The 144,179-nt window shown below is 46.3% G+C and overlaps 1 protein-coding gene across 1 annotated transcript; it reads right to left on the bottom strand.

The window, feature by feature from the left end:
* Positions 1-17,236: 17,236 nt before the first annotated feature.
* Positions 17,237-118,094, bottom strand: LOC147733605 (creatine kinase U-type, mitochondrial). Its single transcript, XM_086958189.1, has 10 exons — positions 117,996-118,094; positions 79,259-79,482; positions 41,059-41,257; positions 36,694-36,789; positions 32,039-32,260; positions 25,981-26,066; positions 22,424-22,547; positions 19,645-19,779; positions 19,190-19,315; positions 17,237-17,505 (listed from the first exon to the last, which is right to left on the bottom strand). Exons 2-10 carry the CDS (start codon positions 79,408-79,410, stop codon positions 17,389-17,391), a joined length of 1,257 nt encoding a protein of 418 aa, XP_086814315.1. The 5' UTR covers positions 79,411-79,482; positions 117,996-118,094; the 3' UTR covers positions 17,237-17,388.
* Positions 118,095-144,179: the final 26,085 nt, after the last annotated feature.

Consider the following 144,179-nt stretch of genomic DNA (forward strand, 5'->3'; position numbering starts at 1 on the left):
GACATCAGCTTGATCCGCGACGAACACCGTAAGCTGGCGGACAGGGTGAAGGAGGGTGAACGAACAGTGACCGAGTTACAACCCGTGGTGAAGATGCAGGAGGAAGACATGAGAGAGATCCTACGTCGTGTGGAGGCCCTAGAAGAACGCACGGTGGACTTAGAGGGACGCTCGAGAAGATGTAACATCCGCGTCCTGGGCCTGCCGGAGGGGATTGAAAATTCGGATCCTCTGACCTATATGGAATCCTGGACCAGATCGTTCACCCCGGAGAGTGAGAGATCGCCGTACTTCTCCATCGAAAGGGCCCACAGAGTCCCGGCCCGGGAACCCAAACCCGGCCTCCCCCCACGGCCCATGCTAGCTAAATTCCTGCATTTCCGAGACCGAGACGCGGTACTCCGAGCGGCCCGGACAGCGGGCCCCCTACAGGTAGAGGATCAACATGTTATGGTGTTCCCGGACTACGCCAGGGAGGTCCAGCAGCGGCGATCCACCTTCCTGGAGGTCAAGAGGCGTCTTCGTGCTAACGACCTGCAATACTCCTTGCTGTTCCCAGCCCGCCTTAAAGTGCTGCACAAAGGGAAAGCCCTCTTCTTCACTACGGCGGCGGAAGCACAGGATTGGACTGAACTACACTGCCCACTGATTCCTAAACCTGGACCCCAGAGGCCCCGCAACAACGACTCCAGACGATCTAGAAGACGGGGTGCGAGCCGTGCCCGGTCTGGCCGCCCCAAAAGCCAGGCGTCCTCCCCCACAGGGTCGCCCGACCTCGCGCAGATCATGAAAGAGCGACGAGATGCCCTGCGAGCGGTGGCCGACCTTCACACGTCACCCCCAGCATCGGACCTGGAGAGTCACCCACACCTGTTCACCCCGGAGAAAGACCGTGACAGCGATGGAACGATGTCGGGATTTGGCCCGATCTCTTCCCCACTCATGGCGGCACCTGTACTGGACGCTACCCTGGCCGACCAACCTAACACCTCCTCATGAACAATGAACTGTCGATTTCTGTATCCTTCTAATGATTGCCCGCTGTATTGCGCGATGTCTAGGTGCCTAGACTGCTTTGCCTGATTATTGTATGCGCCCCCGCGCGATGGACTCTTCTCCTGCAAGAGCCCGACCCGCGCACAGGCCCAGCTGCGACACATGCTGCCACCCCCGCAGTTCACTGTTGTGTTTCTCCCCTAGTGGGATACTAGTTTGGATATGCCACCTTCGGTGCTATATCCCCAGTATTGGGACTGTTGCCCACCCAAGGTTTTACTAGTTGTTACTCCCCCTAGTCCCTCCCCTACGATTGTGGAAGTTTGGCGCGCAGGAACACACGTGACAAATACATGCTGGCGACCCTCGGGTACTATAGGGGGGCCCTCATCCCTGCCAAGACACCCCAGGAATGGCAGTCCCACGCTCAGACATTAATGTCCTCACATTGAATGTACGAGGCCTGCACACGCCCAGCAAACGATATTCTGTGTACGCTTACATTAGACGCATGTCAGCCAATATTGCACTCCTACAGGAGACTCACATAAACGCTACCGAACTCACTCGCCTGCAATCTAAATGGCGTGGGACCCTCTGTGCCACGCAATACTCAGCGTTTGCACGCGGCGCATTGATCTGGGTTAGACCGGGTACTCCCTTCCGAGTGCTCCGACGGGTGGTAGACAAAGAGGGCAGATATGCGCTTCTGGAGGGGATACTGGACGGGCAGGGTATACTCCTGGGCAGCATTTACGCGCCTAACACAGACCAAGATAAGTTCTGGGATCACCTCACGGGCGTTTTGGCCCAGTTCACCACAGTCCCATGGGTATTGGGAGGCGACTTTAACTGCACACTGGACCCCACCCTGGACCGCTCACATCCTCCTCCCGCACATTCCCCGGCCCCCCGGCAGGCAGAGCTATTTAGGACCTGGGTCACACACTGGGCGCTCACTGACGCATGGCGACACCTCCACCCACTGGCTCGCATTTACTCCTTCAACTCGATCCCACACAACCTCCGGGTCCGCCTGGACCGCTTCCTCTGTTCTGCACCAATTCTCCCTAAGATCACGTCTACGGACTACCTGGGCCGGATCCTCTCGGATCACGACGCTCACATTATACGTCTCACCTGGCGCCCACCCCACCCACCGGTCCCCACCTGGCGCCTCCCTCGGGATTGCCTGACCGACCCAGTATTCAGAGACGCACATAAAACTAGCATACAGGACTACTTCACACATAATGCGAACACGGCGACGTCGGTACTAGTGGAATGGGACGCGTTTAAGGTGGTAGCTAGAGGAGAATGCATCAAGCAGGTGGTGGGGGTTCGCCGCACCCTAGAGCAGTCACTCCTGACCTCGGAGCAGACTTTGGCCGCACTCACTAAACGACTGGACGACTCGGAGGAGCACGCTGTGCTCACGGCTGAGGCTAAGACGGAATACCAGGCCGCCTGCGCTGATCTCCGGAAGTATAACTTTAGGGCTTACGCCTCTAGGATGCATAAGGACAGGGACAAAACGGGGGCGCTGTTGGCTTGGATGGCGAGGCAGGACACTGAAATTAAGCCAATCACGGATATTATCGACCCAGACGGTGTGCTGGTGCGCTCACAAGCCGAGATTCTCCTAGCGTTCCAGCGTCATTATACACAAGTATACGGGGCCCCGACCCAGTACTCCCCGGCCTCAGTGGACAATTTTCTAGACCCTCTGACCCTACCCACAATATCGGACGCCGATAAACGCTCCCTCGACGCCAAGATTGCCCCGTCTGACATCACCCAGGCAATACGAGCCATGTCTCGTAATAAAGCACCGGGGTTGGACGGCTTCCCACTAGAATACTACTCGACATTCTCCCCCCTGGTAGTCCCTCGTCTGTCGCGGGTGTTCGGGGCGTCTCTTCATATCGGCAGGCTGCCCCAGTCACTACGGGAGTCCGTGATCGTCACCTTTCCCAAGCCCCACAGAGACCCACTCCATATGGGGTCGTATCGCCCCATCACGCTCCTGTCGGCCGACTGCAAGATACTGGGGAAAATCCTGGCGGACCGGTATGCGCAGATCATTCGCCCTTTGGTCCACCCCGACCAATGCGGCTTCGTGCCGGGAAGAAACACCTCCCAGAATCTCCGTAGAGTCTTCCATGTTCAGGATCAGGTGCGGGACCGATTTCCTCGCGCCGCCTGTCTCATTATGGACCTGGAAAAGGCATTCGACACCCTCACATGGCCCTACCTCTTCTCTGTCCTGCGGCGCCTTAATATCGGCCCGACGCTCATGGCGTACACACGCCTCCTGTATACCGATCTCACCACTCGAGTTCGGATCGGGAAACGTATATCACCAGCATTCGGGGTTCGGCGGGGCACAAGACAAGGGTGCCCCCTGTCGCCGCTCTTATTCGCATTGGCGGTCGAACCGCTGGCGGTTCGGCTGCGCCTGGAGGGGGTGGACTGGGGCATTCCCCTCGCGGACGACATGCATTGCGTGTCCATGTACGCGGACGATCTCCTCATATACGTCCGGGACATCGAAGCGGACCTGGCCCCCATAGGAGCGACATTGGTAGACTTTGCAGACGCCTCGGGCCTACAGGTGAACTGGGACAAGTCCACAGTTTACCCCTTACACCCGAGCCTACCCCCCCGGGAGGTCGAGCTCGGTCCGCACAAACTCTTGTGGTCCGCGGAGGCTCCCCGGTATCTCGGTGTCCGCTTGTACCATTCTCCGGCGGCCATGTTTGAAGGTAATCACCGCGCAGTGCTTGCTAGTCTGCGCCCGACTGCCGCCTTCTGGAATAAACTCCCCCTAGCCCCGATAGGACGGATAGCCCTTGCTAAAATGGTGATGCTGCCCCGGCTCCTTTACCACTTCACAAACTTACCGGTTATACCGCCCAGGTCCTTCTTCCGCGCTGTCGATTCCCTCCTGGGTACCCTTATCTGGGGCGAGGGCCGACACCGGGTCGCCCTGAAAACCCTCCAACTTCCCACGGCGCAGGGTGGACTCGGGGCTCCATCCTTTGAGGCGTATTTCCTCGCGGCACAACTCCAATGGCTGTCTTACTGGACAGCGGACCGCTACCCTCAGGAAACGGTCACTTCGGCCGGCAGAGTCGCTACCCCAGAACTCACCCGTCTCCTCCTCCCGGGCACCAAGCCTCGGCGCACATACCCCCTTCAAGTGGCAATAGCGCGCCGGTGCATGATGCGAATCCACCGGCTGTCCCCCCGTAGGCCTCCGTACTCCCCGCTACTACCACTGATAGGCAGCCCCAGGCAGGACTCCTACTTCACCGCTCCACTGTTCACCGAGTGGTCACTCTGTGGCATCACGGATCTGGAATCGCTCTTCGAGGAAGGCCAGCTAAAATCGCTGGACCGCCTGACCGCTGAATACGGACTCCCCCCAGGCCAATTCCTCAGATACAGACAGCTACTCGATGGATACCGGCCCCATTTTAATCTCTGCACTGGCGAGCCAGACACGCATCCAGTAATACACACAATCCTACACATGGGGGTGGGACGCCACTTAATTACTTGGTTATATAAATCTATCCGGGAACTCTCACATGCTCCCCTTACGAGTTTGAGAGCCACATGGGAGGAGGACATAGGTCGCGCACTACACGATTCTGAATGGACTAAAGCCCTGGAGGCCCCAAAACGTGTCTCTAGGAACGCCCGCTTCAAAAACATCCAATACTACATCCTACACAGGGCATACCTCACCCCAGCGCGACTACAGAAGTTCTATCCCTCCACACCGTTCCTCTGCCCCAGATGCTGCTCCCCTACGGCGGATTTTCGGCACATGTTCTGGAGTTGCCCCAGCCTTCACCCCTTTTGGCGGGCGGTACACGACACACTAGCGGACCTTACGGGTCTCACTACACTAGCCACCTGGGAGTCCAGTGCACTAGGCATCTTTCATGTCCCCAAGGGAGACCCAGTGTGCAAACGCTTCGTGTCCTTAGCACTCCTGTTGGCAAACAGGTGTATAGCCATGCGCTGGCGTTCCCCGGAGGGTCCCTATGTAGCGGCATGGAAGGGCGCAGTCGGTAAGTGGGCGGCGGCGGAAGAGGATGCCCTTAGAGAGGAAGAAGCCAGGGGCGCGCGCAAGATTCCCTTGTCCATGGAATGGGCCATGCTCCTCCACAGCTTCCGACAATCCACATATGCGGAAGACCAACCTACTCCACCCCTCCCCCCCACCCAAGAGAATCCATAACCTCTACATGGTAGCAAACACCCCGGGACCGTCTCCCGGTACCCTCTCCGCCCTGATCAAACTCTCGTATGCCATGCCACTCACCTCGATGCCCGCATCCCTAGGGGGTACTCGCCCCCTGCTCGCCCCTCTTTCCCCCCCCCCCCCTCTCATGGAGCACAGACCACCTAGCTCCGAGGCCCCCCCCCCTGACACCCGTCGCCAGTATCCCCCTGTATAGACCCTGCTAGCGCCCACATACTTCCCACCCACGGTTTTTGTCCCCCTGGTTCTCAGGTGCCACCACTGCATGGACAGTACAGACCTTGATCCTACGCTTTCAAGGCGGGATCCTACATACTTGCTATTATCCACCGCCCTATCGGCGATATAGATTTACTGTTTCCCGGCCTGCGGACATGTTTGTACGATCTACATTGACTGCTCGAGAAAATGTGTGTTTGCACCAGTTATATAGATACTAGAAAACGTTGCACGCTTGGCTGTTCGTGGCTGAATGTTGAGGCCACGTCAGCAGATCAATTACACTGTACCTGTATACTTTGATGCAACAATAAAATAAATTTCAGTAAAAAAAAAAAAAAAAAAAGTGTGCAGGTTAGGTTACAAGAGAAAACAAAGTACATTTTGAGGTATAATACTGCAATATATGCTACAGTGGCGTAACGAAACTTGCGGGGGCCCCCCTGCAACGCACATGGAGGGCCCCAACAGGATATGCATATGTGAGGCCCCAACTGCAACTACAAACAAATGGCTGACCGAAAAACAAAACACATATTGCCAGGCAAAGTGTGGCCTGCCTGACGGCAAAATCAATCTGGATAATAACCTCAGGACGACTCGGGTCTCTCTCCCTCTGTTACGTGAGGAAATGTCAGTCCCTAAAACTGAGTCTAAATGCCCACCACCTGCAGCTGCAACCACCAACATTAATAAAGCAACAAAACTTGCCTCAATTACTTCAAAAGTGAGTGTCCGTTCGTTCCCCAAGGAAACCTCAAAGTACACGCAGACAACAGTGTCTCCTCTCTGTGTGTGTGCTACAGAGCCGATGGGGCCCTGGAACACGAGGGCTGCTGCGGGACCTAAAAAATTATGTTTTAATGACCCCAGGATGCATCCCACCCCACCCTCTGAGGCTCCTCTCTCCAACACTCACCTTATGCCTGCCATTCAGCTCCAGTGGTAGGCGCGAATGGGCGGCAGGAAACAGGACAAGGCACAATTAAATTATTGCCGGTGGCCACGCCATCTCTCTAGTCATTTCCGATATGCCTCACGCGCGCACTTTTAATTCTCCTGAAATGCGCTTCACAATGGTTACCAGCCCCATGCCCCCACCCTAAAAGAGAGAAGACCCACTGAGCACTATTTAATTTGTAAAAGAGGCCACAGCGAGGTGTAATGATGGGGAACCTAACACAAGTTATGTAAGCACTTCACATCCCAGACGGATGTGAAGTGCTTACTGGCTGGCCGGGCCCCCCCGCAACGCGAGCTCTGCGTGGGCCTGTGTTACGACCCTGATATGCTAGACACGCAGGTATAAGAACAAACTTTACGTCAATTCGGCAAGTGGGTTGCTGGATAAAAATTCAAATGGAATTAATTTTCGCTTTACCTTCATTTGTCCGTCGGTGTCGGTGTCTCTCTCGACTCTTGAGTCGACTCGAGGCGGCACAGATAGCAGGCCAGGCCCAGTGCATGCAAGCACCAACAGTCAACTCGAGAGAGCGCACTGCGCACGCACTAGTCTGCGCCACTGCTACAGCGCGGGCGGGGGCTGGCCAAACAGATACCCAGGGCCGTCATTGGAAGCACTTTCGCGCTCTACAGGATTGACGGCCCTGGCTGGGACATACCGCCTGCGCTGTGTGTTTGTCTGCAAGCAGGTATGCTTGCACTTCACTGCCGCCTCCAAAATGGTGCCGCCTGGGGCGGACCGCCCCCCCCCCCCCCCCGCCCCTCCCTAGCTACGCGGCTGACACTGTAGGGATGAAGGGGAGGAGTCTGGACCGACAAGGCACTGTCTTATTAGGTATTGAAAGACAGGGCCAGACATCCTTTAACTGACAGGTAATAGGGGTATGCAAGGCCGAATGGGAGGCAAGGAGAGCAGCGTGGAGCTAGAGGTGAGAGGTGGGATGCAGGTGTGTGAGGGGACTGGAGAGAAGGGGTGGATGATGTGAGAGAAGTGAGGAGAGGCAAGGTGAGAGACGTGGGAGGGGTGAGAGGGGAAGATGTGAGAGGTGAGGAGAGATGAGGGTGAGAGGAGACTGGATGGGAAAAGACAGATGGAAGAAGACAGAGGAGAGAAGTGAGGAGGGTAGCAAGGGAGTCAGATAATTCAATTTGAGAGGTCAGGGATAAAGAGAAATGTGAAATGGCAAAGGAAGCGCGGAAACACAGGAAGAGAGGTGAGTGTGGGAGAAAGGTGAAGGCAGAGAGTAGAGCTACCATTAAAGGGTGAGAGAATATAGCTGAGAGGTGATCCATGAGGTATAAAGAGCATTTGTTGAGACTTGGGCGAGGGAGAGCAGCGAAATGGGAATAGAGGGTGTACTGGGTAGGAGCTGAGGTAACAGGAGAGAGGAACGTCAGTTCAAGAAGGTGTGGAAGAAAAAAGGAGAGATGGGAATGATGAATGGCAGGACTGGAGAAGTGTAAGATACAAATAGATGACACAAATTTGAAGGGAGAGACCTGAGGTGAATGAGAAGTGATAAGGGTTGAGAGAGGAGACGGGGCCAGGGAGGCCATGAGATAAATAGGAGAGACTTTTACTGATGAGAGGATTGAAAAAAACAGAACAGCGAGAGATGATTAAAGTTGCAGTGAGAGTTTGAATGGGGAGAGTTCAGAAGTTGTAAAAATGGGTTAAAGAAAATGGCCTGCAAAGGGAGAGAGGGATAAAGGGATGGGGTGGGAGGAAAGAGGTGTGTGTGAACTGTTTAACTCTGCACAAGACCGCCAGGGTTTTAAGGGACCCGTGCTGCTCCCGGCCAGGGCCAGGTGAGCTTCTAATGTGGCGACACTGTGGAGTGGAAGGCCCTTCACAAAGGATACTAGACATCTTTCTGTTGTTTATTGCTATATTTTGGTTATAAACTGGTACTGATGAGGTGAAATCTTTGCTTAGTGTTACCCTGTTTAAAAAATGTCAAAATAATGAAGCAATACTATCCCAAAATATTCATCACATAGCATTATTTACATTTTCTTACTACACAACTCAATCAACCCTCCTGCATAATTTGGCCCTCCCCACCCTCATAATTTCAGTAGCCCTGCCTTTAGGGCAGGCTGGCAGTGCCCAAAGGGATGGACAATCAGGTCAGTGTGTGGACGTTTTTATTTTTATGCTGCTTGCTTGCCTGTTGTATGGTCTGGTGAACTGTTTTTACCGTTAATTTCTGTGCTATTCCAATAAATATTGTCTGCAGAAAGCACACATGCATGCACTTTCCCATTCCTTGCAAAACACTTATACAGCTCGGCCTTTACAAGTTTGAAACTGCCACATAATTTGGTCCTCTCTTGCCTCATAATTCCAGTAGTCCTGCCTACATGACAGTCTGGCAGTGCCCAAAGGGGTGGCCAGGCAGGTCAGTCTGTGGGCTTTTTGTGGCTGCTTGCTGGCCTGTTTTATGGTCTGGTTGACTGTTTTTACTGTTGATTTGTCACCCACAAACCTTTGACATACTAATCACTGTTAAATAATATTTCCCCACTGTAGAAATGATTTTCTGTGGGAACTGGGGGCGTGTATGGTTATGGATAATGAGGAGCATCAAGTTCTAGAAATGTTTGTCAGGAGGGGTCTCGGCATCCAAAAATCTGAAGACCTCTGGCTTAGAGGGATTGTGGGCCCGGTAGTGGTCTGCCAGTGTAACCAGTCATGGTTTTCCAGGCACTATAATTGAAAAGGATGCTTAAAACAAAAAACAAAACAATTTAATAAACACTATTGATTCATTGAGCTCTGGGCAACTGTATTTTTTGGCATACGAGATTCTTGGCATTGGTGTACGTCCTGATTAGTGCAATATGGGCTGACATTTTGAAAAAGAGGAATATATTGCTGCATTTCAATTTCCATTTAATTTGTAGGCTGATTTCCGCAAGGTGGGAGTAGCATGTTTCCCTGTTTAGGCAGGGTTTATTAAGCTTAGTTGTGTCTACGCAATTAAAATATTGTTGTGTACATAGTGAGAGTGATTAGACATGGTGGTTAATTAAGAGTGTTAGCTTAAAGGTGTTTTTTTCTAAATAGATAGGATGTCATTACAATTTATAGAATATAGTTGAGTCACTTTTTTCAACAAACTAGACATTTTGGGGCCGTATTACACTTTATCATTGTTTGCGCCCAGCGCACCTTTCAAAAGGTGCGCCCGGCGCAAACAATGATAATGTGCCCTATTATTGGTGAATGCACTGCTACCAGGGCAGCTGCGAACTCGCGCTGCCCTGTGGCAGCACATTCATGTGAAAACACGGAGCAGCTGCTCCGTGTTTTCACTGTGCAGGCGGCACCAGCCTGCACTTTTAAAGGGGATTAGAGATTCCCTTTCAGGCTGGTGCAGTCAGTGACTGCACCCGCCTGCCAGGGGATGTCTGGGGGGGTCCATGCGACCCCCTTTACCTCCTGCAGGGGGCTGCTCTCAGGCAGCGCACTGACATTGCACCACCTTTTTTAAATGGTGCACTTTCAGTGCACCTCCTGCGGGCTTCTTTGACTCTGCTTTGCTGTCTGTAATATGGTGCAGGTGCAGAGTCAAAGGAATTCCCTCATTTGCATAGGCCACACCCCTATGCAAATGAGGGAACATCCTTTGAAGGTAGTGCTGGTGCATTAAGTGTGCCAGCGCTATCGGTATTATAGAAGGGGACGCACAACCATCCGCGCCCCTGCTATAATATCAAAGTGCCCCGGGGGCACGCAAAGCGGGCGCAGACACCCATTGGGCACCTTCTGTAATAAGGCCCCTGGTAAGCCACTTGTGACTTTCCTATGTACTATAGACGACTTCCCTGCTATGGCCTGTTAGGGCCTAGAGCCGGACCTCAAGCTGTGTTTTCCGTTATGCCTTTCCTCAATCCCCTCCTCTTAGTACCCTACTCTCCTTACCTCATTTTTCCATAGCATTAGTCACCACACACTCACATCAGTCCTTGCACCTCTCAGGTGGGTGTAGAGAGGGTCTCTACACGCTCATTCAACCCAAACTATTTTTCTCTGTAGCATTTTTAGCGAACTGACACCTACACTCCAATGCATAGCAGGTACTCAGGGGGGTGTGGCCCTCAGTGAACTCCTCATATGCTCGACTGAGGCAATTTGAAACTGCGCCTCCAATGGAATGCTCCTCTGTTGCCAGTAGATTATAGATACCATAGACGTTGACTGGTTTGTAACACATGCCATGCCTGGTTGTATTCACCATTCAAAAGGGTTTGCTCCCTGCCACTGCTAGATGGATCCTGAGGCCATAACCCTTAACTAGGTGATCATGACTCTTTCTTGTGGGTTGCGCTACTGCCCCACATGGCTGGACCGCTTAGATCACATTCTATGGTTGGTTAAAGAAAGTCCATTCCTATGAGTTGCTCTTTGCCACTCTTGGGTGGACTCCGCAGAGAATATGCCATTGGTGGTTGCATTGCCCATTGCTAAGGGCTTGCTGCTTCATGGCCCATGGTTGGCTCCTTAGAGCATAGATTATGGCTGGCTGCATAAGGCGGGTCTCTGTTCCTTCTGAGTGGACTTCTGAGGATAAAACATGGTTAATTGTATAATGCCCATTGCTATGAATTTCTCCTTGCGTGCTCAGTGGTGGACTTCTAAGCAGTGGTGTAAGGAAGAGGCCATGGACCATGGTGTAAGAAAGTTAAATTGACCCCCATGTCCTCTAGCTGGTAGTAAAGCACAACCATTATTTGGGTGCATTTGTGAATGTTCTACTCTGCTAATACCAACTAGATCTGTAATGTAATTAAAGAGTTTGAATAAACCCAACTAGTGGGAAATGTGTAACTCACTGCACAACTCTTTCTATGTCTAATCTGATAGGCAGACTAGAATGTTAATGTCTAGACCGAATTGTACATTCTCTCTTTTGTAATTTACTGTACTTCTCTTACTCGGCCTACTACCCTGCTGAGAAGCGCTAAAACTAAAACATAATTAAATGCTTGTATGAGCCCAGCCACTCGGAAATGTGTAAGTTACTGTACAACTCTGTCTATGTATGGTCTGATAGGCCCCCTAGAATTGAAATGGAATTGAACTGCCCATGTTCTCTGCTGAACAGAGAAATACCGCAATTTGAGCTTGCATTACAAAATAGCAGGTGATCGCTTCCATGACCACTTGAATCCCCATTTGCATGACAGCTCGTATGATGACACGCATGCATGACCGCGTCTCTTGAGTTTAAGAGTCCCACCCCTCACTCCATTGTGCTTCAGTTTCATCCATAGGTGCAGGGGCAAAAAGAATATAAGAGCACAACTCTGGTCCTCGCATACAGCATCTCCTCTAACCCCCAAGGCAAAATGATACTTTCTTCCATCCATAGCACTTCCAGGAAGTGACATGCTACCAGAGTTAATAAGCGCTATTAAAACGCAATTACAGTGTACGTTTCTAAATAACGGCATAATTGCATCTTATACAGTAAAACGTAGCTTGGGAAGATCTCCACCTCTTTCCTCATATTCGTTTTCTATTTGTAGTATTGCAAAAAAGTATATGCAGTATAAATAGTGTTTCCTTCCTTTTTGTCTTATTTAAAGTTGATTCGATTTTCACTCCTTTGTTGAAGACGTTGTGAAAAGGCAAAACCTGTCAAGAATGTTAAACTAAATTATACTTTTCCCATAAAAAAACGTTAAATACCAGAAAAAGTCATTATAAAAAAAGAACAATATTATGAACCTGTTCTTTAATTATACCTCATTTTCTAGTTTCCAATTTCCCTTTCAGACTTCAATAATTTCCTTTTATGTTCGCTTTTCCTTTCTTTCTTATTTTCCTTTCAACACCGATGTCCTTCTCTTCTCGTTGCTTTACTTTCTATTCTTTTTTCTTGTCTGTCTTGCTTTCATTCCTCTCTATGGCTCGCCTCTTCACTTATTCAGCTATATTATGCTTGCCCCCGCTGCCTCCCTCCTTCCATGTACAGCATGTGTGCTAGCCTAGGGCTCAATCTCTCATGTATTTTCCCCTTTTGCACGGTTCACCATGTTGTCTCACTTTCTTCGCTTGTTGGTACTCCCGTCACATACATGTAAGCTGGCATGTCAGTGTATTAATTACCAGCTGCTGCCAGCCTGTAACCTATGACTGTCAAGCTTCCCTGCGTTTAATCAGAGGGTCTCTTTTCTTCTGTTTCCATAGCAATCCTTCTTGAAGACGGTAGTGGGTGTAAATGGGGCGCCATTGTTTTTTCAACAAAACCCCTCGCTGCGGCCCCACTGCATTGTGGGAGACGCACGTAGAAGAATGTTCCCATATGTATTCACATGGGAAACAGCCTGTTACTGATGCCGCGGACGGGGTGCCTTTGTTTAACTCCTCTGCCCCGCACAATGAGCATTTAATGAGTTTGCAGCTGCAGATGGGGCGCCCCCCGTGACGACGAGCTGCTGACATGGGCTCATCACATTCTTCACATGACGGATCGCACGTCCAGCTCAGCGCAGCCTATCAGCTCCTGCTTTCTGATTTAAATCTAGACAATCACAATACTGGGGGGCAATGGGGTCGGAGGTAAAATCGGTGGGTGGGTTACCATTTCTATTGAACAGGTGTCTTTACGGCCACACTCTCCATTTCAATTGGTTCTAATTAGCAGCCTTAATTGCCCCACATCTGTTTAGTCAAGGAATGAGTTGGGCCCACCCTCTCTAGTTGGATAAGTTCCTGCACTTTAGGATCGAGGCGTAGAAATGTGCCTTGTCTTGTCAAGTCTGCAACAATGTGCGACTTCCGGTCCAGCAGCCTTCTTGTGATGCCATTCCCAACACAAGTCCTGCATCACACAGAGAAATCACGATGGACGTGGTGACCACTCAAATAAATGGACCTGGAATGGTCTTAGCCAGATCATTTTCAATTTCTGCAAATGATTTAGGGAAAGCGATGCGCTATGGGTGTCAAGTTGTCAGCTGTGATACAAATTATACCAGTGCTCTGCCTCTAGGGTGATCCCTAGTATTCCGCTGCCTACTTGTACCTCAGTTGCTTTATTTTCAAAAGCTGAAATTGAGAAATAGTGTCCAACTAGTGATATAAACACCCTATATAGATAAGCTGGCATGTAGACTAAAAGAGGATGAACAATAGGCTTTTCAACCACGACCAGTATTCTTGTCCCATAATTACCGACAAAAGGTGTAATGCTTGCAGTCTCAAACTGTAGCAGAGTACAGTATCTCACCAAGGACAGTGCATTGGCACAGCCCATGCCGTATAAACAGCTGACAAAGCCCACTACACTGGCTAACGCCTGTCTGTTATGTTATGAGGATTTGTATAGCGCGCTTATCACCTGAACGGTATCCAGACACTGGAGCAGATGAGGAGGACGCGCGGGCCCCGAGTTGAATAGCCTGGCCTTCACCTTCTTGCGAAACTTGAGTAGTGATGAGGAGGTCCTGATGTGGTGTGGAAGGTCGTTCTAGGATCTGGAGGTGATGTAGGAGATGGAGCGTCCTCCTTGCGCGAGGTGGATTGAGGCCTGGTACCTGGTGAGTTGGTGGAAGTTGAGGCAGCGGTTGAGGTAGGCAGGTCCTACATTGTGGAGGGCTTTGTATGTGTGGGTGAGCAGTTTGAATTGGCATTGCTTCTGGATCGGTAGCCAAAGTAGCTCTGTGAGGGGGGGATATTGAGGATGTCTGGCGGTGGCATTCTGGGTGGCCAGGAGTCTTTGTAGGAGTGGATTTGTAATGCCGGAGTAGAGACAGTTGCCTAAATCCAGTCTGGTGGTAATAAGGACCTGGGTGACCATGCGTCTGGTGTCAGGGGGAGCCATTCGAATATTTTGTGGCACATACGTAGGATGAAGAAGGACTGTGTTTACTTGTTTGGTTATCATGAGTCTGTCATCCAAAATGGCACCAAGGTTTTTGGTATGGTCAGTGGGGGAGGGCGTGGGTCACAGGTGTGTTAGCCACCTGGAGGATTCCCATGGATAGCTCTTGTTCCCGAAGATCAGGACCTCTGTTTTATCTGTGTTGAGTTTAAGAGTTCTGTTTCATCTAGTTTTCTATGTTTGACATGCAGGTAGTGGAGTTGCTCCTGGTGGTTGGTTGTTGTCTGTGAGGGAGAGGATGAGTTGAGTGCCATCTGCTTCAGAGACAATGTTAATTCCATGGGACCTCATGACATGGGCGAGTGGCGTAATGTAGATGTTGAAGAGGGTAGTGCTCAATGATGATCCTTGAGGGACTCCGCAGATAAGGTTCTCTGCACACAAAAAGAGACAGTTTCCATCTGTCTTGGGTATGCTTCCTCGGACCTTGACAAAGAGCCCTACAACTCCTGGCAGCTCGCCAAACCCCAGCCTTTCAAACACCTACTTGGTCAAAGACAAGGTTTCCCATTATCTCCGGTAAATAATCCTTGTGCATGCCTATGACTAACAGGACACAGCAGACCGTTATCCTTTGCAGGCGTTCCGAATTCTTGACTTACAGCTATGTGCCATCAGTATGCATGCACCCTTTCCCGACCACTCTCCAGCGTTAGACACCTTGAACACCTACCTGGTCAGCAAACAATCGTTTCCATAATCTTGAGGGACTGATTCCTAGCAGGATGTTACAGATCTAAGAAATTTAAATTATTGAACAAAATTATTGAGCACTCTGCTGTGATATAGGCTAGCCCCTCACCATAGTAGCACACAGGGAGATCTCAAACCTGTCCTTACCTACCAAGCTTCAAACAACTACAAGATTACGTGAAAGCACAACGCATCCTCAACAGCAAGAAATCCGTCATCTGACTAAAGTGCAGTGAAAAGGTTATTAAAGACACCCAATAGTACATCCGTATAACTTTTGATGAGGGCTATTTCTCAGCCATTATCCTTCTGGAACTATCTGCCGCAAGATTTGGCTGACCTGACTGGCAATCACACTGTAGAAAAGAATGCTACATCTACAACCAAATTTTCCACACTTTATTCAGCACAGTGAAGCACAACCAAAGCGATACGGAGGGATCCATAGTAAACAGATTTAGTAGCAATGCTGTTCAATTGTGTGCATGTTGATACCAACCCATTTCTTCAAGTTACACCACCGTCAATACCAGATGTATGCAGTTGATGCCCAGATCCACCTTCGGCAGGAGGCTTGATCTAGTAATCGAATTATTGGCAGTACACTGTCTATGTCTTAATTGATCTACAAAGCTAGGTTGAGGGAGCAATGACTCAAACACAGACCTCCCCGTTGCCTGATTACGGATGCTGAAGGCACGATCAAGGTTCTGAATGAAGCAATACATTCATGGTTCCTTACACACTCCATAATGCATTGTGGAATATCACCCCAAGTTACTTGCAAAAGCTGGTACCTATTTGAGCACCCCTATAGGTCTGTGTGGCAGCCACGCGCATTTCTATGACAAAAGAAGCATAAAAGTAAGAAGAAATTTAGCACAGCAGTCAGCATACCGGAGTCAACACTTTGGAACAGCCTCAACCCGAAACCAATGTTCCAAAAAAGGTACCACCAATTCAAGAATCAGAAAACACTCCTATTTAAAGCATCTTTTGAACATTTTCTCAACATGACAGGACTGCCCCACCATTGTCTTTTAGTTCCAAATCCTATTGCTCTTGTATTCTCCCTGCAACTAGGGAACTCTGTGACTCTTACACTTCTGCAGGTGAAGGTTTGATGTAATGGGCCAGGCGCCGGGGGTGCTCATAGCACCCATTGCAACATCATTGATGCACACAGACATACTCCTCCCCACCATTCAACATGGCAGAATTCAAGTGATGAAGACACTAAAGCAGATGCATCATACAAAACTCTATAAAGAAATAAGTAAACCTCCTCAGGAGCACTCACTCTCCAGGATCCGATCCTATGTAATAAGAAATTGGTTTTGTTTCTGCGGGAGTGCAGGAAGGGTGTGTGTGCTACCTCTATAAAAGCTTTTATTTGTTCCAAAACCGTTTGTGTTCCCCTGCCTAGCACCTCTGTCCCCATACAATTAGGACCCCTTTCACACTATGGTTAAGAACCTCATATGGCTAAGATCCTCCTGGTGATAGTGCACCAGTAGGAATGGGCTATGCGATGGAGCATAGAGAGAAAAGGGGGTTGATTCAATGCCCATTAGATTCCCCATGCTAGACTAATGTTCCGATTTGTTACCTTTACCTCAAATTGTAAAGCGCTCTGATATCCTTCAGGATCAAGTTCACGCTATATAAAACTTTATAAATACATAAATAAATAAGAGCGTCTTGTTAGCTGGAGAGATAACTCAATGAGCTGAACATTCGTCGTTGCAACAAAGCAGTTATTGGCAGGTGAAGAGTATGAGCCCTGTTAGGGCTGACTCATCCTTTTGTTCTTCCTAAGGTAGGTAGGCTGAGCATCATAAGTGAGCAATAGTAATATTGGTTATTTAAAGAGCTTATAAATGGAAGAAATGTGGTATGAAGCACTATATAAAAAACAAATTATTGTCGATCATAGTACTGGTGTGTATTCCCACTGGAAATGCTCCCACCATTCTTTCTCCCCCATTTCAAGAACCCAACAATCCACCACATTTGGTTTGTGGTTGTTTGTTTGCATCATTGAAGAAGAAGGCAAATTGCTAAATGTTAGTCAATTTATTAACATCCTCTTCAGAATGCAAAAACATATGCAACTTAGAGACACACTGAGCCCGCAAGAGAAACCAACTAGATGGTCAAGGTAGAGGGTACAAACAAGCGAGAAGAGGTGGAATTCCAGCAGCACAGACTTTAATGAAGTTGTTACACTAAATCAGATCTAAACACGGTTGTTACAGCATGCTAGGATAACCGCATGGTCCACATACGGAAAAGCTACAAGAGTAAGGTTCATGTTTTTTCATATTAGCAGCTTGAAGCTCCGCGTCAGTGCTTGAACTGAGAGATTGGTGACGGGATGCGGATGTCTTGTCCCTTCTCCAGTCGCCGTTCACAGTCAATCAAATAGTTCACTCCATCCACCACCACTTGCACCAGCTCCACCTGTGGGCATGAAGAAAAAGAGTATGTCACCCATCAATTTCTTGAAATTTTTCATCATAATATAAACCTTCTTATTTTGATTATTTAGTTAGATAATAACTTGCTATATTTTTCTTAATCTATCACTTGAGTTTTCCTTCTGTGACTGCGGAAAACTGTGAAATTGGGAACATATGGCCTATACCTGAATCTAAAAGACAGTAGGACGAGTGAACACATGTCAAGTACATGGCTAACTCTGCCTCAGTTCTACCATGCTTTCAGAGGAGCTTCAAAAAATGTCTTTGTGTGTGTATAAGGTCCAGGGGGCTTATTTATGAGCCCCTGTGTCATTTTTGCGCCACCGGTGCATTACTTTTTTGTGACGCACCAGTGGCGTAAAAAATGCGCCATGTTGCGTCATATTTACGAAGTGACGCATCTGGGTAGATGCATCACTTCGTAAACCCCTGCGCTACATTATACCTGCATCAGGTATAATGTATACAGGGTGGGTGTTCCACCGCAAGAAAGGGTCATAGGAGTAGCGCAGCGAAATCTATGAGATTTCGCTGCGCCATTTCTAGGACGCCGATGCAACAAAACCTTACGTCTGCCTCATGGCAGTCGTATGGGTGACGCAGGCTCTTTCACATTGAGCTTGCCCCGTGTGAAAGGAACATTGCTGGAGTTGCGTCAGGCTTCCGACACAACTCCAGCAATGCGCCACTTTTTGCGCTGACAGATATCAGTTTTACTGACATATCTGTCCTTCCTTGCAACATGATGCGTCATATTATAAATATAATGCATCATTGGTGGTGCAAGGAGGGCACACTGAGAAGTGGCGCAGCGATGCGCCACTTCTCGTAAATGAGGCCCCAGGTGAATAGGTTTACCCCTTATACCGTTTGGTGTCCAGAGCCTTGAACTCAAACAAGTTGCCAATAAAACCAAAACAGATTCTTTGTACTTGTACTGTTCAGTGGCAGGACAGTTTTCCAGATTGAGATGTGATCTCTATGAAATCTACCTCTGAGAATTTGGAATCAGAAAATTTGAGAGTACATGAGTTTTAAAAGTAAGGCTTGTGTGAAAACATTCATGGTATTTAAAACCGAATAAGCGACTCAAATGTGTCCTTCAGTTGGTACGGTGGACTAACTGCATACACAATACAAGTATTGGGGCTACTCTGTAATACATTATCTAAGGTTATCACCTTTTTCAGTTAAAAAGCGAGCCATTTATTCATTCTTTTAAATTCTAGATGGACCAGCAGTCTTTATGTGAATAAGTGCAAAATCCTCTCTAACCTTGTTTCACTTTACAGTTTTGCTTCTGATTGCTTAAATACTAATTCAGGAATATTTTAGTCAGTTCTGAAATACTTTTCTATTTGCAATTTAAATTAAAATGTCAAAGAAGAATAATATCACCTTTTGCTGCGTTTTAGTTTTTTGAATCAGTGTTCTACTAAATATATCAGCCATTTCTGTAAAATACTGGCCAGATGGCAACTATATTTCATGAGCCACCATGGCATTGTACACATACTGAAGACTTCAGTCCTGGCACCTATGTCTTTCATCTTCACCAAGGTCCAGGATCTGCAGAGGCCCAGTTATAATGAATCTGGATGCATAGCATTGCTCAAATGGAAAAGCATCTTTCTATACTGCATGCTCAGGGTGTGGGTACTTACCTCCGATTTTCCCAGGCGGTCCAGATTGGAAATGTCAAATGTGCTGCCAACAGCCGCTGTGTCCACACCACCAGTCCCTCTCTTCTGCAGCCGAAGGTTCTCCAGGATCTTGGAAAAACGTGGGTCCTGCCCAGGGGAGACAGTCAACACTTACTCAAGAAGCACAAAGAAATCGCACAGTACATACATTTCTTCCATGAATCCGCTGTGGATATGCCAAAGAAGTGACTAAATTATCTAGTAGGTTGGGTTGATGAGGTCATCTCAACATCTTTATTAGACTATACATTTCATCACTCAAAAGCTGGTCAAAGGAGTAGGAGAAAGGGCGAGAGCTTTGAACGAGGGTAGAGTATCCTTGTTATTTCAGCCTAGTTTATTTGTAAAAGAGTGCTGCCATAGGTACTTCTGGCATATCATCTTGCATGTGCAACATCTGCACTCTATTACTGTACCTTGCTCAACATAGGTAGTTTTACGTGTACTCCAGCCCGCAATCCTGTGCCAAGATTGGATGGACAAGTCAAGATATATCCCAGTCTTTCATTCCACATGAACTCCCATCCTTTCTCCTGGATCAGTCTCTCCACCTGAAAGAACAAAAAAGAAAGCCACTGAGCTCTTTGATAATAAAAGTCATATTTCCTCCAGAACCCACCAGCCTGCTTTGTCAGTGTGGGATACATTTCTATTGCCAGACAGGCAGGATTAAATACTTTCGTGGCACAACTAAACTTTAGCCAGCTCTGATGGCTCAGTGGTCTAACATACACTCCAGGGATATGTGCGCTCTACACATGCACGTTATGATATTACGCCACTCATCATTTTCAGTGGAATGGAGCCTTGAAAGAGTAAATAATCCATTGCATTGCTGTCGAATGTCAAGTGACGAAATGAATGATATATGGCAAAATAAAGTCAAGTAGAAACCACCCCAGGTGTTAGTGGGCATTACCTTTCTAAAAACAAATCAATATGTAGGGCATATTAACTATTTTGTACTATCGCCATGCGATAGAACAGTAGCGAAGACCCTGATAATCTTCATAAAATAGTTTGTCCAGAAAGACGACCTCTGTGTTTCAAGGATATGCTTTCCGGAAGAGCGACATATGCCTAAAATTCAGATCCATACTTTTAAAATCTTGTTCAACATTTCAAACCAAATATTTAAGAGACTGATTGTACTTCTCTTGGATTTTTAGCAAACAGCTTCTGGGACAGGGGACTATGTTAGGATGCCGGTGATGCTCTATGACCAGTAAGATTGGGTTGGATGCACTAGATGCCGGCCTTGGGTGATGCATTGCTGTCTTTGGTACAGCCATGCTTGCCTTTTTAGAGGCCTGTGCCTGGGAGACATCTCTCTAGTCCACTTACATATACATAATTGACCTGTTTTAAACCCTGCAACAAGCATTCGACCACGAAACTGGAATATGCCGTATAATGTTATGTGGGAGCACCTGCATTCGACGCGGGTTCAAGTATAGAATTTAAATTAAAAGGGACACACAATTCGAATATTGTTTGTCAAGCTGAAAACGCTGTGAACACGTCAGCTGCAGCATTTATTTGCAATGCAGAATAATGGGCTGCAGTCTTGTTTGGCCGTGTGTATGTAATGTCTTTTAGCGGTAATGAATTGCGTTGTCGTTAACCATGGGTTAATCTCTGGTCAATTTCAGAGGGCTGAAGTATCTCAGGATGAATAGATGACCTACAACAAATCTGTAGCTCTGATCCACTGCCAAATCGGATTACGTCTGCCAAGGTTAACTATTTCCTCTCTGATTTCCCACTCAACCAGGACTGAAAATGGATAGTACTCCCGACCAACACCGTGCAGATGCTGCTACATCTAAAGTGTAATAAAAATGCGTTTAAGACTCTGTTTTTGCCTTCAGTAAGTACACCGTGGCTCATTTGTTTGCGTTGTTCTCTGTTATTGTACTGAGATTTTCTGTCACAGAAACTGCCTGGTGAATCTCCATGCAAAACTAGAAATCACAGAGCAAAAAGCAAAAGGACCTCAAGCACAACACAGTCTTTCTAACGTACCTACTACCCGTCTCTGGGAATCGAAGGAACCTATGAAGCCGAAACGGCCAAAATACTGAGGTGTCCTGGCTCAGAGCCTCCTTTGCTCTAAATTGTTCCTTCACAGGGGCTACTGGTGCAGCCTGGAGCTCTCTTCCAAATCAGAGCCCAGCCCTCCCTGTTTTCCATCAGTTAGCAATGAAGACACATCCCGCTGCCTATAACTGGACTCATTTGTTATCACCCTTTCCATCTCGCAGCTCAACAACTCTAGAAAATGCAACCAATACAGACTCTCTGTTCACCAATAACTCCCATTCCTGTTCTAGTTCTATGATATGTTATTTGTAACAGGTATTGTTACTTGGAAATCATTTAACCACTCTGTGGTGCTAGAGCGCTAGAGAAAAATTTGATATAGATGCGCCTGGGGCCTGCTGACACTTCAAGTTAAACTGCACAAGAATTAGTCTCTGTATATTTGAGACAGAGCTCAGTCACTATGTGATAGACTAGTGTTTAGTACATAGGAACACCTTCCTTGTACATTGCAAATCAGTGAACATTGTGACACCCTAAAACGTCTCTCCATTACTCAGTGGATAATGGTGCACTTAGGCTGCTGGAGACCGTAGAGATGTCTGCAGACAGATCCTGGGAAAGAGTCTTATTATCTGTGGCCGAATGCAACAATCATCTGGATCATCTGAATGGACATGTTCAGGCGCAAATGGGCATTGAATTGTTTCATACAATTTGTTCTCTGGAATGTTCCAATGCATACTTGGGTAGAAATACTTTTCCACATCATAGGTACTGATGAACTGCAAACATCAGTCACAGGGTACAACTTTCTTTCTTAACCACCAAGAAATTTCTTGCTGAAAGATACTTGCATCATTGGTATAGGTAGCACTTCCACGAAGATCAGTGCATCATTACATTTGAACTTCACATAGATATCATGGAATCATTGGTAGGGTAGAGTTGGTCTGCACTTGTAGATCCTTGTAGCATTTACATGGTAGAGTTGACTACCAGATGGGAAGTAGTGCTTCATCGGCATGGTAAAGTTGGCCTTAGCCCAGAGATCCTTGCAGAATTCACATGGTCCACTGTTGCATGTTCTTTAGTTGCTTTTAGTCAGTAAAAAGCTAAATCCTGGTTATGAAAGACTCTCTAAACACTTACCTCCTTTAGACCCCGGCAGAACCTCTCGAAGACCCGTTTCATGTTCCCTCCTTTCTCCATCGAGATGACCCGGGTGTGGTCTTCCTCATTGATCCAGATCAGGAAGGTCTTCTCATTGTTGTGCCTGGCAAAAGAAAACTGAACTTAGAGTGCATAATATTAAGAGTATTTTATGATATTTGATATGTTTCTGTTGCTTTACAAATAAGGAACATACAGTCATCATTTATGTATTAGATGTCCTACATAAGTAAGAGACTTAAAACAGCCAGCACCGACGGATATTATGATTTAATAACATCAGCACCAAAAGTCAATTTAATTTAGAATTTATGGCCAGATGTACAAATATTAGGAATACCAATTTCCTGTTTTGCAATTCTCTCTGAATAATAATAATTAGGCAATGAATATTCCTAATGTATGAAACTCATTTAGTTTAATTTAGGGATTCCTTGTGGGTCACAAATCGCATATTAATGAGGTAGGTTGCAGTTTGCAACCCAATAAGAATCACAGCCATCACAGGAATGGTGGCCTGTTTTTTAATAAACCAATATTTTTTTTAATGGGGCCAATTTTCCATAAAGGAAAATGAATCCTTGAAGTTTTATTTTTTAAAAGCAGGCAGTGGTTCCCGGTACCACTGGCAGCTTTAAAAAATATTTTTATTTACATTCTCAAAGGGGAAGTGGTCCAAACCTTTGTGAATGGGTTACCACCAGTTTTAAACTGGTGGTAAAGTATTACTGTTTTGCGACCAGAATTCAGTCGCAAAATAGTAATACATATCATACTGATTCAGTATTTGGAATGGACGCCCTAAATACGCCTCTTCCAAATATTAAATCGGAAATGCAAAATGCAATTCAGTGACAAGTTACCAAATCGCGGGGCATATTACCAACTTTTAGCAAGATTTATCGCTAACAATGCTTAGCAACTAATTTTTTAACGCTAAGCATCGCCGGAAATTATTGCAGAGATAACTTGCTATTAGCAAGGTTTATCTCAGAAGTGATAAAAATCCTTGCGCTAACTGCCAATTGAGAGATTATCGCTGGAAAACCAATGATAATCTCTCGAAGTTTGGCGTTAGCTTGATGATAGGGGCTCAGAAACGTAGCCATGATATCCACCTTCCATAGGATATCATGGCTAAGTCAGAAAAATACCAGGTGTAAAAAAAGCAGTGCTAATCGCGGTTAGCGCTGCTTTTTTTATCACTAACAGGGTTAGCGAAATCCTTGATAATAGGAGAAATGTCGCTTAAGAACATTTCTTCTATTATTTTTCTCTGGAACTCCCCCTTTGCATCTCATTAGAGATGCAAGGGGAAGCGTAGAGAAAAAGGGTGCTAACATGCGAATTTGCGTGTTAGCACCCTGTTGCTGATAGGGAGATAACTTTATCTCCGCTTTCTTGGCTTTTAAAGCCAAAAAAGCGGAGATAAATCCCTTGATAATATGCCCCCGCATTTTGTACATGTTAAAAAGCACTTCTCCAGTTGCAGACAGCTTGATTCTGCGAATCGGGTCATTTGCGACCCGGAAAATGCTTTGTACATCTGGCCCTAAATGCTTTTTAAGTGACCAAACTCACTCTGCAAACACCTCTGTTTACTCAGCGATGTCTCTGTTTACAATCATGTTCTTTTTTTACAAAAAACTTTCAAATTTCAATTTGTTCTCATTCCAAGCCTTACTGGGTGCTTACGGGGGTCTGATTTTGAAATGAGCAGCACAAAACTTGCAAGTGCTTCAAAGCACGTTTGATATCTGTACAAACGTGTCTGACACCTATAACACTGACCTGATTTTTGTCTATTGGTGTATTACCAGTTGTCTGCTTCACAAACAGACTAAGGAACAATCATGATGGGAATACACATTTCCTATATGCTAATGTGCTATCAAACACGGTGAGCAAATTATTGCATGCACATTTTGTCCCCAATTATGAGGTGGACACCTCATAACAGGAAATAACACACTAAAGGGGCATTTAATTCCCCATACTGAGAAACACAAATAGTACATGTGCGCTATTTGCTTCCACAATTTGCTGTGGGGTTGACCTGATGCAAATCGTGAAAGCAAAGACCTGTAATTTGCACCTAAATTGTAAACTCATTTTGGGGCACAAACGTATTTGCAACGAAACAGGATTACGAAGCAGTATAAAAATCAGCCCCTAGATAGTATTTCTAGAAAATAGCTAATTTGTGTAAAGTAATATGAGTCAAGACATGAATTAGCTACTTATGATAACTTATATTCGTTTTTTAAATTCCTAATTATTTTTGCAATCAAATGTTGTTTCTGCATTATTACCAAACAGAATAGTTCCACTTTCTATTGAGTGTTAGAGGATAAATGGAGTACTGACACTATCGTGGGTTAGAAGTTAATAGGACAATGATGCTGCACAAACCCTCCAGCTGTTGTGTTTTCAGTTGAGATTTCCCCCATCATCTCAACATGGCCAAGTGCAGTAAAAAAGATAAAGCAGACATGTCCAATAGGTATCACCTTGGCAAGCTGGTGCTATGGTTACATAAAAAAATATTGCCAGCATATACCACAAAAATAAAATACATAGAACAAAACATGCCACCAACCACATATGCAGGACTATGCTTGCAATACAAATTCATGTTTTAAAAAAATAGCCATCACATATGAATTTGAGGTAATGACACCTGTGCTTCATAGCTTGGAGGTGTACTTAGAACAGGAATAGAAAACCATGGAGTTTTCTAGACACTTCACAGGTACATCTGATTCTTATTGGGGCAATGAAAATTAACTAATGGGTTTCAGTAACTGTAACCCGAATACTTTGTTTTCACATTCACGAATGATTTAAACAAAATGTACAAATTGTAACAAATGAAAATAAAAAAGCATTACCAAAGTGACATTTTGGACCACAATTATAGGCAGATGTGCTTATGTGATCAGGAAAAAATTTAAATGATAGTTGAACAGACCAATGCATGAAAAGGACTGGATTTATTTTTGCATCTGGCTTTGCAAGATAGGGAAAGCTGTCTCTAGGTCAAACCGAATAAGCATATAGTTACTTGGAAATGGTGGATAATCTCAACGGGATTTCATTGGACTTATTGCAAATCTTCTCCCTGGCCTCATTTGAAACTGATGTGCACTGAAGGTTGCCTGATCACACCATCAAAGTACATTGGACCATGTGCTTAAGGCGGCCCCAGGAAAATTGCATATCTCTTAAATACTTTCACCAAGAATGGAGGGCCTGCTTGAAGAAATTAAAATACTAATCTTTAATATTTGCCAGATTTGTCCTAATTAAATGGCACTGAATGAAAAAAAAGTAATAATATAATTAATTTTGATAAGAAGATCAAGATAATTTTACTAGTTGGATACAAAATACACATTTTACATTTTAAGGATTGGAGGTGTGAAACCTATAACTGCCTCTAGTTTCGTTGTGGTGATTTTCCAAAAGTGCACAGGTAGACACAGTGAAAATGCACTTTGACTAAATGTACAAGCGTCGCAAGACACAATACTTACCAAATTCCACGGCCATCCGGCCAGTCACGTGCCATTCCAGCAGACAGCAGCAGAGGAGACACAGGCTTGTCGAACAGGAAGTGATCCTTGAAAAGAACACAATGATCAATGGCGATAAATAGAGAAGCCCACAGACATCAGCCGACCTAACCCATTAGTCATTCAATATTTTGTTGACAATTTCGTTAAGCGTGACCTGTCCATCTAAGCTACTTCTTAAACCATTGGGATCTACCTGTATGACTTTTTCAAAACCACGTCCATCCGTAATTACAACAGCAAGTCAAAAGTGCTACAGGTTTCAAGGAGAACACAATGGACTGGGGAGATAAAATTCAGTTTAGTGTAATGAGGCTACCAAAAAGGTAAGACTTTCCAGTGGAGACAACATTATCCATTCATCAAGTTAAGGCTCTGACACCAAAAACCTTAATGAGATTCCATAGGTGCAGTTGGCTACAGGGGTGAAATTAGGAAGGAGGGATAAACTCATTTGCTTTTCATGCGATCATCAAGCTAATGTATTTATTTACATGTATTAGAATTTATTTTTAGAATTTAATGTCGTAATGGCAGGATGTATTTGAAAATATTTTTATGACCATTGAGGTGCATTTAGCTCACTGAAAGTACGTAGGGCCAGATGTACTACCATTAGGAATACCAATTTCCTAATTGCAACAAACTCCGAATCACAATTGGGAAATCGGTATTCGTAATATATGAAATGTTTTATTCCCAAATAGTGATTCCTAGTAGGATGCAGTTCGGCCTACTGTATGAATGTTAATGTTAATGAGGTTGCAATTTGCAACCCAGTAAGAATCACAGCCAACACAGGGATGGTGGCATGCTGAAGTCAGCAGCCCACCAAGTCTGTCATTGCTTTTTAATAAAGCAATCTTTTCTAATAAAAAAAAAATCCTTTATGGAAAATGGGCTGCATTTTAAAAAAAATGTCTTTATTAAAAAGCAAACACAGATATGGTGGTCTGCTGATCGAATTAGGCAACCATCCATGTGATGGCTGGGATTCTTAATAGATAGCATACTGCTCCCAGAGTCAGTTTTGCAGCCCATAGAGGATCAGTGCCATGCTCTATTTCTTGCTGGTACTGAAGAGTGCTCTTTCAATCCCTGCACAATCTGGTGCAATTGCAATTTTCCTTTTGCTATTGTATTTGCACCTACACTCTGCTCCTTCCCTTTGTTGCTAATCTTCTGATGGACATTAAATAAATCCATCTAGGTGCCCACTTTCCTGCCTACTGAAACCCATATTTCATTTAATGAAATGCCAAATTTTCAAATTAGAAAAAATCTAATTAGTCAGATTTCAGTAAATTATCTGTGAGTAGGCAGGAACAAGTGAATGCTTCCTTTAAATGGGGTTAAGAGCTTGTCAAATGTATTAATAATAAACAAAAGTGTTAAGCGTTTAAGGGCCTGAATACAAGTGGCCCAGGTTCGGGGTTGATACCGGCAGAATATGATATCCCAGGGTTTGGAATTTACTGGGTGTGATAAATACCGTGTATTATGAGTTCCCTGACAAACTGTAGAATGCAACTTTTACTGGTAATTACCGTTCAGTTTCCCCAGACGAATTTAAACCGCTTTGACCTGCTAAAACTGACCTTTGGAAAATTAGAGGGACATTTGAGCATGGGGGATTTTTATTTATTTATTTATTTATTTTACTTTTTGGGTTTGTATAGGGCTAGAATCGACTCCCGGAGGAGTATCTCTGCGCTTGAGCGGGCTCTAAGGAGAGTTAGGAACTGGTGGAGTTAATAGGTGAGAAACAGGAGAGTCTTTAACAATTTTCTAAATGTCGTATGTTCTGGACAGAGTCTAAGAGAGTCAGGAAGTTCATTCCAGAGGCGTGGACCGAGGTAGGAGATGGCCTTCCCTCCCAATCTTGCGCTCTTAATGTTTGGTACTTCAAGAAGATTTTTACTGCTGGAACGCAGAGCGCACAAAGCAGTGAAGGGAATAAATTTGTCGGCCAGATAGGATGGGCCCAAATCCAGGAGTGCCTTGTGGATAATGCAGCAGATTTTACACCTGATCTGTTGGCGGATGGGCAGCCAATGTAGCTTCACTAGTAGAGGGCGCGAAGGTGACCTAGGACCAATCTAGCTGCAGTATTTTGGACTATTTGAAGTCTGCTTAGTAGGGAGTCATTAGCTGAGATCAGGAGCCCGCTGCAATAATCCAGGCGACTGATAACTAAAGCCTAGACTAAGGTTTTCCGGGTAGAATCCGGGAGTAATGGAAAGACGTTTCGGAGCATTCAGATTATGTGGAAGCATGAGCCAGCAGTCTGTGTCACTTGCTCTTTTAGGCTAAGGGCCTGGTCTAATAGGATGCCTAGGTTTTTTACAACTGATTTAGGGGCAGGATTGGGACCCAGATCTGATTCCGGAGTCCACATAAGGGGAGCATTGCCGAACAGCATCACCTCTGTTTTCCCTACGTTGCATTGCAGAAAGTTGTTTACCATCCACTGGGACACAGCTCGCATTCCATCAGAGAAGGCCCGTTGGACCGTCGTCTTAAGTTTGCTGAATGGAAAAAGGAGCTGTGTGTCATCAGCATAGGAAACGGGGATGAACCCGAAGGTCCTCAGGAAACTGTCCAAAGGGGTGACATATATATTAAATATTGTGGGGCTCAGACAAGAGCCCTGTGGCACCCCCTTGGTCAGTTCCCTGGGAGTTGAGCGATAAGGGCCAAAGTTGACACTTTGCGAGCGACCAGACAGAAAGCTCCTCATCCACGACAGAGCTGACCCTCTCAGTCCCACCTCTTCCAATCTTTTGAGCATGATGTCGTGGGAAACTGTGTCGAACGCCGCGGATAGGTCCAACAGCACCAGAATCATAGAATGTCCCTTGTCAAGGGACAGTCTGATGTTGTCAGACACTGAGAGAAGTGCGGATTGGGTGCTGTACCTGGGCCCGAACCCAGATTGGGAAGGATCTAGACAACCAGTATGTTCGATAAAGTTCGACAGGTGGGTATTAACATATTTTTCGGTAAGGTTGCTCAGGTATGGAAGAAGTGAGATGGGGCGGAGGTTAGGCAGCTCTGACCATGGAGTGCTGGGATTCTTTCGAATGGGTCTCACCTGGGCCACCTTCCATTCCTGCGGCACGATACCCTGTTGACCAGGGACTGGGGGATTTTTTTTGCCTCCGGTAAATGTCCTGTGTGTGAAAATCCTCACGCATGACTCAGAATTCTAATGTATGGAGTAACAGAAATTATTGCACATGGTAGAATTTTGCTGCGCAGTCGTAATCAGTCCCTCTGGTAGTTATTTTAGATATTTTAGAGAAGTTGCATTACAAAAATTCTGTTTGACCTCTTACGACCTAATGTCACTCTCACATGTGACGCAGGTGGACAGAGCGATCGACGTAGCAGAGTTGGGGATATTCTCCATGTGAATAAAGATCAGGAGTATATTGGAGAATGTCCTGGAATCTGATTAGCAAGAAACTATAACATGACACACAAAGTAAATTGGAATTCTCTGCGTGCAGATGGGCATTGTTGAGCATACACTTTTTACGTTCTCGTGTTCCAAGAAACACCTTTTTGTTTAGTTTTCTTTAAATGAGGGTTAGATCATACTTCATAAAAGCTCTGAAGAAAGTGGCCATGAAAAATATAAAGAGTCTGACAAATTTCAATGTGTGCGACTCACAGAGGGACTGCATGCATGAGTGCAACTGTCACACTTTGTCTCATAAAAAAATTGTGAAAACCAAGGCAGAGGAATCCGGACTAAAGTAAAGCCCTTCCTCACCTCCCCAGCAGTGAACTGAACTGGTGAACTTTGGTCCTTAGGCCGGCTTCTGTGAAGCAAAGGTTTACGCCTGAGTGACCTAAAATGCTTGCGAGTTGCGATGACAATAGAAAAGGGTTGGCCAAGGCTTTCTTTTCATCTTTCAACACAATGAAACAATCTAAATTCTCAGGGGCTCCACTTCACAGTCCCAGAGAGGGTTAAAGGGTTAGTAGAAACAATTTTCCAAATGAAATATTAGTCTAGTGCAATAGTCTTCAAATATTTTTTGTAATAAATGGCGGTGCACTTGGGTACTAGCCTAGTTCACAAGCAGGGAGGGGAGAGCCCGGGTCATTTAAATAAAAATGTTACTCTGATTTAAAATGTATGTTTTAAAGACTAGTGTCTAACCATTAATAAAGTTGAACTTGAACTTCAAACATTTTATGTTAAAAAAAACATCCTATTCTAGACTAAAGTTAATTGTGGTCTGGTCTAGAAATTGAAGGAGTTGCTAATATTTCCACACAGACAATAGTGAAATGCAAGGGAAAGTTGAGGGCAATCTGAAACAGTGCAGTGACCCTTTGGGAATTTACCCCAATGAGTATAGACATAAACGTATGTTTATTGGCGCTTTTAAATTTAAATTTGTATCCATAAGTATATGAACAAAAATGTATTGCTGATGAGCAAGACAACGGTGACCACTGGAGTCTGTGTGCATTTTACAAATAATGAAATTCAATGGTACATATTGATATGTAAGAGGGGATACGAGCAAAACTTTTTTGCAAGCATTGTGTTTAGTTTTACTTTTTACGTTTTCACAAATACTGAATTCATGGCACATCGGCGACTCCCTGGCCATATCCTTATGTTACAAACAAATCTGTTCAGTAGTGCGTGTTAAAAGCACATTTCACTTCGGAAAATGCACTGCTTATCCGAAACACGTATGGAATGGCTGCGGCAGCCCCAGTCATCTCAAAAAGAGCCAATGCTTGTAAGGTCCCTCATCCGCGCCCCAGATACCCCACTGTGCCCCCTCCAGGGTTGGCTGCCCTGCTCTTTAATGAGACCTTTATAAGAGGGAGGTTACTGTCATCTTCAACTAAAATCCCATGCCAGATACCCCGTGAAATTCTACCAGACTATTATCCGTCTGCAAACTCTGTAGCCTCCTTTATTTAAATGACCTGTGACTAGTAAGGTGATACTTTTGATGAACAGAGTGAGAATATAATATTGCTGGAAGAGCTTGACAGCTGTAGCAATTGACGATCATATTTCACTGAGCCATTGGAAAGGTTCTGGCAAAACTGTCTCAACGTTTCGCCAAAATGTTTGCATGTTTGATGGTGTCTTTGGTGCAGAAGATTAGTTCTCCAAAGCATTTAAAATACTCTTTTATCCCATTCACTGGATTGCTCACATGTTAATACGGTTTTTGAGTGTAGGGTGAGCGTTCTGTGTGCCTGGCTGTCTCACTTATCGTCTGATCTATGCTGCTAGATTGGTTAACATTATTTTGGTTATCTCGTTGCTTATTACTGAGCACAGAGCTAAAAAAAACCATAAGACCCAGGAAGCATGTTCACCTTTCGAGTAATAGTGCACAAATACTGTTTCTGTCGGGGACATGAAATAGGCTTCTCAAAGATAAGTGGCAAAAACAGGGCATAATATTTAAAAAGTAACAATACAAACAGCAAAGCTTTGGCCATTATGATAACTCAGAGTGGACCTTAGTAAAATACAAATTTGCTAACCCAAACCTCCAAATTTTCGGCATTTTTGTGACAGGTGGGACATGTGCCTGTCACAAAAATATCGTCCAGTCCTGAGTCTCTCACTGCTGGAGACTCTGACAAGTCACAGTTTGAGGAGAGTGTGTGATGCCAGAGTGTGCATATCTGAAACTGGAAACTGCACTCTATGACATCGGACAACCACCATTCCCAAGCGGCGCAGGGCAGCAGTCGGCGAATGGAGTGGGGAGGCAATGAGGGCGAGGAGAGGGGTGCAAGGAGTTTCCAGGGGTTGTTGTGGAAGGATATTATGGGTACAGAGAGAAGAGGCACCGGAAGAGGGTGGGGGTGCAAAGGAGAGAAGATGTGGCGTTAAGACTTAAGACCTGAGCTGCTGACTTTGGAACTGGGAAACCCGGTCTGATTCCAGGAGTCAGCTCAACATCCTGTGATGTCAAGTGCTAGTCACATGCTAGATAGCATCATGATCATTGAGTGCGAGCCTTACATCAATCAGCCTCTGCTGTTCTTCGTCCGTCATGTCGCTGAGTCGATAATATCGTCCAGCCAGATCTCCCGTGAGCCCGTTGAGGGCATCCACTGAGACTTTCTCCACCTCTCTCCTCTCAGCGCGGGTACAAGCAGGAGGTAGACTCAGACCCCGGATACTCCTTCCAGTGCGGACACGGGATGATAGCACATATCGTTCATCGAAGTGTCCAGCCTTCAGCTGCAAACCGAAAAGGGTAACAATCACGCACACAATCATTGGTTAGTGGAATATCAAAAGCATATGAGCACCAATCAGATGCTAACTCTGAACCTATACAACTAAAATTATTTGCCATATAGTAGAGGTATCAATGAACAAGAAAAGCGCTTTAGTGGCTTTGGTCGAAGATTTCAAGTGTATTGGTTGTCGATTACCTTCTTCCTTCCTTGGCCATCCCCTGAGATGATTACTCAAAGTCACAAGTGGAGCAGTGTGGTGATGCTCAAACTGCTACTACTCATGCAGGGGTCACACATCCACAGGAATTAATTTTAAAATGGATTAAGGGCAAAGTATGGAATCCAGGAACAAGTATTCTCTTCTAAACTTTCTAGGAGCAGGACATTCACAAACATTTTAAAAAAATCTTTTTGGGCTTATGCACTACAACTCTACAGCTTTCATCGGGGTTTTAAACATCTTTTTAGATATTATTTGATTACATTTTTAGACATGTTTTCACGGACTTATGTAAATTCACAAGGCCAAATAGGAGTGCTACAGTGTTCTACATGCAAGTGTTAGGAAGAGATATGCCACCATATTAACCACTGCGCCCTTGGCCTGGTCGCCCCCACACCCCCGCCTGCTCCTCCTTACCTGCTGCCTGAGCCTCGCACTGCACGACGCCCCAGCCGCCGCAGGGCCGCCGCAGAGCCGCCCCAGCCACCGCAGGGCCGCCCCAGCGCCGCCCCAGCCACCGCAGGGCCGCCGCCGCCGCCGAGCCCCCAGGCTTTTCGCGCCAGTTTCCCACGAGACCCCGCCCCCCCGCTCGCCGATTGGTTCCCGCGCTCCCCGCCTCCCCGCAGACCCTCCCTCCCGGCTCCCCTCTTAAGGGGACCCACAGCGCTGCCCAGGAGCGACCACTGCGCCCTTGGCCTGGTCGCCCCCACACCCCCCGCCTGCTCCTCCTTACCTGCTGCCTGAGCCTCGCACTGCACGACGCCCCAGCCGCCGCAGGGCCGCCGCAGAGCCGCCCCAGCCACCGCAGGGCCGCCCCAGCGCCGCCCCAGCCACCGCAGGGCCGCCGCCGAGCCCCCAGGCTTTTCCCGCCGGTTTCTCACGAGACCCCTCCCCCCCGCCCGCCGATTGGTTCCCGCGCTCCCCGCCTCCCCGCAGACCATCCCTCCCGGCTCCCATCTTATGACACCCCCAGAGCGACCGCACAGCGGGAGCACCGATTGAGCGCCGAGGGTGCGCCAAAGGTAAGCCCGTCTACGCCCGTCCGCGCCTGGACCGCGCCCAGCGCCAGGACCCCTGGCCCCCGCAGACCCCAGGCCACCCGCCGGACGTACGACGCCGCCTCCCTCAACGCACTCAACACCGGCCGAATCCCGGGATGCTACCGAGCGACCCCGAGACGAACCCACGGACCCTTCAGCTGCCACGCCTGCAAGTTCACCTGCATCCGGACCTGTCCCGCACCAACACCCGCCAAGCCGATCACCAGCAGCAACCACCTGAAGTGCATCCTCCTCAACACCCTCTCCGTCCACAGACACGCCATCAAACTCTGGAACCTCCTCGACACCACAGCTCCTGACGTCGCCTTCCTCACGGAAACCTGGATGAACGACTCCTCAGCGCCCGACATCGCCATCGCCATCCCAGGACGCTACAAGATCACCCGAAGAGACCGCGACAACCAGACTGGAGGAGGCATCGCCATCATCTACAGGGACACCATCCGCATCAAGACCAACACCGACGACACCCGAACACCTGCACTTCCAGATCCACACGGACCCCAAAACCACCCTCAGAGGCACCCTGATCTACCGACCCCCGGGACCACGCACACAAGTCAGCGAGGACATCGCCGACTTCATCAGCCCGCATGCCCTCCCCTCCGCTGACTACATCCTCCTGGGGGACATCAACTTCCACCTGGAGAACAACAATGACCGAAACACCATCACCCTGCTCGACAACCTCGCCAACCTCGGTCTCAAGCAGCTGGTGTCCACCCCCACCCACCTCGCCGGACACACACTCGACGCCATCTTCTCATCCTGCAAAGACATCGCCTTCAGCCACGCCACCGGACTCCACTGGACGGACCACAGCTGCGTCCACTTCACCTTCAAAAGAACGACGATCCACCACCACCAGCAACAGGTTGCTCGAAGAAGCTGGAACAAGATCACAGCCGACCAGCTCGCCGCTTCCCTGAGCCAGCACCCTCCCGCCAGCTCAGCGAACCCCAGCCAGGCCGCCGACAATCTCACGAAGTGGATCAGCAACTGCGCGGACGAACTCGCCCCACTGAGGACCCCGCCCAGCAGACCCGGCAGCAAGAAGGCCCCCTGGTTCACCGACGAACTCAAGAGCTCCAAGAAGAACTGCCGAGCCCTCGAGAAAGCCTGGAGAAGGGAACCAACACCGGACAACATGACCACCCTCAAGCTTGCCACCCGGAAGCACCACCAACTGATCCGCGCCACCAAGAAAACTGCATTCAAGGACCGGCTGGACAACAACGCACACAACTGCAAGGAACTCTTCAACATCGTGAAAGAGCTCTCCAACCCCAACGCCGGCAACAACGACATCACCCCATCGCAAGACCTCTGCAACTCCCTCGCCTCCTACTTCCACAACAAGATCGCGGACATACACAACAGCTTCAGCACTCAACCGACGCACGCCACGACCGAACCACCGCCCCCCACCACCACCCTCCGCGCCTGGACTCCGATCAGCACCGAAGACACCGTCCGCATGATGAACTCCATCCACTCCGGATCTCCAACCGACCCCTGCCCTCACCACGTCTTCAACAAGGCCGACGCTGTCTTCGCACCCCACCTGCGGGACATCATCAACACCTCCTTCGACACCGCCACCTTCCCGGAGAGCTGGAAGCATGCCGAACTCAGCGCCCTACTCAAGAAACCTACAGCGGACCCCACCGAACTCAAGAATTACCACCCCATCTCGCTCCTCCCGTTTCCAGCCAAAGTCATTGAGAAGACCGTCAACAAGCAGCTGGCCGCCTTCCTCGAGACGAATGGATCCCTCGACCCCTCACAGTCTGGCTTCCGAGCCAACCACAGCACCAAGACCGCCCTCATCGCTGCCACCGATGACATCCGAGCCCTAATGGACAACGGAGAAACAGCGGCCCTCATCCTCCTAGACCTCTCCGCTGCATTCGACATTGTCTGCCACCGCACCCTAGTTCAGCGCCTCAGCAACGTCGGAATCCAGGAGAGGGCACTGGAGTGGATCATCTCCTTCCTCGACGGAAGAACACAGAGAGTCCGACTACCACCGTACAAGTCAGAGGCCACCGAAGTCATCTGCGGCGTCCCTCAAGGATCATCGCTGAGCCCCACCCTCTTCAACGTCTACATGAGCCCCCTCGCGGCCATCGCACGCCAGCGCAACCTCAACATCATCTCCTACGCTGACGACACCCAGCTGATCCTCTCCCTGACCAACGACCCCGCCGCCGCCAGAGCCGACCTTCACGAAGGGATGAAAGACGTAGCCGAGTGGATGACGACCAGCCGCCTGAAACTGAACTCAGACAAGACGGAAGTCCTCATCCTGGGCTCCTCGCCCTCCGCCTGGGACGACTCCTGGTGGCCCCCTGCCCTAGGCACCGCACCCAAACCGACAGACCACGCACGGAACCTGGGCGTCATCCTGGACTCCTCCCTCTCCATGACCAGACAAGTCAACGCCGTCTCCTCGTCGTGCTTCAACATCCTGCGCATGCTACGGAAGATCTTCCGGTGGATCCCCACCGAGACCAGGAAGACGGTCACCCAGGCCCTCGTCACCAGCCGACTGGACTACGGCAACGCCCTCTACGCCGGAACCACCGCCAAGCTCCAGAAGAGACTCCAGCGGATCCAGAACACCTCAGCCAGACTCATCCTCGACATCCCACGACACAGCCACATCTCCGGACATCTGAGAGACCTGCATTGGCTCCCCGTCAACAAAAGAATCACCTTCCGTCTCCTCACCCACGCACACAAAGCCCTACACGATCAAGGCCCGAGCTACCTCAACAACCGCATCAACTTCTAGGCTCCCAAACGCCATCTCCGATCAGCCAGTCACGCCCTCGCCGCCGTCCCCTGCATCCGAAGAACGACAACAGGAGGAAGGTCCTTCTCCTACCATGCCGCCAAGACCTGGAACTCCCTCCCTCCCGACCTGCGCCTGACCCAAGACCACCTCTCCTTCAGGAAGAAGCTCAAGACCTGGCTGTTCGAGCAGTAGCAGCAAGCCCCCCACTCCCCCCAAGCGCCTTGAGACCCTCCGGGTAAGTAGTGCGCTCTACAAATGTCTTTGATTGATTGATTGACATTACTGTAAGCAAATGGTTCATATAGAGAAGATCTGGATGTAGAAAGACAAGAACATTTGATACAGACCTTACTGGCATCCAGGTCGGTGGGGTGTTTCATGGTTCGTGGGTTGTACCCATTGTGTCTTTCCTGAATCACGGGGTCAAATATGTCTGCAAACACCTAAAACACAAATGGAAAGTTTGTAATAGAGAACTGTTTAAGTAGAAACTATGTGTTTCTTATACATTTACAAGAGCCTCCAATATTTTCTAAAATTGTTTTCACCAGTCTTTCTTGATAAGATCACCGTTTTAACAACCGCTACAAAACTCATAGTTAAAAATGCACTCAGGGACGTAGCTTCCGGGGGGTATTTGGGGTGTTATACCCCCCAAATAAACATATTCTATAGTACGTGGTTGGGTACGGGTGCTTTAAGTCGGGAATTGCGAGGTGCTGAATTTTACTTGGGATTTTTGCACACACACAGACATGCGTGTCTGTTTTAAAGGTCTTTAAAATGGTTTATTTTACACAATTTTGAGTTTTAAGTACCCCTACTAATCCGCACTCCTCTCCCTTTCTACTGCTCCTTAAACCCCCCGCATACCCTTATAATCAGTGTAACTGGAATTATGCGATTGTGCTGCAACAGGAATTTTCGGATAATTATAGATTTGCCGCATTTACCACATATTTCATCATCTGCTGCATAATTTGCATATTTTAACAGAAAAAAATAGCTTCTAGTTTAAACGGTTCAAAGGTTAATAAAAACAAAGCGACTTGTTTTGTAGCACAGTGGAAGGCCCTTGGCAAAGGTTGACTGGTCACATTTCTGTTGCTCATTGCTGTATTTGGGTGTTAAACTGATAGTAATGAGGTGTAAACAATGTGCAGACACACTTAACAATTGTAAAAAAGACAAAATAATCAATAGTATCACAAAATCTGCCGCATTAAGCCACATAATTTGCCTTTTCTTGCCACATAATTTTACTCAACCCTGACGCTTAATTTTAGTCAACCCTTCCACATAATTTTGGTTTCTCCTGCCGCATAATGGTAGTGGCCCTGCTTATAATGTATTTTAACTAGCATGATTAATGCCCAAGCTACGCCCCTGAGAGTATTGGCATGAGCAACTGTAATGAATGAGTTCTACATAAATGATTAATTACTATGTGGCGAAATTCACAGTGTCAATCCTCACATCTGTGAGCTACAGCAAATGAATCTACCACATATCTATTGTGGAAAAAGGAAGCATGTGGGGACCCCTGTGAACCCTGATTTTCACATCTCCTAATCCTGTTCTTGATTTGTGCTCAGAGCCACCCTTCCCACAAACCAATCCAGATCACCAGGTCACCACAGGATCCCACAGAGAGATGACTGGGAAGTTCATTCTGACCTCTAAGCAGTCCTGGTGGAGCAGTGCTCTAAGTTTTCACACCTGCCTAAATCACCCACTGCTAGGCTACCCAGCTGTTGCTGTCACAACGATGAGCGGCTAACTCCAGTACCAGCCTCAGGACAGCCATACAACTGGGACATTGGGTATATTGGTCTCACTGTGATGGCTCTCATATTGCGGCATTATAGATTATGGTGCCTTACTTGTTGGGTTAGTAGGAATACTGTCCTGGTTCTGGTGATTTAAGTTCTGGGGTGTTGCTGAAGTGTGGTGTAGGTACCAGTGCACTATGGATATTGATTGGCCTACTGGTCAATGTTAGTACTTGCTGGACTATGGCGCTCTACGAGTGGGCCGATGATTATGAGCACACTGTGCAGTTGCGCTCTGTTACCTATTCTCATATTCATCTTCAACACTACTGCTGAGTGCAATATCCCAAGATGACAACAGTTCTTCGCTGCCTGGAAAACATTTGCACGAATTTAGCAGTTGTTCAAAAATCTTTATATTCAGCACTTTTTGTAACAGATTTAAAAATTATGCTCACCCGTTAAAATCCCTGCATAGATGGCATTCCAAAGTTGCTTGGAAGTACAAAGGGCTTTTTACCAACACAGAGAAAGCTGTGTCCCAAGTGTAATGCAATGTAAGTGGTTGCAAAGCTTATTTTTGTAATCTTTAAATGAAAAAAAGATACAGTATTTTCTGAGTGTGTTGCACAATGACCAGGCAACCTTTGCATTAGTTCGATATGAAATATCTGATAACAGTCATCAAATAGGTCCCAAAATAGATCATTTAGGAAAAGTGGTGCAGATTGGAGGTGTTTAAACACTACGATGTTAAAGGACGCGCTCTAAGACAAATGAGGGGAGGCTAACAAAATACAAAGGGCATATAAAATAGAAAAAAATGTCAATGTTCTAATATTTCAGCTCAGTATAGTTCTGTCTCCTAGGAAATGTATCAGTACCTGTAAGAGTAAATTGCATTTGTAATAATATGAATTTAGATACCAGAGATGCAGGGGCCTAGCCCAAAGAAGAAGCAGTGTGCTTTAAAAAATATTTTCATTTTAGCAAGAACATGTCGTGTGGAATCCGGTTGAAAATGAATTAAAGAAAGCAGGATGGTATGCGATAGTAACATTTAATGGGGGAATTGCTAGAATTAGACAGCTGATGTGTTTTTCTTTTATATATTCACTTTACAAAAATGTATATGTTGACAATTTGTTTTGCCCAAAATCGCACAATTTCTAAGTCTGCCTAACTTGAGAAAGACTTTTTGAGGGCTATATCAAAGACTTTTAATGTGCCTACAGCCCGCATACTGATCCATGTATTCTCAATCTCATTTGCTTGCTACTTATTCAAATACTTTCCTTACTCTTCCTTAGTCTTTGTTTGTCCCTCTCCTGAAACATAGCCTTTTCACCAACCGTTTAAATAGCTGACGTATCCTTCCATTGATCACTTTTTGGGCACTACTTTTTTCTTTTATGTTAAGCACTCCTTGAGAGTCCATGTGTTTTCTAGCTCGTTCCCTCATGTGGTTCTCCTCCACCAAACCCTCCTGTTTCCATGCTCGATGTCGCTTTTTCTCCCTTGAGTGCTACTTTTCCTTCCTTAGCCCCCCAACCAGTGGCAGAGGAGCATCGCCCCACTGCCTTGAAGAAGTAAAAGAAATGAAAAAGTAAAATGATAATAACGTAATGTTATTATCGTTTTATTATGTCCTGCTGCAGCAGCTTTGGGGGCGGGCGGGGCTGCAGAACAGGGGAGGAGTGGTATTAAACTCCTAAGTACACAATGACTGGCCGGCCCTCTCGGGCCGCCAAAAACAGTCATCCACACATTCCCTGTTTGCTATGCAGGCTGCATTACAACCTGCAAGGAGAAAATGCCCACCCCTTCAGCCCCTGGCAGAGCGCCGTACCACGATGCTTAGACCAATCACAACGCTGCATTGCAGCATTGCGATTGTCTGTGGGGAGCGTGGGAGCCCTGGTGCTTCCTCTTTCCCCCAAGAAGCCAGGAAGAGGATGCAGGAGAGGCAGTGGCGGCCGGGAAGAGATTTTCTTTTTTTTACCTGATCCGTTCCCCCCCCCAGCCCCACTGCTGCTTCCAGGAAGCAGCTGCGATTGCCCCCAACTACTCTCCTTTTCTTCTCCCCAATCACCCTCCCACCAGCACCTCATTGCTCCCCCATCGCTTGCAGACTTATACTTATTTTTTAAGCTTTCATTTTTTTGAAGAGCCAGCAGTTGCCATTTTCTGCAGGGGACTTCACTACACAAAAAAACACTTTTGTGGGCTTAAGGTATCTTTCTGTTTTTTTAAATTCACCAATCTAAGTGGCATCCACCATCTTAAATCGGTCAATAAAAATATAAAAAGAGCACTGCGTGGTGACAACTGCACCCATATATGTCATAACTCATGTGTGTCTACAGAATGAAGCAGCCAGCAACAGCATCATTGAACCTTTTTTTTATATATGCTGATGCTGATTAGCATTGGCCTAGCAAATAGGTCTATACGGGTCGATTTTCTTGTTTTTGCTCCCACTTGTTTTATTAAGTGTCACAGCCGGTTTAGAGTTCAAGCCTTCAAGTTCCCAAGTCAGCAACTCATAAAGCACATGAGCACAAACACCTGTACAAGTGCACTCAATCTGCTATGGTGTAATATGTGGTAAAGTGAAAGTTTTTTTATTAGTATGCCACTTTAAGGTATGTATAAACTTTGCAAATACTAATGTTCCATGTTGAGAATTCTATGTTGTAGAATGTTAATAGGCATCATTTGAAGACTGGCAGTGAAACTCACTGCAACTGGTTGTGGGTCCTGTTGATGAATAAACTAATTTATTCAATTTGAAACTTTGTTCCTGGATTTACTTGGATGAAGACTTACTACATATGGTCAGTAAAGACACCCTATAGTAACACATTAAAACAGCCAAGATATGCACCATTGAATGTGCCTTCCCCAACAGAGAGGGACATGCATGTGCCTAGTTCTCACCTCATATGTCTCCTCGTCTCCTGCTACCATTCCCACTGTCTTGATGAAGGGGTGTCCAGGGTTATCCACTCCTGTCTGGATGCACTGGTCAAGGGTCCATCCCGTGGGGGTGCTTTTGTCACACAGTTTTGCATAGATTGAGGGCGTCAAACTGCTTGCCATGCAGTTGTTGTGTTTCCGGAGGTCAGGGTATTCAGCACTATACAAGAAAGGCAAAAAAAGGATCTTGGTGAGTCTTTTGATTGCCCTCTGGATCTTTGAGATATCTATTTTATGCAGGAAGTACAGAGAATGCATTTTAAGTAATAGTGTTAAATTCTACACATATAATCTACTGAGCATAATATCTTGATATATTTCCCCTTTGATATCATAACTGTCCAATTACAGAATAATTGAATAGTTATGATATCATAAGAGATACCCTGCACTCTTGCAGAAGCTACAACATCTGTATTCTTCTTTCCCAGGCATGGATTGTTAGTAATGTGACATAAGTGCTGGGGTTTATAGCTAAAAAAGAGATTGAAAGCCATTCTGGTGCTGGACATTCGCTATTAAATTGTTGTTTACTGTTGTATTTCAGAATTCCATTAGGAAAAATACCATCTGAAAGAAATATTGTGTCCAAAATATTGTTAGCAAAAAAATCATTTGACAGAAATATTGTGTTCTAAATATCGTTTACAAAAATATCATTCCATAAAGAGCTAAACTCTGTATGTTTGTTGAGATAGGAAGAGTGGGTTGAATGGCACAACCATGAGGAACTTATTGATAGCCAATCATTAAACGGTGTTGGTTATCGCAATTGGCGCAGATCTCAGTCACTGGTATTGAAAAATAGTGAGTTCACAGAGAAGCAGACAACAGAGAGGTGAGCATCTGAGGGTGACACCTTGTGTAGAAAAAGAACATTAATGATGTATGTTGTAATAGCTATGTAATACTCACATGTCTTCAACATTAAAATATCTGTAGTCCAGCATTGGATTGGGTTTTTGAAGTTACACTGATCTTCCGGTCATTGCTTAGAATGGTATTAATTTGTCAAACTTTCATAAGGCAGTCAAGAATTCCACCACTCATGTTAAAATTCACCAGAATGGGGTCGCACACTGCTAATACACCAGCGGGATCGCCCCTAAGGACCATGGTAATTGTAGTACCGTTCTCTGCGATGCATCTTCTTTCGAATTCTCACATATCTTCAAATCTTCGCCATCCCTGTACACGTGTTACGGGGTATTTACCCCTCATCAGCAGGGATTAGGCTATCTTCTTATCTTCTGGGGTTGCTGTGTGCTGCCAAATATTATCAGGTATAGTACCACACAAAGGTACGCCGGTGCGGGGTCCTGAGCTCGTCAGCCCAAACTCCAAGGAGCATAAACATTCACCAGATTGGGGTCGCAGACTGCTAATACACCAGTTAAAATAATTGTCAAAAATTCACGACTATGAAACGCATTTCCTAAAAAGAGGCATCTTATTTGTAGAACATTATGGTTTTCTAAAAGCCTAGGAATTAATAAGTGAGTCAGTAAACAAACAAACAAATGTGTGAATGAGTACATGTCTATATTGCTGTATTTGCACACAACTGATGGGTAGATTGTCAGCAGAACCTCCACAAGGCACACATCTTAATTTTAATTGTGTATTTGTTATTCAAGTGCAGTGTAAATTCAGAACACTGAACTCTGCTGGCCACTCAATGTCAACATATGAGATGTAACCTTGTGTGTGTGGGGGGGGGGGGGGTAACCTTCTCTACACTTCTTTACTAGTGCACTCAATCCTACTGAGAAAAAATCCTCTACTTGTACTGAAGGCACTTCAATTAATATTCATTGTTTAATCAGCGACTAGTGATGGATGGAAACTTTCAAACAAGAGAGGCATCAATATGTAAATCGGATTGCATGAAAAGAACATGTAAAGTGAGCAAGTATAGATCTCATTATTGAAAACAATGGTGCCAAATGGTACGTTTCACTACAATTTTACACATAAATTGATGAAAAAGCCATAGGCTTTAAAGGCATTTCTGAAGGTACATTGGAATGATTAGACAGATTCTATAATTTGCCAAGCAAGACTGGCCCTTTCCACAGGAGTTTGGGGATCAACACACATGAATCTATTGCAAAAGAAAAAAAACACAACCCATGCATTCATCAGGTTTTCACAAAGGAATTAGCTATAAATCAGGCACGTAACAGAAAGTTGAAAAGATCAATTCTCTCACGAAATATTTCATTCATTTTGGTCATCTTCAGTAAAACTCATGTCTGTGGCTTTGCCAATCAGAACATTGTGTACCTTGTACAAACACTGGTGAGTAAACAATGCTTGATTTCTTTTTTTCAATGTACCAGCTTGTCAGGGACACTGATCGAATAGTTTAAGTGCTGGACAAAGAAATTGGGACTGCTTAGTGTGCTTGGGATAGTTACATGCAAAACTGGATCACTAACATTACTAAAGCCCAACTCTATGGAGTAAACTATGTTCAGGTGTTTATTTTTCTAGCTAATATGTAATGATGTACATTTTTCCAGGGTTTGTATCTCATATTTCTAACAATAATGTGGCGTTTTAGTGCTTTCCGAGCCTGGGCACCCTTTCCATAGTGGTCTGACATTCACATCCACTAAAGTAAAGGTTGCCTAGTATCATTGTGTTTGGGTAGTAGGATTAATTATTTAGCAATACTTTGTTATTGACTAGGTCAAAGCATAAATTTATACTACGTTTATGGCTGTGTGTACTATTTCATTCAATTGGGTGCACGTTCTTCATTGCCCAGTCGGAAGACACTATTTTGTTATCTAAGATCAGGCAATATAAGGATATTACTGGCTTTTCATATAATAAGGATCAATCTCAATTATCAGTGTATGCTGATGATATTCTTCTATATCTTTCCAGCCCAGCTATATCCATTCCAGCTTTTCAAAAAGAAGTTCAAGATTTTACTCGTGTATCGGGATATAAACTGAATTCTGATAAATCTGAGATTTTACCACTCAACAAATGTTGTACTAAAGATGATTTTAAGAATGAAGGTTTTGCATGACAGCACACTAAAATATAAAAATCTAGGGCTCTGGTCTACCAATTCTATAAAAGACACTATAAAAATTAATCTTGAGGATATCGTGAAAAAAATGTATGTTCCTCATGGAATCCTCTAGTTGTATCTATGTGGGCAGATTAAAGTCATTAAAAATGATGCTCTCCCCTTGGGTGATGTATTTAATTTCCATAATTCCAATCTGAATCCCATTTATCTTTTTCAAAAAAGTAGATTCGCTTCTTTCAGGATTTCTATGGAATAATTTTTATTAAAACCCTTTTTTTAAACATGCTCAGTATTCAACTTTGCAATCACATAGTTTAGTTGAATTTACAGGCTATATGTTCCAGCATGTACCATTTAGTTCAGCAGTCTACAGTAGGTGTTGCTCAGTGCCCCCCCCCATGACCCCTTTTTGTCTACCCTGAGTAGACATCCTTACCTGATACACCTACGTTATTGGATCTCTTGCTTGCTGTAGCATTCCATCGTATAACTACGCATTGGAAGAATACTTCGAATGTTACTTATAAAGTATGGCGGTGTGCTGTATGTTTCTATCACAGGTTGAATAGAGCTTATGTCTATACTATTTCATTAGCAATGAAGCGAGAGCAACTATGGTCATCTATAACAACCTTCCTTAATAAATCTAGCTCTATAAGCACATTAATTAATATTATTGCTGAAGAAGTTCCTAAACCTCCTTGTATATGTACTTTCGAATTTGTTGTACTTATAAACTATTTTTATTCTATACTGTAACAATGTTTCAATGCTATCAGTTTTTCTGAAAGTTTACTGTTATCATTCACATTGATATGTATTACGTTGTGTTTTTCTCATTTTTTAAAATTCCTAATTCAAGCCAGATACCTTTTTCTTCCTATCCCCTTCTTCCTTTTCTCTCTCCCTACTTTTTGTGTTTCCTCTTTTTTATCTTGCTTATGCTTTATTGAATAACCGGTCGACACAAATATATATTTTGTCTATTTATATTGCATTTACATAATTCTGCCCTCAAGCTATGTTATCAGTAAGCTTTTTCTTTTAAATAAAGCATCTCTACACAGAAAAAAAGACACTATTCTGTTGAGCAGTCTTTTTACCAAACATATAGCTAGGTGTTTGGCAAGTTTGTTCTGAATAGGTCCTAGACGTGTGTCAGTTTGAGGATAGAGCTGTCCAGTTGAAGCAACAGCTATATGGCTTTAGTAGGAGGTTGTGTGCAGGGAAGAGGTGTGGTGCCGCGGCCAGAACGGCTGACTCCAGAACACGGGGGCTCACGGTTCGATCCCAGGCGCCGGTGGCAGATCAGCCCAGCGCCATATGACTCTGGGCAATAGCTGGCTTACTCTTCCCGCCGGCCCCGGGCGTCGGCGGCAGATCAGCCCAGCACCATATGACTCTGGGCAATAGCTGGCTTTCTCTTCCCGCCACCCCCCAGCACATTGAGGCCCTCGGGTACTTGTTCGCGCTTTACAAATACTGGACATTTACACTTCACATTTAAGTAGTAGTGTAAGAGGACACAACGTAGAAGCCCCTAAGAGCACAAAGGGTTGATGTAGAAGATGAAGTTAAGCAAGCATGGGCAATTGCGCCCCTGTAACAGGTACTTTTGGCTGATCTGCCACATGCTATGTGACCTAATTGGGCCACCCATTTCTTTCCAACCTTCTGTGAAGAATTTGTAAGAAATAGCATTAGCTATGCAAATCATCTGAAGCTGATTGCCTAGATAGAGCTGTGTTTTATGCAGGCATAACTGTCTAGTGTTCTGGTGTCATATATGACCTCTTCAGCCAATCACGGTGTACAGGAAGCAACACTTGTCTTCTTGAACCTGCAGTTTGTATGGGTCAAGGATGCAATGTTTTATTGACTATTAACAAGCTAAAGAGGTCACACAAAATCTGATCTGATCTGATCCCTATGTGTAGCTATGAGTTCGGGCGGTGGCAGAGCCCTGTTGCCGCTTCACACTACTGGCTTGATTTTAATTTTTGAAAGTGCCTACGCTGCTGTGCTTAGCTCTTGCACAGTTATTTTTTAAATAGTACTTTTTATTCTTTTGGGGGCAATTCCTACTTTAGCTGTGTCCTGGGCTCGATTGTGACGCCTACCCGCCCTGGTCCGATGCGGTAACCAGTACCCTTGCGCGGAGGGCGGGGTAGGGAGAGCCAGGCACTTCCGGGAGCAGGTTAGCGGCCTAGTTGCTAACAGGCAGGCATAAAGGAAGGGGAGCTGGTGGTCGCGTTGCGTGAGTTCGGGGGGTGCCAGAGCCCTGTTGCCGCTTCACACTACTGGCTTGATTTTAATTTTTGAAAGTGCCAACGCTGCGGTGCTTAGCTCTTGCACCAAGTTATTTTTAAAGTAGTACTTTTTATTCTTTCGGGGGCAATTCCTACCTTAGCTGTGTCCTGGGCTCGATTGTGACGCCTACCCGCCCTGGTCCGACGCGGTAACCAGTACCGTTGCACGGAGGGCGGGGTAGGGAGAGCCAGGCATTTCCGGGGGGATGGTTAGCGATCTAGTTGCTAACAGGCAGCTTTTTATTGTGATGCTTTCGTGACCGCGCAGCGGACGCACGCTGCAGGCGCGCCGAAGGCACGCCAAAGGAAAGCCCGTCTGCGCCCGTCCGCGACCGGTCGGGGCCAGGGGCCCAAACCCCTGCTCGGAGAAACATATTAAAATTTCAGTATAGCTCCGAAAAACTTCACGAGTTGCGCACCCATAATATGGACTGCTGCAAACATAGTATGGTGTGCGACAGCAAAAGGGGAAGCTGCAGATTTTGCTCATTCACCCTCGGTGAAAGCGGGGAGGATGAGGGGATGACTAGTGAACTCAAGGGCTGCTTAGTGAACTGTCGGTCCCTGAGGAAGAATAGACTGGAGGTCTACGACCAACTGGTTGACGACCAGATTGACATTCTGTTTCTTACAGAGACCTGGCTGGATGAGGAGGCGGCCCGGATATTATAGAAGCTGTTCCCAAGGGCTTTGCGATTAGCCATTTGGATAGGATAGGTAGCAGGGGGGGCGGTATTGCAATTATTCAATGCACGCTGGAGGAGATTAGCCTGCCCGATTGCGAGGCAGGGTCTTTCACGCTTGCGGTGGACCAAAGCTACATTGTAAAGGGGGTCTTAATTTACAGACCACCGGGTCACGCCAAGGGCTTTGTATCCAGCATACTGGATTACCTGGCGCAACCAGCTTTGCGCTATGAGAAATTCATGGTGCTTGGGGACTTGAATTTGCAGTTTCAGGATAGGACCTGCATCACGGCCATGGAATTCTGTCAGGAAATGGCCACTTTGCAATTAGGACTTAAATCCACTGTCCCCACTCATATAAAGGGACATCTTCTGGATCCAGTGTTCTCGAACTGGAAGGATATTGTGGCCCACACCCCTCTCCCTGTCACATGGATGGATCACTACTTAGTACCATTTGTGATTAGACGCCCGGAGCCTAAGAAATCGGAATCTAACAGCAAGATAGCGGTCTGTAGGAGGTGGGGGGTCTTTTCGCAGGGACTTTTTAACAAGGCTCTGGTGCAGGATGGCCCGCCAGGGGGCAGCAATGCCGAGTCAGCTTGTAAGAACTTAGATAGACGTATCACGGAGGCTCTAGACTGTACGGCCCCATGGGCTAAGAAAAACCAGTACAGAACTCAGAAATCGGCCCGTGGTACTCTGAGACCCTGAGAGCAGCAAAAGTGGGGTGTAAACGTCGGGAGAGGCTCTGGAGGATAGACTACTCAGAGCAGGGGAAAGAGCTTTATTAAGAGGAGCTAAGGAGTTACCATAAACTAATCAGAAGGGCCAAGGCTGATCATTTTCTGGAGAGAATCGATTCAGCCAGCAATTCAACCCGGGAGCTCTTCAAGGTTTATAAGGAGTTAACCTCTACCTCCAGCTTAGCAGCACCGGTCGTGGGCTCAGAGGTGCTCTGTAATCAGATAGCCGAATTCTTCTCCAAAAAGGTGGAAAAAATGTATTCCACCTTCCCGGAAGTGGCAAGGGGTGTGGAGGTGGGGCTGGAAGATAGAGAACCTGTGGTGGAGGAAGGAGGGCTGCAGGAATTCTCGATGCCCCGCCCTGAACAACTGATTAACATCTGTAGTAGCATTAAGTCTGGATCGCCTAGGGTCCCGGCTCCTCCGAAAACGTTAAAAGGGAGTTTGGAATGCCTGGAGCCCTTCATAAGACATGTGGTGGCGACTTCTTTTGGTACGTGCTGCGTCCCCGGATGCTGGAAGGAAGCCGTGGTTCTGCCGCTCCCTAAGAAACCGCACTTTGGGTTAGATCGTTTAGACAATCTACGCCCTATATCCCTTTTGCCGTACTTCGCAAAGGTGGCTGAAAAAGTGGTGAATGCGCAACTAACGGCCTACATTGAGGAATATGATCTTCTTCACCCCACCCAGTCCGGCTTTCGAGCCAGATACTCGACAGAATCAGCTTTGCTTTTTGCCACCGAATCCATCAGGCAACTTGTGGATGCAGGTCAAACGGCGGCCTTGATCCTGTTGGATATAAGTGCCGCTTTGACACTGTAGCTCATCATACGCTGGTGCAATGTCTGAAGAAGGGTGGAGTGTCTGGTAGTGCCTTGGACTGGCTAAAATCTTTTCTGTCGGATCAGTGCTTCCAGGTGAGACATGGCGAACACTACTCCAGGGTCTTTAAGCTGAACCAGGGAGTGCCGCAGGGCTCGACCCTGAGCCCAACCCTATTTAATATCTATGTAGCTCCCGTGGCGGAGATTGCAGAGGGGTTTGGGATCAGGGTCGTATCCTATGCCGACGACACGCAGTTGGTGGTCTTCCTGTCCCAGGCACCGGATTCGGATGCCTCCAGCTTCAGGGCATGCATGAAAGAATTGGCTGCATGGATGGCTATGAACTGCCTGAAGCTGAATGGCGACAAAACGGAGGTGCTGGTGGTGGGTCGGGCCCCGATTGTGTGGTCGTCGGCATGGTGGCCCCAGGACTTGGGGGTGGCACCTACGCCCTGTTTGCAGGCAAAAAACCTGGGAGTTTGGTTGGATCCCAGCCTTTCTTTCGACTATCAAACTAGGCGGGTGGCAGGTGCCTGCTTTGGGATTTTAAAGGTCCTGCGAAAAACCTTGGACCTTCTGCCCGTGGCGGCTAGGAAGACTCTGGTCCATGCGCTGGTGACGTTGTGCCTAGATTATGGTAACATTCTTTATCTAGGCACACCAGCCAAGTGCTTGCTCCGTCTGCAGGGAGTGCAGATTGCAGCAGCCCGCCTTATCTTGAGGCGCCCGAGAAGGTCATCAGCTCGGGCAGCTCGGGCTGCATTACTCTGGCTCCCGATTAAAGAAAGAGTCACTTTCAAGGCACTCTGCGTCTGCCACCGGATCTTGCAAGGAAAGTCCCCTCTGTATCTGTCTGAACTTCTGTCCCTGTACGTTCCCACACGTCAGCTGAGGTCAGGTGGGGTAGGCTTGGTGTGCGTCCCTACTATCAAAAAGGCCAGCATGGGGGGTCGGTCTTTCCGACTACTAGCGGCTAAACAATGGAATGCCCTCCCGACGGAGCTCTGGATGGAGACTCAGGAGAGATGTTTCAGGAAAAAATTAAAAACGTTTCTCTTTCCCCAAGTATAGTTGGGTGATGGTTCTGGGCTTCTGATTTCTGGCTGACTTTACCGCAGCGCGGGGACACACTGGCATGAGTGTAACCTTTTCGCTTTACAAATGGACTTATTATTATTATATTTAGCACAGTTCTATTCAGGAAATCAACTTGACCCACGTGGTAAATCCAGGTACAGTCACACAAATCACAGTGCCCTACAATGTTCCACTTGTATGCTGTGCTCTCCGGTGCAGCTGCAAATACCTTCCACATGTGCTAACAGCAAAGCTCCACCCACAGCACAAACACTGAGAGTAAAATGTTACTTCCTCTGGAGTGCACATGCTACTCCTTATGAAAAAGAACACATTTACTCCACTGATAGTTGGCATGCAAAAGGGACTATGAAGAACGAACTTTCCAATAGTATATTACATGTGAAAGCTGGCATTAAGTCTGTTTGACTATACTTATGCTCACTTATGCTGATGATGGGTCAGGTGAACCCGTTCAGGTTGATCTCAATAATGTGCATAGATGGGCTGACTATTTACAAATACAACATTTTGAGCCCATCGCTATCAGTCAGCCACAGCAAAAAGAAAAATCACTAGTGTGAAAACACAAATAAAGAAGGCGCTCTACAAATGTGCAAACGAACACCATTTAGATGGAGAGATGGAGCCCAGGGGGTCCTAAATGGTGAGTTATGGGAGGCTTCCCCTTGATTGAGCCCAAATGCCCCTTGGAGTAAGTAACCACGACTGGCCTAGATAGCCTGGTGCTAACGTCTAAGCACTAGTGATCTGAGCGGGTTCACCGGTGGTGAAAGGTACTCAAGCCTTATTCCAAAGGGGTATATCAAATGTCCTTATTTGCTAATAACTGTTAGATGTGCTTCATGTAAACTCTTATTCCAATTTGCTTTCCTGAACCATTTGCTCACTTTGAGCACAACCATTTGCAGCCGTGGAGGGCCGATTACAGTTTCAATACAATAGATGGTGTTAAGGGGAAATACTATTGTATTCGCCTAAATTGACAGTCTTGTGGCGCAGAAGGGATCCTAGGTGTTAATTGTAACTAAGAATGGAACAACTTTTATGGAAATAACTCTAGAAAGCACCCCATCAAAACTTCTTCATGATGAAAACACTGTAAAGCACGTGTCTTAACTTAGTAGGGAAAATGACTTTCCATATTCAAGTTTCATTGATTGTTTAAGTGATTGATGGTAAATGTCTGTTTGTCTATTTTGAATGGGAAACACTGTATCAAATTATTTTCCATAATACATTTACTGCTAAGATATGCCTACAAAAGAGTACAAAATAATATTAGGGCATTGACGTAATCTTTGCGTATTTCTGCTTATGGACCCACACGGCATTTCATATATTCATATACTCACTTATTTTTTCATTTATAAACGGGTGTTACATTCAATATTGTTTGCATATGTAGAATGATTCACATTTATTTTGCTATAGTTTGGGAACCTATCAATTACTCATATGTGTATTCATTTAATGTATAATGTTTGATATAATTTAGTGACGCTGCAATAAGATTAATATGTTAATTCTTTCATTTCACATCATTTGTCGCTAGGCCGGCGCTTTTCAAAATAATAATCAAAAAAGTATATTTCAGCATGGTTCAGGCAAATATTAGGCAGAGAGGAATCTTTTACTTTCTGAGAGAGTTGGTTCATGCACCTAGCTGCAAACAGTCAAGGCTATCCGCTCCTTGGAGCCAGGCTGGCCTCATTGGCCTATTTTGGAACGCCACAACTAAGACAGAGAGGCAGAAAGCGACCTACTCAGGGAACAGAACAACGGGTTTGTTGCTTTGCTAAGGTATGTGGGCTAGAGGCTATCTCGATACTCAGATGGGCACTTTTGATGCTTAGAAGCCTTAGTCCCCCATGTATAAAACCATTTCACGGTCAATAAGGCTCTAAATTGGAAAATCAGAGCCATTATAACTGCAAAATGGCATCTTTTATTCACCATAGCCAAATAAATAGCGATTCTGTGAAATATTACAGAATCGTACCGAATTGCTAATTGGGTTTGGGAATGAATACAGATTCCATATTTGGAAGGGGCATGTTAAGCGCTTCCCTTCCAGATAACGAATATTTAAGCTATGTATTAATTTTTGCTACCGAAATCGGTTGCACAACATTCATATTTTACCACCTCCTCAAAAGGAGGTGGTAAGCCGTTGGCAAATTGGAAGGGGTCCCCATGGGACCCATTTTACTTTGTTAATGTTCACAAAAACGTTTTTTATGAGCATTTGTATTTAAACAAAAAAGAGAGCTTTATTTATAAGCAATCACAGGCATGGTGGTCTACTGACGCCGGCAGGCCACCATGCCTGTCATTTTAGTCAATTGTAGTAGGTCTCAATTTATGACGTACCTCATGCATATTGATGACGTCGGTTGAATTGCGACCCACTCTGAACCGATATTTTGACAACTAACCTATTAATACATGGGTCAGTTCTCAAATTTACCAATGGATTTATTAGAAGTCAGTGTAGAAAATTGCACCCACTCCTAACAAATTCTTTTTTGTACATTCCATTTAGGGAATCACAAATTGTGAATTATTCGTTGCAATTTGCTATTCCTTATATGGAATCAGTGTACATAATGGCCCTAGCTTGGGGCTAGAAGTTAGATATTGGTTAACATAGACTAGTTCTATTTTTTTTTTTTTTTTTAAATATATTTTTATTGCAGGAATTAGTACAACAATACAGTAACGACCAGCATCATATTATAGCCAACTCTTACAAGATACAGCCCACCGACCCCCTTCCATAGTATTGCTATACAGCCAAGCGGCCCGTGTTCTTGGGGTTAGGCGGTGAATGTAGCTGGGGTCAGTAGGGTGCTGGAGCTGGTCCGGATAACACACTGTCCGTCATCTGCTTTTCTAAACAAACCCCAACCCCCAAAAGAAAGAACCCCCCCCCCCCCAACTACCAGACATAATGAAACTCCCCCCCCCCCCACCATCAGCGCCAGGGAGTTTATCACTGTAGGATCCACTGTTTGACCCACGGGGAAGGTAATAGTGCTGTTAATGCTAGTGTTTAACGGGACTCGGGTCTAGTTGCTTCTTCGTTTTCGGAGTCGCTGGGGGTACAATAATCTCTGAGGGCCTGCACCAGCGTTTCCCATTCTAACGCGGCCTCCTGCGCCTTCTCATTGCTTTGCCTCCAAGCCAACTGATATCGCAGCGCGCTCTCACCCGCCGCCCATTTCAAAAGTTCACCGTGCCATCTGCTGCCCGTAGGACCAGCACGTGCCTTCCAATTCCTGGTCACCTCTCGCTTAGCCAGTAGGAGCCCCAGGTCTATAAATTTACTGGTGATTTTATTCCGGGGGGTGTGGGGGAACCAGTGCAGTAGCCCTACCGCCGCATCGAACGATAAGTGCCTCCCCGTCACCTCTTCTAAAGTCGCCGTCACCTCCTGCCAGTAGGACGTCAATCCGGGACAGGCCCATAGCATGTGTAGGAGGTCCGCCTCCTGAGCCGGGCACCTAGGGCATTCCGCCGAGGCTGTGGCAAAATAACGCCTGATCTTAACCGGAGTCAGGTACGCCCTTTGGAGAACATAGTAGTGGACCAGTTGGAAACGGGCACAACGCGTACCCTTCCATGCTCGCCTCACCAGCTGGGACCAGGTCGTCTCCGGGATCTCCCTACCGATGTCCTCTTCCCAGCGGGACTTCAGTGTGGTGAGAGGGACCAACCCCTCGGTAATCAGCCTGCCGTAAAGGCAGGTGACCGCCTTCACTGTTCCTGCCGACATCATTACATACTGGCACACCTGAGACAACTGAGGTTCCTCTAGTCCATTTTGCCAATACGCCTGGATCACTCGCACAATGGCCGAGTGCAGCAGAAAGTCGCCCCGGGGGATCCCAAAGCGATCAATGAGATCCTGAAAGGACAGGAGCACTCCGTCCTCATACAGGTCTCCGACGAGCTGTAAACCCGACTCCTCCCAGTCCGCCAGTCGCGACCAGTCTCCTCCGTGGGGGAGGGCCGTCAACATCCCCAATGGTATTTCAGGTGCATATGGGGTCCGCAGGTGACCTCTGTTATGAGCCCGATTCCAACAGAGTCGGATAGTCCGCTCCTCCATCGACAGGTCCCGAAGGACTAAACGCTGTCGTAGCGCGATAAAGGAGAGGACGTGCCTGGCTATACCCGTCCCCCTACCGTCTTCCGGGCCTCTGAACTCCCTGGCTATCTCCTGGGTGTATGTCTGGAGCTGCGCCGCCAAATAGTACTTCTCAAAGTCCGGCACAGCGAGCCCCCCTTCGTCCTTCGGCCTCATCAGGGTATTGAGGGCCACCCGCCGCCGGCCCGTGCCCCAAAGGAACCCGATCACCATAGAACGCAGGCGGCGAAACGTAGCCGGTGGTACCCAGATCGGCAAAGTCCGAAAGTAATACAATAGTCGGGGGAGCGCCACCATTTTGAGCAGGGCAATGCGTCCTGCCACGGAGAGCGGCAGCGTGGCCCAAAAATCCATGCTGCCTCGGAGTGCTCGCATGCAACGGGCAATGTTTCCGTCTAGGAGGTCGGGCTGGTCGTGGTACACAAATACCCCAAGGTATTTAAAGCAGTCGGGTTCCCATCTGATCTCTCTACTTAGCGCCGGATTGGGGACACCCCTGCGCATCGGGAAGAGGCAGGTCTTAGACCAGTTCACTCGTAGGCCTGAGACTTCCCCGAACTCCGTTAGCGCTAATTCCGCTCCCCGTAATGCGTCGATCGGATCTTCCAGGAAGAGCAACAGGTCGTCCGCATAGAGCGAAACGTAATGCGGGCCCGCCGCTGTCCATAAGCCCGTATAGTGGGCTCCCGAGCGAAGATGCATCGCTAGTGGCTCCACCGCTAGTGCAAAAAGAAGCGGGGATAAGGAGCACCCTTGCCGCGTGCCACGCTCCACCGGATAACGCGATGAAATCAAAGGGCCCGATCTAACCCTGGCTGAAGCAGAAGCGTAAAGAACTGCTGTCCATTTAACAAATCTCTCCCCAAGGCCGAATTTCCGCAATACCACGTCCAAATAGTCCCACTCCAGGCTATCAAACGCCTTCTCCAGGTCCACCGACAAAACTACCGGGGACGGGGCATCCACGAACGGTTCCCCAAGCAAGCGAAACAACCGTCGGATGTTCATGGTCGTATTTCGCCGTGGGATGAAACCGGCTTGGTCCTCGTGTACTAGGGAACCCATGTGTCCCAACAGCCTCGAGGCCAAGATGCTGCTCAATATCTTGTAGTCCACCGTCAACATTGAGAGGGGACGGTAGGACCCCGGGTCAGACGAGTCTCGGCCTGGCTTGAGGAGAGGAACCACCAACGCCTCACACATCGAGCCGGGGAGGCGACCCAGCCTCTTCGCCTCTCTGTAGACCACCAGTAAACGAGGGGCCAGAAGGTCAGCATAAGCTGCATAGAACTCCACCGGCAGGCCATCCAGGCCCGGGGTCTTGTTCCTCGCCATCCGTTTGATGGCCCCGCGGATCTCCCCCAAGCCTATGTCAGATCCCAGGGCGTCTGCCACTTCTTGTTCCACTGTGCGGAGTTCCAGCGGGCGAAGATAGTCAACAAGCCGGTCCGGGTCGCGCGCGGAGCGACTGCGATATAAACATTCGTAATAATGCCGGAAGCAAGTAAGAATCTCCGGTTGGGTGCACACCTCGGTCCCATCCGCCCCACGCATCCTAGTCGTCGTTTGGGACTAGCGCGTAGGGTTGGCCAACCACGCCAGTAATGCGCTCGATCTGTCGCCCTCCGCTATAGATCGGACCGTGTAGGCCTTGTAATCGAAACAGCGGAGCCGTTCGACTTCCACCGCCACCTTCTCCCTCGCCTCTACCGTTCGTGTTTGCAATTCCGGGTGTCCGGGTCGGCTAATTTCGAGCTCGCGAAGCGTTCGGTCCGCTGCGTCTAAATCAGCCAGGATAACACGCCGCATGCCCACCCTCTTAGAGATACAGTACCCCCTCACCACCACCTTGAAAGCGTCCCATTCGAACGCCCTAGTACTCGCGGAACCGCCGTTGGATGCAAAATAATCCGTGATTTTCTCCCCTAGGTCTGCCTTGAAGACACTGTCCTCGAGGATCTCGGGGCGCATCTTCCAGGTGGGTACCGCTGGAGTCCCAGGGAACCAGCGAATGTCCAGTAGGAGGGGGTTATGGTCCGAAATGGTCCGCGATAAATACTCCGATCGGACCGCTGCCGAGACTAATTCGGACGAACCAAGAAAGCCATCCAGTCTGACATGCAGCTCATGAAGGCTCGAAAAGTACGAATAATCTCTAGACGCGGGGTGATGCGCCCTCCAGATGTCCGTCAAACCCCAGCGGGTCTGCCAATCTTGACGGCCCTTAGCCACCCGCCGGACCGGGGAGTCGGGGAGCGGGGGATGCGAGCGGTCCATGTCTACATCTACCACGGAGTTAAAGTCTCCCCCCAGCAGGAGGGGACCGGTGAAAAGGTGGGCCAACGAGCCCGATAACCCGGAAAGGAAGGCAGTCTGATCCATATTAGGGGCATACACACAACAAACATTCAAGTCCCTCCCTCCTAGCGTGCCTGATATGGCCACGAAGCGCCCCTCCGGGTCCAACACTGTCCTCGTGACTTGAAAGGGGACTCCTGCCCTGATCCATATTAGCGCCCCCCTGGCATAAGCAGAGTACGCCGTGGAGAAGACCTGCCCTCGCCACCTACGCTGAAGCGCCGCCCCTTCCGCCTTGTTCAGATGCGTTTCCTGCAGCAGCGCCATTTGCACTCCCCTACGCACTAAATAAGCGTGGACCTTGTGACGCCTAGACATAGTGTGAAGCCCCCTCACGTTCCAAGTAATACATTTCAAGTTAGCAACATCAGCCATTGTCCCAAAGTGTTCTTGCACAGTCCCTCCGTCCGGGTCCCCACAAAGAAAAAACATCATTCCTCCCAGCGCTGTCGGCGGCCATTTTCCCTAACCAGAACCAAACCCCCCAAAACCCAACAAAACCCCCACCCAACCACCCCAGAACAGGACCCAAACTGCACCATCTAGATCCCATCCAAACTTCTACGGAGAACAACCCCAAAACCCCACTAGCCCTACGGTCGCCACCGTAGGAAGGCCTTATGGGCCAGGTGCGGGCTGAGCGGAGGCAGTGGGCCCTCGTCGCCCAGGCTACTAGGACTATCATAAGCCCCCCCGTATCAAAATCTTTCGGGGCAAGAGTAGAAGACTCCCGACCCTCCCTCTCCCATTGTCAGCAATAAAGGACGGCAGCCGCCTCCCCCCTGCCGGGCCCCCACCCAAAACAAGGCAATCGATCCCATTACCCCTGTCCGTCCAGAAGGTCCTCCACCGACTTCGGTGTGATCACCGGTGTGCGGGTACTGTCTGCTACTGAGTCTTCCGAGTCCGATGGTGCCCCCTGAGCACCCGGGTTTTCTTCCTCCTCTTCGATGTCTTCGCCCCTTGCTCCCGACAGTTCCGACAGAACTTCCAACACTCCCCTCCGCTCAGATGATGTCTCCGCTGTCGAGGGTCCTCCTGTGCGGCCGCGGCGGTTCCTGTCTCTTTTAGATCGCCTCCTTTGTTCCGGCTCCTCCGCCTGATGGGTCGAGGCGTTATAACCATCCTTCCCTGTTCGGTATAGTTCGAGCCAGTCACAGGCCTCCTCCGGGGTGTCGAAGAACTGAGTTTTGTCGTCGACAATGACTCGGAGCCTCGCGGGAAATAGGAGTGAATATTGGATGCCTTCACTCCTGAGTTCACGCTTAACCGCCAGGAAGGAGAACCGCTTGCGCTGCGTCTCGTAGGTATAGTCAGGGAAGATATTCACCTGGCTGTTTGCAACCTGGAACGGGCCATTGTGTCTGGCGGCATTTAGAATCAGGTCTCTGTCCCGGAAATGTAGCAACCGCGCCACCACCGGCCTCGGGGCACGTCCCTGTTGCGGGGGTCGCGCTGGAACTCTGTGGGCCCGTTCTAGAGTGTAAAAGGAGGACAGGCCCTCCGGGACCACCGTGTCTCGGAGCCAGGTCTCCAGGTAACGCACCATATTGCCTTCCTCGACCTTTTCCGGCAGGCCCACTACCCGAATGTTATTCCTCCTGTTTCGGCCTTCCGCATCCTCCGCCCTCCGTTCGAGGGTCTCGATTCGGGACATGGCATCCTTTATCGTCGCAGCCAGGGTTCTCTGCGCCGGTTCTATAGTCCTCACCGTGCTCTCCACCTCCTTGACCCGGTCCGAGAGCTTACCATGGTCTGCCCTAAGGAGGCCCAGGCCAGTCGCCACCTGGGCAATGTCCTGTTGTAGGGCCGACCGAGTTGCCTCTATGGCTTCCAGTACACGGTCGAATTGTTGCTGGAGTGGTGCGCCACCAGGTCTTTTAGGATCTCCATGTTCTTCCTTGTCCTGGGCCTCAGAGTCCGAGGTGGCCTGGCTGGATCCCTTGGCTCCTCTAGGTTTCCCCATGCTGCCAGGGGTGCTCCGCAAAGGTCCCGGAGTAGTCGCCTCCGTGTGCAAGTGTCCAGCACGTTTTTCCCGGGATTTCGCTCTCCAGTCCGGATTGGGCGATCTCCTTCTCCAGAGCCTGTGGAGACTCCGCCGCTTCGGCTCACGCCACCGCCACGGCGTCCGAGGGCACCTATAAGGGGGCGGAGATACCCGTCTCCGAGTCGGGCAGGCCCGTTCACCTACTATAGCTCCGGGGCACGGGCCACCAACTCCTCCGGTTGTCCTGTGGCGCCCGAGCGTCGTGCCATCCATGTAGTTGGGGCGGCCAGGAACTCGCAGCCAGTTGCGGAGTCGCGGTGTCGACCACTGCCTAGAACTGAGTGCACCCGTGCCCGGCGCCCTCTAGCGCGTGGGCACCCGCCCGGACGTCCAATCGAGTATGGTCCCGCTGTAGAGGGTCCGAACCAACCAATGTCTAATGTCTAAAACAACTGAGGCTGGTGAAGCCGGGTGCCGGGCGACACCCGCGAGACCTCCTCAACTCCGTAGGTTCGATCAAGGGGACAAAGGGGTCCGGGCGCCATATTGGGTCGCACTCCGCCACTCCGCAAACTTCGGCATTTCTTCAAAGCCACCTCCGTCCAAACTCCACCAGGGCCCTCGGGAGGGTGTCGTCGCCTCGCTCAACCGAATGCGGGGTCTGGGGTGCCCCTCAGCCTCCGATATTCAGGATAAATCCAGGCTCAGTCCCGGAGCCGAGCTCTCAGGCGACCATCGCCATCGGCGCCCAAGCCACGCCAACATAGACTAGTTCTATCATGCAACACAATGAACATCTGAAACACCGTCACAATGTTTCCATTTTTTTTTATTATTTGCTTATTACTTGCTTTCATTGGCACTTTATTATTTATTTTCATAGTTACATCTATACATATTATCTTCACGAGATTAGATTGTTGAATTTAGTAAAGTCTTCAAATGTATCTGTAGTGTGGATTCCTGTGTTTGTCCATCCATGGTGAAAGACATTTCAGAACTCACTAACAAACAAACAATACGGTAAGTCTCATAGGACTGATCATTGCCCTGAACACCCTCTCCTTATGTATTGCTGCTCAGGTGGTTCATGGATTACAGTAGATCAGGTTCTCTGCTTCAAGTTGGTAAATTGGCTCAGAGCCTGTACTTAACCAGAGGATCCAGGTATCTAAAACTGAGCTGTACTTTGCAGAAAATTGCAAAAGCATATCAACATACTACAATGGATAATTATTTTGTTCTGTTGTCTTGTGGGTATCGCCACCACAGGAACTCTTGTATGCTCTTGTCACATGCAGATGCATGGTTTAAACCCATCCCTTACATAAAATGTAACACAAGAAGCAGGATGAAACTCAGGAAGGTGATCCTAACATGTTACACTGAAGTCCTAACTAAAAATGTCAGTAGTCAAAAATACTAAATTGAAGCAAGTTGTGGAGTAAATGCCAACCCATTCGAAATCTCAAAAGAACCAAAGAGGACCCAGAAAGATTGTATGACCAATAGACTCCATCTGAAGCAAAGTGATGAGGCTTTAGTTCCCTTCAAATGCCCGCCGAAAAACTCTCAGCAGACTTACATTAAATGTGTTGTCTCCTATAGCAATCTTCCATTGTACGGGGATCTGTAATTTCCTATAACTAATATGAACTGTGCATTGGCTGCTTTATTATTACCTGTGGATACTTGCCCTGACGCCATGGTGAGGGGCTCATTGGAACAGATACTTCAATCGTGTGAGATGGAAATAAAGATCACCCTTGACTAGCTACAATGTCAATTCTCATTACATCAACATCCCAATAAAGGATACCAATAAAGCACAAGCTTAGCTTATGAAGAAACCCAAAGGCAGTGGCATTGACTTCTTATAGCCATTGAGGTGCATAAGTAGGCGTGAGATGCAATGCCAAGCAATGCTTCACCTGCTTGGGTACTTACAATCGACTTTGGATAAATTCCAGCTGTACACAGGATTCATTAGAACTGCCAAACACAACACAGAATCAACTCCCTTGCCATGGAAAGACTTATCGACAAAAAGTACCCATTAAAATTATGTAGGCCACCATACCATTTGCTTGGGGAAATGAACAATTATGTTCTTATACGTCGATGGTACTATTAAAAACATATGTCCAAGTTGTTTATTATTGCACCGAAAGACCACTGGCAAATATGGATTATTATGTTGATGTGGAAGATAGTTGGAGTGAAAGCAGCCACATATTGAAAGTATGCTCTGTGCACACTTATTTATAATCCATGACAGGTTTAAAAAGCATTGTTAAGTGTCAAGAGCTATACTTTCTCTGACTCTCCAACGAGTAAGTTAAATAATATGGGCTATGTGATGATGGAAATGTATCAAGATTGGCCAAACAAGTGGCCATAGGTGTCAACAAGGCAGTAGCATAGCAATTTGATTCTTGCAAAGTATTTATTTTGTCAAAAAACAAATGAATAGTCAGTTGTTATGTGTCTAAATTGTAAACCTAAATTGACAATTTATTCATTATTAACAGGTAACAGGTTTGTGTTCAAGTCAATATACAAATCAATAAAATATTTTGCATCACAGCAACTGGATCCCATTCTGATTTTAAAATGTGTACTTCAATCACCTACCAATAGTAATAGAAATGATAACTTTATAATTTTGCTTTCTGAAGAATCAATGAGAAAATGAGCCGAAAATGTAAGCTGTAGTATTGGAGGTACATACAGTCCCACAAACTTCTATCCACACGAAATGAATAGTGCAGGCTCTGTTCAAAGCTGATAACACCAATCCCTCATCTACAAGATGAAAGTGGATCGGTCTGTTATCAATATAAGAAGCCAGAAGTGTTGCCTAGGTGACAAAACAGTTTGCCAACAGTCTAAATACCTGGGAGAGTACCTTTAGAGCATAAGTGGGAAGAGTCACTTTGGGTACAAACAAAAAACAAACAATACGCCCTGAGAGCATGGTGTCACAGGCCAATCTCATGGATCTTTGCCATTAGGAGGATGTATGTAGTTGGAAGCAGCATTTGCAACGTAGTCATTACCACAGATTATCATTACCACACATCCATTACAACGCTTATGCCTGTACCACGAATGCCTTTACCACACACATTTTTACCATAAATATGTCTTTACCAGGAATGTCTTCTCAATGAAAATGTAATCATTTCGTAGGTAAGTGTATTATATATTAAGGTTTAGAGTAGGTATGGATTTTTGGATGGCAAGGATGTTTTACGGGTTTAGGGTGGGTCTGAGTTTTTGGGTGGCAATGGTTTGTTTAAGGGTTTAGTGTGGTTACGGGTTTTTCATTCTCCGTTTGTCATTTGGAATGAGCCCTCTCCATACCCCAACACACAACAACTTTTCTGTTTTACAATACCTTTTAAGATGGGTCCCTGTTAAATATTATGTGATCTGCACCACTGAGTACAACTAAGGGGAGCCGAGATGGACTGCTCCAAACTTTATAAAAAGGAGAGAGCCTGGAGGGGTGGCGTGAGAGAGAGGATGCTTGGTGAGCACTTTCAGGGATGGAGAACAGTACCAAACTCTAAGAAGGGCAAGTGGAGGGAAACTCTGGGGGATGTATACTAAAGCTAAACGTATTAATGTAGGTATGCTCAATATCGTTTATAGAAGTCACACCCAAAATCTGTCTGAAATTCTTTATGAGCTATTCAGAGCCGCCATTGCCACACTCCGGCATTTGATTCTTGTGGAACTAGAAGGCACACATTTTTCAACATTTTGTGGAATTATAGGGGTACATTTTTTATTTTTTTATTTATGTATTTATAATACATATCAATCTGCTTTGACTAACATCACACATGGCGTGCTACAGGGCTCGGCAATCAGTCCGATTTTATATAAAATCTACATGAAACCCCTGATTGTGCTCATTAAAGAGCATAATATTAACATCGTAAATTATGCTGATGACACACAGCTTATTCTCTCCTTGGAGGGAGAGCAGTCAACCTCTTTGGAAGAGTTCCATTACTGCTTGCGTGATACGGCTCTATGGCTTTAGGGTAATTCACTGCAGTTTAATGCAGGCAAGACTGAGGTGCTCTACTGCTTGGCTGATAGGCTCCCTTCTGTGCTTCTCAGTAACTTCTGGCCTACCGATATGTCAACCGCAGTTAGACCAGCTGATATGGTTTGTAACCTGGGCATCATGTTTAACAATAAGCTGACAATGGAGGCTCAGGTTACTAGAACGGTGGGCAGCTGCCTAGCGATTATTAGATCTCTGCGGAAAATCTTTCCCTTGCTGCCCTCCCAGGCGCGTGCGTTAGTTGCACAGAGCACCATTCTAAGCAGATTAGATTATTGCAATGCCCTTCTGTTAGAATCTCCAACATTTCTTTTGGCTAGACTTCTTAGGATTCAGTCCACGACAGCCAAACAAGCCTTTGGCTGGCCTAGAAGGTCCTCTTCCTCTCTGGCCCTGGCAGAGTTGCATTGGCTCCCTCTGGGGCAGGGAATTCAGTTTAAGTCCCCCTGCTTAGTGTTTAAAGTCCTGCATGGGCGGGGATCTGTCTCTTTGCAGAGGAAATTTGAGTGGTACGCTCCAGTTAGAAGCCTTCGTTCCTCTTCAACAAGATTAGTTAAGACTTTGAGGTTCAGGAAAGTCACAGCGGGTGGTAGAACCTTTTGGGTAGCAGCTTCCAGACTTTGGAATGGACTCCCACTGGAACTGAGACATGTCAGTGATCTCCTTCCTTTTAGGAGGAGACTAAAAACGTGGCTGTTCCCCAAAGTCTAGGTGGCCTTTTTTCTGCCTATCTTTTCGCACGCTCCCACACTTTACTCTGAGTTTGCCAGCGGCAGGATGCCTGTTAGGTGACAGAGCGCTTTACAAATGAAATAAATAAATACATTTTTTTCCTTGTCCCTTCTCAGTTCTTTGGTCCTCCACCAGCTAACAAGACGAGATATCCGCCAAAGGGTCTTGAGGCGCTCTGAAACATTGCCAGAATGCAACAGAAAGAGACCAGAATTTTATGAAGCAATCGACAAAGGGCCATGGAAAGGGTTAGACCTTACTGCTTGAATTTGCTCCTTATGTAAACGTGGTATCCAAGACCTCAAGACATATCCAATGCATTTCATGAATCTGGCCAGCACTATGTTGCGCTCACCGGAAGTACATTCGGCCTCTGTTTTTTAGGGCAACATTAGAACTGCATAGACAATGCTATTTCTTTTTTCAGCTCAAAAATGTAATGTATGTTATCACCTGTTTAGGGCGTTAACACGTGTTTGGAAAGACAAAGTTTATGAATCTATAATTTCGTTAGAATTATAATTTTGTAGATGAAATCCTCTGTTTTAACCAGTATCTTGACACAGTCTTCGAAACTTGATTGAACATTATTGAACATATTGTCAAATGTCGGATCTCAGTGGTGCTGTGTACATGCCTTGATGGTAACCAGGGGCTACACTGCGTTCTAGTTTCTGGTAGAAATGTTTCATCCATTGGTGTCTAAATTCTTCATCTGCTGGTAGTAAAGTCACATAATGAGCTTATGTTCCTATTAACTTTTGCAGAAATTTGGAAGTGCTGAAAATGAATGAAATGCACCTTTTAGTTCTCCAAGAAAGGGGTCCCGTTTGGCAGAATCCTCGTAAAGGGCTATAGTGCCTCCATTCTATACTCTCTCTCAAGGTGCTACGTCGCCCTCAAAGAAGGAAGACTCACTCAGCAAAACGTCTAGCGAACCTGTGGCACAGGGGTAAGATACAAAATTCAAACAGTCTATTCAATGGGAATATTTGAAGATTAACTCACAAGTACACCCCTCCATCTATGATCAGAAGAAATGGTTTCTAGGAATAGGGTTAGCTACTTAGCTTCCTCTTTCCACATATGGCCTTCCCTGGTCCAAGCTGATGTAGAGCTCTGGAGTCATGCAAAGGGCCCCACCACGGAAGGAGTAAAACACTGTTCCCCACTCTTTCACAGGCTTGAACATTGCCCGTCCAAGGGCAATGAATCTGGAGCTACCAGCAGAGGCTTGACGAGGCATGATAGGGGGGTCCATGGATTATGCCAAAAGGATGTAGGACTGCACACCAGCCAGTGACCTAGGAACCACCTCCCTTGGGCACATTTATGTTAAGCTTTTTCATCAACATCCCTTCTGCTGAAGGACACCGCATTGTCCCAATTTCTACACAATGCGTCTTCACCACAGCAAGTGGGCAATTCTACAGAAAAAGAGCGGTGACTAGACAGATTATTTGTCTGTAACAACAAGGCTTAATTAGGGTTGGGGCTGCGTTAGGCTGGTCAGCCTTCTTTTCATACATAAAAATCTTCATTCAGAAATACCAAAATATTCTTAACACGTATGCCTGTCTACCTTACTCTCCTGTATTGCCTACACCTTATTTCATAGACCAAAGCCTCCCTTTCTCTTAAGTAATAGCCATGAAACTAACATAACCTAATCTCCTCTGACCTATCTATTCATCCCAAAGTGTACAAAAAAGTGATGGGTGGAATGGTTTAGTCTCAACCGCTGGTAATACATTGGGCCAAATCTCATTTTATCACTCCTTTGCGCACCAGGCCACCTCAGTTTGGACCCAGCCGTATGCAAATCAGTCTTGATCTTGCTCCAAGAAGAACAGTCCCACCTGAACTGCCAAACCAGGTCCTCCATGAACCAGAACACAAGCAAACCAAGATCGGTTTCGCCCTGTACCCTATCTATTCATCCCATCAGCTGTCTGCAAAAACTCCCATGGCACCCATTAAGGATCACACCTAACACCAACGAATCTACTTTATTACAAAGTAACTGAAGCAAATGCATAGTATGATTTTCTCTGGCGTACGAAATTAATCCCAATACCCAACAATAACCAATATCCACTGGATTAACAATTTACCTTGCGTGCTACATGTTACAAAACGGTCAACACCTCATCAGGGAAGTGAGCATCAACATCCTATCTTACGTATGCAATGAAGAGACACTGGGCCTTATACAAAACACTCTTGCAGCCACAAAGTCTGCAAATAACAAAAACAAGCTGTGCTCTGAAGGCAGACGACAAAGAAAGTGGTTGCCAAAAGTCACATTAAAATGGTGATCTCGGGGTAGCAGTGACTCGCATTTAGTGGAAAACAAGGAAACACACCAATGAATGTTCAGAGCAAATCCACAGTCCACATACGACTCGTCCCACCAATGCAGTGGCCTCAAGGATGAAACCTTAACTCAGCTCACCCGTATGAGGAATTTGGATCTGCAGATATGACAGATTGCACTACAGAAGTTTAGCTCTAGCCCCTGGAGTTCATTAGAACTCATTTAACAAAACTGTGATTCTTGAGTTACTCACCTCTCTGTGTGTCAGTGCTCTCATCTCTTGTGTTTGTTACCTTGTGCCGCGGCCACTTTCGACTTAACTGTCTTTCTCTATCAGTTTGTTTGTATGTTTCTCTTCATTTCTCCACCTCTTGTCTTTTCCAGTCTCTATCTGCCTGCCTCCACATGCATCCAAGTGTCTGTTTCTGTATCATTCTGCCTGTCGCTCTCCGTTTCTGCTTCCCTTGTGTCTCTTTTTCGCTGTCTGCATGTCTCTTGCTGTGTTTCTCTTCTCCATCTCTTGCTTCTTCCCTAACATATCACCAAAATAATCTATTTGTCTTTCTATCTATCGTTCTACCTCGCCTCAACTCTTTCTCTTGTGCTTTAAATCCCTCTAATCCATCCTGCTGTTCCCACCTGTCCATAGTTTCACCACTCTTTCTTTCTGTGTCTTCCTCTCCCTCTCTCCAACAGCTTCCTATCTCTATCTTCTCCATCTCAGACTGTACTCTTGACCATGCTTGTCTGTCTATCTCTTTTTCTCTGTGTGTTCTTGCCTGGGTAGAAAAACAGACACATTCTGTTGACTCGAGGGCAAAAACCCTCCATTCTCAAAGGTTTGAGTGTGGCATCAACAGTGTGGGCATGACTGGGGTGCGTACTTTGGGGTAAATCAAGCTGGAGGCTCCAGGGGGACTTGTATGAGTGTACACAGCCGAAAATAGTTTCATGGTTTACCTCCTTTCACCCATACAAGAACACATTCCAGTTTCAATACTTTTGAAATAACAGCCACGGTTTAAAGCAGTTAATCATTTACTGGTATTATTTTTCACTTCCTACTCCTTGAGCTGATCAGTTGACCTGGCTGGAGGGGATGCCTAGCAGTAACCTACCAGTGGATGATTCAAGCACCTATCAAAAAGACCAAATACAGCACAATCGTCCCATGCAAAAACTGTTTCTTTACATTCTTGCATCCTCAGACTTCATGCTCTCTATTTACCCAAAATCCATCATTAAAAACTGACCTTTTGATTTAAACTTCTGATTTCCCTCTCTCCTTTTTTCTCTTTCAAATGCCCCATTCCTTCCCTTCCATCCTCTATATGTCTTCCTCTCTCTGAGCACAAGCCACTCTGTCACATGCATGTTTGGCTAAATCTCTAGTTTCTATTTCTGCAAATTGCCCACATCTCATTTACAAGATCACAAACCCTCACCTCTTTCTTCTCGAAATCCCCCTGCAGCCTAACAATACTTAATCTCCTCTAACTCATCTATTAATCCCACCAACCCTGCTCGCGAGCTGACATAACCCGTAACCAGTAATCACAACGAATCCCTCTTAATTTAGTCCACCATGAAGAAACTGCAATGACTTCATGGCATGGTTTGCGTGAACACATAAGACTGACCCCAATAGCTAACAGTATCCAGTATCACTTGACTAACCTTAGGTTCTGGAGATGCGTGTGCAGGGCAAAAAGCGCCTTAATCAGAGACGTTTTAAGGCATGGGCAAAGTGGGCTCTGGCCCTGGGCCCCAGCCTTTCAGGGGACCCCTGATAGAGACACCTCTGTTCTGCAGAGTCTTGCGCTGATGACCTTTAATAATTATTAAATAGACAGTTTTATAAATCGTTTTCCCCTTTAATGTATTTTTAATGTGGGTTATGTGTGACAGTCTATCACAAACATTTTGCAGAATAAGTGTGTTTGTGTTTAATGCAACATCTATAAAAAAGTTTCTTTTAGATCAAAACTGGACCTTGGATATGAGAAATGGGCGGGTGTCACAGAGATTACTTGCAGTAATATTAGTGAGCTGCTGCTGTGTTACAATATTGAAAACACACATCACTGTTCCTGAATATTAGATGTAAACATGTAGAATTTGGATGAGTTTTCCTGTGCACAGACAATGACCTGGCTGAGGAGGGCATGAAAGAGCTGATATTGGATCAAAATTCAAAGCTGTTCGGAATAGGGGCCCCCAAAATACGTTTGGCCCATTGACCCCAAAAACCTTAAGATGTCCCTGGCCTTAATGCCTCGTCACGGGCAGTAAGCGCTTTTAATGTAATTACGATAACCTCTACGTGTGCATTATAGTTCGCACATTATAGATAGGTGGCGGAGGGATATCGAGACGCGGCTCAATGCTTGCTGTGTTGCGGTGCTGTTATTTCTCCGAGTTCCCTCTCACACTCCGGAAGGCAGCCTTAAACAAGGACAAATGGAGGTGCTCTGCTGGCGGAGACACCGCCTGGCGGTGGCCTTCCCTGCACAGTGTGTGGAGGGGGCGGCGGTACGGGGAGGGAGGGGCCAGTCGGGCCTTTCCAGCTGCTCCTGCAGGAGGGGGGCTGCTGCTCGGCTGCCGTCTGAGGAGAAGGCTCGAGGACACAGTGGAGTGGTTCTTTCTAAACGAGGCATCAGGCCGGTGGTTGCTTGGTTTTCAATTACATGTATGCTGAGGGTGATGCGCTGTTAGTGAAAAAGCAATAAAGCTAAATCAACAAATTCGGTTTTATTCATCGGCATCTGCCATCTGAGTATGGAGGGGGGATCGGTGGGAGGGTGGGTGTTCGAGGTCCCGATTGAGCTGTTGAACAAAGGCTGTGAGGAGAGCTTTTAAGCACAATTCGTCCGTTCGGGAACCAGCAGAGGACGTGTGCACGCCTACCTAGGCTCGTATGATGTACATGTTAACGCAACCTACCTTTCAACGTCCTTAAACAGCGTATAACACCACCTTTCCATGGTTAATTGTCTTTCCCAGTTCCAAATGGTTACAGGACATGTCTCATGTGACAGGCAGGGCCGTGGGTGGTGTTATTTCATAGACTATACCCAAGGTCATTTGAATGATGCGATTATGCGGCCACGGTTTTTCGCATAAATATGGATTTGTCCCATTTGCCACCTAATCCATCACCAACAAAAAACAAAATTAAAGCACAACGGACCAGAAGTTATTAAAAACGTTGCAAACAAATGTTCCTGCACAGTGGAACGCCAGTCACATATTTTAACTAATCATCTTTCTGTTGCTTTATTTCTGTATTTGGTTGTTAAACTGGTACTAATTAGGTAAAATCTATGCCTAAACGGAATTGCAATGTGCAAAAATTACAACATAATAAGGTAATACTATCAAATATTTTGCGATAATGTTCATAATTTGGCTTTTCTTGACGTATAATTTAGTGAAACTTGCCTCATAATTTGGTGCTCAACTCCAGCATAATTCCAGTGGTGCTGACTATTCCACATTTGACTGCTGGGCCCTCAACGTTGTATGTGATGTAGACTATGTACCACAAGTGCCTACCAAGGTCTTTGGCGATGTATGTTTTGTAGATGGTCCACTCGTGGCTGGAAGGTCCCTTGAATATTGTACGTGTTGTGGACTATACCACAAGTAACTGGCAGGGACCTCGGTGTTGGTTCACAGACTATACCTAGAGTGGCCGGCAGGGTCCTCGATGTTGTTTGTTTCATAGACTATGTAACACAGGTTACAGCCTGGGTCCTCGGCGAGGTATGAATTGTAAACTATGTACCACACGTGACTGCCTTGGCCCTCAACGAGGTTTCTGTTGCAAACTATGTACCACAAACAACTGCCAGGGCCCTCGACGAGGTATATGTTGTAACCTATGTACTACACATGACTGCCTTGGCCCTCGATGAGGTATGTGTTGTAATCTGTGTACCACAACCGACTGCCTGGGCCATCGATGAGGTATCTGCTGTAAACTATGTACTACAAATGACTGCCTGGGAACTCATTGGAGTATTGGTTGTTAACTATGTACCACACTTGACTGCATCGGCCCTCGGCAAGGTATGTGTTGTAAACTATGTACTACACCTGACTGTCTGGGCCCTCAACGAGGTACGTGTTGTAAACTACGTGCCACAAGTGACTGCCTGGGCCCTCGACAAGGTGTGTATTGTAAACTATGTACCACAAGTGACTGCCTCAGCCCACAGCTGTATATTTGTTGTAATCTGTGTACCTCAAGTGACTGCCTGGGCCTTCGACAAGGTGTGTGTTGTAAAATATGTACCACTAGTGACTGCCTCAGCTCGCAACGGTATATTTGTTGTAATCTATGTACCACAAGTGACTGCCTAGGCCCACGATAAGGTATGTGTTGTAAACTATGTAACCACAAGGTACTGCCTGGGCCTTGATGAGGTTTGTGTCGGAAACTATGTATTACAAGTGACTGACTGGGCCCTCAACGGTGTATTTATTGTAAACTATGTACCACAATTAACTGCTTGGGCCCTCGATGAGGTATATGTTAATACCTATGTACCAAACGTGACTGCCTGGACCACCAACGAGGTACGTGTTGTAAATTATGTACCACAAGTCACTGCCTGGGCCCTCAATGAGGTATGTGTTGTAAACTATGTACCAAATATGACTGCCTGGGCCCTCTGTAAAGTATGTGTTGTAAACTATCTATCACATGTGACTGCCTCGGCCGTCAACGAGATATGTGTTGTAAACTATGTACCACACCTGACTGCCTGGGCCCTCGATGAGGTATCTGTTGTAAACTATGTGCCACAAATGATTGCCTAGGCCCTTGGCGAGGTATGTGCTGTAAACTATGTACCAAACATGACTACGGGGGCCCTCTACGAGATATGTGTTGTAAACTATGTTGTAAACTATGTGCCACAAGTGACTGCCTGGGCCTGTGATTGTTTGATTGATTCAGATGCTCCGTCCATCACCACCCCCTTTTGTACCGCTTTTGGCCGCGATAAGTGTGGCAGGGTATGCTCAGACGTGAGTCCCTTGCTCACTTTGCCACTGGAAACAAGCAAGCCGGGCTGAAGACGGCTGGAATGCCAGAAACCGGTCCTCGGAAGCTTGTTTCCGGTCCAGGGAAGACATGGCTTGGCAGTTCGGGCTGGACTGTTCCCATGAGGCACAGGGTCAGACTGATTTGCATATAGCCATGTCTGAACTGGGGTGGCAGAGTGGGTTAAAGAATGGTGATGGATTAAACCCAGATCTTTTGACTGGGTGTGAGTGTTTGATTGATTCAGATGCTCCGTCCATCACCACCCCCTTTTGTACTGCTGGCCCCTCAACGAGGCATGTGTTGTAAACTATGTAGCACACCTGCCGGCCTGGGCCCTCAAAGAGGTATGTGTTGTGAAACTATTTGTCACAAGTGAGTGTCAGGGCCCTCTATGAGGTGTGTGTTGTAAACTATGTTCACAAGTGACTGCCTAGTCCCCACGACGAGGTATGTGTCATAAACTATGTACCATAAGTGACTGCCTGTGCCTTCGATGATGTATATGTCAGAAACTATGTTTCACAATTGACTGCTGGGCCTTAGAAGAGGTATGTGTTGTGAACTATGTAACGCACCCGGCTGCCTGGGCCCTCAACGAGGTCTGTGTTGTAAATTATGTGCCACAAGTGACAGCCTGGACCCTTGATGAGGTAAGTGTTATGAACTATGTGCCACAAAACACTACCTGGGCTCTCGATGAGGTATGTGCCATAAATTATCAATCAATCAGGAGTTTGTAATGCGTGCTACTCACCCGTGGGGGTCTCAAAGCGCTAGGGGGGGGTGCAGCTCCGAATCAGACTTAGAGCCAGGTCTTGAGGCTCCGCCTGAAGGCGTGCTGGGTGGGGGAGAGCCTGATGTTAACTGGGAGCTTGTTCCAGGTCTTTGCTGCAACGTTGGAGAAGGCTCTTCCGCCTGCTCTGGTACTGCGGATGCGTGGGGTCTCTGCCAGGGTGAGGTCGGCGGAGCAGAGGTTCCTTCTGGTTATGTGGAAGAATACTATCTCATTGAGGTATTTCGGTCCGATGTTGTGGAGGGATTTGTAGGCGTGGGTAGCTTGAAGGTAACTCTCTTGTCACCGGGGAGCCAGTGGAGGTTTCGTAGTTGCTGGGTCATGTGCTAGTGTCATGGGCTTCTGAGGATGATTCTGGCTGCGGGGTTCTGGATGGCTTGGAGCTAGTGTAGCAGGGCTCTGTTGATTCCTGTGTAGAGGTCGTTGCAGTAGTCCAGCCAGCTGGTTATGAGTGCGTGGCTGACGGTCTTCCTGCATTCAGGTGGGATCCACTTGAAGGTCTTGCGGAGGATGCGGAGGGAGTGGAAGCAGGGGGAGTCAATGGCGTTGATCTGGTGGGTCATGGTGAGGGAGGAGTCTAGGATGATGTAGAGCTTTTGGGCGTGATCTGATAGAGTGGGTGGGTTTCTGAAGGCGGGAGGCCACCAGGTGTTATCCTAGATGGTGGAGGAGGGTCTGAGGTCCAGGACCTCTGTCTTCTCCGAGTTGAGTTTCAGGCAGCTGTTGTTCATCCAGGCTGCAACGTCCTTCATTCCTTCCTGGAAGCAGAATCTGGTGTCTTCGGGATTCTTTGTGAGGGAGAGGATGAGCTGGGTATCGTCGGCGTAGGATACTATGCTGAGACCATGTACCACTAATGACTGCCTTGGCCCTCAATGAGGTATGTGTTGTAAACTATGTACCACACCTGCCGGCCTGGGCCCTCACTTGGTGTGTATTGTGAACTATGTTCACAAGTGTCTGCCTGGGCCCTCAACGGTATATTTGTTGTAAACTATGTACCACAAGTGACTGCCTGGGCCCTCGATAATGTATGTGTCAGAAATTATGTATCACAAGTGACTGCTGGGCCCTAGAAGAGGTATGTGTTGTGAACTATGTAAGACACCCAACTGCCTGGTCCTTCAACGAGGTATGTGTTGTAAACTATGTGCCACAAGTGACAGCCTGGGCCCTTGACGAGGTAAGTGTTATAAACTATGTGCCACGAATGACTGCCAGGGCCTTCGATGAGGTATGTGCCATAAACTATCAATCAATCAGGATTTTGTAATGTGTGCTTCTCACCCATGAGGGTTTCAAGGCGCTAGGGGGATGCAGCTCTGAATGAGTCGAAGAGCCAGGTCTTGAGGCTCCCTCTGAAGGTGTGCAGGGCTGGGGAGAGCCTGATGTTAACTGGGAGCTAGTTCCAGGTGTTTGCTGCGACGTAGGAGAAGGTTCTTCCGCCTGCTCTGGTTCTGCGGATGTGTGGGATCTCTGCCAGGGCAAGGTCGGCAGAGCGGAGGTTCCTTCTGGGTACGTGGAAGAAGACTATCTTGTTGAGGTATTTCGGTCCGATGTTGCGGGGGGATTTGTAGGTGTGTGTAGCTTGAAGGTAACTCTCTTGTCACCGGGGAGCCAGTGGAGGTTTCGTAGGTGCTGGGTCATGTGCTAGTGTCATGGGGTTCTGAGGATGATTCTGGCTGCGGTGTTCTGGATGGCTTGGAGCTAGTGTAGCAGGGCTCTGTTGATTCCGGCGTAGAGGTTGTTGCCGTAGTCCAGTCTGCTGGTTATGAGTGTGTGGCTGACGGTCTTCCTGTATTCGGGTGGGATCCACTTGAAGGTCTTGCGGAGGATGCGGAGGGAGTTGAGGCAAGTGGAGGCAACTGTGTTGATCTGGTGGGTCATGGTGAGAGAGGAGTCTAGGATGACTCTGAGGTTTTGGGCGTGATCTGATGGAGTGGGTGGGTTTCCGAGGGTGGAAGGCCACCAGGTGTTGTCCCAGGCGGTGGAGGAGGGTCCGAGGACCAGAACCTCTGTCTTCTCCGAATTTAGTTTTAGGCAGCTGTTGTTCATCCAGGCTGCAACATCCGTCATTCCTTCCTGGAAGCAGAGTCTGGTGTCTTCGGGATTGTTTGTGAGGGAGAGGATTAGCTGGGTATCATTGGCGTAGTACACTATGCTGAGACCATGTACCACAAATGACTGCCTGGGCCCTCAATGAGGCATGTGTTGTAAACTATGTACCACAAGTGACTTCCTGGACCCTCAACGAGGTATGTGTTGTAAACTATGTACCATACCTGCCGACCTGGGCCTTCACGTGGTATGTGTTGTGAAACTATGTGTCACAAGTGAGTGAGTGTCTGGGCCTTCGATGAGGTGTGTGTTGTAAACTATGTACCACAAGTGACTGCCTGGGCCCTCGATAATGTATGTGTCAGAAACTATGTATCACAAGTGAGTGTCTAGGCCTTCGATGAGGTGTGTGTTGTAAACTATGTACCACAAGTGACTGCCTGGGCCCTCGATAATGTATGTGTCAGAAACTATGCATCACAAGTGACTGCTGGCCCCTTGAAGAGGTATGTGTTGTAAACTATGTAACACACCAGACTGCCTGGGCCCTCAACGAGGTATGTTTTGTAAACTATGTACCACAAGTGACTGCCTGGGCCCTCGACAAGTGTTGTGTTGTGAACTATGTACCACAAGTGACTGTAAGGGCCCTCGTGTCAGAAACTATGTATCACAAGTGACTGCTGGCCCCTTGAAGAGGTATGTGTTGTAAACTATGTAACACACCTGATTGCCTGGGCCCTCAACGAAGTATGTGTTGTAAACTATGTGCCACAAGTGACTGCCTGGGCCCTCGACAAGGGTTGTGTTGTAAACTATGTACCACAAGTGACTGCCAGGGCCCTCGTGTCAGAAACTATGTATCACAAGGGACTGCTGGCCCCGTGAAGAGGTATGTGTTGTAAACTATGTAACACACCTGATTGGCTGGGCCCTCAACGAAGTATGTGTTGTAAACTATGTACCACAAGTGACTGCCAGGGCCCTCGTGTCAGAAACTATGTATCACAAGGGACTGCTGGCCCCGTGAAGAGGTATGTGTTGTAAACTATGTAACACACCTGATTGGCTGGGCCCTCAACGAAGTATGTGTTGTAAACTATGTGCCACAAGTGACTGCCTAGGCCCTTGACGAGGGTTGTGTTGTAAACTGTGTACCACAAGTGACTTCTTGGGCCCTCAATGGTGTATTTGTTGTTAACTATGTACCATAATTAACTGCCTGGGTCCTCAACGAGATATGTGTTGTAAACTATTTACCACAAATTACTGCTGGGCCCTCGACAAGATTTGTGATGTAGACTAGGTACCACAAGTGACTGCCTGGGCCCTTGACGAGGTTTGTGTTGCAAACTATATATCACAAACAACTGCCAGGGCCCTAGATGAAGTATGTATCATAAACTATGTACCACATCTGACTGCCGGGCCCTCAATGAGGAATGTGTCGTAAACCATGTAACATAAGTGACTGCCTAGACTCTCGACACATGTTTCATAGACTATGTACTACAAGTGACTGCCTGGACCCTTGACAAGGGTGGTGTATTTGTTGTTAACTATGTACCATAATTATTAACTGCCTGGGCCCTCAACTAGATATGTGTTGTAAACTATTTACCAAAAAAATGACTGCTGGGCCCTCAACAAGCTTTGTGTTGTAGACTAGGTACCACAAGTGACTGCCTGAGCCATCAACGAGGTATGTGTTGTTAACTATGTACCATAATTAACTGCCTGGGCTCTCAACGAGATATGTGTTGTAAACTAGGTACCACAAATGACTGCCTATGCCCTTGACGAGGTATGTGTTGTAAACTATGTACCACAAATGACTGCTGGGCCCTCGATGAAGTATGTGTCGTAAACGATGTACCTCACCCGACTGCTAGGCCCTCAATGAGGTATGTGTCGTAAACCATGTACCTTAAGTGACTGCCTAGGCCCTCGACACATGTGTCGCAGACTATGTACCACAAGTGCCTGCCTGGGCCCTCGATGAAGTATGTGTTGTAAACTATGTACCACACCTTCCTGCCTGGGCCCTCAACGAGGTATGTGTATTGAAACAATGTGTCACAAGTGAGTGTTTGGGCCCTCAACGTGGTATGTGTTGTAAACTATGTACCACAAATGACTGCTGGGCCCTCAATGAGGTATGTGTCGTAAACCATGTACCGTAGGTGACTGCCTAGGCCCTCGACACATGTGTCGCAGACTATGTACCACACGAGACTGCCTGGGCCCTCGATGAGTATGTGTTGTAAACTATGTACCACACATGTCAGCCTGGGCCCTCAACGAGGTATGTGTTATAAACTATGTACCACGAGTGACAGCCTGCCCTCCACGAGGTATGTGCTGTAGACTATACTACACGTGCTTGATATATATATATATGTTTGTGTTAAAGTGGTCATACCAATAGAAACTGGAAGGGTCCTTGGTTTTACTCCTCTAGTTTGACCATCTGCACCTTCATTCCGTTAATCGGGGTTTATTTTTTCAAGCCGTCCCAATAGTAAACTCTGGGACTAATCCTCATTGACGTCATTTTAATCCAGATTAGCGGGTCACGGCCACGGTTCATTTTAAAGTGTCTGAAGGGCGGCGGCGTCTGGGCCCGGGCGGGAGAGGAGGGACAGGGAGTACGGGGTTGGAAATCTGAGGAGAGGGAGAGGCTAGCAATGTGGTGACGATTAAAAGGATCAATGAAGAGGAGAGTGGTGGGGTAGCGTTAACCCTTTCGATGCTGATGACGAGCTCGTCATCACCCACGGGTGTCGTGTGCTGATGACGAGCTGAGCTCGTCATAGTGCCACTAAAATGGCATTTTCCAGCACTGGGGGGGAAAACGCCCAGCAGCCAGCAGGTATCAGACAATCAAGGTAGAGTTAGCAAGAGAGCAGACAGACAGAGGGAAGCGTGAGGAGACGCGTGAGAGAGAGTGCGCAGTGACGCAAGCGGCGGATATAGAGTGCGCGTGAAGCAGGGGTGACTTTGGAATGGGAGAGGCATAACACGAAACGGACCCTCGGTATTAAGAGACTAAATTAAAGAATACTGAGGGCAACAGTGCGAGCCTGCGAGGGAGAAGAGTGAGGAGAGAGAAACAAGATAAGATGACGAGTTGACAAAGCAGCACAGGGCGGGAGACGGAGTGACGAAAGAGGAAAAGGTGAGGAGAGGGTGGATAGAAATAAATGTGGCGACGGAGGAGTGGCTGAAGATTTGAGACCAGTTAAAACTGCAGCACGTGATGACGAGACGAGTTATGCAGGAGAGAGGGAGAGGAGGCATTGGGAAACGCGAGGGGGTTTAAAGGAGGAAGCGAGGGGTTTGACGAGAATGAGACATTAAGAAAAGAAGGCTGGAGAGCGTTTTGGAAGGGATAAAATACACAGCAACAGAATTACAAGAGACACATTGAGCGGGGCAGTGATGATCTCATAGATGGCAAACGGACACACTGACACAGAGACATATATACAGAGATACTTCGAAGATACTTATACATAGGTATATACACGACAGGCCTATAAATAGATGCACAGACACCCGCGTGTGCATACATACATATGCAACCACAGATACAGGCACATGGGTGGATGGAATATATATATATATATATATATATATATATATATATATATATATACATATACATATACATATATATATATATATATATATATATATATATATATATATATATATATATATGTGTGTGTATGTGTCAGGGTGCTGTTAGACGGTGGATCAAGTGAAGGAGTGCACACAGCGCGGTACAGCACAGATGCCACCAGTGGCCTCGGGCGATGTCCACAGATGCCCAGAAGAGGCGGGTGCGTCTCCTACGCCGCTCCGCCCCCCCCCCCCCCCCCCCGAGCCGCAGTGTGCAGTGCAGAGAGCAGACTACCAGCTCTAATGAAGTAACAGCTGCCATCCATCACCTCCCAGACGCCGACACCGACTGCTAATGCAGTGCGCAGGGCTCGAGGCTGCCCCCAGCCTGCCTCCGCCGGGAGCTTTACTGGGAGAGGCCATAGCTCTGCAGAACCTGCCATCTCCCACCATAGCAGGGGAAGGGGGGGGGGGGGGGGGGGAGGGCAGAGAGTGAGACTCTACTGAATCTGCCCTCTTCCACCAGGACTTGGGGGGAGGGGCAGAGACTCTACAGAACATGACCTCTCCCACCAGGGCATTTTTTGTGCATATTTATATAGCACGAACTTGAGACTCTACAGAACCTGCCCTCTGACTCCCACCATAGCGTGGGGGGGGGGGGGGGGGCAGAGACTCTACTGAACCTGCACTCTCCCACCAGAGAATATAAAACCTACACTCTCTCCCACCGGGACCAGAGGAGACAGATGCTTTATATACCCTGCACCCTTTCACCAAGGTCTGGGGTAGGCAGTAACTCCACAGAACTTGCAGTCTCTCTCACACTCACCAGGGGCTGGGGGGCAGTAGCTCTACAGAAACTGGGATCTCTCATCAGGGTCTGGGGGAAGTCTCCCTCTCTCTCTCTCTCTCTCTCTCTTTTCTCCCCCCTCCCAGGCTCATTGGTTCCCTAGACTAGGTGCTACATGCGCCCCTTCATGCACAGTTTTTATTCCGTCCCCCACCCTCAGGCATTCACAGTCTTCCACGCAGCAGCGCCTGGCGCACCCAGGCGGAGGCGTCAGAGCTAGCGGCCTCCTCCCTCCTTGGCATAGAGCCGGTGCAGTCTATGAATGCAATCCTAAACTAACAGCTCTCTCGCACTTTCTTCAGCGCATCAGTTGCTTCCTGTGCAGCTTATGTTCATTATCGTTTTACTGGTTTACCGTTAATGTGTCCAACGCAGAAGAGTCCAGTTTAAAGACGTTTGAGCAAAAACCGGGCGCCTGACACACACACGGTGCCCCCCCCACCCCCCCCCCCCCCCCCCCCCGCAGGGCCGGCTCTAGGCTCATGGTGGCCCTGGGCAGGGAGCGTAGGTAGGGGGCCCGGAAGAGGGGGTCCGGGCGGGGCGGAGCGCGCACGCCAGAAAAGAGGGGGGGTCAGGGAGTTTAGAAGTGGAACAGAGCCGGAGGCCGCCAAATCCCTGCCAGGGGCCACCACACAAATATGTATCCATCCTCAGAGGATTATTATATTAAGGATATATATTGGCGTGGTGGCCCCTGGGGTTTGGTGGCCCTGTGCAGGTGCACAGCTTGCACATGCCTAGAGCCGGCCCTGCCCCCCCCCCTCCCCCTCCAGCATCCGTGCACGGGCCGTGAGGCACCTGTTCTTTGGAATTACACAGGAATTAAAGAAACAATGCGGAGCCATTCCAGCTGCATTACAGCACTGCGGCCAGAGGCGGCTTTGACCGCGCGCGTCTTCGAGGCGCTTTATCAAATACCTGTCTGGCTCTGGCGGACAGCGCACACATCAACTATGAAGTATTTTCCGTCGTCTTTTCTAAAACATGCAGAGAACAATGTAAAGCACAGAGTAGAGGAGCTGGTGTCAACAAAGGGTAGCTGGGGGTTTTCCCGCCAGACGCATCGATTACCCCGGAGGAGGGAACCAGCGGCCCTTCTGTTGCAAGCAGATGGACACAGGGCTACAGACAGATTAACATTCTTGAACCTTCAATGCCATGGCGAGTCCTGCGCACACATGAAGCACAGGGACAGCGCAAAGGGGTTGGTGTAAACCAGTGTCCAACAGAGGCATGCCCATCAACACGTTAAGAAGCAATTACAGGATATTTTAAGAACTAGTACAGCCCCTGAACCAATGCACCATTTCAATTTACACCCAGGATGGTCTATGGCTTGAGCACAGAGGTCAAAGTCAAAGGGTTGGTACATACTGAGGAGCATCCGATATTTACTGCATCCCCCTCATCAGGACCAGCATCCTTCGGCAGCCGCCTTACCTCGGGGGGTAGAGCCTCCTTTGTCGCTCACTCTCGGCGGACACCTTGTCCCTGCTCAGCAGGTAGCCTGTCGCCACCGTCCCGGCCCCCACGATGGCCAGGAAGCCGGCGGACCTCCTGCTGCTCAGGACCCTGGAGAAGGTGCTGGCCATGCTGGCTGCGGTGGGCTCTGCGGCACAGGCGAGAGGGCGCGGGGCACGGCGAGGCCTGGAGACACACGGGACCTGCGGTGGAAGAGAGAGAGAGAGAGTGAGGGGGCGAGCCGGGAGCACAGAGCGGGCGGGGACGTGAGAGGAATAGAAAGAGCTCTGCTAGGGGGATTACAGCTCAGAGAGGGGGTGGGGGCCTAATCTGCACGGGGTGGAGCAGCGATCCCTCTCTAGCACTGCACCGGGCAGAGCACGCCCCTCTGTAGCACTGAGATGAGCAGCAAGCACTCAAAGCACCGCAAAGAGCAGGGCACGCACCTTAGAGCCCTGCAAAGAGCACCACAAGCCCCTTTCTGGCATTACACAGAGATTCACACGCCTCTCAGCATTGCAAAGAGCAGCACGCACTGCACTCTAGCACTGCACTGAGCAGCATCCACCTCCCAGCACTGAACAGAGCATCACACGCCTCTCAGCATTGCAAAGAGCAAGAGCAGCACGCCCCTCTCAACATTGCAAACAGCAGCACGCACCTTTTAGCACTGCAAAGAGCAGTAGACACTGCACTCTAGCACTGCACTGAGCAGCATGCACCTCTCAGCACTGCAAAGAGCAGCACGCACCTCTCAACACTGCAAAGAGCAGCACACACTGCACTCTAGCACTGCACTGAGCAGCATGCACCTCCCAGCACTGCACTGAGCACCACACGGCACACTGGCACAGCTCAGAGCAGCACACACTTCACTCTAGCACTGCAGAGAGCAGCACACGCCTCTCAGCACTGCAAAGACTAGCACTCATCCCACCCTAGCACTGCACAGAGCAGCACGCACACTCAGCACTGCAAAGAGCACCACACGCCCTTCTCTGGCAAGGCACAGAACAGCAAACACTGCACTCTAGCCCTGCACAGAGCAGTACACACCTCTCAAAATGGCAAAGACGAGCACTCACCTCATTCAAGCACTGCACAGAGCCTCACACAACTCTCAGCACTGCACAGACCAGCACCCACCTCACTCTAGCAAAGCACAGGGCAGCACACACTGCTCAGTACTATAAATAACAGCACGCCCCCTCCTCTAGCACTGAACTGCATGGAGCAGTACACACCAGCACAAAGGGCAGTAGATTTTCAATACTGGTTAGGATCAAGCTTAGGTATGGGTCTAGGCGGAAGCTAGCACATTAATCCCACTTTGTAGTACTGTGGACAGCCTAGAGCAGTACATCACACTTTTTAGAACAGCTCAGTGGGCATCAGTTTAATAAAACTCGTTGCTACAACTTAGAAGAGGTGAAAAACCAATCACAGCTAGTGCTAAATTTGAGCCAGTGGTTGCAGGTGGGACCCACTAGAACTCATTTTGGGGACAACACTTTTTTTTCTCCACAGACTTTGATCCAGAGCAAGATAAAGACAACTACAAAAGAGAACAACGGAGAAGAGAGTAAAAAAGAGTGACAAAGGATGAAAGGAGGGATGGAACAGAACTTACAGAGTGAGAAAAAGAGTCGGGAAGCGTCCGGTGGGGCATGAAAGAGGCATGAGGTGGAATCAAGACTAGATGCAGCCTTGGTATTCGGCACCCTGAACTTTGACAGTGTTGGCCGCAGGCTGCTGACATTAACTTTGGGCCCGGTACTTATTCTTTTACAAATTAAGCAAAGAATAGGCTTACTCAGTGCTCAGGACAGGGGCAGCACGTCAACACCGACAGCCGCCTCCAGATCCCAGCACAAGGTGGAAATAGCACAGTATCAGCCCTCTCCATCACACAGCACATGAGGCAGCAGCACAACCATACACTTGTATTCACTCAGTACAGCGAGCATCAGTACCACACCCTCGCTAACCCTATGAACCAGCTCTCCTGTGACAATGTGTCACAGATCAACAAGAACACAAAACTGAGACTAAATAATTCAGAGCATATGGAGTGATAAAGCGAACGATTGATATATAGCACCACAACTGTCAGATCAAATGTGACGGACAGAGAAGAACAAGTCCTACAACAACCCTTCCCAGTGTCTATCACAGGGGCAGCGGTACACTCATGCCTCGCTCCAGTGTCCATCACAGGGGGCAGCGGCACACCCGTACCCTCTCCCACGCTCAGTACAGCTGCACAAGTCTTCATACTGCGAACCAGTGGAGTGCAGGACGCACAGCTCTCCCCTCACAGGTCCAGGAACAGCAGAACAGCAACATCCCCTCCACTGGTCACCACACAGGATCATGTCATTGCATCGGTTCTGTGCACTTCATTCACTGGGGTGGCGCGTGCCTCTGTCGCCTCACAGACCTTGCATAGTATGTTTAGGAGGTCGGCTACTGTATATCTAAAATGTGCAGCAAGAGATGCACTCCAATCCATGGTGATCACGATAAAACCTATGTGGACAATCGACCCCATCTGCGCAGCTTATGTTACTACAGCTGCATGTAGTAGGAACACCGCGCCAGGACAGTCCCGACTAACAGAGCGCGATACAAATCAACATATAACATAACATAACCTCATCGCAGCCCTGGAACAGCAGCCCCATCCAACCTGGCTCCAGATGTGAAGGGAGCTGGAGGCTGCACAATCACAGCCCTCTCCAGGGCACAGCATTGGGTGAGGAATGGCTCCATCAGCCCCTTCGGAAATGCAGTCAACCCACTACACCTCTTACATCATAGGGCAACTCTGCTTGTTGCCGCTGTGCGCTTTATCAAATATGGACACACCCTCAGCTCGTGCAGCAGCTATACATTTTTGTTTCTCATTCTTCTTTCTCATTTATTATTCTTTAGTGTATTCTTTTTACAGAAATTAATTCTCTAGAAAGCACACCAATGCCAGTACCTAAAACCTACGGTGGTCAGGAAAGAAAAGTCCTTGATGTTTGTGAGGTGCGTATCAAAAGGGAGTGTGCTTGCGTGCCACATACTGCTCAAGTTTGACTAAAGAAGATGGGCCATGACTGGCTCAAGTTCAGTTTCTTCAATTCTGATGAAGCTCCAATTCCCCCTGAGAGTGATCACTTGATACCCAATCTCTTTATAGTGGATACAAAGTACATGGATGGCAGTGCTGAGGAGGAGCGATGCATGCTGGGAAACATGGAGTATAGCTCTCCAGACACGATCCTGACCCAAGCTGACTGCAATGCCCTGAGGCTGCTCCCATATATCTCAGATAGAGTCCCCCATTCCACCTCCTGAACTGCCACCGAAGCTGAAGGTCACTTTCTTCATTGCTACTCCACCTCCTTGAGCAATCAGTTGTAATACGTAACACTAGAGTATTTTCTCACTAGCCACCAGGCTTTCACCTGCACCATACATACGTGTATTCTTCAACAAATAACCATTCTAGCGACCAATGATGCCTGTTTCACTCAAACACACATGACAAATTCACATTAAATTCCATGGCCCATCTGATGACTCCACAACATCTCCAAGAATTTTGCCTATCAGAAAATGAATGCGCAAGAGAGGCTTCAACTAAGAAAGTCAACTAATCCAAAATGGAAATTCTTCACATCCAATAACAACTACTAACCTCACCCTAAGAATATTTATGGCAGTCCTTTTCAACACCCCATTCTATGTTGCCTCCCAACGTCTATGTCTCTTTGCCCCCTACTAGTGTATTACTCGTTATGACGCATCTACTTTAAAATCTGTGTCTGGCTAGACACATGATTTTGCCCTGAGGATGCCTGTAACTTGGTGAAACGTGTTGGATGTATCTATCTGTACTTGATGTAGAAACAACTGATTAAAGAACCACAGAATCAACCAAAAGGATTTATTTGACTCATTTAATCTTGATGTGCTATGTTCTAATCTTACATGTGTATCTCATTAGTGTATCTCATTAGCTAAGTTATACCTTTCACAAAGGAGTCTCTTCCATCCTTGGACCCAAGCCTTACAGTTGTGTTGGGCATTGCTCAGTTTTGTTATGTAACTCGGCCTGGTTGCCCCTGCCTGAACTTTAGCATATGAATTATGCTGGATTAGCTAATAGTGGCCCAGTCACCCTACTGTGATCTACCAATCTCTACACTGATTGGGCCTCTGGCCTCAATCTGATTAGTATTTTGGTTCCTGCTCCACATCTCCTGCTGGTTCTGACTTCATGTTGTACCATACAAGGTGGCCAGGTTGTGTGATATGCTGCAAGCACAGCTCTCTAGTTTACCTTGTGCAACCTCTTTTCTGTGCACTGTACACAGGTTAAATAACAATAGCAATATTGTTGCATGTCTTTAAACATCATATAGTACACTAATGCTTGCATGTAAGAACAGGTGAGATACTTCAGAGTTATGGTATGCAGCTTGTGAGCCTCTGGTGTGGCCATAACCTGCCACTAGTGGTACAAAAGGGGGTGGTTATGGACGGAGCATCTGAGTCAATCAAACACTCACACCCAGTCAAAAGATCTGGGTTTAATCCATCACCGTTCTTTAGCCCACTCTGCCACCTCAGTTCAGACATGGCTATATGCAAATCAGTCTGACCCTGTGCCTCATGGGAACAGTCCAGCCCGAACTGCCAAGCCATGTCTTCCCTGGACCGGAAACAAGCTTCCGAGGACCGGTTTCTGGCATTCCAGCCGTCTTCAGCCCGGCTTAATTGAATCCAGTGGCAAAGTGAGCAAGGGACTCACGTCTGAGCATACCCTGCCACACTTAAAGCGTCCAAAAGTGGTACAAAAGGGGGTGGTGATGGACGGAGCATCTGAGTCAATCAAACACTCACACCCAGTCAAAAGATCTGGGTTTAATCCATCACCGTTCTTTAGCCCACTCTGCCACCCCAGTTCAGACATGGCTATATGCAAATCAGTCTGACCCTGTGCCTCATGGGAACAGTCCAGCCCGAACTGCCAAGCAATGTCTTCCCTGGACCGGAAACAAGGTCCGAGGACTGGTTTCTGGCATTCCAGCCGTCTTCAGCCCAGCTTGCTTGAATCCAGTGGCAAAGTGAGCAAGGGACTCACGTCTGAGCATACCCTGCCACACTTTAGGCGGCCAAAAGTGGTATAAAAGGGGATGGTGATGGACGGAGCATCTGAGTCTATCAAACACTCACACCCAGTCAAAAGATCTGGGTTTAATCCATCACCATTCTTTAGCCCACTCTGCCACCCCAGTTCAGACATGGCTATATGTAAATCAGTCTGACCCTGTGCCTCATGGGAACAGTCCAGCCCGAACTGCCAAGCCATGTCTTCCCTGGACCGTAAACAAGCTTCCGAGGACCGGTTTCTGGCATTCCAGCCGTCTTCAGCCCGGCTTAATTGAATCCAGTGGCAAAGTGAGCAAGGGACTCACGTCTGAGCACACCCTTCCACCCTTATGGCGGCCAAAAGTGGTACAAAAGGGGGTGGTGATGGACGGAGCATCTGAGTCAATCAAACACTCACACCCAGTCAAAAGATCTGGGTTTAATCCATCACCGTTCTTTAGCCCACTCTGCCACCCCAGTTCAGACATGGCTATATGCAAATCAGTCTGACCCTGTGCCTCATGGGAACAGTCCAGCCCGAACTGCCAAGCCATGTCTTCCCTGGACCGGAAACAAGGTCCGAGGACTGGTTTCTGGCATTCCAGCCGTCTTCAGCCCAGCTTGCTTGAATCCAGTGGCAAAGTGAGCAAGGGACTCCCGTCTGAGCATACCCTGCCACACTTAAGGCGGCCAAAAGTGGTACAAAAGGGGGTGGTGATGGACGGAGCATCTGAGTCAATCAAACACTCACACCCAGTCAAAATATCTGGGTTTAATCCATCACCGTTCTTTAGCCCACTCTGCCACCCCAGTTCAGACATGGCTATATGCAAATCAGTCTGACCCTGTGCCTCATGGGAACAGTCCAGCCCGAACTGCCAATCCATGTCTTCCCTGGACTGGAAACAAGCTTCCGAGGACCGCTTTCTGGCATTCCAGCCGTCTTCAGCCCGGCTTGCTTGAATCCAGTGGCAAAGTGAGCAAGGGACTGCCACTATTATTAGAAGAAGAGGGTCATGGGGAAAGCTGGATTTGGGAAGCCATGAGATGGAGACAATATGGTGCCACGGTAGGGGTGCATGAAGGCGTCTTTTGGCTCTGCAGTTCAGAGGCAGAAAGAATATGACTGAAGCGGATATTGGAAAATTCTTTAGTGTATCATGTCTCACTCGATGAAATAAAAATGAAGATTTTCTTTGGAAAGCCAGCGCTTGTGCCTGAATGTGTGTATTTGTTTGGTTATATGTTGTGTTTGTGGTGTATTGAGAGAGCGCGTGTATGTAATGGAATTATGTTCCAATGATGTGTCTGAGATACAAATTCTCAGACATATGTTTGTGCTGTAATCCTATTACCAGGGATAATGGCAAAGTGCCTCTGTAAGCTTTAATGTGTTGTGATTGTGACCCAAAAGCCTGTACCAAGCAGCTTACCTAGCTTCCCAGTCAGTAAACATTGTCCAGCATATCCATATGCATAGAAGGCATCTTGCTGAAGGAAGTGTTTATGGATGGTGAAGAAGCAGGCCCTTCATCCTATACAATGCCTTGTTCCACAGTATTTTACCGACTGCCTCAATGGGCCCTAAAGAAGTAGCGAGGAGAATTAAGAGAGAATTGTTTGTGTGACTTACAAAGTAGATGCTGACCAAGCATAGTCAAGGTTTCTGGACCAAGCGGAGAGAACGTAGACCGGTCATACCTCCTTGTATAGCGGAACATCAAACTCCGAATATCGAGTGACATCTTGTAGCAACCAGCCACATTCTGAGAAGGCAGACCCATAACACTGAGGGGTTTGGCACCCATGAGCTTAAACCTTGTACTTAATGGCAGATTGTAAGCTCCAGCATTGTGCATGTGTGTTTCTTTGATGATGTACACTTCTCTACTTGTGCAAAAGCAGACATGCCTTTGACATAAAATATATCAGTTAAATCCAATTCATGGTCACAACTTTAGGTAACAAAAATAAATTCAAATATGAATTGCAAAATACGTTTCCCCAAAGCTCACAGCTGATGACATCATTGCCTGCTGACATTACAAAGTTATTTTTAACCTAATCTTCTTGGTACGAGTGCTGGTGAGTGATGGGTGTAGCGGCTTCTGCTGCATTTTTATGGTCTGGCTTGACAATGTAGCTGACTTGACAGTGTAGCTGTTCCACACAATTATTTGAGAAGAAACAAGAGAGGGGTTTTGGCTCCGTCCACATGTTAGGAACCAGGAGTACATTTTTTGATTGGGTAGAAGGTGTATGCTTCCAAAAAAACGTGCTTACCTTCCACACAGCTGTGACTATTTTCTTTATTTAACCAGCTACCTGAGCTTGAACTTTCAGGGGCACACACATGCCATTGTAATGCTATTAAATTGTCTTAGATAACTAGATAATTTATGGTGTTTTCCTCTAGCAGCAGCACAGATGGGAGGAAGGGGACAGTCATTAATCTGCATGGATTTGTAGGACTGACTTGACAGTACATTCATAAGCCAGCCCTACTGTAATTGCCAATGCTTGTTTACTACTGTGCAGTGCTGAGAGGCATAAAGAAACATCTCCTCTATGCGTGTGCTGTGAAAGAATGTCGCACCATCTTATTGTGACTCAGAAACCTGCCTAGAAACTACTCTGAGTGCAGTGGGATACGTTTGTGTGTGTCCTGCTGGTGTGTCTGCGTATGGTGCGTTTTCAATAAAGAAAGTGGAAGTGAATTTGGGGAGGAGGTGTACTATGCATGTGTTTGTGTGCCTTCGAAGTTTGCATATGCTTATATGAAATGTGTGTGGACTATTGTAGTATTGAAGAAAGGACGCTCCAAGCCAGGTAGTTTACCACATAGATTTATTTAAGTGGTAAATTAGATACATACGGCCAGATTCATCAAGCCGAAAACGGCTCGCAAAGGGCCCGATTCTGAGAATCTGGCCCTTTGCGAGCGCTATTTTTGCATTTGGGATTCATCATCCTAAATGCAAAAATCGCATTTTTAGAAATCGCATATTTGCAAATAATTGCATTTAAGGAATCTCAATTAGAGATTCCTTAAATGCAATTCAAGAAGCATTTAAAAATTGCGAAATCGCTATTTTTGGCCGCTATTTACCGCGAAGTCTGACTTCGTGGTAAATAGCGAAAACTGAGAAAAATACACTTTTGTGCATTTTTCTCAGTTGTATGTTACACACACACATGTCCTCTGGACATGTGTGTGTGCAACATCAGTCTACATTTTCATTTCAGGGGTGCTACAGGGTGTCCTTTGGACACCCCTGGTACCCTTGAAATCGCATCCTTATTTGCGATTAGCAAATTGCTAATCGCAAATAAGGAATAAGTCCCCATTCATTCCTATGGGCCTTCAGGCCTTCAGGCCCATAGGAATGAATGGGGAGTTCTTCCTTATTTGCGATTAGCAATTTGCTAATCGCAAATAAGGAATGTGTAGGAATGTGTAGGAATCGCAATTTATTTAGCGATTCCTACATGAATCCCGTTTTGCAAGTCCTTAATAGCGATTCCTTAACACCATCAATGCTGATGGTATTCCCCTCCTGTGCTGAACATTATTTATTCCCATTGTTCATGACGAGCTCAGCTCGGCATGAGTGTACGAGAGGTGTACCTCATGACGAGCTGAGCTCGTCATGAGCGTCGAAGGTGTTAATAATCGCTATTAAGGACTCGCAAAACGGGACAATGATGAATCTAGCTGATAGACAGGTAAACTCAGAGTCTTAGTAGGAGCCCCACCAGGAGCAGCTTCACTGCTGCTCAGCCCTGCATCCAACTGATTCAGGCAGGCACACATTCCAAACACTAACATTCCATCAAGCAGTCATTCTTGGCTGAGCAGCAGCAGACTACATATCTCCCCCCTTTACAACGCAAAGGATGGAAGTTTTAAAAGGCATCAAACAGAGGCGAACATAAAAGAATATATAAAGTGAATGGTATACTGAAAGAAGGCGTGAAAATGAAATAAGGGCATAGCAAGCAAAGGAAGTAAAGGGAATAGGAAGTGAGAGAAATGAAAAGTACAAGCGACTATTACACCATCTTCCTTTCCACAGAAACACAAAAATAAATGCAGAACTGTACAACAGACTCAAGAGGAAACCAAGTATTAAGATCATGTATGCTGGCCAGGCAAACAAGGAAGTAAGTACAGGGCGCGACAAAGAAATTGAAAAAATTAAATGACCAAATAAGTACAGATAACAGTGAAAGAGTGGAAGACAGCCGAAGACAGAAAAAGAAATGAAGGCTGTCCTTCACACAAGCAGTATACAGTAGTGGTATTAAACACACAAAACACAGTGCTCTTTTAGCACACACGTGGGTAAGGGGATGAAGGGAGGTTACAAGAGCAGAAGGAAGGCAAAGGGCTTTTGTATACTTCAGAAAGTACAACAAAAAGTCTACTTAAAGAGCGGTGTCACTGAGCAAACAATAAGAAAAGAATTCACAGCGAGTAGAACACTCAAACAAATAACAGATTGTTTCCTCAAACATGAACGTGGGCTGTTGCTAGAAATCGCTCTCAAAACCAACATCTACAGGGTTAAGAATCAGCAAGTTTCACGGTTAGCAAAGGCGGGAAACGATTTCATTATACTGGAGAAATCCTTTGACAATCCTCAGCTCTATAGTTGCCGTAAAAGACTTTTCTGTGTCTAGTCTTGTTGGTAGTATGGCTATCAGAAAGTAGTACGCTGGTCATTATGGACATTTCTCAGCAGATTTTTACCTCTGAAAAAGCAGTAGGGCTGGGGGAGAGTCATTCACATAGCACTCACACCTTAGTCACACTAGATTTCAAGAGTCCCAGGCTGTGTTGAAGCACTCTTTTACTAAAAGACCATTTATGCTCTGCTATCAGAAAATACTCCTACTCGCAGATGTAATACACTCCAAAATCAATTTCCTCCAGAAGGATTGAGATACTGATGGCAAGGAAGCTCGGCCAATGGAAACAAAGGAAGCTCTATCGGTGCAATGAAACCAAACACTATTTTAGGGGTGCATTGTCTTTGCTATGCTTGGGTGGGACTGGTTCCATCCCTTGAAAACCCTTCAGAAATCTTTTGTCGTGTTCTTGAGTGTTCTGCGTCAGTTTATGGAACAAGGTCAATGAATCTCCGAGTGATAAAAGGTAACAAATATACTTTTTTTGTTTACTTAGTGCCTGTGTGCCATGACTCATGGGTATTGTATCACCTTCTCTGGGACTTCAAACAATCTTTCATTGCAGTAGGTTGCACACAGAAATGCCCACATCTGGCTTGAATACACTCCCGCTAGTCGTTGTTCCTCTTTGTGGCGTATTTCTGTGAGCTCACCAAAAGTGTAACAACACCAAAAAAGAAAAAAAATATATTTAAATGAAACCAAGTAAAGGAGGGGTTTACACCTCAATCTGTAGGTGTGAATCAAATCCTTTTTTGCGAGGGACCAGTTTCAAAATCATTTTGGGCTTGTGTCCTCTGGATGAGTTACACAATTGAACCACAGACCACAGGCAGTCTTCAAGTTTGCCTTTTCAAACCCCCAATACCTCTGAATGTAGTTTTAATTGCTTATTTTTGTTTCTTGAAAGGGCTCGTTAATGCTACCCTCCTCTGAAGACAAGTTTACTACAGTTTCTACTGCTTGAATCTTCCAATCAGGTTAATTGATTGCCTCATGGGCACAGAGGTCTGCCACCAGGCTTCTCTGCAGGCAGCCTCCCTGGAAGCTCGCTACTGCCAATCTCAAACCTCAGTTACCTACAGCCTGATTCATCAAGCATAATTGCACTCGCAAAGGGCCAGGGTCTTAGAATCTGGCCCTTTGCAAGTACAATTTTTGCTTTTGGGATTCATCATCCCAAATGCAAAAGTCTCTATTTAAGAACTCGCAAATTTGCGAGGAATAGCATTTAAGGAATCTCTATTAGAGAATCCTTAAATGCTAATCTTGAAACATTTAAAAATTGCGATTTCGCAATTTTGGGCCGCTATTTACCGTGAGGTCAAACCTCGTGGTAAATAGCGAAAACTTAAAAAAATGCTTTTAAAAGCATTTTTCTAAGTTGCATGTTACACACACACACATGTCCAAAGGACATATGTGTGTGTAACATCTGTGTAATTTAACATTTCAGGGGTGTTACAGGGTGTCCTTTGGACACTAGTCAACAACAAAGGTCCTAGTTCTCATGGCAATTTTCTTTTGCTACACTGTAAACATCTATGGTCAAAATTTGTTATCCAAAGGGTCTCTTTAGTCTCAAGAGAATCCTAAGATGTTTCAATCTATTGCCTCATTAAAACCACAACCTCTCTGATTGATACATACAGGACAGCACAAACAAAAAATGTGTGAAAAGCGAGATGACACCTCACGGGCGCACCACCAATGGGACCCCTGGTTGGTACTCACCAGGATGGCCCTGTTCTCATCATCGGTGCCATCAAGCTAAAACCAAAAAACGTGTCTCGAACCTCAAAAATAAAAGGACAGTGAATGGTGCAGTGGACACAACTTATATGTGACAAAACTAACAACATTTAACATATAAGACACTGGGCAACTGGGACCATAAACTTTACTATTTTTCCCTTTCTCTGTTGCAAAACAGTGAACACACATATACTAAAAAAGAAGAGAGTAAATACTACCTATCGATTTACTCTCTACTCACAGCCGACATGTTTCATTGCCTTGGTTTTTATCAGGCAATTTCTTCAGGGCAATACACTTTAAATGCCACTGCAAGAGACACTGAAGCTTGAGTGCTGTAACATAAACAAACAAGAGTATGATCACCTGGTGTCCCTATCTGTTTTCTGCGTATCAAACTATCAAAACACCATGCTGTATTGGTAAATAAATGAAAGAATAAATGAAAAGCTACCATTTACCCTGCATGCAGTTTTGCCTCTCATACCAGTGATGAAGTAATATTAAAAACGGGAACCAGCTCCCTTAGGTGAACATGGTCCTTACTCTCCGTACAAGAAAGTCACTAGAATGTAAAAACACAGACAATTCAATGCTTTTAGTCTAGGAGTTTACCAATGCCTCGCGTATTGTGCATAGCCTAAATGCAATTAAGCTAAATGTTACCGGTTTTAGAGTAGCGGTCGGCGTCCTCTCAACCCTCGAGCGCCGACCGACTGAGTCTCTGTTTATTTACCGGGTGGATGCGCGTTGCGATTGGTCCGCCCTGGTCCATCACGTGGGTCAAGGCTGCCGGTTTCCAGGCTATCCGATTGGTTCCTGCAAACGTGCACAGCGCATTCGATTGGTTCCTGCAAATGCGTAAAGCGCATTCGATTGGTCCCTAGCGTCGAAAGACACGGGACCCGGCCGCCGGGTTTCGGGGGATGTGATAGGACCCAGGCTCTCCTGTTATTAAATGCCGGTCTTCAGAAAAAAGACGCGGCCATTTCTAAACGGTCTTGTAGCCCCGAAACACCATAGAGATTAAGTCTGTGAGGTGTTTTTTAACACACGCCCATGTTTAAAACTAGACTACACTATGGGAACGGTCAGAAATGGTTCAACGTATCCTATATAGAACTAGTGTAAATAAATAGGCTTTGCAAAAAGCGTGGTCTATTGAGGCTGGTCTTCAGAAAAATGCGGCCATTTGTAGACGGACATATGGGCAAACAACAGTGTGGAGATGGGGATTAAATCAAGGAAATGTGCACCCATACTTATAGGAAGACTGCATAATTGGAACACTCAGAAGTAATTCCACGTGTCCTTTATTTAGCTAGTGTAAAATATAAGTGTTGGCCCAGTTGCAGTATATTTTTATAGGGGATTATAATGGCAGCTCAACTCATCCTCTAATAGAAAGGCGCCCCGGGCGAAGAAGACAGTTATAGGCTAATACATGTGAACGCCTAGTCAGATCAGGTGTGGTGGTAATAACAGTTCTCCTCAAATGAAAAGTAGGGTCTTAGTTATTGATGTTATCATATTAGATGTTAGTATAGAGTGTTAATTTTAGGATGGAGGAGGCCACCAATCTCAAAGGACGTATAGCCGCTGCGCTAGGAGACAGTTCTTTTGATAGTTAACGCAACTTGTTCCATTCCAGTAATTCGTTCAACCCTTTCTGTTCACTTTGTTCTTGATATATCCAGCGGGCTTCCTTGTTGATTAATCGTCTTTCCACAGATTGCGCATCGCCCATAACTCTCTCCAACACTACCCAGGTGAAAGTGTGTTTATTCCGGTGGCAATGTTGCACTAGCTTGGTAGTCAGTTTTCCAGTCCTTATTGTGCTGACATGCTCCTGGATGCGGAGTTTGATCTTTCGTGTGGTGAGGCCGATGTATTCCAGACCACACTCACATTTCAGTCTGTATACCACGTTGGTTGTATTGCAGTTACTGAAACGGTTCAGTGACCAGGTGTTTCCAGATTGGAGAGTCACGGAGGTGGTCTTTTTAGTCAGGGGGCACACAGAACAGCTCCCGCACGGGTAGTGTCCTTTCGGGATGGTAGTGTTCTCATTTTCTGGTCTTCCGACGATTCTGGTGTGGACCAGTTTGTCTTTCAGGTTACTTGCTCTTCGAAAGGCAAACCGTGGTGGTGGCATCTTGAAGTCCGTTGTTGAAAGTAGAGACCAGTGTTTCCTGATCGACTGGCGGATTTTTGTAGCCATGGGATCATAAGTCATGACTACAGGTAGACAGTCTGACTTCTCTTTGACTTGTGTCTCTAACAAGGCTGCTCTCGGTGTATTCAAGGCTCTTTTCTGAGCTTGCTTGACCACTCTACGTGGATAGTCACGGGCTTCCAGTTTCGAGCTTAAAACACCTGCTTGTTCCTTATATAGTTCCGTAGATGAGCAGTTTCGCCTGTACCTGAGAAATTGTCCTACAGGGAGATTGTCCCTGAGTGCTCTAGGGTGATATGACCGATACGACAATAGTGAATTCCTATCGGTTGGCTTTTGATGTACACTTGTTCGGAATCCTCCTTCAGATGCCTCAATGTCCAGATCAAGATAGACCGCCTTTGTATGGTGGTAGTTCCAGGTGAACCGCAGGCTCATGTCTTGGGTATTCAGCCAATTTAAAAATTGGACCAGAAGTGTTTCTTCCCCTGTCCAGAGGAGGAGCACATCATCAATGTATCGCCTCCAGAGGCGTATGTGGTCTCTGAAGGGATTGATGTCAGATTCGATGATGTGCTCCTCAAATTGGCCCACGTAAATGCAGGCCAGGCTAGGTGCCATAGTAGCCCCCATAGACGTTCCCGTCACTTGTAGAAATAGGTCATCCTTGTAACAGAAAAAGTTCCTTGTGAGAGCGATTTCCACACACTGTAACACAAAGCTTTGTGGGGCGTCGTAGAACCATTCCTGTTTGGCCAAAGCTCTCGACGCGGCCACTAGTGCGGCATCTTGAGGGATACATGAGTACAAAGACTCTATGTCTATGGTCACAATGTATTCATTGGCTGGGTCAAATGTTATTTGGTCCAGGACTTTTAAGATGTCCATGGTGTCCTTGACGTACGAATTCTGGGTTACCACTGATTCACGGAGATAGTAGTCAGCGAACTGTGATAAGGGCTCCAGGATTGATTGAATTCCAGATACAATCGGCCGACCCGGCGGAGGCCGGGCCGGCTTATGTATCTTGGGCAGGATGTAGAAGGCAGGAGTCCTCGGATTGGTATTAACGAGGAACTCCGCTTCCTTCACACTTATCCATTTCTTCTCCTTCGCAGTACCCACTAGGTCAGTAATCATTTTCATAAGATCTGGGGTAGGATCTTTGGTAAGTGGTTGGTAGTTAGTCCTCACATTAAGTAGACGGCGAACTTCAGCCTCGTAATCACAGGTGTTTAATACAACGATGGCTCCGCCCTTGTCGGCGCTTTTTATAGTGATGTTGTCATTCCTCTGGAGGGACTTCATGGCCTCCCAGTCACTTTTCGTCATATTTTTGAATCTACCTGATTTGTTGTTATTCTCTATTTTTCCAATTTCCTCCAGAACTTTAGCCTCAAATACTGCCACTTCGGGGCCAACAGCCCCGATTGGTGGGCAAAAAGTAGAAGGTTTTCTTAGGTTGGTATTGAAGCCCTTATTCTCCTCAGATGGTTGTTTGGCAAAAAAAATTTTTAGTTTAATCTTTCTCATGGTCTCATGGAACTCAGTCCTGCATTTGAAGGCATCATGAATTGGGGTGGGAACAACAGACCGGGACAACAGGGAAAAGGAAAAGGACGCGGCAGTCGGTTACCACAACAATGGCAAACATTCTCCCCACGACAGACACGGAGCAGGGGAAAGAAGCCACTGTAATGAGCATTGTGGTCAACTTGTCCGACCATCAATTAACAACTGAAGAAGAACATGTACTTAACAAGGGGTTGGGATTTGTTCCCACCCCAATTCATGATGCCTTCAAATGCAGGACTGAGTTCCATGAGACCATGAGAAAGATTAAACTAAAAAATTTTTTTGCCAAACAACCATCTGAGGAGAATAAGGGCTTCAATACCAACCTAAGAAAACCTTCTACTTTTTGCCCACCAATCGGGGCTGTTGGCCCCGAAGTGGCAGTATTTGAGGCTAAAGTTCTGGAGGAAATTGGAAAAATAGAGAATAACAACAAATCAGGTAGATTCAAAAATATGACGAAAAGTGACTGGGAGGCCATGAAGTCCCTCCAGAGGAATGACAACATCACTATAAAAAGCGCCGACAAGGGCGGAGCCATCGTTGTATTAAACACCTGTGATTACGAGGCTGAAGTTCGCCGTCTACTTAATGTGAGGACTAACTACCAACCACTTACCAAAGATCCTACCCCAGATCTTATGAAAATGATTACTGACCTAGTGGGTACTGCGAAGGAGAAGAAATGGATAAGTGTGAAGGAAGCGGAGTTCCTCGTTAATACCAATCCGAGGACTCCTGCCTTCTACATCCTGCCCAAGATACATAAGCCGGCCCGGCCTCCGCCGGGTCGGCCGATTGTATCTGGAATTCAATCAATCCTGGAGCCCTTATCACAGTTCGCTGACTACTATCTCCGTGAATCAGTGGTAACCCAGAATTCGTACGTCAAGGACACCATGGACATCTTAAAAGTCCTGGACCAAATAACATTTGACCCAGCCAATGAATACATTGTGACCATAGACATAGAGTCTTTGTACTCATGTATCCCTCAAGATGCCGCACTAGTGGCCGCGTCGAGAGCTTTGGCCAAACAGGAATGGTTCTACGACGCCCCACAAAGCTTTGTGTTACAGTGTGTGGAAATCGCTCTCACAAGGAACTTTTTCTGTTACAAGGATGACCTATTTCTACAAGTGACGGGAACGTCTATGGGGGCTACTATGGCACCTAGCCTGGCCTGCATTTACGTGGGCCAATTTGAGGAGCACATCATCGAATCTGACATCAATCCCTTCAGAGACCACATACGCCTCTGGAGGCGATACATTGATGATGTGCTTCTCCTCTGGACAGGGGAAGAAACACTTCTGGTCCAATTTTTAAATTGGCTGAATACCCAAGACATGAGCCTGCGGTTCACCTGGAACTACCACCATACAAAGGCGGTCTATCTTGATCTGGACATTGAGGCATCTGAAGGAGGATTCCGAACAAGTGTACATCAAAAGCCAACCGATAGGAATTCACTATTGTCGTATCGGTCATATCACCCTAGAGCACTCAGGGACAATCTCCCTGTAGGACAATTTCTCAGGTACAGGCGAAACTGCTCATCTACGGAACTATATAAGGAACAAGCAGGTGTTTTAAGCTCGAAACTGGAAGCCCGTGACTATCCACGTAGAGTGGTCAAGCAAGCTCAGAAAAGAGCCTTGAATACACCGAGAGCAGCCTTGTTAGAGACACAAGTCAAAGAGAAGTCAGACTGTCTACCTGTAGTCATGACTTATGATCCCATGGCTACAAAAATCCGCCAGTCGATCAGGAAACACTGGTCTCTACTTTCAACAACGGACTTCAAGATGCCACCACCACGGTTTGCCTTTCGAAGAGCAAGTAACCTGAAAGACAAACTGGTCCACACCAGAATCGTCGGAAGACCAGAAAATGAGAACACTACCATCCCGAAAGGACACTACCCGTGCGGGAGCTGTTCTGTGTGCCCCCTGACTAAAAAGACCACCTCCGTGACTCTCCAATCTGGAAACACCTGGTCACTGAACCGTTTCAGTAACTGCAATACAACCAACGTGGTATACAGACTGAAATGTGAGTGTGGTCTGGAATACATCGGCCTCACCACACGAAAGATCAAACTCCGCATCCAGGAGCATGTCAGCACAATAAGGACTGGAAAACTGACTACCAAGCTAGTGCAACATTGCCACCGGAATAAACACACTTTCACCTGGGTAGTGTTGGAGAGAGTTATGGGCGATGCGCAATCTGTGGAAAGACGATTAATCAACAAGGAAGCCCGCTGGATATATCAAGAACAAAGTGAACAGAAAGGGTTGAACGAATTACTGGAATGGAACAAGTTGCGTTAACTATCAAAAGAACTGTCTCCTAGCGCAGCGGCTATACGTCCTTTGAGATTGGTGGCCTCCTCCATCCTAAAATTAACACTCTATACTAACATCTAATATGATAACATCAATAACTAAGACCCTACTTTTCATTTGAGGAGAACTGTTATTACCACCACACCTGATCTGACTAGGCGTTCACATGTATTAGCCTATAACTGTCTTCTTCGCCCGGGGCGCCTTTCTATTAGAGGATGAGTTGAGCTGCCATTATAATCCCCTATAAAAATATACTGCAACTGGGCCAACACTTATATTTTACACTAGCTAAATAAAGGACACGTGGAATTACTTCTGAGTGTTCCAATTATGCAGTCTTCCTATAAGTATGGGTGCACATTTCCTTGATTTAATCCCCATCTCCACACTGTTGTTTGCCCATATGTCCGTCTACAAATGGCCGCATTTTTCTGAAGACCAGCCTCAATAGACCACGCTTTTTGCAAAGCCTATTTATTTACACTAGTTCTATATAGGATACGTTGAACCATTTCTGACCGTTCCCATAGTGTAGTCTAGTTTTAAACATGGGCGTGTGTTAAAAAACACCTCACAGACTTAATCTCTATGGTGTTTCGGGGCTACAAGACCGTTTAGAAATGGCCGCGTCTTTTTTCTGAAGACCGGCATTTAATAACAGGAGAGCCTGGGTCCTATCACATCCCCCGAAACCCGGCGGCCGGGTCCCGTGTCTTTCGACGCTAGGGACCAATCGAATGCGCTTTACGCATTTGCAGGAACCAATCGAATGCGCTGTGCACGTTTGCAGGAACCAATCGGATAGCCTGGAAACCGGCAGCCTTGACCCACGTGATGGACCAGGGCGGACCAATCGCAACGCGCATCCACCCGGTAAATAAACAGAGACTCAGTCGGTCGGCGCTCGAGGGTTGAGAGGACGCCGACCGCTACTCTAAAACCGGTAACATTTAGCTTAATTGCATTTAGGCTATGCACAATACGCGAGGCATTGGTAAACTCCTAGACTAAAAGCATTGAATTGTCTGTGTTTTTACATTCTAGTGACTTTCTTGTACGGAGAGTAAGGACTATGTTCACCTAAGGGAGCTGGTTCCCGTTTTTAATATTACTTCATCACTGGTATGAGAGGCAAAACTGCATGCAGGGTAAATGGTAGCTTTTCATTTATTCTTTCATTTATTTACCAATACAGCATGGTGTTTTGATAGTTTGATACGCAGAAAACAGATAGGGACACCAGGTGATCATACTCTTGTTTGTTTATGTTACAGCACTCAAGCTTCAGTGTCTCTTGCAGTGGCATTTAAAGTGTATTGCCCTGAAGAAATTGCCTGATAAAAACCAAGGCAATGAAACATGTCGGCTGTGAGTAGAGAGTAAATCGATAGGTAGTATTTACTCTCTTCTTTTTTAGTATATGTGTGTTCACTGTTTTGCAACAGAGAAAGGGAAAAATAGTAAAGTTTATGGTCCCAGTTGCCCAGTGTCTTATATGTTAAATGTTGTTAGTTTTGTCACATATAAGTTGTGTCCACTGCACCATTCACTGTCCTTTTATTTTTGAGGTTCGAGACACGTTTTTTGGTTTTAGCTTGATGGCACCGATGATGAGAACAGGGCCATCCTGGTGAGTACCAACCAGGGGTCCCATTGGTGGTGCGCCCGTGAGGTGTCATCTCGCTTTTCACACATTTTTTGTTTGTGCTGTCCTGTATGTATCAATCAGAGAGGTTGTGGTTTTAATGAGGCAATAGATTGAAACATCTTAGGATTCTCTTGAGACTAAAGAGACCCTTTGGATAACAAATTTTGACCATAGATGTTTACAGTGTAGCAAAAGAAAATTGCCATGAGAACTAGGACCTTTGTTGTTGACTAGCTTTCAGAGTGGAGGGCGTCCTAGTTCCGTTTGTCTTTCCCTCTAGACTCCCATTTTTGCAGTGTCCTTTGGACACCCCTGCACCCTTGAAATCACAATCTCATTTGCGATTAGCTAATTGCTAATCGCAAATAAGGAATGACTCCCCATGCATTCCTATGGGCCTTTAGGCCCATAGGAATGCATGGGGAGTCATTCCTTATTTGCGATTAGCAATTAGCTAATCGCAAATAAGGAATCAGTAGGACTCGCAAAAAATATTGCGAATCCTACATGAATCCCGTTTTGCGAGTCTGGAATAGCGATTCCTTATGAATCGCTATTTCAGGCTCGCAAAACTTCACATTGATGAATCTGGCCGCTAGTCTTCTAGTGGGTCACATCTAAAGCAGCATCTATCGTCCAGTAAGCTTTTACTGAGACTAGTCTTAGTCAGCTAAGCCCCAGCCTATGCCATTTTAAACCGGACAGATATCTTTGTTCTACCTATGAGCTCCTTCAGTGTAGAGGATACCCTGTTTAAGATGAAAAAACGACTCTCCAAGCCCAGACTGATAATGTGTAACTCACTTTCCCTGTCCCTGATCTCTGGGACAGCTTACAATCAGAAATAATCTTCAAATGTATTTATTCAGAAGCACATATAGTCATTCGTGATTGGTCCACTATTACCTCTGCTGCCCAAAGACATTCAAACTATAGGCTGTCATCTGCTCACTGGCGATAAAGCCTGTCTCCATCTGCACCTGTTCTGCAACTATTACAATTACCTCTACCATGCTGATGCTTTACTACAGGCATGATCCCAAATGCAATCCGTTATTCAATTGCCACGAGTAACAACATTTGCTTGTTATGTGTGTGAGAAAATGTAAAATATATTTCACTGTACCACACACAAAATGTTACAATCCAAGCTTGAAAAAAATAATTTTGTTCATTCAAAATTAATACAATTGGAAACTGTCAAACGTATCGTTTTGGAGTGTAAGGGCCCCTTCAGATCGAGGAAGCAAGGTTCCTGCCTTGCCTGTTGGGTTGGAAGCGTAGGCATCCTAGTGAATCTAGGTGGTACTCCGTAAAGGTGAAGAAGTAACAGATTATTTTAGCTGTTGTATTTAGGGATTGAAATGTGACATACACTATTTTAGCAAAACGTGATTTGATTAGTAGACAGCTTTTACGGTTTATGATTTCTTAAACTATTACCAAATCGTTGGTAATGTTTGTTTTACGCAAAGGGCACTTGATGCTGGAACATCCCTTCTACTCGTGAATGTTCTATGAAACATATATGTTTGTGATGTTACGACCTTGGGCTCCAGAAAAGGCTGCTTTCCACCTACAGTCAATCAAAGTTGGACAGTATAAAAGGATATGCAGCCATTCAGCAGGTATGGTATTTTGTTAAGGTACTAACATTGTTACGATGCAACACTGTCAGTTTGTCAAAGCAAGCTCGTTATGATAATGGCCATTCCTAACCATGTTACGGTTTAATCTATTCTCATCATCAAGAAATAAAAATCGATACAACAATAGAGTGCATCAGAGTAAACATCTACTGGCCCGCTTAACTTGGGGGATAAATCAAAGATAGTTGACTGAAGCAGTCTGGAATAACAGAAGTTAATAAATGCAGGCCTTGGAGTAGAGTGCTTTCTGGTAAACAGTAAAGCTGATACAAGTCAGGAAATAACTGAAAAACAGCTATGTTATTTTCTTTGAAAATGCCATATACTTTTTGGGGATTTGGTACCATGTAGATGTATTAAACGTACTGTCATGGCCTGGCGTATATTAGTTTTACAGCTTTCTTCTGCTCACCATACCATACATGCCAATAGACCCGATTCAGGCACAACTATCGATTTTTTAAAGTAAAAATGGCTCTATTTTAGGTGTTTCCTAACTAAAATTGCCTTTGTTTCAATATAAGTCTGTAGAAGAGGTCTTCAAATTTTGTTGCACTGAGCCCCTCTTCTAAACATTTTGAATTTGCGCCCTCCTCCAACACTTTATGGCAAGGACTGGAGGAGCTGGAGGGGCAGGGCTGAGGGCTGGGGTTTAGGCTTGTGAGGCCATTTCAGGGGTACTTTTTCTGTAGCTCATAATCCACAGTAATGTAAGACTTATGAAAGAGTAAGTGCTTGAAACAAAATAGAAATTGATTAACAAACACTACTCCCCATAATTGGGGGGGGGGGGTTGTGAGCCCCTCACTCTCCTGGGCCCCAATGCAACACCACCTGCTTCAATAATGCTAGCTGCATCCCTGAGTAGCAGTCCATCTCATGTGTCTCTTTCTCCCCTTCCACACCATATCTGGCCATCACTCCAGTCTTGAAACGGGCTCTCTATTCATTTCAGAAAAAAATACACCCCGCACGTTGTCCCCTCTGCAGCAGGGGTTCCCTCTGTTCTAAAGTTAGCCATGAACATGAGCCCTTATACCCCTTTTGTAAAGGCATCCATGTGCTAATCATGAATTCCCCCTCGATGCAAAGAAATGCAAGACAACATATAGCAAAACTTTGCGTTGCTTTGGGAAACTACCCAATGCAAATACTTACTTGCTTTGGGTAGCAAATCCCAGCATACCATTTTGCATCGGGTTTGCATTACAAAAGTAACACAAATCTATTGCAAAGCATTAGTAAATCTGGTTCATAGTGCAGCGCTGCACAGCCTTGCATTACGTTTGGGTACAATCCAGTGCAAATCGTGATTTGCGCTGGATTGTAAATATCAACAAACTGTGCATCAGGTCTAAGTTAAAAAAGTAACACATACCTGATGCAAAGTCTTTGTAAATTTGGGTCTAAATCATTTTTCTGCAGCCTGTCTTATGCTGTGTGTAATTACATTTTAAATGATAACACATTCACAGTGCTTTCTGCCAAGGGCAGGGACCTTGCAGCCCTATAAAAAGAAAAGTCACTATTTCCCACTTCACCAAGCAGGATTCAATTATGTGAGTCTCAGGTCACACACACAGACATCTGCTGCGATTGCATTAACCAGCTAAGATTTCACCCTGTAATAGTGCCTTTCCCAATGATTAATTTCTATTTATTTTTCATCTTTAGTGTGTACATTATTTTATATGCAGTTAGCGTGAAGTAAAAAAGATACATCAAACCAACTACTCAATATTTTGTTCTTTGTAAGCCGGTAATTGACCCTACCACCACACTGAGTGACTTCTGCCCATGGCACTTAAAATCACAGTTCTGATCAGTGACGGCTCCTCCACTAAGGCGGAGGAGCATCGCCCCATTGTCTCGGAGCAGTGTGAAAGAAAAAAGAAAATGATAATAACAGAAGTTCTTATCATTTTACTTTTAGTGTCCACCAGGTTAGGGCAGGGCAAGGCTTGGCTCCCGTGACGTCAGGGAAGAGTGGTTGCTGTACTCTAAAGTACCCCTTACAGCTGGGTGGAGAACATGCCCAGGCTCTCATTCCCCGTCTGAGCGCAGAACCATGGCATTCAGACCAATCACAACGCTGCATTGCATTATTGTGATTGGCTTAGGGGAACCAATCACAACGCTGCATTGCAGCAGTGGGATTGTCTTAGGGTAGCCTGGATGCTTCCTGGTTGAGTAGCGAAGGAGAGACGATGTGGAAGAGACAGCTGCTCAGGTAAGTTAATTTAAAATCTTCTTTTAGAAAACAGACTCTAGCCATGTGGGGGCATTGCGGGAGGCATTCGGCAGGCCTATTCGACATGCGGAACTGGAGCTGGAACAGCTGGGGAGCTGGAATTCAAAGAGTGTCATGCCCGAGGCCTGTTCATCTTCGGGTGAAGCCTCGCTGGTGACGAAGGGGCGGGGCCACCGCAGATGTACTTGTGGCCTCTGAGAAGGGGAGAGGGTAAGGGGGAGTAGCATGGGTAGGCTGGAGAGGCTGTTCCGGGCCACAGAAAAGCATGGGTGAACGGGGAGAGGTTGCGGGATAAAAGCAGGCATTGGATATTGAAACTCCTACTAAAGCAGGAGAGATTGGGCAGATTTAGTGGATTTCATGCAGCAGTATGCCCAGTTACTACACGAGAGTGGTGAAACCCAAGCACAGGTTTCAACATTGAATAATGGATCATGTTCAAGTGGGGTACTACGGGGCGGATGGAATCCCATAGATTGGGACAGGGATAGTTGGTTGAGCAGGGCTCCCTCAAGGGGAAGGGAGCAGTGACCCCTCACAGTGCAGGATCAGGGGGACAACCCGAAGCCAGATTACTCTGTAGGGGGCGCCATGAAACAGGGGGGGATTAGTGGATCCAGGAGTGAGGGAGAGGACCCAAGCTAGGATGTCCTACCTGTAGTGGCAGCAGCCAATTTATTTGGAATGAGGATGAGGAGTTTGACAAAGGATGAAGCAGGGGATATATTTGGGCCCCAGGCACGTGGCCATGTTGTAGGTGAAGAAGTTAGGCCCCCTATAAAGGTTTGCGGTAGATCATTTCACGGAGGACCATGGCAGGTGTCAGGCAGAGGCGAGACAGAAGGCCTTGCTCCGGGGCACTATCCTATATGAGTTCTAGTACAAAGGCCAGTCTTCAGGTGGTGTAGGCAGAAGGGGCAAAGGGTGACAGTAAATGTTCAGGGCTGGGTTGAATTAGGGTGTTTGCAGTCTTGGGGTTGTACTAGCACACCAGGCCTGTTTTATCTCCCCAGGTCGTAACGGCACCAGCAGTGGTGGACTCAGGGCAGTTCAGTACAGCTCATTTGCCCAGAAGGGAAGGGAAGGTGTGGTCATGTGCAACTAGCTGGTCTGCGGTGGTGGATAACAAGATCCACTGGTACGGCCTCGGCGGTGCAAAGCCCAGGAGGGTGGAGTGCAACATCCGGCAGTCGTGTTCACTGAAGGAGACGTTCAGCATCTGCGGACAGGCTGGGAGTGCAGGCAGTGGGTGGCCCCCCAGCATAAGTGGGTTCAAAATATCGCAGTGCAACAAGATTAAAGCACATCAGATTACGAGGATGAGGAAGGTGAATTGCGCAAAGAGGATGGGGTGCAGCTTATAGAATGTGGAGGGTGGCAGCAGCAATCGGGGGTGGGGGGGATACTAATTAATGTGTCCGTAGTATTTTACAGGTTGCAGGTTTCCGGCACACTCAAGGTGGAAGTGGTGGAATCATGCGGAGAGACGAAGTGGTGAGACGGCAGGCCCAAGAGCAGGCACCGACTTTAATGCCAGGTAAGGCAATGCCGCTGTAATGGTGTCAGTGGGTGATGAGGCAAAGGAGCCTCCTCACCCACTGACACCAGCTGGGAGTCCCACTTGAGCAAAGGTCTTTACGTTAAAGACACAGGCGTGGGAACAGACAAACACAATATGAGTGCAAGTGGTTCAGTGGGGGGACAGCAAACAAGGAGTAGAAAGGAGCGCTGGATCAACAGAGCCACGTATGGAACATCTCGGGTCTTCTGTGAAAGGGAAAGTAAAGTCAGGGGAGCCAAAAAGGACACAAAATAGGATAGCAAGGTAGAGGATGGAGAGAAGTCGGACAATCCAGAGAGTAAAGAGTCAAAAATAAAGAAATGCCTTATATGGGGACATCAAAGCTCTTGGGAGCTCACATCATGGCGGCCACTAAGGAGAGGATATGGAAGGGATAATATGTAGAAATGATGAAGCCAATACATAGGGAGCTAAGGTCAAAAGAACGGTCTAAAGAAGAAGAATTTGAGCTATCTGAGTGGCCAAATGTGCGGTCATCATTGAGAATTGGACTGCAGCATTCCTTATATGTGCTGTGTATAATACATAAAATACCCGGAGAGGTTGGTTGCACTTTTCAAATACATGGATGTCATTAAAAAAGCTCAACTAAATTATAGTGGCTATGCATGGGCCCAGCATGATAAAGAGTTCAGGGCCTGTATGGCATTTGAGCCAGAGGCCCAATAGGGAGAGACTGATATGGACCTAGAGCGGCATACAATGGGGCCTGCAAAATTTGGTAAAATATTTTTGTGGCTAGCAGGCTACCGATTGTGTATAGGCCCTTTCGGGAGCACCCTACCCGGGGCGGGGTAAGAGGAGCAGGCAGAAGCAAGGCTAACCAATTGGGAGCTTGTTGGGATTTGAATAAGGGGAGCTGCACATGGGAATATTGTAAATTACGACTTGAATACTTCAAGTGCACAGGTTGACATGCATTTGTTAACTGCTTCAGGCGGGGGAGGTCCTACTAGTTATTTAACAGGGCAAGGACACTAGCAGGGCTACAGTGGGGCACAACAGGGAAAGGCAGGGGGTTATAGATCAGGGAGGGATGGACAGGTACATGCAGGGAAGTTCTTGTACGTCCACTAAATTGGACAGATTGCCATTTTGGCTTTCCCATTAAGATAGAAAGGTGGATGCTAGGATTTTGTCGCAAGGTTTTAATTGGGCTTTCAGACTTGGGTACAAGGGCCCATGGGTGAGACACTGGGGAGATTATTTGAAATCAGCTTGCAAGCACAGATAAGAAGTGAGAGATAACTGCTCAAAGAAATTTACGAGAGTAGGATGGCGAGAACTTTTGAGGAATGGACAATGGATGACTTGATTGTGTCCCCCATGGAGTGGTGCTCAAGAAGGAAGCAGGCAAACACAAGTAGATGATGGACAGAGCGCTGAAACTTTTCAGATACGCACCCCCAGTCACAGATCTGGGCTGAATCCATCATCGTTCTTTGGCTCACTTCGCCACCCCAGTTCATACACAATTATATGCAAATCAGTCTTGACGCTGTGATTCATGGGAACAGTCCAGCCAGAAATGCCAATCCATGTTTTCCTTGGACCAGAAAAAGCATCCAGGGACCTGTTTCGGGCTAAAAGCCCTCATCAGCCAGGCTAGCTTGAATCCAGTGCAAAGTGAGCAACGGACCCATGTCTGGGCATACCCTGCCAACTTAGGGCAAAGAAGGCAAACACAAGTAGATGATGGACGGAGCGCTGACACTTTTCAGACACTTCTAGATCACTTCGCCACACCAAGAAGGAAGCAGGGCAGGTTAGTCTGATTCAACACCTCTCATGGCCAAAGGGCCAGCCTGTGAATGGTTTCATACCTGAGGAACAGGTTTCACTCACTTATTCATCTGTCAATGTGGCTTTATCTTTGGTGGAAAAAGTAGACAGGGGGAGCTTATGGCAAAGAGCGACATTAAGTCTGTCTTCAGTTTGTTGCCGGTACACCCAGCCGAATTTCAGCTGCTAGGCATTCAGTTTGAGGGCAAATGGCACGTAGACAAGGCACTCCCCATGGGCTGCTCAATATCATGTGTGCTTTTTGAGTGCGTCAGCACCTATTAGCAATGGCTGTTCACATACTACATGGGTCATGAGCACATGACACATTTCTTAGATGATTTCTTTTCATGGGTAACCCCAGTTCCACAGACTGTCAGCATTTTTTGTCAAGTTTCCAGGATCTCATGGGGGACCTTAGGGTGCCCTTCATGCCAGAAAAACACTCGGTTCCACTACGGTTATCTCATTTCTCCAAATCGAAATACATAAAGGAGTAATTGATGCCAGAGGTTAAGAAAAGAAACATGCGGCGTCTGCTGGATACGATGTTGTCAAAAGCAAAATTCACAGTGAATGAGGTGCAAGACCTGTTCAGACATTTTAATTTTGTTGTGTGCACTGCATCACCAAATGCGATGCAGTGCACACAACGAAATTCGTTTTATTAATTTATATGTTTACTTACCTGTTAAAGTCCGTAATCCATACATTACAACCCCCCCAACCTGCCCCCCCCTCCCTAAGTCACCGCCCTGCAGTTACACCTACCACCGGCCGGGGCTGTAACCAACCCTGCCTCCCAGGCACAGGGTCACACGCGGCCAAAGTCACGCTTAGTCTGGGTCCTTAGGAAGCAGGTGGGAATATGTAACAGTTTTAATTAGGAGGTATACATAAACAAAGGAGAGGTTAGAAGCCACTTGGGAAGTTCACCCGCAGATCTCAGAACACAAAAGAGACACACCGTCTCTTGACCGGCTTCCAAACGGTCTCGTAAGCCTTTCTTCAACCCAGTCAATCTCTCTCACTACTACCTTGCACCAAGACATCTTTAGTAGGGGCCAGGTGTGTAGAGGGCAGTTGGTCTGCCACAATGAGGGTAAACAAAGGAATAAACAATGAATGGGTAGTAACACAGGGGCACCTCTCAATAGGAGGAGGACCAGATCGGTACACAATGATCCAGTCATGCCCAGGCTCTTGGTGCATGTTGGTATCAGGTGCACCAAGCACTTCAGATTTCGAACATGATGAGTTGCAAATTCCACGCCTCCTGGGAAAGGAGGCTCAATGACCCGTGCACATTAAGTTGGATTGCACCAGGTGATTCTGGTCAGAAACAGCATAGAGATGCAATTCTGTACACTGGAAGGCACCACGTCTAGTGCACGATGATACAGCTGCACCAGATCAGTCTGGTCACACACACTAGAACAAGTGCAGCAAAGTCACAAGAGATAGAATGAGGCACTACTCCAGGTACACCCCCAACTCTGAGGGTCACACCCTGGGATTTGGAAACCACATGCAAAGAGCACGTAATGAGCATGAAGTTGGCATGTAACACAAGTGAGATGTGGCAAGATAGACGAACCTGGCCACTCAGGGTTCCACAATCAGTGACTCCGCTCACCACTAACTAGACGCTTATGAGTGTCGGGATCCTCGCAATGCAGGAAATCCACGTCTTCGTAGTGGGCGAAGTTTCTGGGCTCCACACTAGACAATCCAGTCTCCAGACATAAGTCTTAGTTCCACGCTCGCCCCATGATACCCATTGACATTCAGTGGCCTGGGTGGGCACTTGGTAGGGCACCGCCCTCCAAATGTCACAGGTAGATGCTGTAGGTCCTTTGCGGTAGATCTTTAATTTTCACTGAGATGTCCGAGAGAACTGGAGGCCCGCGGTTGAGCACACACTTCAGGGTGCCACACTTCAGCATGTCCTCGGTCCAGGCCAGTCTCTACTTGGAAAGTTATCTTCCATGTGCACAACAGAGTCCTCTGACAATGTGCACCACGCAGTTCGGGTTCTCTGATCCCGCGTCCTCACAAGGGTATCTCACCCTTTGCTCAAGGATGGCACCCGTAGTTATACTGTCATGTGTCTTTGAAGTTCGGGGTGGTTTAGTAGTTTCCCCTTTGAACCACAGATGTCTCCCCTAAATTGTAGGCCTGTCTGCCATGGGAGAGTGGAATGCAGATCTTAATATTAAGTGGGACCATAATCCAGCCCTGGAAGGCTAAGTGTCACAACCTCTATCTTCAAACTATTTAAGTTGGCCCTCAAATGGCAGAGGTCTGCTGTCCCTGTGGGATGCCCATAGTTTATGGCTGTCGATTGGGGAATGCACATATGTGCTTCCCCTGAAACCTGGTGTCCACTAAAGCCAGACACCATGGTGCCCGAGACTCCTGGAGAATAGAAATGTCCATAGTGGCATTTCTAAATGAGTCATGCCAAAACCCCCTTTACCAATGGAAAGGGTTTGGCACTGAAAGTCCATTGAAACATCATGAGGATGCTCCACTGCAATCTACTATTGCAGTCCAAAGTAATGTTAACCACTTCCCCGTGTTAACCTATGGGAAGAGTAGGACTCATAGGTAGTAAAAACGCATGTAGCTGTTCCTCACTACCTAGGCGCACGTGCACACACCGATCTGCGATGGTAGGAGGGACACATAGTTTCGCGCATCAGTGGTGCAAGTGCGCCCGCCTAAGACTGCACAGCAGACTGGACACGGGTTTAACTGATACATGTGTCTGTGCTCACGCATCAGCCTGTGTAGGCAGGAGGCACACGCAATCAAAGGCAACATAGGTGCACCTGCATATTCACAGCGGCCTACAATGGCATGCTGCCCATGAGTTTGCACACAATAGATACCAGTGCGCACCCACCAGTCTGCAATGAAAGATTGGTCTGTGTTTCAGAACATGGACTTAGCGCCACTTCCCAACACGGATAGGAAAGGCGCGCACACTTTCAAGCCGCAAGGGGAGGCCGGCCACATGGCTTACCCATGCCCTAGCATCTTTGGTGCAGGGGCGCGCACACCACCCTTCTCGGACCCACTTGGGACACATTTCCGAAACAGGGTCAGCGCCAGTTCGCACACCTCTGTCTGTGTTGGCAGACCAGCCCATGTTCCGGAAAAGCTTGCCATTGCCTCTCCCTAAGCTGTGTAGAGAGCCACATGCACATCCATACGACCTTGACAGTAAGGACATGTGCAGAGCCCTGAGGCCACTCCAGAGAATAGTCAACACCCACGGGTAGAGCTGATCTCTAAGGCAGGAGAAGCCCTATTCTGGGGGGTTCCTCACTAACTGCTCAGGGTACATCCATATGTGCCCGCCCAGCCTTCAGCCTAAGACCCTCCAAGGTGACCATCAGAACTTGAGTGCCCCCAGGGTATAGGACGACCCACTCAGGGTTGGCTAAGGCTTAAGTGATGCCAACTTAGGCATGGGCACCCCACAGGCCTGTCCAGGCAGACCCCATATAGGGTTGACGACTATCCGGTGGGTGGCCCACTCAGTGCTACATCCCACACCTAGCCAATGCCATACCCGCCCGGGTATGTGGTGTACCTGTTCACAGGGCGCACATAGGTACGGCATCCACAACCGATCATACCCCAGCAGCAGCATTATATTTTTGGAATCGTTTCCCCTGGTGGCAGCGGTGACATTGTGGGGGGAGCAGCTAGCATAAAGGAAGGTTCTTTTTTGAATAGATAACATGTCAGTGGTACAGGTAGTCAACAGACAGTCAGCGAGGGATACACAACTATTGAAGTTGTAGAGAGTCTTTGTGTGGAAATGCCTACAACTTATTGTCGTATTCAGAGCCAGACATGTGCCCGGTGTGAACAATGAAATTGTGGATTCTTTGTCTAGTTCACAGTGTGAGAGATTTCATAAACTGGCCATGGCGATGGACAGAGTCAGGACCAGACGGCCTCAAGAATAATGGACAGTAGGGGGAAAAGGATGCTTCAATTAGTAGAGGATTCGCTAGCAGTATTCACGGGGACAGCGTATTTCCAGGCTTGGGCTGAGTTCTTAGTGGATGGGGGTCTCAGAGGAGGACAGATTCATGGGCTAGAGTGGAGGGTGTAGTTAAATTCATCATGAGATTGATTGAAAAAGGACAGTCGAGGGTGGCAATTTCAGGGAAGCTGACGAGTGTTGCCATTATGGGTAAACTGTGGTGGGGCTATGGCCCTTCCGCAGGCGAGCTTGGCAAGAGGATCTTGCAAGAATGGTCCAGAGAGAGGGGTCAGTTGGGTTCCAAGGGGAGGCCTTTGACTTGGGGCAGCTTATGCAAAGTGCTTTAGATACTGCTGGGAAATTGTCACACAGACAGTGAGACAGTGTTGGTTTCCACACTAATGACGTGGATGTTTTTTGGCGTGTTTTGAGTGTCTGAGCTTTTGACAGCTAAGGGAACCTGGGTAGGCCTCTGGGAGGAAGTTAGTGGGTGTGAGGAAGGGCTAAGAGTTTTGGCTTTACAAGTCCAAAACTGACCAAAGGGGTCAGAACAAGAGTGTTCTTATAGCTGTTTACCCTTGTACCAAATTTTGCCCAGTCCAATGGGGGTTGGCTCTCAAACCACCATCTGTACGGGAGGAGAGGGTCTTTCAACATGAGGATGGTAAGCCAGGGTCCCCTTTCCATCTGTTGACGATATTGCTCAAAGCTCTGGCGCTCACTGGCTGGATGCAAGGGGTCAGGGCATACATTCTTTTCGGACCAGGATGGTTACAGAAGCGTGTAGGCACGGCTGGAGCCAGGAAATGATAATTGGTTTGGGAAGATGGTCATCCAACTGTTTTCAGTGTTAAGTTAGAGGGGGTAGGGATTTGCTGAGAGACGTTCATGTTATCAAATTGTGTTTCTGTTTTGCATGTTCTGTTTCCGGGCCCTTGGTGGTCAGTTTGAATATCTGGATTGTGTGCCACTCCTTCGTAAAGTGGGGCATGGCAAGTCCAGTTGAACAGGTCAAATTTGGGCTTTAATGTTGGCAATTACACTACTACTTGGCACGGAAAGGGGGCATGAGATGGAGAGAGTTAATACCATGTTTGAACAGACTGTTGGTTGGGGGTAGGTGCCCAGACATTTTGCTGTTACATTTAGATGAGAACGATTTGGTGACACAGAAAGGTTTTGCTTTACTGAAAGATATGTATGAGGACTTGAAGGAAATCGGCAGACATTGGGTAGTCTGCCATGTCATGAGAGTTTGGTGAGGGGCACATCATCCAGCAGCTATGGACAAGGCCAGAAGAAAGATCCTTTTGTAGAGAGGTTGGTGAAGTTAGGGTGGAACACACTGATCGGCGTTATAAGGACGTCAAATTTTTCCGGCGGGCAGGGTACATTTGTCCTTCATGGGCTTGGTGTTGTATTTGCTGTAGCTGGTTTCGGCTAAGGTATTAAACATCCATTAGATATAAGTGGACGGCGGGGGGCAGAAAAAGGCGTAGTATGCCTTTTGTTTTCTGGGTGGCGGTTGGCAGAGAAGTTGCCATTGTTTATCGAAGTTTATTGTTGTTGACAGCAGCAATTCAGGCTGAAAGGGAACAGGTAGTTAAGGTCACGCTGGGACGAGCCAGAAAGTTAAAGGTACTCATGGAAGGTTAGTTGATTAGAGGGTAGTAGTCGTAGTAAAGTGGTTGGAAAGTTTATAGGTCAGAGTTGCAGTTCAGCAGCTCTAGAGCAAGTACACCAGTAGCGGCTCGTGGAGGGAGTGCTGGGTTGCGGTGGGCGGTGTGGGGAAGGGGCATGGTGGGGGGTGGTAAACTCTGGCTCACAGCCGACCGGAGTAATGTAAGCAAATAAATAAATAAAACGAATTTCATTGCAAGTGCTGAAACACATTTAGCGTGTCAGCGCTCGCAACTAAATTCGTTTTATTTATTTATTTGTTTACATTACTCCGGTCGGCCGTGGGCCAGAGTTTACTACCCCCTCCCCCACCCTACCCCACCGCCCCGCAGCACTCCCTCCACGAGCTGCTACTGAAGTACACTGTTACTAGATTAAGTTGTTGTGGGAGCAGGGACATTTTAGGGGATCGGGTAGGTATAAGTGAGTCTATTTGTATAGTGAGACCTCAGTTTTGTACGACAAAGGCCTAGGTTGTTTTGCTATGTGCACCTGTTTCAATAAAGCAGACTTTTTCAGTCTGTGCTGTTCCCCATCTTCACTAGTGAAATGCAACCATGGACACATGCTGCGTGCATACAGGCAGGCACTCGCAAAGTGTTACCTACTCTTACACAGACATACCTTTGAAGAGGGGGGTAGTACACGCACCACAGAATTCCCTTACAAAAAAGACGCGTTTCATGTATAATGGCAACACAGCTGTGCAGTGCAAATAGTACTGTTATAACTGTCAATGAAAGTTTATTTTATCGTGTTACTATATGTGCAACCAGAAAAGATTAAGAGATAATGAGGCATATTCCGTATTCACGGCCTGTTGTTAGTTTAAGGACTGTTGACTTTGTCTCTGTTAGCACCTGCTGCGACAACAGACTCTGGGCAAATGCATATGAGGCGGGCCCACCCCACCGCGCACGGGGTGGTGATCTATATGCAAGAGGTACAACGTGCACGTGCTTAGGCAGCACTCCGCAATGGACGACTTCCTCATAGTGACGCAGCTCTAGGGGGAGGAGTCTTCTGTCCTGCAATGTTTACAGTGCTCTTGGGCCTGCTCGGAAGTCAGAAGATTTTGCAGCATGACTGACTGTTCCTCTCCAAGGACGATAACGCTCGGGCCACGGGGCCAGATATTCAGAAGTCTTCTGAATGGCATGTTTTGTTTATGCATTTATTTAAAAACCCTTCCCTCTTACAGTGAGACACAAGAAATTGCAGTGCATAACAAGGTCCCTTACGAAAAAGAGGTGTTGTTAATCAGGACACTAACAAAGGCAAGTGCTTCACAGGACAGAGAAGCAACACTGAACCAGTGACGAAGGAGGACAAGATGGGGCCGTGCCCCAACTCTATTTGTCCTGTTCACCACCGCCCCCACCTCTACCAAAGCTGCTGAATGTATCAGGAGGCAGCACTGAAAGAAAAATTGGCAAAGCCAATAAGTCTGACTCTTGCCTATACAAAATCTATTTCCTTGCTCAATTTTTTTTAGCCATGATGTACAGCAGTGCAGCTGCAGTGCAGCATTGTTGAAATTAAAAAGTAAATTAAAAAAAGAGCCATGGCTTAGTTAACGCTCGCAGCGTCACGGCACTTTTTTTTAATACTTTGAACCACATAGCAGCGTTGTTGCTGTACAACAATAATTAAAAAACATCGTCAAAGCCAAATAATAGATTAAAAAAAACGCTAGGAGCGGTCAATGCCACTGGCCACGTCATAGGGTTATTTTAACGTTTGCACTCTGTGTCGCTGTTCTTTTGTGCAACAAATAATAGGTGTGATTTGCCTTGTTATTCATAACAAAAGCACACATCTAAGCTTGGAGTCATCAATGCATCTAAGGAAGGTCAAAGTTCTCACTCTTGGTGAACTGGTGACAGTAAGAGTTCAAGTTTGGGACTAAACGTATCAACTGGGGTGGGCGAGGCTAGATTACAAAGGAACAAAGTCAGTCATTAAGGACTGCATTTTCTTTGGAAATCAGTTACTCACCTCAACCCAACTGCTTGGGCCGTCCTAGTCTCTCATCCCAAAATAAAAGTGCTATGAGATGGCCATCGCTAGCCGGATCACAGCACTTGTCTTAATGCTTGCCGAATCATTGAGCTTTTTTAAAATATTTGGGAGTGGGGGAGGAGGCAACACAGAGGGAGGGAGGGTGTGTTTGGGGACAACATTGACAACGGAGGGGATGGGAAAAAAGTACTATGATATGGCCAGCACTGGCTGTATCATAGCTCTTTAAAAAAATGTATCATGAACTAAGGGCGGGCTGGCTAGCAATAGGCCGTAAGGGGGAGTCGGGTTAACATGGACAATGGAGTGTAGGGGGGATGGGGCAACAATGACAATGGAGGGTGGGAGGGAAGGGAGTGGAGCAAGCAAACAGGAAACAGAGGGCTGAGGAGGGGCTGGGGTAAGCAACACCATAAACATCAATTGAAGGAGAGGGGAAGGAGGAGGGGAAGGACAAACAACATGAGGGATGGCTGAAGGGAGCAGCAAGCCAACGGACAGCAGGAAGGCGGCAACCACCACCATGGAGAGGAGAAGGGGAGAAACCAACACCTCGGAGAGTGGGAGGGAAACACGGCAAGAAAGGAAGCAAGCTGGAAGATGGTTAGTAGTAAAGTAGAAAAATAGTACCTCATTCCGAGGACAAGTAGCAGAAGGACACTAATAAACAAATTAATTATTACTTCTTCCATGCTCCAATGAAGGGACAGACACACTAACATTTAGTAAAACTGGTGCTCACTGACCAATAAGAAGCATGTAAATAAGAGTGACGATGAAGCCAACCAGTGGTAGGTAATGGGCGTGTGCTAAACCCTTCTACGTCTTTTTGGTAAAAGATCTTGTGTGTGACAGTGCAGCTCTTTCTCACGCGATACTTATTAACAGACACTGCGTCGTGCCACACACATTAATTTCTCCAACCAACTTTCATTGCAAAGCAGTGTTGCTTGCTTGAAATATTTCCAAAATGCAGTTATTTTGATTTTATTCACTATAGTATACCGAGCTGCAGGAACACACGAGTTTAGAGTAAGCAAGTTTAAATACAGGTATTATGTCTCCATGACAATCTGCTAAAAATGGAATATGGGTCAAGTAAAAATTAAATCGTTGTTAAATACCTACAGCATCTTCCGACCACAGAATACACAATCATAATGTGAAATAAATAAAAAAAATAGCTGAGAGAGCACACTGGAAGCCGCACTCATAAAGGTGTATAAGCGAAATGTATATTACACGTGTAAACTCGCAGCCACGGACATGCACTAGATTTCATAGAAGCGACGTTCTAGCCTTATAACCCCTTAACTGCAGTAGAGCACCAGGAGAGCTCTTAGCAGGCGTTGTCCCTTGGCATGTAGACGCACTTCCCACACACAGTGAGCGCACCCTTTATGCACACAGCGGAACGCCCTTCCCACACTCACCCACACCTAAGCTAAGGCCTTCCATAGTTTCGAAGAAAGCTGAAAACCTACTTGTAGTTCAAGCACAATTCCAGTGGAGTGTAAAGGGCGTTATAAGCCCTACTGCAAGCACGGAAAATGGTTCTACTATTGCAGCTAGGGAAAATGTGAAAAGAGCAATAACATAAAACTCCTGATTTAACGGGATAAAGGAGGGAGCGGGTGTGTGTGCCGGAGTCCCCACAAGTGCAGAATTGTGCCTAAAAAGCAACATTTTCAGAGGATTGGAAGGGATAAAGAAACCACACGGAAGGAAATGTAGGTGACCTTGGTGCGTGACCTCTAAATTCCTTTCAAGGTCTCATTGGTAGAAAAACTTTGGCAAAAAATAAGACCTCTTTTGCTTTTATCAAAAGAGTGTTCCGTTTTTAACAGTTTCTATGGCAACTGCCGATACAAGAAAAACATTTGGGCCTACAGGGAGCAGACGATTCGCCACTCTCAAGATGATGGATGAACAAAGTAACCCCCAAAGTAGGTGGTGTTTTCGCCACCCCAAGACAGAAAGGCCTGACCACTGAACACAGCTTTTCGTTTTTGGCACAAATCAACAATGGTAATAAGAATTGGTTTGGCCGTTGCGTAAATATAACCTTCAAATACCCTTGAGCAGCCATGGCGTCCTCTTTGGAATTTGGTCTATGTGCAGGCGTCTTACTGTATTTTTGAACAAATACAAGACCCTGGAAACGCCACATTATTTTAACTATACCATTCAAAATATTTGACATGCAATACGCTATTAAACAAAAAGTGTGTTTTAAATACAGCATACGGTATAAATAACAGGATCATCTTTATTTAATCGCGTTAAACTGCTGTGATCCATCACAAAGTTGCATTCTAAATGTAAAACTTGAGCTCTCTCTGACCCGAAGGCTCAGCCCTAGAATGCAGTACTATGCCCACTCCAAGCCAGAAAGATAACCCCAGCATGACGATGGCCATACTGAGCAATATTAAGATGATGGGAACGTACTTGAAGACCTTCAGCATGCCAGTGGCCTGGACCTGGACTCCTCACCAGTCACTGGACTATCCTTCCCTAATCAGACTATGGCCACTAAAGACTCCGTCTCCTTCGCCAAAGTCATGAGGAGGGCGACAAAAGACCTGGATCTCAACCTGCATCTGCAGGAAGTTAAAACAAATATCTTGAGGGAGTTCCTGAATCCAGTACAGATTAGCCAGGAACCTCTTTTGCCCTTTAATGAGGCCTTCACTGATACACTGTTGAGCACCTGGGTGAAGCCAGGACATTGCCCTCCAGTGAACCGGCAAGTGGCAAGACGAAATGGCCTGCTACTAGGGACCCTGATTTTCTGCTCCACTGGCCCACCATGGGGAGTTTAGTAGCACAGGCATCCTCCAGCCGCCTGAACCAAAACTCGTTCCCTACCACCCCACCCGATAATGAATGGAACAGATGGAGGCATTATAGAAACAAGTATTCTCACGTACCTGCCTTGACTCATGTCTCCCGGGACGGTACTCGTGCACATTGATCTCCCAAACAACCCTTTTTAGACTCTTCCCTCCTCTATGCCTCCTTTGACTCATCCCAAAACTCATCTTACTACCAGGATTTTCAAAATAACACTTTCCAGACTCTTACCTCTTCTATCCCTCCTTTATTCTATTCAATCCAACTTAAAAACTCACTTGTCCAAAGCTCCAAAGAACTTATTTCCCTTTACCACCACTAATCCACTTTGGGTTCTGTAGCATACTACTCACTGAAAAGAGCTTCAACGCCTTGTCAGGGGCAGTAAGCGCTATATAAATACAATTAGAATATTGAAAAGGGATTGAGGATTGGGTTCTTGTCATTCTTGTCATCGTCAGAGTTAACTATATACACCCACAGACAGGTATGTGCAGATCTTTTTGCCTTTGGCTGCCCAAGGATCCTGTATTTGAATATGTTTAAATGGTATCTGCTTCTTTCAGAACACATAATTGACAATTCTGAAAATAAAGCAAGTTTTTCATATTAAAGTAAAACACTAGTTTATGAAACGAAAAGCCCAGAAGTTCGGACAAATGCAGCGACAGGGCAGCACCCATGAAGTGCACTTTGGAAAGATGGGGATCAGTGAGGGGTAGGGTCTGTCACAGTGCCAGGGCAGCGGCTGTACTCGGGCCCAGTATCGGTAGGCCCCTCAGTACTTAAATCAGCAGTAGTGCAGGTATCGTGGTATATTATCGGTAAGTGCCTCAGTACCTGAATCAGCAGTAGGGGACTCTGATGGTGAAGGGCAGCAGCTGTGCTCAGGGTAGAGTATCGACAGGCCCCTCAGTACCTGAATCAGGGGTAATGGCTCAGATGGTGCAGTGCAGCGGGTGTACTCAGGGTACAGTATCGGTAGATGCCTCAGTACCTGAATCGTAGTAGGGGACTCGGACAGTGCAGGGCAGCAGCTGTACTCAGGGTATAGTATGTGTTGCCACTCAGGACCTGAATTAGCGTTAGGGGACTCGAAAGGTACAGGACAGCGGGTGTACTCGGGGTACAGTATCTGTAGGCCTCTCAGTACCTGAAACAGGGGTAGGGGGCTCAGACGGTGCCAGGGCAGCGAGCGTACTCTGGGTACAGTATCGGTAGGCCCCTAGATACCTGAATCAGGGGTAATGGTTCAGATGGTGCAGTACACAGGGTGTACTCGGGGTACAGTATCGGAAGCCTCTCAGTACCTGAATCAGGGGTAATGGTTCAGATGGTGCAGTGCACAGGGTGTACTCGGGGTACAATATCTGTAGGCCCCTCAGGAGCTGAATCAGCGGTGGGGGCTCAGACAGTGCCAGGGCAGTGGGCGTACTCTGGGTACAGTATCGGTAGGCCCCTCAGTACCCGAATCAGTGGTGGGGGGCTCAGACGGTGCAGTGCACAGGGTGTACTCGGGGTACAGTACCGGTAGGCGTCTCAGTACCTGAAGCTCGAAGCCTGCTGTGCTGCTGGAGGAGTGCCCGGGAGTGCTGTCGGTGCTGGCTGCAGGCTGCACACCCTCCTCTGAAGTTCGCCGGAGTGCAGGGCTGGGCCTTGACTAGACCTTTTTATCACCTATGTCGCTATCTTTGTGGCATAATCTGAGCTGCCTGTAAAGCCCCTCCCACAGGAGTGCCCAGTTAGTCCTTATCACCCTTCTCATTGTCACACTATCAATGAGCTCTGGACTTTTGACTTTGGCCCAGGCAGGTAATAACTAATGATCTCTTTAGCTCTCTCCCTCTCGCTCTCCCCCTCTCTCCCTCTCTCTCTCTTCCTCCATCTGTCAGATTCCTTGTTTCCCCCCTTCCTTTTGCCCTTCTCTAACAGGCTCCACATTGGGCTGCCAAGGAAATGAAGCAGTCAGGCATAGTTATCCATGCTCCTTATGTACAGGACAGAGAGAAGATAAATGCACAATCAAAGCAGAGATCTTCACAAGCACACAATGTTTGCAAAGTCTTCTATTCACCTGAGTGTGATTCCAGTGGGCATGAACACTGCACCACTCACCTAGGCGTGCAGCCGCATACAACATCTGGACCACCAGCCCAGTGATTGGAGACACGTGGCCCAATGAGCAGACTCCTACATACCCAACTCGGTGCCGCCGCCCCCAGGTGCACCTTGCCCCACAGCTTTCCAGCTGCAACGGGTCTGGAGACTCAACTTTCTAGACCAGGGAAATTCACAAATGCAGAGACTACAGACTTTTATGGACTGGCTTTTATTTCACACTACACCCCCAAGGACGCCCATTACACATTCAACAGCAGCAATTTCTTACGCTTGTTCAGGCTAAAGTAACTTCTGTAAAGTTTCCTCATATTCCATAAAATGCCCCCCTGGATGCTACAGTCACCACATGGGAAAGAGCTGGCCTCAGAGATGCCATCCCATGTGAATCACTTATACAAAGAATTACCAGCTGCACATTTCTTTCATGTCTCACATTTAAGAACTACAAACCAATATCAATTGGAGTTTGTAAGGTATACTTTATTCATACCTATTTTATTTCAATATTTTTAAATGTTTCTGTATTGTTTCAACTAAGAAAAAACACTATACATACATATTTACAATTTGTACAAAACAACATATATATTCTACAACATTAAACAATATATAGAGATAAAATTCATCACATAGAGACAATTTCATCAACAGACATCAATTATTGTGGGGTGCCCTATCTTGACACCAAGTTCATTTACAATCCATAACAACTTAATGCAAGGGAAAAAGTAAAAAATACTCTAAGCAACAAATCGCTCTATAAGACCACACATGAATTAATTAGTCTAAAGGACTTCCAAGTCAATTGCTTCTCAATGTGCCGATGCGTTTCGAACCCTCTCACATCAATTTTCAGGTTCTCATCAGGGCTCTGTTCTTAACTTGTCTGTAGGATGTATATAAAGACAACATTGTTTTAATTAACTACTCTTCCTAATAGTGTCCCATATCTATGCTTAGCTCTTTATGGTTATACCTGTCTTCCAGCAACAGTCGATCCACAGATTCGCTTTCTTTTCTATGAGGGAAGGGTGTCCTTCTATTCTGCTACCTACAATGAAAGTGTGATGTATAGTTACTCTATGTAGGGGCTAGCAGCTAGGTGCAACAGATGCCAATGCATTTTCTTGGACGTACCTGCCTTTGGTGTCTCTTATATAGGCAGTCCTCTTATTGCGTGTGCTCGCACCTTTTATTTTCTTTTTCTGGGGTTGTTTTTCTTATCCTGTAATTAACAAATTCTTTGTTGAGTGCCTTCACTAAATTTTGCATTCCTAGCACAATTACACTGGTAAAAGCATACCTGTACGTTCTTTAGTTGAGTGCTCACTAATCATTGCCTGGGTATTCGGCCTGTTTTAGGTATTCCTTACAACATTGGGCCGCCGGTTTTGCCAACATCTAAATTGGAAAACAATGCAGGATCGTTTTAAGGAAAATAATCCTATGTTTTAAAAAACTGATTCTGTCATGTTTGCGCTTGCCCTGACCACAGTACATACCTGGCGGTGGATTCGCGTAAACCGCCGATACTTCGTGTTAATTGACGCGCAATTGTCAGCGTCTTTTTCATGGAGCCATTATCTGTAAAAAGGATATTATTTTAAGATAAAGTGGGTCTACGCTCTAAGTTTTTAGGTAAAGGGAGGCAGGTCTGGCAGCAGCTTACCTGTTTTCACAGCTTCTCCATGTGAATCAAGCATCTTTCAGGAACAGGGCATCGAGCCCAGCATGCAACACAGATGTGAGAGGGGCATGGGGCACCACCCACGACCGGATTCCAAGCGCATCAAATTCAGCAAACACTCTAGAAGTATTATGTGTGAACAATCAGAGAAATGTAAGACACACGACAAGAAGCAAAAACATTGACGGGTGACATCAGCTGGTCAATCCTTAGTGGGGCACCCAAAAGGACTATTACTAGCCGCTCCCAGCCAGATCACTTACATACTCGGAAAGCTACAACTGAGCAAAATCTTACAATTACATTGTGGAACGCGGCTTCTCTGAGGTCAATTTTGGAATCCATATCTTGCAGTGGCATTACCACATAAAAGCAATATAATCTGCTTGCAGGAAACGTGGGCACTCACCCATACAGTCTTACACGGCTTCTATGAGCTTTTAAAACAAACTAAATGCACTAATTTATTTGGCCGGCCATTGGGTGGTTACTCAATCTTTATCAAGCAAGCCAGCAATATTGAAATTGTGCCCTACAACCAAAACTCCTAAGCTTTGCAAGTAGCAACAATCTCAGTGTTAACAATCCATCATAAAAACCTTCCTTTGCTCCTGATCAATTGCTATCAGAACGCACAGAACGCACCAAAACAGCGCACAACTAGCGATCTCTTTAACCACATAGAAGCCATCCATCTGGAATACCCCTCTCATGAAGTTCTGCTTACAAAGGACTTTAACATCAGGGGCCTGGGAGATAATAGTACCACTACTCGAAAAACCAAGGAAAATGAACAAATGAATGATCTAAGTTCTTTAACCCCTTCACTGCGGCGGCAATTCCGCCACAGTGCTAAGGGGGCGGGGCGGCAGCGCGGCGGGCGCATACTGGTGACGGAACCGCTCCGTCACCAGCCGCGGTTGCGTTGTGCTCATGACGGAGCGGTTCCGTCATGGCCCCGCCCGCTCAATAGAACGTTCAGCGCAGGCGCGGAATCTGCACCGCGCAGGCGCGCCGAGCGGGCCGTGGCGGAACCGCTCCGTCATCAGCACAGCGTGACCGCGGCTGATGACGGGGTGGTTCCATCACCAGCAGGGTAGGGGTTAAACTGATCTCTGCCAAACAAGCTTTCAGGGCCCAGGTCCCTCAATATCAGTCCCACAGTACCTTCAAAGGAACCTCAACAATTTATTACATCTTCCTGTCCAAAACCCTTGCAAATTGTCTTACCATCTTTGAGATTCCCTACAGGGGCGAAAGTGACCATAAGACCCTGACTCTAAGTCTGGGCCTAGGAGTTACTAAGGTGGCCAAATATCATGCAGTTGGCTCTTCCACACGCATGGAAGCTACAAAACTAGTCAGGAGGATCAAATGGGGGGCCAGAGACACCTCTACGGTGACAAATTGGCTATGCAAGGTGGTTATTAGTCCCAAAACTACAAAGGGAGGCTTATAAAACAAGTGGGGCAAACTGACAACAGAACTTATGGACTCATCTGCCACTGAAGCCCATAGGCAACCCCCAATGCTAAAAGGGAAGGTGTAGATCAACCAGCCATATAATAATCCCACTGTTATTACACAAAGAAAGCTAAGAAGATCCCTGTGCAATATAAGCTCAACTTCATCACTAAAACTGAATCACGTAAAGCACACAAAAAGCAGTGTGGGAGGTGAAGAAAGCCTCTGAAGAAAAGGACTAGCTGAAGATGCACCACATGCTCTAACAAAGAAGTCTAGCCCACTTCTAGGACTATGTCAACCAACTAAAAGTTCCCAATTTAACTTTGGAAAATAGACTTGCGGAAGGAGCATGGGTGAACCATGTAGCAGCTTCATGCTCCAGCCATCCAGCTGGACCGGGCTCATGGACAAACATGGACAAACATGGGCCCATAGACCAGTCCGCACTGAATCAACAGGACCTAACTATCCCAGCCCAAGTGTGCATTCTCATCAAGGGCATGAAAAACGATGGGGCGCCAGGCCCTAATCGCCTTCCTGCTGGAATCTTGAAATGTGCTCCAGAGGACTGGCCAAAGGTGCTAACCCTGCTATTTAATCATGCTTTCCTCTCAAATCAAGTTCCAGATGCATGAAGAGGCTCAATCCTGTGCCCTATATCTAAAAATGGGACCCATCAAATGAATCCAATTACCGCCTGATCGCCCTTCTGAACCTAGAGGCCAAAGCTTATGCTCGGCTACTACTGCAAAAACTGGAAGATTGGGCTCTAGATAAAAATGTCCTCCTGTTCTTCCAGTTAGGTTTTCGTTCAGCAGAGTCCACCGTAGACAACATCACTGCACTTGTGTCTTGAGCCATCAAGCAGCTCAAAAAAGACAGCCACCACTTCATTGCTGCTTCATTGATTACAGGCAAGAGTTTGATAAATTGTGGGGCATTTCATCAAATCTCTTATGGGCTATAATCTCCCTTTACTCAGACACATGGATCTGTGTAAAAACAGGCCCACAAACTGTTACTTCCAAAAGTACCACCCAAGGCGGCTTGAAGTAAGGCTGCATTCTCGACCTCCTGCTTTTCAATCTACATACAGCATATCTGGGCAAAGCTTTGCCGAATTGCAGTCTGGGCCCTCCTCGACTAGGCCACATGACTCTTCACATTCTTTAATACGATGATGACCTTGTAATAATGGATCACACTGACCAGTCTCCATACGTACAATAAAAGGAACTTCCTCATGATCAATCAGGACAAAACAAAGATTGTAATCTTTGGGCACTATAAGACAAGAAACTTCTTTCTTGCTGCAAGGGGACCAAGATCATTAATATGGCTCAGAAATATTACTAACTGGGGGTCTGGTTCTCTGAGTCCTCCGAACCCTCGGCCCACAAAAGCTCATTAAAAAAGAATTGACCGCCATCACTTATCGACTATCTTCCATCAATAAGAAACTAAATAGATCTTCTGCGGTCCAGTTCTCAAAGTCATAAAGGCATTTCTTCTCCCAGCACTATAATACGGACACTAAGCCTTTCCCGGCACTTGCTCCGTCAATCTAGAGAATGCACAGTGCTCAGGTTATAAGAAAATATTTCAACTCACTATGCATCTCCATAGATCTAGAATTTGACTGGAATTCGGCCTGCCAAATCAAAAGCTGACCTGCCAGTCTGATACCCTGAAGTATTACTTACGGATACTGAAAGCACCAAGGAACTAACGTGAGGCCTGTCTGAGAGCCACATTCGAGAGCCCAGGGAGCCCATGGCACAGCTAACTACAGGAGGCAATTACATATTTTCAAATTGAAGCCCCAGCATTATCTCTTGATTCCATTTCTTTCTGGAAAAGGGTATTCAACAGGCAGTTATGTTTAGACTCATTCCAGCAAAATTCTGCCTCTAAAACTCCTCAGAGAATTTACACCCTCTAAACTCCTCATACTTGGTCAGGAGATCTCAGTATTATCTTTCAAAGGCCATCAACAGCCAAGTGTGCAAAGACATCATGTACATGCTCCTGCTAGGTTTACCAGTAGCAGAGTTCAACCCAGCATGGGCCAATCCAGGAGCCAACGGGGCATGCAGGAGTCATGGCTACACCATCTGTGCTGATGCACTTCCCTCGATGCTGCAAGGAGGGCCCTATTAAAACCAATTTTCCTGTTGAAAGGGGCCCCTACATGCCAGGAGGCTTCTGCGATTTGTTTCTCCCACTCTGATGCAAGACCCGTATCGAGGTGCGGCAAATTTGTTAAAGTCCTCAAAGTTCATCTTCAATATAGAGCCACCTACTCTCACTGTGTTAACCACTTTCAAAAACTCAAAACTGATGATTGCATTACGAAACTCGGAAACACCTAGCCCTACTGCGGGGACAATAGCCCTCTTGTCTCATGTTGCGTCTATCTAACCATTGCCTATGGCTTAACTGTCTATCTGCAATATTGCACTTTTACTACTTTTCCCTGATATTTGGCTATTTTAGCTTATGGTATTTTAAATGATTTCTTTATAATCAACTTGTCAGTCAGTCAGTCAGTCATTAAAACTTTATTTGGGTTGTTACAACCATAAAAGTAGGCCTTCCAAACACAGTACATACATCAAAGTACGATCTCAGTAAAATACGCCTATACCTCTGTATTCTGGAGAAATCCCCTAACTCGGATCATGTATTTCCCCAAAGCGCAGGCTATATCCAGGTTTCCCATCCCCACAAGGAACTCTGCAGCTTGCTTCCTATTCTTAATCCTGTACTTTTTGAATAACAGGCCTAAAATCTCCTTGCGTATATCAAGGGTCCTCCTACAGTCTAATAAAATATGAGTAATATCACAGGTGGAACCTAACGTACATGTACAATTGCCATTACTATTAATCATGAGGTTTTTAACCCTGGTATTTACATAACATGGGTTTACACCCATTCTCAGTTTTAAAACCTCTCTTCTTAATTGCTGGTTTGGCAACCTATCCAAGTACGGGTAGGGATGATCTTCTGAAATCCATACTTGGATCATATGGGACACCGATATTGTTTGCCGAAGATACTCATGATCACATATACGGGACACATCTGCACCCAATGACCATAGTTCTTTTTTGCCTATATTGGTGTGTTCTAGCTGGGTATCTAGTTCTATTCCTAACTTCCCATAAGCTTCCTTTAATGAGAGTCTAGCTTCTTTAGCCCATGATAACTCACTGAAGGCAATTTCCTCTCTACACCACTGTGATATTTTTCTGGGCGGCTCCCCTGTCTCCAGACGTTGCAAACTTAATTTCTTGGGTGTTTGCCAACCATTTTCAAAAATTCATAACTGTTTACTGCAGTAAGAAACTTGGCAATATCCAGTTGCATGGCAGGATCAACTGCCCACCTGTCTTATGCTGCTCCGACTAACTACTACCCATGTCTCAGACCAGCAACCCGCATTTCTGCACTTTTTCCACCCCGTCTTAAGTTATTTCGTTTGCCTCTTTTAGCTTTCTCGAATTTTAAATGTTTTTTTCTACAACCAGAGTTCATCCTTGGTTGACTGACGTGCATTCTGTGTTTTTATATTTTTTTCCTGGAATTATGAATTGCATAATTGTTGTTATGATTTTTATTAACTATATGGCAAAATTTGACATTGATATTAACCTACGTGTGAGTGGGTGTTAGAAGTCGAGTGTTTCACCGAAATGCATAACTCTTTGCATACAGATTTTAAAACAGAGCACTGCAGGCATCTTTCAGTGCATGGTCAGTCACATCCAGGGCCAGAATTGGAATGTATGACATTATAACGGGTACTAATTCCACGTGTGCAATTACAACGTAGGTGTTACTACGCCAATGCATTTACAACGACCTACCATTACAATGCAAACTTTTACCATGCATATGCCTTTACCACGCATGCCATTACAACGCTAAAGCATGCGTGGGAAAAGCATACACTTGGTCAAAGTGATGAAGGTAGGTACATTTCTATATATACCCCTATACCCCTTTACACCCAAAAATTGCCCTACCCACCAAAAACCCAAACACACCCTAAACCCTAAAACTACACTTCCCACCCACAAACCCTAAAATTACCCTTCCCACCCAAAAACCTAAACACATCTTAAACCCTAAAATTACCTTTCTCACCCAAAAACCTGAACACACCCTAAACCCTAAATTTACCCTTCCCACCCAAAATCTAAACCCTAAAATCACACTCCACACCCAAAAACCCAAACCCACACTAAACCCTAAAATTAGCCTTCCCATCCAAAAACCCAAACCCACCCTAAACCCGAATACACTTACCTTATACTTACATGTAAAACACATATGCCTTACCATTCATGCCTTTACAATGAATTTGTTGTAATTGCATGCGTGGTAAAGGCGTATGCGAAGTAATGACATGCGTTTCAAATGCTGCGTTGTGATGGCACTTGCATTGTGATGGCATGCATTGAAATTGCACACGTTAAAAAAGTTTTGTTATAATGTTTATTTCCCCCAGAATAGTCATTCTGTCGCTTTGGCGTATCCCGGTAGGCGGCACGTTAGGGGGCTGCTTTCGGAGTCTGTCATGATCCCAAGGCGCGTTAGTCTCATTTTAATAATGGAATATTTGTGTCAGGGCTTCTTTCAAATCCGGTGGAGATCACATCAGAATCTTAATAGGGATCACATCAATCTCAGTTTAATGCTTCAAACTAGATAAATCCCTTTTTTTAGTTCTCCCTCCCAGTCTGTATCTCTTATCACAGTGACTAAGAGGTGAGGTAGATCAATTAATAATGAGCTTTCCATTTCCCCCAAAAAATTTGAAAAGGTTGTCATTTAACTTCTTGCAACTTGGAGTTGAACATCCATACAATATTAATATTGCCATGACCAGCATGGATGATGGACTGCTCTTAGCCATGAATAAGGGGGGGGGGGGGGGGGGGGGGGGGTTTACAAATATTTGTCACATGAATAATCAAACTTTTTAAAAATGATTGTTAATTCGGTACTACGGCAGTACTAGTGAGGCCTTTTAAGGTTTGGGAGTACTGTTAACAGTGCCTTGCTTTTGCAGGGTAAGCCATAGCCCACAGCGCCAAGACACCTCCAGGTATACGTTGCAGTTTGCAAAATGGATAACATAGCATAACAAGCTTACAGTAACTTCCTAACAAATTAAACTCCATGCATGTATATGGCTTTTATAGGAATTACACGGAAACAAGGGCCACTTCAAGACTTGCCACCATATTATTATTATTAAATCTTTTATAGCATGTAGTTGGCAAATTGGGTTTCCTAGCATTTTAACAACAAGTAGGCCAGCATTGTTGAGAGCAGATTAAAACACTCAGGGTTTTCAGGTTCTTGTGAAAGGTGGTTGGTGATGTACAATTTCTCAGGGACTCCATGGCTTGGGGTCCAAACAGGAAAAGGAACAAGCACCTATTCAAGCATGTTTGGCTCTGGGAACTGTGTATGGAGAGCAGTTACTCAAGCGCAACGTGTGAGAGTGCTGGTAAAGAACTACCAGTTCTTGCAGGTACCACGGACCAGTGCACAAGTTGGCTTTATACACGGAGCACAGTGCTTTAAACTAGATTCAATAGTCTGTTGTGAGCCAATAAAGGTCCGAAGAAGACCAGACACAGATGCACGTTTCGGAAGTCGGAACAGAAGCCTGCCGCAGCGTTCTGGACCAATTGTAGTCATCTTATAGCAACCTTATCTTCCCACAGATACAGAATGTTGCTTTATGATAGGATCTGGGCCTGAATAACTACTGTCCTTTGAGACATGAAAGGGAGTATCCACATGATCTTTTTTAGCCATTTCATGGTGGCAAAACAAGTTGAGGCTACTTTGATACCTGTAGTTTCATTGACAGAGCCAGAAACCTAGTTTCTAAACCTTTATGGGCTGGTTCAGGAAGAGCACCTAAAGTTGCAGGCAACTGCTGAGGTACCCAGAGCAGGAGGTTCTTGCCCAGCACCATTACATAGGTGTTATCACCATTTACTTTTAGAGAGTTGGTATTCATCCAGGGGGAGACAAGACCGAGGCAGTAGCTCAGATCCCCAGAGTTGCAATCCTGAGCAGATGACAGGGAAAAGATGATTTGAATGTCGTCTGCGTAGGAGAACACAGTGAAGCTGCAACTTTCCACCAGGTTTGCTAAAGGGCAGCCATCTGTGTTAAATAACATTGGGCTGATTGCAGACCCCTGCGGGAAACCCAAAGTCAGAGCATATGGGCAGGAGGCCGCACTAGCTGAGAAGACTTGGAAGATGCAATCTGCTGCCTGAAAGGAGGCCAGCCATGCTAGAGCCGTGCCTTGGAGACCCAGATGACTGAGAGACGATGGCATGTTACACAAGATTAAAAGTGGCGCTGAGGTTGAGTAAAATCAGCACAGCTGTAACGCCCTTATCTGGGAGCCATCTCAGATGTTCCAAGACTCCTAAAAGGGTGGAATCTGTACTGTGTCCTGCGCTGAAGCCTGACTGTGAGGGATGTAGTGCATCTTGGAACTCTACGAATGCAGTCAATTGAGTGTTGACATGTTTCTCTAAGACCTTGGAGAGAATAGGCAACATCGAAATCAGTCTAAAATTGTACCAGTTGGAAGGATCCAGGTTAGTTTCTTTTATAAAAGGCAAGGCCGTGGCATGCTTCCATGATTGGGGCAAGTGTCCCTCTTGTAAGGAAGAGTTCAAGAGCCCAACCAGAAGTTTTATAAGGTATGAGCTCAATGTATTCAGCTTAGCCGGGGGAGAGGGTCTCAAGGCGACCCTGACTTTATTTACGGCAGTAGGATTAGAAAGAGAGAAGAGTCCAAAGGGGTCAGTGACTTTATTATGACAGGAGAAAAGATTTGCTTTACTGGTTAGAGGTTGTGTTTGTAGGCTGGTGTTCCCTGTCTGAGCTGTCATTAGTGAAAAAATAATAAAGAAACCCTGTGGTTTGTTCTTGGTCTTTCAGTAAGACGAATATATTTACTATGTGTAAAGACTGTGTAATGTGTGGAGGGTGGGGGGACGAGTTCCTAATTGGAATTTATGCAAAGTACATCTAACATTAGTACCAATGGGTGACACAATTCAGTACAAGAAACAAGAATGAACTAAGGAATATATAAAAATATAGTGCAATTTATTTAGGTACCTCCCTGTTAAGGGTTACACTCTAAATTAAAAACATAAGTTTAAAAACAATACATTTCATTATATAAAAAAACAATTTCCATAACCATAAAACAGTCAAAAAACAAAAGTCGACGCGGCGTTTCGGTGGTTGTAAAATGGTTGCACCTTCTTTAGGACGTTTTGACTAGAATGATTCAAAGTCTAAAAGTAGAACAACATTCTTTTAGATACCTATTTCTGTGCATCAACATGTAAATAACAATTTTAAGAATAAGGCCACACCCATTCCTTTAGACTATCTCCACCCCATGGTTACATCGAAGAAACTATCTACACGTTTTTCCAACACCAGTTAGACAATTGATTGTTGATTGTACTGTTGAAAAGGATATATGTGGTACAAACTCCAATTCGGTCTATGGCTCAGAGTGCCCATTGGTAAGACATGTTCGGGTGTTTCAGAGGTTGAGTCAAAAATACGAAAAAAATTGTTATCTCTTAGAAAAGCAATTTAAATTGAAGCATTATGGCTCAACCTCAGTGTAACCAGTAAGGCTTTGGGTTCTCTTTCATAGAATTAATCATTACTGAAATCCAGCGACCCCCCCCCACAACTGAATCATTATATAAATCCAGGGACCCCCACTGAGTTAATATTGGAATTTAGGGATGCTAGCCTAAGCAATTTCGATTATTTGAACCACAAAGCAATGCACACACATACAGAAACAAGCATTCATCAAACAAATACACAAATAATGAAATATTTAATTTAATTCATAAACACAAATAAAAAATCAAGATTTTAATTTTAATGGGAAGGATGGAACTTTTCCAAATCCAGTTCAGGCCACCCATCGTCCATACTATATTCTGTGTGATGTTCTTACACTGCTCCCATGAATCAATCTGAGGATACCAACTTAGGCCCATGCTTATCAATACAACGTATCCCCGCTATCTGTTTGTGCTGTCTAGCGCCAATGCAGGCACCCTTGCACTAATTGTAGGCAGGATGGTTTTTGTACAGGAAGGGAGACATTTGTACACAGCAATCCTCAAAGGCATTTTCCTCTTTCTAAGTGTGCTGCAACACACTTAGATAGAGGAAACAACAAGGGGAAATAAAGATATTTCTCGTTGTTGCGTCTCCAGGGTGGAGGCGTACAATTCTGATGCATTCCCAGGTCTACCAGTTTTGCTAAATCTGGGAATGTGTCAAAAAGCATGGGTGGGTGCATGGGAATACCCACACTTCACGCTTCCCTGCTGCAGAGTAACGCAAGGCAGCAATATGCGCTACCTTGCGTTATTCGAGATTTACGAAGCAATCATCCAGTGTGAATCTGTGGCGGATTTAGATCCCAATTTTTAAAAAAATATACACCCACTGACAAAACCTCTCACACACTCTCTCACACACCCACTCAAACACTCACACATCCATACACAAAATTCATACACCCATACAGTCACACACATACCCTCTTACACACCGATAGTCATTGATACATCCACTTGCTAACCCAAAGAACCACTCGCAGACCCACAAAGGCACACTCACAACCACTCACACATCCACATACACACCCATACAGCCACTTACACACCCACTCATAGACTCACACTGCCACTTATACATCCACTCACACACCCATACAGCAAAACCACTGGCACACCCACTCATAAACCCACCCATCACACACTCACATGCCCACATACATGCCCGCTTACATACCCAGCCACTCAGAGACCCACAAAACAACTCACATACCCAATCAGACACCCATACAGACACTCACACACCCAGTCACACATCCATCCAGCCACTCATATACCCATACAGTCTCTGATATAGCCACTCAGAGAACCTCTCACACACCCAACCACAGACCCACACATGCACTCAAGCACCCTATCAAAGACCCAGAAAACAACTCTCACACCCAGAGACACATCCACATGGCCACTAACACACCCGCTCACATGCCTGACAGTCACTGATACATCCACTCAGAGACCCAGATAACCACTCATACATCCACTCACAGACCCACATAGGCATTCACACACCCACACAGCCACTCTACTCACACACCCATGCATACACTCACTTACATACCCACACAACTATACACACACGCAACTAGCCACTCACAGACACATAAAACCACTCACACCCACTCTCAGACCCACATAGCCCCTTACACACTCACTCACACACCCAGCACATACTCACACAAATACACTTACACACTCAAACAACCACTCACACACCCATACAGCCAGTCACACACCCATTCAGAGACCCAGGAACCCACTCACACACCCATGCAGCCACTCACACATCCATTCACACACCCAGCATACACCCACACACCCAGTTACACACACACACAACCAAAGGTTACAGGGGCATTATAGTAAGAAAATAGCATTTAAAAACTGCATAAATTCACTGAAAAAACCAAGGTTACAAGGATGTTCTAGTTAGGCTGAGATTTAACATACACACCATAGAAATTCAGCAGTTACAGTTACCTGAGCTAACTATAAATTACGCCCCCGCAATGCACTGCTTACAGGCGTGCATATTACATCACTCATTACATGGTCAGTGACATCACTCATGACATCACTGGTGACATCTCAAATGACATCACTGAAGACATCCTCCAGCAAAGTAAACTTCGATATACCTCATAAAATTCCATTAAACAAATATGAAGACATGAGAGACGTACAGCACAGAGCTCACTGTAATCCTATTGACTACTACATTCCCATATCACCTAAGAAACAGTTCTCAGCAGACAGGCCTGTCTCTTACGAAGCATTACCCTAAACACTAATGCCCAACGTAAAATGTCAAATTCAGGGGTCTCGAACAGCTTGGTCATGAGCTACCAGTGTCTGCCTCTGAGTGACTCACAAATGATAATTAACTGCCGGCTGGTTTGACAATATGCAGCTGTCCAAAATGCTACAGCAGGACTTTGAAACACAGTGCCACACTTTCTGTGGGGCTAAGGAATTTGAAAATGCAGGAACATGTAGCCCAGTCACATCTGAAAAATTATTCTTTTTGTTCCTTTTCTTTCATTTCTTTCTTTCCTCTGTTATTTGGTTCTTTCTTTCATTATTTTGCTGTTTCTTTGTCTTTTTTCACTATTTTATTCTCTTCTTTGTCTCTTTTCTTTTTTCTTCTTTCTTTGTTTTCCAATTTCTAGCTGTCTTTCTTTTCTCATTTCTTCCTGTACTTCTCTCCCTTGTATCTCCTTCTTTTTTCTTTTTTACTCTTTTTTCTTCCCCTCTAGGAGTCCTCAATTCGTACTTTTCTTTCCAGGTTTTCCCTTTCTTTCACTCTATAACTCCTTTTTTTTCTTTCCTGGTCATTATAGTTTTTTTCTCACCTTCTTTCTTTCTCTGCTTTGACTGTTTCTTTCTTACTTTTTTCTACCTGTTTTTCCTTCTCACCTCGAACTCTTCTTGCTCTCCTTTTCTCTTTCCTTCCTTCTCTCTTTTATGTTTCTTACATGCTGTGTACTTGTTCTTATCTAGTTTAATCTCTTTTTCCTTTCCTCCTATACTTTCACTTCTAGTGTTTCTTTGTTTGCTTCGTTTTTCCTTTTATCATATATTTCTTCTTTCTCCTTTGTTTAGCCTGTTTGTTTTTCTTTTTTTATTCTTAGTCTTTCTCTTTGTTATTCTGCCTGCTAGCCTGTCTTTTTCACTTATTCTCTCCGTGTTCTGTTTCCTTTGTATCTCCTTCCTGATTTGTTTTTACTTTACTTTCTTTCCCTCTTGTATTTCTCAATTCCTCATCTTCTTTCCAGTTGTTCTCTTTCTTTCACTCTGTACCTCTTTGTTTTTCCTTTCCTGGTCATTCCATTTTTTTCTTATTTTCTTTCTTCCTCTCCTTTGACTATTTCTTTCTTAATTTTTTCTTCCTGTCTTTTCTTCACACCTCGAACTCTACTTGCTCTCCTTTTCTCTTTCCATCTCTCCTTTTTGTTTCTTATGTGCTCTGCACTGGTTCTTATCTATTTCGACTTCTTTTTCTTTCCTCCTATATTTTCACTTATAGTGTTTGTTTGTTTGCTCCTTATTTCCTGTTATCCTTTATTTCTTCTTTCTGCTTTGTTTAGCTTGTTTCTTTTATCTTCCTTTTTATTTTTCATATTAAGTCTTTCTCTTTGTTATTCTACCTGCTCGCCTGTCTTTTTTGGCTTATTCTCTCCTTGTTTGTTTTAATTGTCATCTTTCATCCTCTTCTTTCTTCACTTTCGTTCTAAAATCCTCTCTTTCACCTTTCTCTCTCTTACTTTATGTATCCTTATCAAACACCCTTATATTAGGTGGTAGCGCAGGATGATTTGGATTGACCAGAAGTAGCTCTCACTACAGAAAAAGTTGGAGATATCTGGTCTATCCATATAGGCTATTGGAAACCACAACAGCAGCATTCATGAAGTTGGAAAGAAGTTAAAGTGCAGTTTTCAGATTTACACAAACCACCACAACATACGACCAGCAGAGAGGTCTTAAAGGACAGGTCACTGTGTCACAAGCCACTAGTAAAATTATTCTTCATCCTGGAGAAAACTGAGAAGAGAGGTCAGTCTGTTGTAAATCTCTATTACACTGAGCCATCACCCTAGAGAAAGGTCTTCATGAACAGATGAATTGATTGCAATCTACTACTACAGTCTTTCATAATAAAGGATAGAGGTCCAAGGAAACTGGTCAGTATGTCATAAAACAGAACTATCCTAAGCTATCACTGTAGAGTGAAGTTTCAATAAACAGCTTAGACTGTCACAAAGTGCTACCATACACATACATCAACAGGGGACATGTGTTAATGTAGAGAATGGTTCACTGATAAATAGTACACCCGTTTTAAAAACTAGATTATAGATTGGATGACATATGTTACAAATAGTATCACTCATTAGTAGTACAGAAAAAATAGAAGTTTAACTTATGCAATAGCTTAGTATATATCTTTAAGTTTCATAAACGTTTATGAAACACTTACACTCACTATAGGATGTCATCAGTGAACTCCTTCACTCCTGCAACTGGACAGTGCTCTCGCCTGTACAAGAGTAATTGCTTCCCAAAGGTACATTATGAATATCAATCCACTGACTAATCTATTGCCTAACTGCACACAAACATCTATCTATCTATCTATTTATCTATCTATCCATCTACCTATATTCACTGAAATAGTTAGGTTCAGATTTTTAAAAACATACTTGACATTTATAGTCATGTAACTATAACTCGTGCCCTAAGGTAACTATAACTCAAACGCCTGCCCACCATGCACAGTTTTCTCATCAATAATTTAAATGCAAATTTTCCAGTGATATTATCAATGACGTCATAGAAGATGTCTGAGTAATGTAATATGTGGGGTAGTTAGCAGTGCATGGTGAGGGCACAAGTTATGATTACTTAAGGGCCTGAGTTATAGTTACTTAAGTTAACTATAACTGCTCAATTTCTATGGATGTGTTTGAGTAAAATCTGAACCTAAATTTGACATCCCTGGAACCTTTGGCGTTTTAGTGAATTGCGTCTGACCTCTTCCCATACTCTGTTTAGAAAGTCTCTCAAAACACGGTTATTAGTTCAGGCATATAACTGATGCTCTTACCTTCTTTCTTTCAGTCTTTGCAACCGTCTGAACCCGCTCAGCGCCAAGAAACCGTTGGTGAACGTGCGCTCTATAAATTGTTTATATTATAACATAACATATGTGTTTTTAAATTCAATTTCCCAACTATAACCTCCTTGTAACCTTTGTTTTTTCAGTGAATATACAAATGGTTAGGCTCAGATATAGAGATATATATACATTTTTTTTCACTGAAAAAAACAAAGTTACAGGGACGTTATAGTTAGGCTCAGATTTCACTCATACTAACCACAGTAATTCAGCGGTTATAGTTACCTGAGCTTACTATAACTTACACCCCTGCAATACACTGCTCACAACCTTACATATTATATCCCTCATGACATGATCAGCAACATCACTGATGACATCTTAAATTACATCACTGATGACATCATCCAGTGAGTGAAAGTGTTTTGTAAACATTTCTGAGACTTATATATAGTAAGCTACTGTATACGATAAATTACTATTCTTTCTATACTACTAATGAGTGATACTGTTTCTAAGATATGTCATCTGAGTGGCTGTGTGACTGGCTATATCCATGTGGGAATGGGTGTCTGATTGGTTTTGAAGGTGTGTGAGTGGGTGTGGGTGTGTGAGTGGCTGTGTGGGCCTGAGTGGATGTGAGAGTGGCAGACTGGGTGTGTTAGTGGGTGTCTGAGTGTCTCTGTGGGTGTGTAAATAGCTGTGTGAGTGACTAGGGCAGAATAAAACCCCACTTACCCCTTTATACAACCAGGGGCCACAGTTTTGCAGAAAATATCTACCCAACGTGAATACTTTCTACTAGTAAGTGGTAACTCATTGAGTAAATGTCTAGTACATATTCTACATTACAGCTGCATAATGAACGAGGAGGAAATGTCTTCAGTGACCTTCTGTGCGTTTAATTTAGCAATGTGATTTTCCCTCAAGTGTCTTCTTCCAGAAATCTGTGATAACATGAAGTCTCATATGGAAAAGATAACAGGACTACAAAGAGGTGAATCGCCTCCAAACAAGAGTTCTTCCTCTAAATTATATAAAGTAAGTGCTTCTTTGTTTGATGGAGATGTCCTTACATTCTTTGGCATCAAAAAGGCATCACCAAAATCGGCAGGAAACACGCTGTGGGACCTTTTGGCAAGCTGCCCATCATATTGGCAAAACCGAGGAAAACATTTGCATACTACAAAGATGGATGGGGCAGGGCCAGACGGGCACTGCCTCCAAGTGATTTTGCACTTTTGGACACTCATAATCATTTCAAGGGAAAAACCAGGACTCTGCTTTCACCTGGATAGGCTAAGAAAGAAGCCACTTGTCAAAGTCACTACAGAATGCTCTCTGATAGATCAACAATGCATTCACTTTCATCAAAAGCTTCAGATAGTTTTTTCAATGTGGAATTGCTGAGAAAAGACACTTGCTTTGCCTTCATTAACCCCAGGAAGTTAGAATGATTTGTCCTTGACAGAAGTGGAGCTTTAACTGGGGCACCTGCTATGTTTATATTTGTAAGTGCTTCCCATTGAGGTTTGATTTCTGTGAAATGAGCATCAGGGCCAGAATGGACCCTCATCTGCCCGTTTAGCCAACAAGAGTCCACAGTTTTGCACAAAATGTATTCCCAACTGAAGTACTTTTTTCTATTGGTTAATTAGTAAGTGTTATCTCAGTGGGTAAATGTCCAGTGCATATTCTACTCTACAGAAGATTAATGGACAAGTAAATATCTCCAGCGACCTTGTGTGTGTTTCTGCAATGTGATTGTTCTTCGTGCACCTTCATCCAGAAATCTGTGATAACATGAATGTTCCTATAGAGAAGACAATGAGAGTACAAAAGGTGAAACTCCACCAAACAAGGGTACTTTTACTTAACTATATAAAGCAAGTGCTTCTTTGTTTAGTAGAGATATCCTCATATTCCATTGCATCAAGAACACTTCATCAAAAGCAGCAGGAAACGCACTGTGAGCCTTTTGGTAAGCTCTCCATCATCCTGGCAAAAGGCGGGAAGACTTTTGCATACAACTAAGGTGGAGAGGCGGGCCAAATGGGTGAAGATTCCACGTGCCTTTGCACATTTGCATACACAGAGCAATTTAAAGAGGGGAGGGGGCACATAGCGTGCAGGAGCAATCGTTTCATCTGTTTTCCTGCCTGAGGCAGGAAAACAGAGGTAATGTCAGCTCCCAGCGAGCAGTAGAAGTTTTCCTGCTCCTGCCCGCTGAGAGCTGACTTACAGTTGCAGGCATAAGCCCCTTTTTACACCTCTCTGTAACGCAGCTCTGTGGTGCTTAATGGAGGTACCTAGTGGGCTAGTTGGACCCAAGGGACCCCCCAGGATTCAAGGGGAGTTAATCCCCCAACTTACAACAATCCCGAGGGCCCGTTTGCACAGTGGTGAAGAGATGGGGTGGTTGCTGATGTGACAAGCGTACAAACGCGCCTGTGGCACTTTTTAAGTTGGGGGATTAAGTCCCCTTGAATCCTGAGGGTCCCTGGGGCCAAAATAGCCCACCAGGTACCTACAGTAAGCACCACAGAGATGCGTTGCAGAGAGGTGGTCCGAGGCCACACCCGTTTTTCCACCTCTCTACAACGCAACTCTGTTGTGCTTACTGAAAGTACCTGGTGGGCTAGTTGGCCCCCAGGGACCCTCAGTGACTTAATCCCCCAACTTACAACATGCCACAGAGCGTGTTTGCACACTTGTCACATCAGGCCTTGCCCTCTCCCTTCACCACTGTGCAAACGCCTCTATTAGCCTCGGGGACCCCTTCTCCCGGGGCTGTGCCTCTTTTTTTTGTTATTGATGGAGGGGGGGCCACATGGCCCCCCTCCCAGGCCACTCATAGCCCCGGGGACCCCATTCCCCAGGGCCTGGGCCTTTCCGTTGGGGACCATGGGGGGACCCCAATTCTCCCACGATAATGCCGGCTACCCGCCTCCTGCGGGAGCCGGCATTGCTTTTCCACATGGGGAGCTGCTGACATGCAGCTCCCCTTGTGGAAAAGCAATCTGGTTTGGATTTTAAAAGCGAGAGCAGGAAACATGATCTCACTTACAAATTACAAACCAGTGTTTGCAAGGACAGGGCGGGAGCCACACAGCTCCAGCCCTGCCATAGCAAACAGCAGTGTCCCGGGGGTTGGCCCCCATCCCTTCATTTAGAAAGCCCCGGGAGGTGGTGGTCCCCAGGGTTTGGGGGGGGGAGCTTGTGCCCTCCCCACATATTTGTTCTATTTTTCATTATTAAACTGAGCCCCAGGGAGGTGGAAGTCCCGGGGCTGCAGGGGGGCTGTGTGCCCCGCAACTAATAATCTTGCCCCGGGAAGGTGGCGGTGCCCGGGGCAGTGGGGTGGATTGGGGCCTTCCACGCATTTTTAAAATTTTTGATTATTAAACTGAGACCTGAGGAGGTGGTGGTCTCTGGGGCTGCGGGGGGCTGCATGTCTCACCCCCAACAACTCATAAATCTTGCCCCAGGGAGGTGGCGGGCCACAGGGAAGCAAGGGGGGATTGGGGCTCCACACGCGTTTTTCCCAGTGCCCCCGGGACTAGGCCGGATTCACGACCCCAGTGCAAATTCATCTGATTTTTTAAAAAAAATGCTTTGTCTGGCCTTGTGGGTTCTTGTAGGACCCCCTGAGCAGACCTAGTGGGTCAGGGTGTTTCTACTCTTCCCCCTTTTCTTGTTTTTTCACTGTTTCACTGTTTTCTTGTGACTCAGTTCTACCGCTTCACAAGATGGCTGCCAACACTTCCTGGTTTGGAGTGTTGGCAGCCAATCACAGTGAAGCTTGTGCCCTGGAGTGTATGCAAACCCACCGCTGCCCTAGATATCGAAATCTTTTCTTTTCCTAATTTCTCAGGAACTACTGAACGGATTTACACCATTTAACAAAAAGGACTCTTTCTGAACCAAGGGCTACATTTTTGCCAAATTTGGTGTAATTCCATTCAGCAGTTCGGGCTGCAGCTGTGTCTAAAGTTTCCTATGGAAAATTACATGGGGAAAACAGGTTTTTGGACACCCATTTTTCTCAGCCCCGCTTGTCGAATCACCCCAAAACTTTCAAGACAGGAGCTGACCGGGGCGGGCCACTAGTTTTGAAAATTTCACGAAGATTCGTCAACCGGCGCCAAAGATATTAAGAAAACAAAAAACGCTTTTCCTATGGAAACTAGGTCCTAACTATATCTACCTACTGGCAACTGTCATTAGGTAATATATAGCTATTTCTATATTCACTGAAAAAAACATAGGTTTCAGGGGCATTATAGTTAGATGAACATTTCACTCATACAAAACCATAGAAATTCGACCGTTATAGTTAGTTCAGCTAACTATAACTCACGCCCCCGCAATGCACTGCTCATCTCTTCACATATTACATCATACATGGCATGGTCAGTGACCAGCAAATTTATCGTGTGGACTACATGTCTATGTGACCCTCATAGGACTGTGATCGGTCGGCCTCTATAAAGGTGTATATTCCATAGCTCAGTCTAGCCTTCTTTTCTGATACTGATTCATATCATTGACTCTTATGCTTTTCTTCGTATATAGGTGTCTCTTATCTTGTCAATCCTGATGAGACCTCTATAGCCCAGGAGAGGTTGAAATGTCATTGAAAGTACGACGCATAGGTGTAAATAAGTTAGGCTAAATAAGAAAATTTCTGATTGAACCCTGACTAGGCATTCCACACACCACCAACTGGCAATGAGGAGCAATGCCAAGAAGACTTGTAGCAAAACAGTGCAGTCGACCGTGTGCAAGGCAATTGACACAGCCCGCACCAGTGCCACAAAGCCGAGAAGCCCGCTCAATCCTAGTGTGAACTATGGAACAGAACACCTTCCTTGAAGGTAAGAAAAGGCATAGAAGAACGCAACCCTTAGAAACAAGACTAGAGATTACTACAGCCTTCAGTCTGGGAGTAGACCAAAAGCTCTAGTCAGGTATACACCTGTTGCAACGCAACTTTTACAACTACCTACCATTACAACGCAACTTTTACAACGCATACCATTACAACGCATTGCGCTGGGGGGCGCTCTAGGATAGGGAATAAGTTTAATTTACTATCCAACACCTTTCCTAGTGTCCACGGGGACTGGAGTTGGAATAGTAAATTATACTTACCACTATCCAGCACCTCTAAGCGCTATGCGTTGTAATGGTATGCGTTGTAATGGTCGCGTTGTAATGGTAGGTAGTTGTAATGGTATGCGTTGTAACGTCATACATCCTCTAGTCATAACCAAGATTCCTAACAGACATGTACTTCTCTTGGGATGGAGTCATTCAAATAAAGCATGCACATCAACCCAGGAAGAGAGAAAAAGACTGAGAGGGACACACTAGGATACTTGTAAACAAGGCAGGTCACTGACCAGTGTATTAATTTCCACTGAGAAATGATCTACCTATATCTCATCTAGGTGAGGGATCTACAATCATGGAATCTAGCTTGCCTGAAAAAGGAGTGCTGTTACCAAACTTTCTCAAGTTTGAGACGGTCTCACATTATTGAAACAAGTATTTGCAATGCGAGACTTTGAGCTATTGGCATTGTTAAATGACAATGCCTTTTATTTATGTGTTGGTTTTTAAAACATCAATAAAAGGCATTGTCATTTACAATGTAAATAGTTTAAACGTATGCAATTGAAAGATCTATTGCATTGCAAATGCTTTTTTTTGTGTGTTTTTGAAGCCGCCGATGAGACCCGTCGCCAACGCCCTATCCAATGCGCTGGAAATCGAAAGCCAGGGGGAGCAGCGTGGTGCTAGCAAAGTGGGCGCCGTGGCAGGAAAGGATGTTGTGCCTGCAAAAGGAGAAACTCATTAAGGATAATGGTGCTCACATGCTGTAAATAACACCAACCGAAGTAAAAGGGCCAGTCCTCATGGGAGGTTACAAATGAAGGCTGTACTAAGGAGGGACTAACAAGCCTATTAATGAATGAGAAGCCAGTAATTACGAAGGGCAATGACATAAGCCAAAGACAAATATGAGCGGAAAGTGGGAGGAGCTTCAAGTCCATACCCGAGTACTCCATGCCTCGCAGCACCGCATGCGCTGCCCAGGCTCGACCTAAAAAAAGGAGGGGACTCATGAAAAGGAACTGGAAACGTATCGACTTCAGTAGGAATCAGCGAGGAAGGTCAACATTTGCTATTAGTTTGCAAGATGTGTTGCTCCATATTCATAACGATCTTGGAGCTAAGTAGACACCCGGTTGCAAACATCTGATAGGCGCTTGCCCACCCTACAGCGATCTACCTAGACTGATAAAGACAGCATACACATTTGCCCTTTTCGATATTTTACTTCATTTTTCTATTTCCAGCTTTAAACTGATTTTCAGTTGTACTGAATGTTTCTGCGCCCTCGGTACCTTTGAGGCATCCCACTCCTTAACCGAGGGACGCGCCAAAGACACTTTCTCTCACTTAACCTAAAACTGCGGGTTCTGCAGGCCTTTGGCAACCCCTCTGCTTCTGCTCTGCAGAATGGCGCTCATAGACGTCTGAGGCATGTGGAGGGCATTTTGTTAATGTTGGTGCTGCGGTCACATCATTTATAGGTGCATAGGGAGCATTAAGACACAGAGGACGTTTTCTTGCTCAGATTTCTGATACCGCACTTCCTCGTTAATGGCGGATAATGTTGTCCTGAAGTATATGACGGTTAATGTGCTAAATTATCCATTCAATAGGGTCCCTCCAAATTATTTTAGAGGACCGCGTTGACGCATGGGGTAATGAGTGCAGCAACAACAGACGTTAAGTCTTCTTACAACCACAACCGGGGCAGAAAGGCCTGGAGGGGCCCTTGATTCACAGATGCTCAAGCACCAGGACAGACAACAGCAGCTCTCCTCCTTCAACAGCCCGTCCTCAAGGCCCTGGGTCAGGGGCGTCCCGTCTCTAGATTTATCATCGATAGCACAGCAGAGACTGAGGGGGGAACTAAAGAGGGGCGGCTCAGGAGGACCAATACAAGCACAGAGAAAGACAAGCCTGTGGGCGGGGATGTGACATAAGGACAGTAACTTGCAGAGATAAGAAAAATTAGGTGAGGTATACTAGAACGAGAGAGAGTGGGATAACGCAAGAAAGGGAGAGAAAAGGAGAGAGCATGAAAATGTGAGGGGAGCCGAGAGAATCACAGAGAAACAGGGGCTAGAGAAGGAAAGCACGAGAAAGAAACACAGGGAAACGTAGAGGCTGAGAGAAAGGCGAACTGAGGGAGGGAATTGAAATAATGGGAGAATGAAGACTTGTAAAAGGAGTTGTAGGACTGATTGGGAGAATGAGGGACAGAGTTCTCATGATGTATTAGAGGAGATAAAGGAAGAAATAAACAAGAAACGGAGAGAGAAAAAGAACGTACAAAGAGAAGAATAAGAAAGAAAGAAAGAAAGAAAGAAAGAAAGAAAGAAAGAAAGAAAGAAAGAAAGAAAGAAAGAAAGAAAGAAAGAAAGAAAGAAAGAAAGAAAGAAAGAAAGAAAGAGCTGCCAAGAAACATAGAGTGGTTGATGCCAAAAGACCAATAAGGGGGAAAGGAAGTGATAGAAAGTATGAGATGAGCGGAAAGATATACACTATGATTAAGGAGATTAGAGGAAAATAAGCGATGGTTGAAAGTAGACATGACATTTAAAAAAACGTGTTTATTTTATTTGGCACTCATGACCTTGCAAGCATGCCACACAAATGATAAAATAAAGACTGCAAAAAAAGTTAGGAAAAAGAAGACTGAGTGTACAGCAGAAATTGGTCAGGGATGTTCCTATTTGTACCAGAGAAATACTATGCTATTGTTTCCGCTCTAGTTCAACATCCTGCTTCCATCCAGTTGGAGAGCTAAACCCCACACTGAAGGGTGTCTCTCTGGCTTCAACCAACGTTTATGGCATATTGGACCAATAATTGACTTGTCTTTCTGAGATGTATCCATGTAACTGCCTCATCAACATTCATACTACTAATATTTCACTGTCCTTTATTCAATTTCCCTCGTTGTGGCGTTGTTTTGGGTCACAGGTTATCTGCATGTTGCAAATCAGCTGTAGGTAGCTAGATGCAGTATTTAAGTTCTAAATCAAATTCTGTTTATGACTTTCTCTTGGCCACTTGGTTTTACAATCTTTGAAAGTTACAGTGACAATTTATTTGTTTGTTCGGGAAATTGCTGGTGAGAAGATTTAGCATTTCTCAATGGATTTATATTTTTTCTTTTTTGTTAAGGGCCGTGAATGGCTGTACCTTTGGCAGCTGAAGTCAAAAAAGAAAAATAAATGCACCAGGGAGATAAAGAAAGATGGAAAGAATAAAGAGTAAACAACATTGAAATCATGAATGGAGAAAATACATAGATGGAGAAAGTGAAAAAAAAAGATAGAGAGGAGAAAAGAAAAGAAGAAAGAACCAAAAGAGAAGGAAAACTGCGCGAAACAGAAAGGCATATTAGAGTGCGACCACAGACAATGGCGTGACAGGAGAGAAGGGAAAATGAGAAGAGAAAGGAAGCTGCGGAAGATGTATGTGTCCCAAGCTAAGTTCAGTTAGATACTTGCAAAGGCAGCAGCTCAGATGTACCAGGAAGGAACTCAGCAAGGTGCTTGTAGGAATCTCTGTATGTGATTGTAGATATCGCTGTAATGTGCTTGCAGATGCAGGAGCTCAGTCCTGTGCCTACAGGAGCTCAGCAAGATCCCTGCAGAAGCTGAGATTGTCCCCTGCATGTGCACTGATTGGTCATGTTAGACGGACCGGGAGGGTCGGCCGAGATTACGGGGAGAGGTCTCCAGGGAGAGCCGTCTCCAACGACTGTACAGGTAAGTAACTTCCCCCCCACAGACGGACACCACACAAGATTGAAGGTTAACAAGACTTTATATGCAATTCTTAGGTTACGTCGTTATGATACAAGGAGGTCTGGACTCAGGGGTCCCCTCGGTTCTGATCTCTGGTTGAGGAGAAAGGGTAGCGGGACAGTCTTAGTTACCAATGAGTTAAATAGCTCTCAATCCTCGAGCTCGGCGTGGTTGCTGATCGGGCCGTGGAGGAGCCAAGCAGGTCCCGAGATGGATGAAGGATGGTCGACGGGCCGTGGAGAAGCCAAGCAGGTCCCGATGAAGATGATGGTTACAACGGTCCGCGGCCTCGCCAGCAGATCCGGACGACGGTGAAGAATGAAGGTTACGACGGCTGTGGCAGCGCCAACAGGCAGGACGATGGTGCACAGGACAGAGCTACGGCAGCGCCAGTAGTCCGTCCAGGATGAGTTCCTCTTACGTCTCTCGACTCCAAGATACAACTGACTTCCTGCTCTGGAGCTGCCCCAGTTATAGGGCTGGCGTGCTTTGATGTCCGGACCCTCGCACTTGGAGGTCGGGAGGTCCGGGATGAGGGAGTCCAGACACCCAGCAGGGGGGTGGAGCCAGCGCCCGGGGAGGCGATGGGCGGGCGGCACTGGGCGGGGGGAGAGCCATCGGCACCTCTTTCTCCCATTGACTTGCCAAGTAGCCCGCTCACCTCCTGGGTGGAGGGTGGTGCCGGATTGTCTGAGGCTGGGCTAGGCCCAGGGTTGAGGTCGATCGG

Source organism: Lissotriton vulgaris, chromosome 2_1 (assembly GCF_964263255.1).
Source record: "Lissotriton vulgaris chromosome 2_1, aLisVul1.2, whole genome shotgun sequence".
Lineage (NCBI taxonomy): Eukaryota > Metazoa > Chordata > Amphibia > Caudata > Salamandridae > Lissotriton > Lissotriton vulgaris.

What these genes read in the sequence shown, in the direction of transcription:
- LOC147733605 (XM_086958189.1), bottom strand. Translation starts at nt 79,410, where the DNA reads ATGGCCAGCACCTTCTCCAGGGTCCTGAGCAGCAGGAGGTCCGCCGGC. An exon ending in AACAGCAGAGGCTGATTGAT is followed by an intron (nt 26,067 to 32,038) that starts GTAAGGCTCGCA and finishes GTTCTTTTCAAG; the next exon opens with GATCACTTCCTGTTCGACAA. An exon ending in ACCGCCTGGGAAAATCGGAG is followed by an intron (nt 17,506 to 19,189) that starts GTAAGTACCCAC and finishes TCATGCCCACAG; the next exon opens with GTGGAGCTGGTGCAAGTGGT.